The 143,733-nt window shown below is 31.6% G+C and overlaps 16 protein-coding genes, 3 long non-coding RNA genes and 1 other non-coding gene across 25 annotated transcripts; 7 read left to right on the top strand and 13 right to left on the bottom strand.

The window, feature by feature from the left end:
* Positions 1 to 11,264: 11,264 nt before the first annotated feature.
* Positions 11,265 to 12,440, bottom strand: LOC101267317 (uncharacterized). The gene has a single exon (XM_019214483.3). It carries the CDS (start codon positions 12,213 to 12,215, stop codon positions 11,565 to 11,567), a length of 651 nt encoding a protein of 216 aa, XP_019070028.1. The 5' UTR covers positions 12,216 to 12,440; the 3' UTR covers positions 11,265 to 11,564.
* A 2,118-nt stretch (positions 12,441 to 14,558) lies between these two features.
* Positions 14,559 to 15,418, top strand: LOC138349007 (uncharacterized). The gene is made up of 2 exons (XR_011221524.1): positions 14,559 to 14,921; positions 15,104 to 15,418. It is a non-coding gene; the product is annotated as an uncharacterized lncRNA (long non-coding RNA).
* Positions 15,419 to 15,809: 391 nt separating this feature from the next.
* On the bottom strand, positions 15,810 to 17,058 carry LOC101267613 (uncharacterized). The gene has a single exon (XM_004241243.5). It carries the CDS (start codon positions 16,709 to 16,711, stop codon positions 16,049 to 16,051), a length of 663 nt encoding a protein of 220 aa, XP_004241291.1. The 5' UTR covers positions 16,712 to 17,058; the 3' UTR covers positions 15,810 to 16,048.
* A 54-nt stretch (positions 17,059 to 17,112) lies between these two features.
* LOC101260737 (sister chromatid cohesion 1 protein 1) lies at positions 17,113 to 23,172 on the bottom strand. 3 transcript variants are annotated; one of them, XM_026031696.2, is made up of 19 exons: positions 22,673 to 23,158; positions 22,033 to 22,101; positions 21,886 to 21,944; positions 21,766 to 21,810; positions 21,622 to 21,641; positions 21,454 to 21,530; positions 20,957 to 21,077; positions 20,481 to 20,550; positions 20,260 to 20,332; positions 19,962 to 20,071; positions 19,534 to 19,607; positions 19,286 to 19,444; positions 18,926 to 19,091; positions 18,573 to 18,848; positions 18,403 to 18,481; positions 18,047 to 18,198; positions 17,867 to 17,951; positions 17,660 to 17,772; positions 17,113 to 17,549 (listed from the first exon to the last, which is right to left on the bottom strand). In XM_026031696.2, exons 1-19 carry the CDS (start codon positions 22,723 to 22,725, stop codon positions 17,467 to 17,469), a joined length of 1,884 nt encoding a protein of 627 aa, XP_025887481.1. In that variant the 5' UTR covers positions 22,726 to 23,158; the 3' UTR covers positions 17,113 to 17,466. The 3 variants fall into 3 exon arrangements, 2 of the variants coding, with proteins under 2 accessions (XP_025887481.1, XP_025887480.1); XM_026031695.2 differs by having other exon boundaries at positions 19,286 to 19,447; positions 22,673 to 23,157; XR_011221523.1 differs by lacking the exon at positions 17,113 to 17,549 and having other exon boundaries at positions 17,732 to 17,772; positions 18,036 to 18,198; positions 19,286 to 19,447; positions 22,673 to 23,172.
* Positions 23,173 to 25,560: 2,388 nt separating this feature from the next.
* Positions 25,561 to 28,980, bottom strand: LOC101267900 (serine carboxypeptidase-like). Its single transcript, XM_004241244.5, has 8 exons — positions 28,522 to 28,980; positions 27,835 to 28,003; positions 27,356 to 27,475; positions 27,082 to 27,225; positions 26,645 to 26,795; positions 26,442 to 26,533; positions 26,049 to 26,307; positions 25,561 to 25,960 (listed from the first exon to the last, which is right to left on the bottom strand). The coding sequence occupies exons 1-8, from the start codon at positions 28,821 to 28,823 to the stop codon at positions 25,713 to 25,715; spliced, it is 1,485 nt and encodes a 494-aa protein (XP_004241292.1). The 5' UTR covers positions 28,824 to 28,980; the 3' UTR covers positions 25,561 to 25,712.
* A 4,401-nt stretch (positions 28,981 to 33,381) lies between these two features.
* LOC101268191 (vacuolar protein sorting-associated protein 24 homolog 1) lies at positions 33,382 to 38,845 on the bottom strand. Its single transcript, XM_004241245.5, has 6 exons — positions 38,285 to 38,845; positions 38,033 to 38,109; positions 36,618 to 36,720; positions 34,377 to 34,498; positions 33,846 to 34,037; positions 33,382 to 33,763 (listed from the first exon to the last, which is right to left on the bottom strand). Exons 1-6 carry the CDS (start codon positions 38,394 to 38,396, stop codon positions 33,701 to 33,703), a joined length of 669 nt encoding a protein of 222 aa, XP_004241293.1. The 5' UTR covers positions 38,397 to 38,845; the 3' UTR covers positions 33,382 to 33,700.
* Positions 38,846 to 40,099: 1,254 nt separating this feature from the next.
* TRNAY-GUA (transfer RNA tyrosine (anticodon GUA)) lies at positions 40,100 to 40,194 on the bottom strand. Its single transcript has 2 exons — positions 40,158 to 40,194; positions 40,100 to 40,135 (listed from the first exon to the last, which is right to left on the bottom strand). It is a non-coding gene; the product is annotated as a tRNA-Tyr (tRNA).
* Positions 40,195 to 41,061: 867 nt separating this feature from the next.
* Positions 41,062 to 42,506, bottom strand: LOC104648014 (uncharacterized). The gene is made up of 2 exons (XR_742025.4): positions 41,926 to 42,506; positions 41,062 to 41,510 (listed from the first exon to the last, which is right to left on the bottom strand). It is a non-coding gene; the product is annotated as an uncharacterized lncRNA (long non-coding RNA).
* Positions 42,507 to 51,996: 9,490 nt separating this feature from the next.
* On the bottom strand, positions 51,997 to 54,245 carry LOC778315 (aquaporin-like). Its single transcript, NM_001247174.2, has 2 exons — positions 53,810 to 54,245; positions 51,997 to 52,545 (listed from the first exon to the last, which is right to left on the bottom strand). Exons 1-2 carry the CDS (start codon positions 54,188 to 54,190, stop codon positions 52,174 to 52,176), a joined length of 753 nt encoding a protein of 250 aa, NP_001234103.1. The 5' UTR covers positions 54,191 to 54,245; the 3' UTR covers positions 51,997 to 52,173.
* Positions 54,246 to 57,920: 3,675 nt separating this feature from the next.
* Positions 57,921 to 59,051, top strand: LOC138349006 (uncharacterized). Its single transcript, XR_011221522.1, has 2 exons — positions 57,921 to 58,060; positions 58,886 to 59,051. It is a non-coding gene; the product is annotated as an uncharacterized lncRNA (long non-coding RNA).
* On the bottom strand, positions 58,547 to 69,895 carry LOC101268477 (uncharacterized). The gene is made up of 7 exons (XM_010324111.4): positions 68,547 to 69,895; positions 64,768 to 67,635; positions 63,883 to 63,936; positions 61,988 to 62,331; positions 61,290 to 61,387; positions 61,126 to 61,191; positions 58,547 to 59,050 (listed from the first exon to the last, which is right to left on the bottom strand). Exons 1-4 carry the CDS (start codon positions 69,081 to 69,083, stop codon positions 62,077 to 62,079), a joined length of 3,714 nt encoding a protein of 1,237 aa, XP_010322413.1. The 5' UTR covers positions 69,084 to 69,895; the 3' UTR covers positions 58,547 to 59,050; positions 61,126 to 61,191; positions 61,290 to 61,387; positions 61,988 to 62,076.
* Positions 69,896 to 76,686: 6,791 nt separating this feature from the next.
* LOC104648015 (zinc finger protein ZAT5-like) lies at positions 76,687 to 78,419 on the top strand. Its single transcript, XM_010324112.4, has one exon. The coding sequence runs from the start codon at positions 77,225 to 77,227 to the stop codon at positions 78,203 to 78,205; it is 981 nt and encodes a 326-aa protein (XP_010322414.1). The 5' UTR covers positions 76,687 to 77,224; the 3' UTR covers positions 78,206 to 78,419.
* Positions 78,420 to 89,473: 11,054 nt separating this feature from the next.
* Positions 89,474 to 90,048, top strand: H2B-1 (histone H2B). The gene has a single exon (NM_001247060.1). It carries the CDS (start codon positions 89,487 to 89,489, stop codon positions 89,913 to 89,915), a length of 429 nt encoding a protein of 142 aa, NP_001233989.1. The 5' UTR covers positions 89,474 to 89,486; the 3' UTR covers positions 89,916 to 90,048.
* A 1,698-nt stretch (positions 90,049 to 91,746) lies between these two features.
* Positions 91,747 to 92,355, top strand: LOC104648016 (histone H2B.1-like). Its single transcript, NM_001365465.1, has one exon. It carries the CDS (start codon positions 91,807 to 91,809, stop codon positions 92,236 to 92,238), a length of 432 nt encoding a protein of 143 aa, NP_001352394.1. The 5' UTR covers positions 91,747 to 91,806; the 3' UTR covers positions 92,239 to 92,355.
* Positions 92,356 to 92,584: 229 nt separating this feature from the next.
* On the bottom strand, positions 92,585 to 94,172 carry LOC138349183 (probable ubiquitin conjugation factor E4). Its single transcript, XM_069299453.1, has one exon. It carries the CDS (start codon positions 94,170 to 94,172, stop codon positions 92,793 to 92,795), a length of 1,380 nt encoding a protein of 459 aa, XP_069155554.1. The 3' UTR covers positions 92,585 to 92,792.
* LOC101243794 (probable ubiquitin conjugation factor E4) lies at positions 92,585 to 95,828 on the bottom strand. The gene has a single exon (XM_069299452.1). The coding sequence runs from the start codon at positions 95,826 to 95,828 to the stop codon at positions 94,293 to 94,295; it is 1,536 nt and encodes a 511-aa protein (XP_069155553.1). The 3' UTR covers positions 92,585 to 94,292.
* Positions 95,829 to 106,688: 10,860 nt separating this feature from the next.
* LOC101261337 (uncharacterized) lies at positions 106,689 to 112,074 on the top strand. Of its 4 annotated transcripts, XM_069298828.1 has the most exons (9): positions 106,706 to 106,854; positions 107,823 to 108,599; positions 109,250 to 109,371; positions 109,646 to 110,016; positions 110,107 to 110,482; positions 110,569 to 110,818; positions 111,031 to 111,196; positions 111,316 to 111,427; positions 111,581 to 112,074. In XM_069298828.1, the coding sequence occupies exons 2-9, from the start codon at positions 107,904 to 107,906 to the stop codon at positions 111,696 to 111,698; spliced, it is 2,211 nt and encodes a 736-aa protein (XP_069154929.1). In that variant the 5' UTR covers positions 106,706 to 106,854; positions 107,823 to 107,903; the 3' UTR covers positions 111,699 to 112,074. The 4 variants fall into 4 exon arrangements, with proteins under 4 accessions (XP_010322416.1, XP_069154929.1, XP_010322417.1 ...); XM_010324114.4 differs by having other exon boundaries at positions 106,689 to 106,854; positions 109,646 to 110,482; XM_069298827.1 differs by lacking the exon at positions 106,706 to 106,854 and adding an exon at positions 107,129 to 107,729 and having other exon boundaries at positions 109,646 to 110,482.
* A 105-nt stretch (positions 112,075 to 112,179) lies between these two features.
* LOC101244086 (histone H2B.1-like) lies at positions 112,180 to 114,556 on the bottom strand. The gene has a single exon (XM_004241246.5). The coding sequence runs from the start codon at positions 113,202 to 113,204 to the stop codon at positions 112,353 to 112,355; it is 852 nt and encodes a 283-aa protein (XP_004241294.1). The 5' UTR covers positions 113,205 to 114,556; the 3' UTR covers positions 112,180 to 112,352.
* An 8,252-nt stretch (positions 114,557 to 122,808) lies between these two features.
* tVPS41 (VPS41) lies at positions 122,809 to 133,731 on the top strand. Its single transcript, NM_001247052.2, has 19 exons — positions 122,809 to 123,156; positions 124,819 to 125,088; positions 125,199 to 125,378; positions 125,888 to 126,148; positions 127,481 to 127,613; positions 127,719 to 127,809; positions 128,724 to 128,826; positions 129,704 to 129,807; positions 129,880 to 129,973; positions 130,073 to 130,228; positions 130,312 to 130,374; positions 130,492 to 130,557; positions 130,827 to 131,027; positions 131,915 to 131,992; positions 132,096 to 132,215; positions 132,296 to 132,376; positions 132,488 to 132,573; positions 132,779 to 132,860; positions 132,969 to 133,731. Exons 1-19 carry the CDS (start codon positions 122,905 to 122,907, stop codon positions 133,428 to 133,430), a joined length of 2,883 nt encoding a protein of 960 aa, NP_001233981.1. The 5' UTR covers positions 122,809 to 122,904; the 3' UTR covers positions 133,431 to 133,731.
* A 526-nt stretch (positions 133,732 to 134,257) lies between these two features.
* Positions 134,258 to 140,781, bottom strand: AGO5 (Argonaute 5). The gene is made up of 22 exons (NM_001278949.1): positions 140,137 to 140,781; positions 139,332 to 139,531; positions 139,026 to 139,175; positions 138,806 to 138,942; positions 138,556 to 138,668; positions 138,238 to 138,335; positions 137,727 to 137,865; positions 137,513 to 137,629; positions 137,299 to 137,406; positions 137,140 to 137,211; positions 136,703 to 136,816; positions 136,455 to 136,629; positions 136,215 to 136,336; positions 135,985 to 136,122; positions 135,735 to 135,877; positions 135,602 to 135,664; positions 135,454 to 135,517; positions 135,134 to 135,269; positions 134,947 to 135,020; positions 134,777 to 134,871; positions 134,655 to 134,686; positions 134,258 to 134,562 (listed from the first exon to the last, which is right to left on the bottom strand). Exons 1-22 carry the CDS (start codon positions 140,710 to 140,712, stop codon positions 134,393 to 134,395), a joined length of 3,036 nt encoding a protein of 1,011 aa, NP_001265878.1. The 5' UTR covers positions 140,713 to 140,781; the 3' UTR covers positions 134,258 to 134,392.
* Positions 140,782 to 143,733: the final 2,952 nt, after the last annotated feature.

Here is a 143,733-nt window from a genome sequence, read left to right as displayed (position 1 = left end):
TTTGACTTTTAATTTTCCTCTTGAACTGTTTATAGTTATATGATTCAGTATTTTTTACTATTTTTTTCGTTTTAAAAAAAAAGTCCTAGTTTGATTTGAAACGAAATTCAAGAAAAGAAAGAAGATTTTTTAATCTTGTGGTTCTAAATTAATATTATGTTAAATGTATCAAAATGTCCTTTAATCTTGTGGTCTTAAACATGTCATTTGGAAAATTAAAGTTAAAGTGTTGTCAAAAAGAAAAGGGATCATTCTTTTTTAAATAAATTAAAAAGGAATAGGGAGTATTAGATTTATCAACCTTTTTTGTTTGCATATGTATACTTTTCTTTTAATTTATTTTTTCTTTAAAATCTCTTATATTTTTTGTCACTTCTTTGATTTTAATTTTTTATTTGACATATTTATAGCTACACAATTCAATGTCAGTTATTAAATCTATTTATCTAGCTTTTTCGTTTTGATATATTTAGTGCACTTTTCCTTTGGTTCGTTAAAAAAAACTAAATCTCTTCAAAATTTGGTATCAAAATTAAAATTAGTCATATACACGAGGGTATCTAAAATCCTTTGTACTCTACTACTGTTTATAGTGGATCTCATATAGTGACTTATCAAAATAATTATGTCCTTCTCTCTCCTTTAGTCAGAGAGAGAGATGAGTAAATTAGTTCATTGGTTGTAAATGAATGTTCAGCTTCTTTCCAATTAATTGACTCGTCAATAAACCTGATCTAATGAATTGTCCCTTTTACGTACAATAGCTATCTAGCTACAGACAAATTTATATTTACTGCTATTTTTTAACTCTTCCAATAATCCTATTAATGAACGTCCATTAATTTTACTGTAATAAGTAAGATATTAAAACCAACTACAAAAAAGACTCATCGAAAAAAGTGAGCGACAAATTTATATTTACTGCTATTTTTTAACTCTTCTAAAAATACTACATTAAGTTTACTGCAATAAGTAAGATATTAAGACCAACTACAAAAAAGATTCATCGAGGGTTAAAAAGAAAATTGATAATTCACACTAAATTCAAAAAAGATGATAGTTATGTTTTAATTTATTTGTAAGAATGTTCTAAAATATTTTGATTTTGTAATCTTAATACATCTAATATGAAATGTTAAAGCTAAAGAAATCATAGAGAAACGTTTTTTTTTTCTCAAAAAAATAATAATTAAGATAAATAAATTAAAATGAATAAATAATATTTTAAAATTGACGGGTAAAATTTCATTAGAAAAACAGAAAAAGAAAAGAATAAAAAGATGAATTTTGATATCGGCATGACTGATCATGAGCAAATTGCAGGAGCAAAGTAGGTAAAAAATAATTCGCGTATGTCATAGAAATAAATTGGTGCACGTTCATATTCTTCGATTTAATTTGTTTATTTTTTTATTTTTTCAAAATAACTCTTTTTAGCTATTATTTAATTATATTTAAGAATCAAGACTACAAAATTTAAAAATCTACTAATATATATTTAATTTTAGTCCATTCATAATTTATTTAACTAATGAATCAAAATGACGGAATTTGTGATTTCCCAGTCTCATCTCAGGTGGAACAAATTAATGTAGGAATTATAATTTCAGGATTAATAATGTTCTCTGCGTGCAAAGTGATCCCATTGATCGTAGTATCGAACTAATCTCTAACTGATTTTATGAAATATTTATCATCTCGATTCCAATAATAGATACTACAAAACTTTGTCCACTAAAAAAAATAAAATCTAAATAATTACCGTATATTTTTATTAATGTCCTCTGAGCTACTATAAGACTGAAATATTCCATTCCTCTATTTGAATTAGTAAAGTTACAAAAATTAATTATGAAGTATAAATTCTTTAAAACTTAATAATCAATCATCTAATAACCACAAAATGTGAATTAATAAGTTTTTTTTTTCCGTGGGTGAGAGTGTCTAAAAGTACTTTGTCACTTTTAACATATTAAGAAAAGATAATATTTTTTATTTTACTCTTAATATTAATTACTTATTCCTTAAATCATTTTCTAAGACCTAATACGAACCATCAGTTAATAAGGATTCTTATGGTAAAATTGTCATGAATAATTTTTTAGTGGATATATCAAATTCAGATATATCAAATAAAAATGAATGAATAAATTAAAGCACAATTATTTTTTTGTGACAATTTATTTTCTAAAGCGACACTTAATTATTTTGGGACCGGTGGATAATAATTTGAGACGTACGTAGGTGAGTATTTAACATTTTGAGTCAACCTTCCCATGCACTTTGCACACCATTGGTTGTAATGAGTTTATTATAAACATTATATCCTTGAAAGATATATAATCTAACACGTATACCATAAGTCAATAAAATAGATAAACTAATCAATTTAGTCGTTGGCATGTCAATAATGTCTTCATCGAAGTATAGAAAAAAAAAAAAGAACTATTAATTGGATATATGCTTGTTGTTAATTTGATAGATATAAATGAGTAAAATATGTAATTAAACTTAATTATTATGACTAGAAAACATGGCCAAGTTGGAAAATTATTCATTAAGCTAGCATACTTGAGTTGCATTTTGTCTTATTAGAAAATAAAATAATGCGGTCCAAAAGACTAAATTAAAGTACGATTATTAGCCTTAAAAAAACAAATCTTGATTTGTTGATGTAGAAATTAGGTTTTAAGCCTAACTCACATCCTAAAAGCTAGTTTAAAGGGAGGAGGATTGCTTAAACCTTATAAGGAGTTCACTCATCTCATTAATCACCGATGTGAGATTTTTGTCATTCTTTAACACCCCACCTCACGCCCAGTGATTAACATCTAGTGCGTGGATAATTTTGACTTTTGGGCCCCCAATATCGAGTGAGACGAGTGTTGCCCCAAAAGCCAGCTCAAAGGAAAGAGGATTGTCCATGTCTTATAAGGAGCCCACCCATCTCATAAACCATCGAATGTGATATTTTGTCATTCTTTAACAATCCACCTCACGCCTAGTGATTAGCATCTAGTGCATGGACAATTTTGATTTTTGGGGGTCCCAACATTGAATGAGACAGGTCCTGCTTTAATACCACGTAGAAATTAAGTCGTAGGCCTTATTTACATTTCAAAAATTAATTCAAAGAGAGGAGGATTGACCAAGCCTTATTAGAAGTCCGCCCATCTCATTAATCAATGATCTGAAACTTTTGTTATTCTTTTTAACAATGTCTTCATATATAAACAATAATTAGGTTTGTACTTCTTCAATCCCTTGGTAATGATCATGTGACTGTTTTTCACTCCCTCTTATCATAAAAAAGTACCGGTCCTAATGACTAAAAAGTGCTATATTTACCCTCTTATTCTATAAATATAAAAATTATAATGTTGCAATCATTGATTTTCTTTAAGTGTCTCATTCATAGACAAAACCAACACACCTAGGACATGTGTCAAGTGTTGAAAGATTTGAAAATATATATAATACTAATTAATTATGAAAATAAAATCAATTAGGAGTAGTACTAATGATTTGACCGATTACTGATCATTAGCGTGTCTGCCCACTCTACTTATATTTTGCTGCCCGACCTCTGTGTGTGTTTGATTTATGGGTGACGCTCTTAATAATATTTTTTTATATATTTAATTTTGAAATTAATTAATTTTAATTAAAAATAAATTAATCTTATCATTATACTATAACTTAGATTGATATTCACTCTAGCTCGTGTGAACTGTGAAACAAAATGAATGACAAAAAGGTCCACGGATCATTAGTTAATTAAACGCTAAATAATGATCTACTTAATCATACCTTTTTGTATCAATAAGTAATATTTTATAACAATATTTGACGACTATAACAATCAAAATTTCCTTTAGAACTAACCATTTTCATATTATGTTTCTTTTAAATAAATTTTTTTGAAAAATATTTCAAATTTATAAAAATTTCATTTTGACTCCGCCCCTACCTGCCACCCCACCCAGGTCACCCCGTCAAAAAGAAAATTATTTTTTTTATGAAAATTATTCAAATTTTTAAAAGTTGATTTTTTAGGTTATCGATTAAAAATTATTTTCTACTCACCAATTAAACATGAGAAAAATAAGTTACAAATCCACTTATTTTTCAAGAAAATATTTTTTTGTTTATAAAAAAACACTCTAAGTGTTGTTCTTGAATGATTTATTTGCAATTGGATGTCCAGTTTTACTTTTAAATTTGCTAGGTACATTATTCATGTTATAGTAATAATTTAAAGATGACCATTTCTATGGAGCTCAATAGATAATTGTCAAAGTACAAGAAATAAATAAGAACATACATATCTGTCTTTTATCATGCAACATGGAATCTTTTAGTTGAAAAAGAAAAAACATACGTATAAATATAATATAAAGGGCGTTTTCTTATATAAAACTTTGTGACAGTACTGAAAACATATTCAATTGTTAATAATTGTGGATGATCATATGTTAAAAAATATATGGTGGAAACATATAGAAGTCTCCATTGACTCTTGAGACAGCCAAGATGTGGACTTGCAACTTATCAACGGTTGGCAAACTAAGGTGGAAAATTGTACTCAACATTTTATTTTAATTGACCGCGATATAAAAATAGATATTTTATTTTACTAAATCATATTGATAAATTTAAAGATTTATTTTTTATATTAGTCGTTTGGTGTGAAATATAAAGTATAATAATCGCATGATTATTATACCCTACTTCTGATTGAACTTTGGAGATATTAGGTAGTCATTGGATTTTTTATATAATAGTAATGAAAAAAGTTATCTCATATACATGATGAATAATTTATCCTGACATACTTAATTCTTAAATAACTCGTTTCCAATCAAATGACTCTCTAAGCTTTAAATATTAAATAACTACATAAAATAATAATAGTCAAATTATAAAATAATAAAATTCATCTCTAATAATAAATATGTCAAATCAATTGGACGAAATAATAGGAAAGTAGGGTGATTATAAATTTAACTAGATTTATTTTTAATAAAAAAATGTTGCTTGTTGTAATTGTATGAATTGCAGTGAGAATAAGACACTTCATTGAAGAAAGTCTTATACTCACCAACTTTTTTCAAGTAGATAAAAAAGAGTTAAAAGATAGTGACCTCACATGTCGACTATTAATTGGCTTTTGTGAAAGCTCCTCACTATGTTTTAATAGATTCCTTTTCAACACTTCGACTTCGTCATCAATGATTATAGACACTACATTTTGTATTTTAAGATTTAAATTAGTCTATTTTTTATTGAAATTCTTTAAATATATTTTAAATTATAAATTATTTATACTCATAATATATTTTACGTAATTTATAAATATATAAATTTTACTTTCAAAAAAATGAGCTTTCATGCACAAATTCTCAGTCAAACTTAAGAACTGTTTTACTTTCTAAAAATAAAATCAATCACATAGATTGGGACAGAGTGAGCATCTAGTTTCACTATATTAAAAATATTTTTAGTGGTTATTAATTAAAAATAACAACTTAAAAACATTTTTAGTGGTAATGTTCATAAAATCTATAATGTTACTGGATTCAATGAAAACTAACTGATGTCGATAAAAGTTTTAGTACTTTTAATTAATATGCATATTTATTGTCACTTAAAACTATTTTTGTTATAATATTTGCAAATTGTAGATACTTTTTAAAATTTTGGATTTATAATATTTTGAAGTGTGATATAATCAAATTATGAATTTGTATATTGCTCTATAAGAATGTAAAAATAAAAATGAACGGAGGAAAGTAATTAGTTTTGATAGACTATGCCAAGTCAATTCCATATAATATATTGTGCTAATAATCGCTATAACCTCTCTAGACAAACGCTTTGACTCAACCCACTCCAATGTAGTTTTTACGTAGATATTAAATTTTACAACGTTGAACTTGAAATAAAACAAAATTGACATTAATCGATAACAACTTGTAATTAATTACTTTGGCAAGAACTTGTTTCATTTCTGCAATAATGGTCAAAAGTAAGAAATATTGAACTTTTGCGTCTCTTTTGATATTTTTAAATCCCCACTAAGGAAACATATGACAAAAATAAAATAAAATAGCAAATATATAGTTTCCAATGAACTTGATATTAAAAGATAGATATATAGGCAATTCATCATCACATAGATAAATGGTAGTCATCCTTCTTGTAGACCATAACTAGGTTTAGAATTGTCCTATTCATATTGCATATTATATATAATATCAAATGAAAAATGAAACTTAGAAACTGATAAATATTGCAGTTAAATAATTAGTGATATATTATCAAAAATTCTGTTAGCTATCGACATTTTTTTTTACTCCGCCCTATGAATTTCCTTAAATTCTGATTAAAATTCATATCCTCAAAGTAAAGTAAAAGGTGAATGATATTTATCATTTGAACAATTTTTTTTTTATCAATCGACAAATTAGCAATGAAACTAGAATCTAATTTCATTTTCTTAGATCGAGATTGTCCCATCTATTCATAATAACTAGTAAATCCATCTCCTAATACATCAGCAAAGTTAAATACTAGGGCAATTTTAACACGAAGACTAACTTATTATGAATATACATTTTGGAATAATAACGCTTTCATTAAGTAAATAATCTCAAATTAAATGAAACAGAATAAAATATTTCAGAATTAAGTGTGTGATAAAATTTATAATATGATATAAATTTACTCTTGAACTAAAGACAATTATGAAATATTCTTAGTCCGAAACCAAAAGATCCCTTAAAGTATAGCTGGGTTTGTGTGCACAAATAGGTAAAAGGCGTTTTTAACTAAGATTTTGTGTCAGATGATGACATGAGTTGCGTGTATTTAAATTTTTCTATCTGGAAGGTAGGTGGGTCTACATCCAGATGTGGTGTTTTATAAGCCCTGAGCTTGATTATATAATGCCTGGAAAAATCGACATTGAGATTCGTGTCAAATATTTACACTACTCAAAATTAAACCTGCCTTTTTACTCCATTCACTGCTCTCGTATGTCATATGTGTGGACCCCTAAGGGCTATTTCATATAACCAAATAAACCTTTTTCTTTTACTTTTTAACTTTTGCTCTTCAGTCTTTTAGTACCTTTATCTCTCGGCTAGAAATAAAATCTACATACATTATTTTTGTTGAATTTTGATCTTCACTTATTTTATGAATAAAATTTATAAAGTAAAAAGTTAATACTAATTAAACATCAAATTTTGTTTATGGAGTAAGTGAAGTCAAAAGTTCAAGATCACTCGTAGATTACCTATTGTTGAAGTGTTTCGTTTCTAGCCCATATGATTCGATTTTGTCCTTACGAAGTAATGAAAAAAAGTTAGATCATTTAAGTCTAAAGGTAATTTTGACCTTTGAAACGTCACGGTTGAGAAGAGTCAACCATTTATGTACTATTAGAAATAATTTACATATATACCTTGTTATATCGATTCAAATATACCCCTCCAACTATACTTTGACAAAAATTTGTCCATAATTTCGATAGAGAAACATGTGTTAAGCACGACATCAAATAACTCACTCGCACTATTAAATTCTCGATTACTTTAGAAACTCACACCAAAATAAGGTAGAATAGTTTGAGTGTGAGCGCTTAAGAATAGCTGAAGAATAAACCCAACAAAAGCACTGTGACACAATGAAGTGTAGTGAATTAATGATATTAACTTGATGTTCACTATTCTGGGTTCAATGGAGATGTCATAATTCTCTTCCTATATATATTGTAATACATGATTATGTGGCTCACTAGACAATGTAAGTTTTTGAAAGGCGAAATACATATATAATCGCTTTGCTTTTAACTCTTATCAATTATCAAGTAGACGGTTTAACTGAACTAATAGCCAGAGATCTAAACACCTCTACTTGAGAGTTGGTTGCTAGTTTAAGGGCTATCTATATGTTTCGTTTTCTTGAAACACAGCTGAAGGAATACAAGAATGAGTCCAACTAGAAATAATTAGAACGGTATCTGGTTGACATGATCAAGATGAATTGCCCTTGTGCGGTAAACAAAGCTCATACTTATGCTAGGAATTGTCACAAGCTAATTGAGAAATGAAAGAAGTCTACTCAAAGCCTTGATACTTGTCTGATCAATCACTTACAGCTTTGCAGAACCATTTGGCCATCAGTTCGGAACAAAATGGTACAACTCCCATTTTACTGCCTGCTTTAGTCACACATTTTCAAACTACTCCAATGTATTCATAAAAAATTCTTGAGTAGCTTCATGTCCTCATTGTTGAGTACTTTATCTTTGCTATTAAGAAAACGAAGGATAAACATCATTATATATGCATGTGTAAAAAAATGCAGATCCTAAGCCAAGTACTAATGGGAAGGTCCGAATACTCACTTTGTAGAACATTGTTCAAGGCTAATTGCATAGGGACAAGTAGACAACTTCTCTCATTAGTAATGACATACCAGGATCTAGGGAAAGGCTTTTTTCACACCCCACGACCCTTTGCATCAAATTAAACCACAAGCTCCCCGAAACTGATAACATCTGAGATTATGCAGGAAGGAAAGCCAAAAAATCCAGGGAATTGACGAATAACATGATATTAAAAGAAGAAACAAGGATTAGACATTTGAAAGTATCTGAAAAGGAATGATGTTGTTTTAGTTTACTGGAATCCCCTTAGACTCAGGGAGAAACTAATATAACAAGTATGTATTACATCATTTACAAACTTCTAGCGAGGAAGAAGCAAAAAGAGAAACGATGCAACTCATGAAAAAAAAAAATACTCAACTGCTAGGAACTTATATTACTTCTGGTTAAATCCTGTGAAGGAAATTAAAATCTATGTAACATATTGACAAGTTTATTCCTCGTCTCGTCTTCCATTAAGAACTAGAGAATTTGATTCAAGGGTGTGGCATGAGGTAAGTTGAGAAACATGAAGTCTCTAGTTCAAATCCCAGCAGAACCAAAAACACTAGAGATTTATTTCCATCTGTCCTACCCTTGGTAAACAATGACATGGTAACTTGTTGTGGAAGGAGGCGACAGCTATCCCGGAGAATTAGTCGAGGTCTGTGCAAGCTGCCCTGAACACCACGATCATATAAAAACAAGATATATTGACTTCTATGAGTGTCGAAAATATTGTTGGTCACTCATATCCATGTTATGAATTGAATTGTCATCATATTCTTCTTGCAGTTAATACTCCAGAGATCTTCATGCACAAGTGGATAGTAATAGGACCTAGTTTGTGTTTGATACGAAGGAAATATTCCTTAGAGAATATTTTTTTTCAAAAAATAAGTAAATTTCTAACAAATTAGTGGTATGTAAATAAAAACATATTGTCCCAAAAACATTTATATATAATTTAGGAAACACTATGGGGGTGAAATGATGCAGGGAGTTGGAGTTAGGGGGTGGAAGGAGACAATGAGCTTGGAAGGCCACCTATTGGACTTGTTTTCTACTTCTATTGGGAAAACCATTTTCCTCATTTTTAAGGAACTTGTATTCCTACATTTGACTGATCAAATGTAGAATAATTGAAAAATATTTTCCTCTATACCAAAAGACGCTCATAATGGCACCACACTTTGAGAAATCCAACTCAAAGCTTCATATATAACCCAAAACACTGAGAGGACCAAATGAGTAACAATTTTAGATTAGCAAATCTGTAAGGCAGAAATGCATCAGATGCTTAACATTAAAGCAAATAGGGAGAACAAAGGTCCAAATTTCAAATGACTTATTCACTGTATATCCAAATATGCAAAACATACATGTTTACCTGTTGCATTCTGATCATGAATGCATCCATCTTCACTTGAGTTCTTTTGCCAACTTGTATATCCATGCGGGCAAGCTCCTCTTCTAGTTTCCTTAGTAACTCAGAAGTCCCTTGTTCTTCTTTCTTTGCAGCTCAGCAGCCACTTGCTAACGTTCTTCCTGCAATATTCTTTCCATTTCTGCTTGCATCTCTTGGCACATACTTCCCATTGTAGAAGCCATACTGGCCTCTAAGTCCACTTGTTGCACGCAAATCTTTTCTGGAGGCCTCTTTCCATACCCCTTTCCACGAACATAGTCCATTCACGGAGTTTAGTGGTTAAAATCTCATCTGCAACTGATTGAACATTTTCTTCATATTGCTGTTGAGCCACAATTTCCTGGAGCTGGCCCTTCAAACAGTTAATATTATAAAATAGGAAGCATATACTAATATAATAGAACAATTAATCAGAAAGTTATATGAATTTTGTGTTGCCTTTGTTCCATTATCAGGATCTCTTACAATAGATGAAAATATTTATATTATAAACTCATAATAATTATATAGCTGTTTAGGTAAATGTATTTGTATCAATGATTACTTCACTACTGCAAATGACTTTGAGCCACGAAAGTGCTTAGTTATTTGTTTTTCCCCGTTAGTTTGTTCCACTCATTCACAACCAGCAATTAGATAAATACATTAAGGACCAACATTTAGATAGTAGTTTATCATGCATATCTATTATCAAGTTACCTTGAATGCGGGACTTATACAAAGTCCTACAAGAAACACCCAGTCATCAGGTGTAACATCATACAGTCTATGGAAGGTCTCTCGTTATCAGTGGCATAATAGGACTATAGGAGTAGTTAGCATGCAATCGAGCGTTCCATGCTCTAAAAAGCCTTTGCATAGTGCCAAACTGTCGATCACAAGAGCTTGCAACACATGTTCTCGCATACCACTAGCTTCAAGTTTATCCTGATAAAATATGTAAACCTAGTTATAGTAAATAACACATGCAACAAGAAGTCAATTTGACATTGAAAGTAAATTGTTACCTTAACCTTCAACTACATAGCTTCTCCCTGTTTTTGTAATAATTACCTGCCAATTATCATCTCTGAACATATAGTGTGCCGCATAATCAAGCCACAATAGTTAACAATATCTCTAGACCAGGAATGACAATGGAAAATTTTACTACTATGTTTAGTTTTCATATCCTCATGTAAAAATTTGTATCTCCCCCACTGCCTTTCTTAGATTTGTTGCAAACTGTGAAGCAAAAGATCCACATTAACCCTTGTTAATTAACTGTTGTCACTACTATTATCACTAAACAGGACCACTTCAAGCATTTCACGTACCGTTCCTTTTTACCTTTTGAATCAACTATCTTGATGCCAAAAAAGCTGATGATAAGATATAATTCTAAATGACAGCAACAAAATGGAAGATTTGTAATCTTTGTTTCAGTTTTATTTCAAAACTCACTACTTTTCTGATGCTAGTTTCCAAGGAAGTAACTGCTCAGTTGGTGAACTGGGCAAAAAAATTCTCACATGATATTGCTCCAAGAAATGCCTACTGAAATCATAATTCAATTTCAACTTTAACCAGTAGTAAGCCAAACAGTAACAGATTTAGGATCCTTCAATCTATTAGCCTCAGGAATTACTAATTCTACTCTAACAAGTCATTCTAAGATATTAAACAGTGAGAAAAAGTTTCAGTACATCTTCTTCTGTGGGTTTATGTGGTGGCTTCAGTTTTTGACTTTTCAAGCCATAAGATGGCATTGAACCCGAATTCCATTCCCGGAGCAAAGGATGACATGAGTTCATCCGCAGTTTGTGTGATGCTAATTTTGTTATCCTTCACTGCCAAATTCTCCTTCTTCACATATTCAGCAAGAGTTGAGTTAATAATTTCTCGTATAACAGAATTGGTAACTCGTTCTTCGCCAAGTATCTGAGGTAGAAATTCCCTAGGAACCTGGGATGTTTTTCCTCCCTTTTCCCTGCGGAAGCCTGGAATCGGTTGCTCTGATTTTGCTAATTTTGTCAAAACACTATCGAATACCATTTTTGTGTACTCCCCGTTCACATCTACTCTGACTTGTATCTTCTCAGCTTCTTCGGATTCAACAACTATCTTTGCATTTTTAAGGCATTCATCAGCTGAATCTGCCTCTAGCCCGGAACTAGCAGCCGATACTGGCTTCACCAGAGATCTTAGGCGTCCTTGCAAGGATATACAGTGCTTCAATAACCCCTTCTTTGTAACCGCTGTTGCTGGGTAAATTGCCACATTCTTGGGGATAGTGCTGACGATACAATAGCAAGAGTCGATAAGCAGCCGGCGGGACGGCGACGCCATTGCAGTGGTCATCGTCATTGTCATAGTTCCCTCAGAAACTAAGAGGGCTTTTTTAACCTCTACACTAATTTGCGAGTGTGAGAATTGAGAAGAAGACTCGACGCGAGAAATTCAAAGATAAGATAATGAAGAGCATTTGATTTTGCACGGGACGGCAGTAGCGCGGGTCATTCACACGAATACCCCTAAATTAGGGTGATGTTAAATTTTGCCCCTTAATTTTTATTTTCTTTTGGATCGAAAAATTAAAAACTCGCAAATCACTAGGAGAGTGATAAATTATCAACTCATTAAGAATTATCACTTGCGAATTGTTACTACATAGGAGAGGTAATTTGGTGTGACAAGTTTGATTCAGAAGACAGCAAAATATTTTAAAATTGAGATCTCCAATATAAAAATCTCAAGCTAAACTTATGGAGTCACCTCGAAAAGTACTAAATGTATAATTATATAAAATACATATATTATATGTTATTATGAATGCTAAAGCTAAATCCCCCTTTTAAAATTATAGATTTGAGGTCTTTTTTTACCTTCACGTGATTCATGTTTAAGGTCCTTCATCGAGATCTAAATGCAAGCAATGTTCTCTTTGTTGGTATAAATTCAATAATTTCAGATTATTAGCAATGTTCATGGCTTCATGCAAGTATAGTGTAAGATGCTTTAATCGAAAAAAAGGTGCAATAGAGGTTAGTTGATATGCTGATCAATAACTTTTAGATAATTGTTAATTCATTAGCGAATTAATTGATATCTTATTAGTTTGCTAGTGGATTGGTATAATTAAAAGTTAGAGTATAAGATAAGTCAAATTATTAAGCGAAATAATTAGCTCGATAAGTAGCCCCTCCTCAAAATATGTTCTTCAATTTTTATCTTTCAACATTTTAGTACTCTCTTATTCCATTTATTTTTGTTTGACTTGATACATTCTTTACAAAATAATAAATAGAATGAACAAAGTTGTTATGTAAAAAAATAATAATTTAAAATATAATAATTTGAGATAATTATAACTGAAGTTGGCTTAATAGTTAATGGGTTCTTTTAAGATTAATAAACATTTGAAATATGTTTTAAATTTTAAAAGAATTAAGAGATTAGATTTTAGCCCCAAAATTAACTTCTTTTATTATAAAAATAAAGCTCAAAATAATATAATATAATATAAAGAGAAGAAGACTAGATATGGAGACGAATAATAAGACTTTTTTTTAAATATAATTGTGTCATGTTAGTGAAAAAACTTACAATATAATAAAATTGCAAGATTACAATTGAAAATAAAATGAAGAAAGTAATCTCTTCAGGCTGAGGCGCGGATATCTCGCTCTCTTTAAGGAGATTCAAGCCCACTGCAGCAAATGTTTTCACCGGTCCAGCAGTAGTCCTCTTTGACTTGTTCCCTCCAGGATACAACAGCCTTTACAAAGTATAACTCAACAACTCTGGACAAGAGTTGAGTCCAAAGTTCCACAAAAAAAAAACACCTCCCTTCAACTAATAAGAACTCTCTTTAGACTAACTTTTTCACTCTTTGTTTTCTCTTATGAATTGTATGTGTATCTAAAATCAAATGAAGACTACCATTATTAATACTACAAGAAGTCTTCCTAGCAATGAATAGGAAGATAATGGAGGTAGTAAATAGTGAAGATAATTGTCTTAGGAGTTACATAGGTTACAATAGGAGTTACATAGGTTACATAAGTTACAATGGGAGTTACATATGTTACAAAGGGAGTTACATAGGTTATAAAGGGAGTAATGGAGGAATTAAGAATGAAATACATTGATGGATAACCAATGCTAATGGATGACGTAGAAGTCATCCATTCTTATAACTCCAAAATAAAGCAATTTAATATGTTAAATATTAATATTAAAATGCTAATAACCTAACATGTCTTACAATGATAAATAACATCTCTATTTATAGATAAAAAAATCAATCTAAAAGTCACTATATTTATGTCAAATTAGTAAATACATTGTTTGTTATCACAAAAAGGTTCATATCATCTTGGAAATACACGTTCATTAGAGTAAGTTTATAATAAACTTAATGGAGATGAAATATTTTATTTTGTGCCTCGCTGTATATGTGGGGCCATGTTGTACTTCTTCATTTTCTCACATTTTCTCTTTTTGATCTTTTATTTTTGTAATTTGTTTTTTATTTTTTTGCTTGTAATTCTTGTTGTAATTTTATTTTGATAAAGAAGCTTTGAAACTCACCCTCAAGATATATATATATATATATATATATATAAATATAATATTTGAGGGGAAATTAAAGCAATATGTTGGAAAAATTTTAATTTAATTTTTTTTATGAATTCAAAGAAATTGAACATGGTGAAATTAAAAAAATAAATTGAACTTACATCAATAAAAAAAAAAAAATTCACTCAATTATTTTAATTATTTAAATTCCCTCAATTATTTCCTTCTAGCTTTTTTTTATGCACTGTTTGACTTTCAAGTTTCAATACAATATTTAGTTTATGGAATTGAATTTAACGTGAATCCCACAATTTCTCTTTCAATTCCCACTCAAACATTACATTCTCTTTCCTTTTGGTTTCATTCTTCAGCCTTAACTGACAGCTTGGACCCCCCACAATTCACGTATCGAAGTTTTGTTGATTGTACCTCGCTCAAAATAAATTTTTTAGTAAATTGTCTTCTCCTATCCCGCTGTTGAAAGCATTGTTCTAGAAGGTTCGTCGTCCTCTCTATTTACTGTTTTCTCGCTCTGTTTACATGCGTTTTGGCAAATATAGTGGATCCCGGGCCGTATTAACGAGAAGGATTGTAGTAGATGGATGACTAGGTTAAAGATGATTAAATTATGACTGAAATGATGAATAGATATAAGGAATAATTCAGCTGTGTTTGTGTAGGATTGAGCCCTAGGTTCGGCTTTCGTAATAAGAGAGGGATGGTTCAATGTAGCAGATTTGGTCATTTTTCGTTGCGAATTCTGTAATTTCTGGGATAATGAAGTATGGATGGTGATCATATACTTACCTAAGTGATGTGTTCATGTTTTTGTCAATACATTATACATTGATGCATGAAATATGTAATCTGCATACAGCTAATCAATGGTTGATTCGTATGCTCTGTAAATATTTTCAAGTATTGAATTTGTGAACAAACTAGAGTGCTGTTGTGCTTTCTACTGAAATTATATGACTTTTCTTCTTATGCTTAAAGCTAATGCTCTTTCATGTTCTTGACATTGAAAGTAAATAAAATGTGCAATACAGAAGTCAATTCGACATTGAAAGTAAATATTGCCTTCCAATTACAAATTTGTATCTGGAATGACTATGGGAATTTTACTTCTGGTCTTAGTGTTCATGTCTACATGTAAAAATTTGTATCTCCCTTTGCCTTACTTAAATTTGTGGCAAACTGTGAAGCAAAAGATCCATATGACCCTTGTTAATTAACTGTTGTCGCTACTATTATCACTAAATAGAATCACTTTTAAGCATTTGAAATATCCTTCCTTTGCACCACTTTAATCAACTATCTTGATGCCAAAAAAGCAATGATAAGATATATCTTCAATGTAAGCAAAAAAAAATAAAAATGAAAATATATGGCCACAAAAGTTTCTTTACCTGATATTGCTCCAAGAAACACCAACTGAATAATAATTCAATTTCAGTTGAGAACTGAAATCATAATTCAGTTTCAATTTTAACCAGTAGTAAGCCAAAGAGTAACAGATTTTAGGATCCTTCAACCTATTGGCCTCAGGAACTACTGATTCTATTCTAACAAGTCATTGTAAGAGATTCAACAGTGAGAGAGAAAAAAATTTCACATCTTCTTGTTTATGTGGAGGCTTCAGTTTTTGATTTTTCAAGCTCTAAGGTGGCATTGAATCTGAATTCTGTTCCCGGAACAAATGATGACTTGAGTTCATCGGCAGTTTGTGTGGTGCTAATCTTGTTATCCTTTACTGCCAAATTCTCCTTCTTCACATAATCAGCAAGAGTTGAGGTAACAATTTCTCGTATTACAAAATTGGTAACTCGGTCTTCACCAAGTATCTGCAGTAGAAAGTCCTTGGGAACCTTGGATGTTTTCCCTCCTTTTTCCCTGCGGAAACCTGGAACAGGGGGCGCTGATTTTGCTAAATTTGTCAATACTTTTTCGAAAACCGTTTTTGTGTCCTCTTCGCTCACATCTACTCTCACTTGTATCTTCTCATCGTCTTCGGACTCAACAGCTATCTTTGCATTTTTAACGCGTATCAGAGATTCATCGTCACCCAAATCTGCCTCAAAACCTGAACTAGCAGCCGATACTGGTTTTACCAGAGATCTTAGGCATCTTTGCGAGGATATACAGTGCTTCAATAACCCCTGATTTGTAACTGCTGCTGCTGGGTAAATTGCCACATTCTTGGGGATAGTGCAGATGGTGCTATGTCGAGAGTTGATAAGCAGCCGCCGCGACGGCGATGCCATTGCAGTGGTCATCGTCATTGCCATGTCGCCGTCGGAAACAATGAGAGCCTTTAACTTCTACGGCAGTAATTTTCTTGCGAATGCGAGAAGGAGACTAGACTCTAGATATTCAAAGATAAGATAATGTAGGGCATTTGATTTTGGACCGGGCGGAAGTGGCGTGGGTCATTGGCACGAATGCCTATTTTTGGGTGGTTTTTTAATTTTTGGTAAGAAAAATATCCTTAATATTAAAAAAGAAAAATGGAAATAGCAAGACAGAATTTTGTATTCTAATATTACACAAAAGACCTAACTTGTCCAATTTTTTTTAGAACTTGTATTGAATGAATTATATACTATGTGATTGATGTAAGAAAATTTAATTATTATAAAATTGATTCCAGGCAAGAAATAGAAGTTAAATTTATTTCACAAAATAGAGATCAATAAGAAATAGGTCAATTCGTACAGAAACTTTAAGTTACCTGACCCGTTTTTATAAAGATCAAACAAAGGAAGCCCATAGTTTTTAGCTGTCACCAAATGCTAGTACAATTAGCTAGTTTCAGAATGACCAATCATATACTTCTATCTATATTCTCTTGGAGATAACTATGCTTCTACGATTATACACTAGATAGGTTAACAATAAAAATACTTTCTCCTGAAAATTTGAGCTATAAATCTGTGCCTCAATTCTCCAATACCTTAACCGAAAAATAAATTTGTATCAGCTATAACAATAGATGAATCTATAAGACTTGTGAGGATTTAGCATCTACTAGATTTATCCGTTGTTACATCTTTGCACCTCTGGAAATGAGGATGTTTCCATATGGAAGCTCCTGTTCGACTTTAACAAAGTCTCGAGTGGCCAGAACTGCACGTAGAATGGAGCAAACATTAATTCTCTCTAATGAGAAGCTGGAAACTATGAAGTTTCTCTGAGCTGCAATGCAAGAGGAAAAGATATGAAAGAAGTTTGCATACCACAAGTCTGATAAAAAAGACATGCTGCTTGTTTCTTTGTCATTCCAAGAGTTAGTTCATTCAAACATTCTGCTTCTGCCGATCCGGGAGTGTCAAAATGACTCTTTAGCTGTCTGTAGACATCAGTTTATCAGGTGAAAAATCAATTAATCAGATGATATACAGTGAAGCTGGAGAAGTTTTAGGAACAAATGGAAAAGGATTTACATCCTGATAGAGTCAGTCATCATGTCAAGAGGTTGAGTAATGAATGGATGTTGGGTTTGTGTTGGTCCGGTTTCCATCAATATCTCTGCCAAAATAGTGAAGGGAGGTTCATAACAAACTAAACCACATTAAAGAAAATGACCAGAACTAAAATGGGAAGGTTACTGACTATTCACGAACCGTTGTCTTGTGTAAAACCATTTTCAGATAGTTCAGATAATCTAGTCAACTTGAAATTTAGAGTGGGGTCGTGCCATGGGTTCTCTTCTGCTACTGGTTGAAGACCATTGCCACTGTGCTTCAATGAAGAATGGGGTCTTTTCTTGTTGGACCTGAAGAGTTAACAATTTTGATCAATGTAACCAGATGCTGCTATATGGTGAGACCTTCATAATTTTAAAAAGAAGCAAAGTTTTAAAGTTCCCTATGGTGCTGAAATCCATGATATTCATTATTTCCTTCTGTCATTGTCTGTATGATTCAAGTGGTTCATCTTTAGACAAATCCCTCAACATATATCTACTAGTAGTACTAACCGACTTGAATCGGTTACAGAATTCTGTGATAGTAAACCATGACCAGATCCTGAGCTTGGAATGGATCTAGGCTCATCACCTATAGATTCACAAAAATGTTAGTTATACCACCATATCAGATTGCCGAACAAATCATGGAGATTGGGAAATTCATAAAAAAATCGATATACCAGAGCCAGGTGTGGCCATGTGATCAGTCTCTTTCACTCCATTAGTCTCTGTTGGATGCAGTCCCATATTTGTAAGATTGGTTCTGAGGTCCTCCATGAGAATTTCAGGTGGAATCTTGTTATTGTTGAGATTTGCCCTTTGTTTTTCTATAGAGATTCCTACTGCTGGGGAGCCTACACCGCCTTGGAAATATTCGAAAGGCGGTTCCAAATTACCCATCCTTTCACCTGGAGATGTATAGGATGGTTCAGGAGGAAAGGGTGGAGAGGTTTTTCCTGCAAGTCAAATGTAATTACCACCTGTTTATAGTTTTGGCAACTAAGAGTCTAATATCATGGATGAAAAACCAGACCGGAAGGTGAATCATGCGGAGGTTGGGTATTCCTCATCCATAATTTTAGGAGTGGTGCTGGATAGTGAACTTCCTTATTTCCATTTGTGAACAATCCTTCTAGTAGTGCAATAGGAGGCATTTCCATCATTCTGGCTATCTTCATAGAAGGTAAGACACTCAAAGTCTGCACAGAATAGAAACTTAAGGTTACTAATAAATGATGCTGCATGTTAGTTTAGTTAAGGTTACCTTCCAGAGAGAGATGCACATGCTATTCTTGGGATACACAAAGACTAGCCATTGATATCAAAGGTTATACGGTGCACACAATGGAAAAATTGAAATGGGGAAGATCTAGATTGGGAGGTATGGAAGTACCTTTCTCTTTTTCCTTTTTCTTGATGCAATATCTGAAGAACTCTGAAGCCAGGATTGATATATGTCACCAGAAATAATAGTTTGCTCATGATCAATTGCAAGACTTGTGGCCTTTCTTGTTCTTCGTCGAGCTGGCTTTGGCCTTTGTTGATCCTGCCGCTGCTACAATATCATGTCAAGACGTAACATTAGTGCTGACAGTTTTTCTTTACATTATTTTCTAGCTTGGTTGCTTGTGGAGTTTCTACCTCAAAAGCTTCTTTAACTTCATCAGATTGTTGCTTCACTTGGTCCTCTGGATGTCTGTCAGGGATCTCATCAGCTGCAATAATGTTTCGCTCCATTCAACCAATTTTCAGAAATAATTAATTACCTAAGGAAATCTAAAGACTTTTACAAGCTCAACTCAATCCAAAAGAGTTCTGTGCTTGAAGGAACTTCATATGTAAACCGGAAGTTTAATGGTAAGCAGCCAGGTAGCTACAAAGTATTTTAACTGATCTCATAGTAGGTAAGTACGACTTGCATTCATGTTCCTATTTGAGAGGAAGGGTTTATTGCCATTATGTCTCTATCAGAAAACCAAGTGAAATAATGAAATATCGTAACTCCATCTACTATTTACATCTCAAAAAACTTCATTTATCTAAAGTAGAAGATAGTAACACGTTCTTACGTTGATGGGCTTGTTCTCGAGGTGGAGATTGCACAGGAGTACTTGGGATTTGAGCATCCTCTGGCTGGGTATAATTCATTTGTGTTTCTTCATCCCCTTCAATATCAAACCTGCAGAACAATTCATGCTTAAAAATTAATAGGGGGATAATAGAAGGAAAGCTTTGCAGTTAATTAAAAATGGGGCTAATTAGCCTCCTGTGATTTAATGGTGGATAGTTTGGTTCACGTGAAGTTTTTATGCGAACTGATCGTACAAACTTAGAAATACAGAGCCTACAAACTGTTCATCGTGATACCTCTCAAAATGATTGAACATATCTGTATGATGGGATTCAAAGCGTTCAGCGAGGGTGATATTATCTGGATCAACTGCAACAAGGGTTTCAGGATTGTTTTAGAGATGGGCACAACAAGACAAAACTGGAAAACAAAGTAGCATTGACTAGGATATAGTTATATATTCTATTGTGATGGTGAAAGTAGCATAATCTATGCTGATTGTGGGATCTAGGTGTACCTTGATGCAAGTCCTTAGCAGGTTCCTCCTGTGCATTGGGTTTATCATAGAGATCAGCATTATCTAGTCTCTGCACATTGAACATCCGCAAGTTTAGCTGCACTCTCATGTAGTGATCTGATTTTCACTAAGATTTCCTGCTCTTATCCAAGTGGTATCAGATAAGATTGCCTACTCAACAAGGTCATGAACACTGAGAAAACCCAAGAGTGGAAATAACATAGAACAAGCTACAAAACATATAGAGTAACCAAAAGGCGAAGGGAAATCAAACAACTTTATCATTGTTAACTTTCTATTGTTGAGCTTGCAGACTTGCTGAATAATGAAATATGACTTATTTAACAATCTAAAGCAAGCTCAATAGTTTTAATTAGATCAGTTCGAACAAATTCCTAATTTTCCTAACAATTTTTGTTTCTGCTTTTGAAGTTATTTCGTGGATTGAGGAGGTGACAGAGCTTTCCATAATGTACCATCGTGAAATAGGAGGTTTGTTCGAAATCCATCATTGTGACTGTGTCTGGATTCCGTAATGTCTGTTCAATCTCTGGGAGTTCTTCCTCCCGATTCTCTGGCAGAGTAATAGCTGCATACCTACAGGAATTGAAATGAGGAATGAAAATTCATCAACATTAGGAAAAACAATCACAGGAATCAGAATTTAATGTTTACAACCAATTCATCGCTAAACTAGGTATTTTTAAGTACAAAGACCTTAGGTATAAAGGACTCACAGCATAAGCAGGCCTTAAATAACTCATTGATGAAACTGACCCAAACATTGAGTGAAAGAAATCATAATAAATTGAGTTAATCATTTCAACTAATTGGTGGCAGTCATACTTTAGTTGTTAATTTACTGAAGCACTATTGAGGTAACTGAAAGTATTAGAAGTTGTTAAAAGTCGGCCTTACAATCTCTGCTTCTCGGCAAAATACTGTGACGTCGAATTGGAGATGAGTTACTCACTTGGCTTGCGATTTACCCTTGGGAAGTAACGTAGGATCGGTAGCTGCTTTGACTTTCCAAGCTTCATTGATTTGCACCTGAAAGTACCCAATCATAAATGCGGAATTTAATGAAAACAGAGCAAAGAAAGAGATTAATTTGATTAGGATCGAAGACAAATGTTACTACCATGAGACGAGTCACATCCTCTGCATTAAAGAAAACATAAAGAAAAAAAAATGAAGAAATAAGGAAGGGTAAAGTAGGAGTAGAATTCAAAGAATTAACGTGAAATTCAAATTGAAATGATGAAGTCATCATGGCAATTCATACCGTATAGGAGTTTCACTTTGTGTTCGTAAACAATGACTACTCCACCTGAAACAGAACTGTCGATTAGATATCTAAATCAAAAGCAGCAATTGCGGACAGTCAGTGGTTTTCGAAGCATACCCATGAGAATTCCAGAAAGCCTCAGAGCCATCGGGACTGATGGATTTAAGATTTGTTCACTTGACAAAAGAAATTGCAGAAGACGAATACTCAAAATCAACAAGGAATTAAGGCATTTCAACGTAGTAGTAGAAGAAAACGCCTCACCAGATGTTAATAATATTGAGTTTACTAAGCTTTTTCCTATTGAGTTTTGAGTGCAGAGTGGCCGCCATCCTTCACAGCAAAGAGAAAGATCATAAACAATTTCAATTTAAGCATTCTTCGTAGCCAAATTGAAATATGAGAACTTAACATATACACAAAATCCTATGAAGTAACTTCAACGAATACAGAACATTAGACACAGAAAGCAAATGACGAAAAGAGGATCCACTACAGGGATTGCGATATATGAAAGTTAAAAAACGCAGAAACACAAAACATGCAACTTATCTATATGTATTAAACAAATTTAGAATAGAAAATCAAAACAAAAGCCGTAGTAAACTGGATCAATACCTTCATAAAACAATTTTGAATTCAAGCATTTTCTGAACAGAAACAGATCCAATTTTAACAGTGACAACTTAACATATAACTCATAACTTCAGATTACGAGAAATAGGTTGAAGAAGCTACTGAATATCATTAACCAGCGACCAAAGAAGAACGACAATCTAGCTCAGGATATACAACATATGCAAGTAAAAAATCAGAAACTCCAAAAATGTAGCGTATGCATATGAACATAACGAATTTCGAAAGGAAAAAATTGAAATGACAAGTAGTAATCGACAATTTTCACCATATTTGGCCGAGCGGAGCTTTGCGAGCAAGAAGCTGATGAGAGTAGAACATATTGCCGTCGTGAAGAAGGAAATTTCAGCACTGATTTTGCAGAGTACTTGAAGCTAGAAGGTTTTGTATATATAGTTGGAGAGAGAGAGGGAGATCATATGCAAAGTGAGAAAGGTGAAAGTGTGTGTGTTTTGTGCCTGTGCGTCTGTATATACTGTAGAGTATACCCGCCATAACAGAAGCGATTGCGATTGCATTTTGCAGAGTATATTGTGGGGACCGCACCCTATTGCAGAATGAATGTTTGATGAACTCAAGTCACAGCTCAAGTGAATGGAATTTTTGTGCTATCGTTCCTGAATGGCTTCCACGTGTCCCCTACTATTCTTGTTCAAGAGGCTTAATTTAATGGCCCAATCATCGATAGCCCTTAAAGTTGTCCGCATAATTCATTTAGACACCTCAACTGAGACTCTTATCAATTAGACATTTTAATATTAATAAATATTTACCTATCAAACATAAAATAATAATTATCTTTACAAATATTGTGCGTGTAATGCACACTCCTTATTTTGACAAAAATTACGAATAGAACTACGACACGTGGCATATGGGCCCATAATTTTAATTTTAAAAGATAAAGAATATTTTCCTTCCTTTAATAATATATAAAAAATTAAATTGATAAAAAAAAAAATCTTTCTCCCCACCCTAACCCCCACCCCATCTAACTTACTACCCTTTTTTCTTCATCTTCTTCTCTTCTTCTTCTCTGTTGTTCCACAATCACCATTTCTTTTCATAACAAAAAAAAATGCCTAACCCCATCTCATTCCGAATTCATCCACCAAATGTTGTCCTCTTTCATTTTCTTCGTTATATGCTATTTCTCAAATGGTCCATTTTTTCTTCTTCTTGAAAATTCAACAGGTACTTTATTTACATAAAATGAAAAAAAAAATGAATCATAACAAAAGACAGAGAAATTTGAAGTTTTTAAAATGGTGGGTTGATGCTTTCACCGATTTTGAACAATCTTCATTTTTCTTCAAATTATCGTCCTTGTGAAGAGAAATTCGAACTTCGAACTTCGGATACAGAAGTGACGGTGGCGGTGGGCAGCAGAAACAGAGGCTGCTAAGAGAAGTGATTTTTTCATGTTGTTTTTGGATGGAAAAATAAGGGATTTTGGGGGAATTGAATGGATGGTAGTTTAAATGGTGGGTTGAAGGAAGATGAGTGTGGGGTTTTTTTTTTTTAATGATTTAAAAGATTTATGTTTAATTAAATTATTTTTTTATATATATTTAGTCAATGCATGCCAAGCGTCAACAAAGTAGGTATTAATATTTTTAAAAAAAATTAAAAAAAAGTATTCACGCGCTCAGCAGCAGTGAAATACACTTATTTTGTCACATCAGCGTTTTGTGTTTAATAGGCACATTTCTTGATAATTTAGGTGTTCAATAGGTATAAGTCCTAGTTCAGGTGTCTAAGTGAATTATGTGGACAACTTTAAGGGGCTGCAGATGACTTAGGCCTAATTTAATTGTTACAAATAAAAAGTTAGAAGTGATTACACTGAACCAGAAAAGAACCCATTAAACATGACTATGAAAATGTTAGTAAAGTCTAAAGCACGAAAAAGCCATCCTTCATAAAAATAAAGGAAAATAATAATATTATTATTATTATTTATTTATTATATTATTATATTATTTTCAGTATAATTCTTTTTATAAATTAAATTGTTATAAAATATTTAAATATTTGATTGTATAAGCTTAATTAAAATATTAATAACTTTTAAACTTTTTAAGATTAATTCCTAATTAAATATAATTTATTAATATTTATCATCTATAATCTATATGTATATAATAATTATAATTATTTTTTAAATAAATAGTCTCTACTGAAATTGCTATATTTTTCCTTTTCTCATAGTTTTTTCCTTAACTCTTCTCATAAATAATATAATTTATATGGATAAAGTATTATCATTTATGATAAATAACGAAATTTAATAATTTAAAGGGTACAAATATATAAAATGGAGACACATATTGATATTGTCCTTTTGATTATCATTAATGAATGATTCTAGCTTCACAAATTTAAATTCATTGATGCTTAATTACATGATAAGAACTTTGGTTGTTCTTTCTCCATGGTTTGCTAACTTATAATTTCCTTTTTCACATTCTTCATTTATTTATTATGATTTTCTTTTATGCTCTTAAATCCATAACTCTCATCTTTTCATATTCAGAACCTTCAAATATTTAAACTAAAACTTTAAGTTTTCTTTTGATATTCTTCTATTCTATGTATCTAAAATCAACTTCTTTATCTCATGAACTCCCTACCAAGATTATTAGGCTATTATTTTTATTTAATAGCTAAACTAGATGAAGAAAACTTTTGAATTTTGATAGGATATGAAAGGGGTCAATAAGATCTCAGAGAGTTATGTATTAATTTTGTACTTGTTTTTTCATCTATATGTAAATCGGTCTTATAAGAATAATGTCTATAATGAATTTTTTCTTATATCTGTTTCTTTTGTCTTTTTTTCCTTCTCTATTAGACTTGTTATTTAGTTTTCTATGAATATTTTATTGCCGTAAGTCTTTATTCATATTTTGTAATTGTTACATTTTATTATTTATTTACAATTTACATATATATTTTCATGAAATTTTAGTCACTATAACATATCTAAAAAAAATTACATAGTTCTCAGAAACTAGTATGCAAATAAATATGTAAAGCTTATCTCTTTTTGAATCAATCTTTTTCAATCATGTTTCTAAATTGTGAATCATATACCCTCAATTTGCTGATACAGGAAAAAAAAAACATGTTGGAAGTAGGTTTTGCAGAACGTTATTTCCCTCGAAGAAAAATCATTTCATTGATAGATTTGTAAAGTAACATGAAACTGTGAATTTACATGATTACTATAATTAATTTTCTTGAGACATGAAACTACATTAGTATTTTTATTTTATTTTTTGTAATCAATCTATTTATAACTTGTTTCATATAGGAGCAAGATGATCTTCTTTAGTCAATTTATTCTGCATCCACCTCTGGAGCATTTCTAGTGCTGCGTTGGGCTGATCCATTGGTACCATATGGCCTGCATCATGGACCTTGAGGAAAGTTAAAGGCCCGTGGTTCTTTTCAACTCCTTTCTCTACACCATCTACTGTAAATGAAACTAATGGGGCTTTTCCAAAGGCATTTTGCCCTGACCATTTCATTGCATGCACCCATCTTGAATTCCCTGTCCATATAATAAACTAAAAGTTGAATGACCATACGTAAAACTAACTAAAATTATCGCGTAGGTGAGGGATGAAATGAATTTTTACCGAGCCAATTGCAGATAAGGTCGTATTCCCCTGCATATACAAGTAGCTTGATACCATCTTCAAGAAGTGAAGGAATGCCTACTTCAAGATTCTTCATCCAATCCAATTGCATTGCTTGGTATACTTGAGAACTACATGAAACAAATTCAATATCCCCAACACCAAGGGCCTGTCTAACTTTTTGATCATTCAAGAACGTTTCCATTTTCGAGAAGTCATAGCATAGATCACCCTCACATCTCTTCCGCAGATCATAGTACTGCACCTCCGAATTCCATAATATGAGTTCAACTTATATACACTAACAGTATAGAGATTATTAATAAGACAGATAACCTGCTACAACAAGTTAAAATATACTACTGGTATTAAAATGAGATTACTAGGTCTTACGTTTTTGTCACCAACAATATTCATTATCTTGTTGAAGATGCTTGTACAAACAAGATATGCTGCCATACAAGCAACACCGCTGCGATCTTTTCCTGATATTATTTGCACAAAAAATAGCCAATGTGAACACTAGCTATTGTGTTGTATGAAGAAAGAAGAACTTAGAGGATTTTTAAAAAAATATATAAAAAAGAAGGAATTACCACAAAGCTTGATTGCCTGTTGACATTGTGGATAGGTCTTCTCTATGGTATTGTAATCAGATTTGTTGATCAATTTCATATCCAGAGCAAAGTCAGTGTAGGCTTTGTACTGGATTTCTGGATCAGTAAGTCCATTACCAATGGCAAATCCCTAAACAAATGTATTTTGCTTAAGTTAGCATGATAATTAAGAAATTCAGACAAAAACTATCTGGCCATGAAGCAAAAGGGATGGTATATTGAGACAATTAGCAACTTCCTTCGTCTAGTTGTTATATTTCGTTTTTCAAAGTCAAACTACATGAACTTGACAAATGAAAACTTGCAACTTGTAGTATTTTTCATATAATTTTATATCTAATCCAGTTTAGCTTTGAAGAGTAATAAAAAATGACTCTCGAAAAGTGAAACATGACAACTAATTTGAGACAGAGTACCTTAAGATTTACGTAGATTCCTTCTTTGTTTTTGTTTCCTTGGTGAACCCGAGAAGCAAATGCAGGAATGTAATGTCCAGCATATGATTCTCCAGTAATATAGAAATCATTTTTTGCATATTGAGGATGTGCCTTGAAGAAGACCTATATTCATTATCATCAAAAGAATGAGCATTTATAATTTTGAAAATGATTGCATTATGATTTCAACATTAATATAAGTTTAATTATAAATTCAAATATTTAAACGAGCTAAAAAGGAACAGGAAGGAACCTGTAAGAAGTCATAGAGATCATTGCTTACGCCCCTTTCATCGTGACGAATGTCATCTTCACTGGAACTATAACTAAATCCAGTCCCAGTTGGTTGATCAACGTATATAAGATTTGAGACCTGTCAATTTGTAATTTAACTAGTGTCACTGAGTAAATAACTCTATCAATATATTTTAATTTATCGTAATAGATATCTTATTTTTCCCTCTTAATAAACCAAGAAAAGCTAGTAATTAATGTAAATATGGTGAACTACTTTTGAATTTCCAAAATTCTAAAAGTCACAACTCATGAAAAGCAAATGTTAAAAAATATTAAAAAAGAAATGCTAGTAGGTGAAAAGTTACTTTGCGTGATGGAGAAATGTTGAAAATCAAATAAAAACATAGAGAGAATTCTTTAATTAACATTTTGAAATTTAATTGGGTAAAATCCATAAAATTGTATTGTTTTTAAAAAAGGGAAAAAAAAAAAAACCTTGTCCCAGCCAAAATTATTCCAGACAAGAGACATGTTGTCTGCAATTTTGAAAGGTCCATTTTCATAAAACACTGCCAATTCACTGCTACATCCTGGTCCTCCTGTTAGCCATATAACAACTGGATCATTCTTCCTACTCCTCGATTCAAAGAAAAAGTAAAACATCCTGCAAAACATTTAAAAAAAAATTAATTTACTATTAATTAACTATACCCGTGATTCTTTTTTTAAAAACATAATAAACATCTAATCTAATACAAACGGAAAATTTTACCATTAATTAACAATACCCATTATTCTTTTTTCAATAAAAATAAGTGTATTATCACACGAGTAAAGACTTAAAAAAATAGAAAATGTATGGAATATATATAAATCTTACCGGTAGTAAAACAACTTATATACTCCCACATTTATTGTAATTCAAACACAGTAACTTTAGCACTAATTAACAATACCATGATTTTTTTTGATAAAAATAAATAATAATATGTGCAGTGTAATTCAATAATACAGCCTTTACAAAATGTGAGATATATGTCAAATCTTACAACTATCTATATTTATCGATAGAGAGATTATTTCTGATAAATACTCGACGGATTTATTCTAGTTCAAACAGATAATTCAGCATTAATAAACAACACCCATGATTCATTTTAAAGCATTAAATTCAATTCAAACCTTGCATCTTTGGTATGTGGAAGACGATAATAACCAGCATGATGGCCCAAATTCTGAACAGTGGCTCCAGAATCACCAATATAAGATAAATTCAATTTCTTCTCAAAGAGACCCTGTTGAGTAGCTGAATCATCTGTTGCTTTGTTGATTTCATGTTTAGGGAATAAATTAAGCTGTCTGATTAGCTTTTCCGCCATTGTGATTGGAAATTTCTGAGTAGATGATAAGAAATTATCAGCATCATTAGATTTTGCAGATACAAAAAACAGAGTGAGAAAAAGAAGAGAGAAATAGGAAGGCATTTTTTAGAGATTTGTTAAGTGAAAGAAATGGATTTGTATGCAGTTGAGATTTATAGTGTGAAATGGGCATAAAATAGGTGAGAGAGAAAAGTGGGAGAAGGGGAAACGGGCGGTTTGGACAAAGTGGTCAAGTGCCAATTCTTCGGAGGGAAAAGGGTCAAGAAGAAGGATTCTTTTTTTAAAAAAAAAGATTAATTAATTAATTTTTTTTTTCAAAAAAAGGAAAATAACACAAATATGTCATCAAACTTTCACAAAAGACTCATTTATGTCATTCGTTAAAAGTTTGACTCATATATGTCATTACCGTTCAAGAAAAGGCTCAATTATTATTTTTTAACAGTGATTTTGCAAAACCATTTCTAACACGTGACTAATTGTAATTCGGTCACGTCATTAATTTTTTAATTAAAAAAATTATACTTCTGAAGAAAAAAAATTAATTTTTTTAATTTAAAAAATTGATGACGTGACCGAATTATAATTGGCCGCGTCATCAATTTTTTAAATAAAAAATAAATTAATTTTTTTTAAAAAAATAATTAAAAAAGTTAATGATGTGGCCGAATTATAATAAGTTACGTGTCAAGGATGGTTTTGCAAAACCATTATTAAAAAGTAATGGCATGAATGAGTCTTTTCTTTAATAGTAATGATATAAATAAGCTAAACTTTTAATTAATGACTTAAATAAACCTTTTCTAAAATTTAATGACATATTTGAGTCTTTTCCCTGTTTTTAATGATATAAAAAATGACAACCGAAACATTGATAAACGAAAAGAGTGTAAAACAAATTTGATAAACATAAATATATGATGTTAATTACCTAAAAGCTCATTGTATAATATTTGCTTATAGTTTATACAAAAATCATTACAATGGGTCGCACTTAATGACATAACTAAACCCTGTAATAGTAAGTTTATTTGTTTATTGCATTTAAAGATTACATAAATATTTCGCTTCATATATTGTATACTAATTTAAAATATACTATCATCATTCAACCGGAAATAATTTATATATTATTAACATTTATGTTATAATTCATAAATTTTTATATTAAAATAATTATGATATTATTAATTTACGTATAACTTATTTCTAAGTCAAACGATAACTAAATTCTGTATTTTTACCATGCATATTCAATCTTAATCACACATTTGCTTTAATAATGAAATCAGACTTTTACGTTAACACATTCCCTACCCTGTTCCCTTTGCTAATGAAGAGTATTAATTAACCTAAAAATTAATCATATGAATTCATTAAAGGGACCTCTTTCATCAGTTAATCACGGTCCGTGAATTCATAGAATTCTTTCCTTTAGTGCAAAATAATCAGTACTTCGATAGTTCATTTTTATTTGTTCAGATTGAATTATTTTAAATTTAAAAATAATAAATAAATTGTGTATTTTATTATGTACCTATATTAATTGATTTGTTGCCTTAAACTTATATAATGGTTTGAGAAAAGAGTAGTTAGAAAAATAATGTATGTATTAGCCTCGTTTATTATTAGTATCTTATTTTGTACTCTCTCCGGTCTATCTATAATTAATATTTGTATTTAGTTATACACTCTATTGTGTATTAAAGTGTATATTGTTAATATCAAGGATTTTTTTAGGTATTAGCAATGTAATAGTTTTAATGCATGCATTAAAAGGATTAAAGACTCAATTGTCCCTCAAAATCGTTTTTACATCTTTTCTACCATAGTAGTGAAGGGTATCTTTGTAAATTAATTTTTCATGCAATGAATGCTATTCTTTTTATGCATCAGACCAAACAATGCATAAAAATAAGGCCTAAAAATAATTTATATATAACTAATATTACATGTATTGCTAATACAAGTGTTACTAATACACTTCAATTGACATTATTCTTATATACTCTTCCAAACGACCCCTTAAAGAATAACAAAGAATGAGCCCCCAAAAAAAAGGTTTTCTTCTTTAATATACTAAAGTGAAAATTACAATTGGCCTATACAAAATTTTCAACTCTTTCAAGCTGATGGATATTTTTCTTTTTCTTTTTATCAAAATATCATGTTAACTAATCATTTCGTTAATGAATTCGTCGAATGGTGCCAAATTTTGTGTGACAATGACAATTGACAAACAATGGGGTAGTCATTTCACCTGCGAAGAGATATTTAAATAACTTTATGAACACTTTAGTAACCAAAAATTAGAAATGTTTATATTAAAAAAATTAAGATATAATTATGATTAGTCATAAATATGGAGAGAAGTGCAAAAATGAAAAATAATAAATATTTCCTCCATTTCGAATTGATTGAATTGTTAAGATATTTCTCATTTTTTAAATTAACTTAATTGCTCAGTTTTCAAGACCACATTTAGGAATCGTTTGGTTGGGAATATGTTATTCCAAAATTAATTATCCTGCGTTAGCTAATCTAGGATAACTTATCGCATCATGTATATGGATAACATATCCGTCACTATGATATAAATTGTAGAATAAGTTAATCCAACATGGCAATCAAACAAGATACAAAAATTTTATTCCATCACTATTTATTTTTATGTCTCACACAGACGATCCTTTGAAGTGTTCTTCCAATTTAACCCTTCATTAGTTAATATTGAAGTCAGTGATTATTAATATTTAGTTATTTGAATCATAAATTTACAATGATATTAACAAGGGTAAAAGTGAAAAGTTATGCCTAATTTTATGTGTGACAATAATTCAGCCAAATTACCTATAGGTAATACTTTTCTTTTAAGGAGTATACCAAACAAAAGATGAAAAATAAAATTGACTAGATGAAGTACTTTATATAATCGTTTAATGACCACAAAATATTTGAAAGAAAATGCTCCCTCTATGCCTAATTCTTTGTCTACTTTGAATCGAAACACTTATTCAATTATTGATATAGTGAATTTATTATTTTATCTTTATTAATTATGAAGTGAATGAATTAAAAATTTATGTTTCAAAAAGTTAAATGTTTTTCAAAGTAATTAATTAAAAAGTAAAAAAAAAATTATCATTTTTTGATTTGTCAAAATAGATAAGTAATTAACTATAAAAGAAAAAATATTTAATTAAAGTAATTATGTGATGTTGTAATACTCCCTCCGTCCACAATTGTTTGGCAGGTATGCTAAAAATAGATATCCAAGATTAATTGTCAATTTAAATAATCAAGAAACAATTAGTCACTTTTTTTCAAATTTGCCCTTAATGATAATTTAGTTCAATTGAAAAGTTAGATAGACTTTTAATATTCTTGATAGAATTATATTAGTTAAATTACACATTGTATTAAATTTTTTTGAGGAACGTGCATAACCTTAACATGACGAACGATTACGTATAGAGGGAGTAGAAAACAAGTCCGAAAGTGATGGAAATTTAATGTATTTCCCATGTCTTTGGGCTGAAGGGAGTACACTATCATTTAGCACTGAAGTTTGTGTATTTAGCTGTAAGAAATAGGGATCTAGGCTTTGAAACATGTTACTTAAAAGGGAAATATTGGTGGCCCAATAGGAAACGTAAATGCAAGTGCTGTTTGTTGTGTCCCCATAAAGCCTAAAACAATTCATTTTTTTGTGGAATTAATTATCATAAAACAAATTCATGATATGAAGTAGAGATTGATCTTTAACAAGGAATTTGTATGTGATCAATGCGTCGAATGAATTGTGAAAATGGTTTAATGACTTTATCTATCGTTGAAAAAATTGAAACAAGAAAATTTACACAGTACTTATTAATTATAATAAGGACATCCTCTGTTTATTTTTACTTGTCTAAGATAGACATTGTACATTTTTTAAGAAATGACAAATAAAATGTATATTTTATCATAATACACAAATTAATTATTGCATATTTTGTGTAAACTTGAAAAAGATTTTGGAAGTTAATGTTAAAAAACACAAAAACCTTCCTAGATTCTTCAGATTGCCCAACAGCACTGTTGTGACTTACTGTCTTCATAATGTTGTGACTTACTATCATCATAATTGGACCACTCTAATCAAAGCACTTGTAATTAAAAAAAAATGTATAATTTGATATACATTTTAACATGTATATTCTAAATAAAAAGTGCAATTTATCGAATGATGTTATGCTGATTTGTATGTTAATGTTCATAATTGGACTTTTAATACTATAGCCAAAGCAAGTAGAAAGCCATAGGTATCTTTCAAATATAGCTTCAGTTGTTTCGATAACATTTTATATTAGAGAAATTATACTTAAGAATTACAAGTTGGTACGCCATCATCGATGCAATTAGTAGTAGTAAGAGTTAAGATTGGTGCATGATTATTTTACGTCACTGAGCTCTCTTGTTCACCCTGTTCTTCGTGTTAAACTAATTAAATATCCAACCAAACAATACCTAGCATGACAATATGTGTATATATATGAACATATTGGATATTGTTATAACTGTAAGGTCAGATAAGGAAGTTGCATTTCATTTGGGAAAATACAATGTAATCTAACCAAAGTCCAAAAGTATAGAATTTTTGAACTCGTGAGTAGATAGATTGAACTGCCAATTCTGCTAGACAGCAAGCGTAAGACTGTAAATCATTTAACATAGTGTTTCACTCCATACATTGAAAATGCATCACATTTCCGATAATACAATAGTGTGAGAGAGTAAAATCTTGGATTTGGACATGGTATCAAGAGCTTGATATGACATCGCGGATCAGTTGATACTAAGATACATAAAGTACTCTACTCTTTAATTAACCAGAAAGAAGATGCAGTCACAACATAATAGACAAGGAGTCAGCCACTTCACATACTGCATTTTTATAGTTGAACCCTCGGGAACTAAAAAGTCAGTTGAAGTATCACTTATGATCTTACTTTAGCAAGACGAGCCCTCAGTTCTTCTAGATCTTCATCGTCATCAGCATCCTGAAAGAATTACATAGCACCTTACTTCATCATTGAAAAGATCAAATACGCTTATATGCAATGGATTATAGATGTGACATACCTCTGCATCTCCTACTGCCTGAGCAGGTTGCTTTAGCTTCTCCTTTCGGACTGCTTCAGGAAGTTGCGCGGCAGTCTCACCAGCAAGTTCAGTTAAGACCCTGTCAACTTCTTCTTCAATCTCATCTTCTATGTCTTCTGAATCCAATGCACTGTCCACTGCATCATTCACAATTTCTTCAATGACGCCAGCCTGCAGCAAAGTAGAGAGAGTGAATTACATTACAGGAAGAAAGACACACTAAAAGAAAATGTGAAATAAATATTCATGTTTCTTTCCCTCCCATTTTCTCTTGTGGTAGAGGCTGTCTAGTTAATTCAAGAGTTAAAATGCAGAATTTGTCCTCGACTTCTCATATGAAGGAAGGCAGAAGATGCAAGAGTACAGAAGAACAAAATATGACCATGGCACGTCAACGAGCTTAACAACATATTTAAAAATCAGATGCATACAAATCCAAAGGTGATTCACCAACCAAGAGAGAACTCAGAAGCCTCTTCAGAGCTTAAACAACTAATGCCAAATAGATACCTTGGTCATCTCTTTATTGAATTCCTGCATTGTAATAGCCACTTCTGGAGCCTTCATAAGATTATTAACCAGCTTCATTACCTCAGAACTCTTGGACAAATGCCCCACTGTGCGAGCAATAGCTGCAAACATGAATTAGAAGTCTATGAGATACTTGAAGGCATTCAACGTACAAATGAATGTGGCTTAAAAGTTAGCTATGTCTGCTTTGACCATTTATCCAGCTTAAGCAATCAAAATATGGTTGTGTAGCAGCATTTTCAGACAAAATTACAGCGCTGCTAAATTATCTCAAGGAAGGATTAGCAACATGTTATGGAGCAGAAAAAATTCAATCAGAATTGTCATAAAGATAAGATCCAGCCTTTAAAATGTGTACATACACTCAGGTTTGCAAGATATATTAGAAAAATGTGAGCATCCAAAATCAGAACTAAGCAAGAGGAAACAATCTAGGAAAGTGTTAAACAAAGCTAGGTGTAAGATATGACGAATTCTTCTTTCATACCGGGACATAAGGTGATAATGAAAATACAGTTGACTTCTAGCATTAAATTCCAAATGTCTGCTATGAACCTCTACTTGCCAAATGTCCTACCGACACTAATAAATCTATCAGAAACCACCTTTCATAAAAAAGTTTCTTGTTAAGCAAAATAACGCCTAACTCATTATCTTCACCTGCATTAAAATTATTATACAACAAAATATCTCAATATATAAAGCACGCGACATGCTTCCACTAATTATAACAAACTTACCAAAAGTCCATTCTAGTAACTAAAAGGTAAAAGATTTTCTTTTTCTTTAGAACAAATCAAATGAATTGAGTTAGTTCTCTCTGGAATTTCAGAGAAAAGTATGAAGAAGACCGCTAACTTTAATATTTATTACGTTAAGAACTAATCAGATACTGGTGGTTAAAAGTTTAAAGCTACAATTTTGGAGCTACAGATTAGACAATTACTTCTGTCTCATGTTTAGATGCCCCAGAGTTGCCGAGTAGATTTACTCATCAGTGGTATGCACAAAGGATTACATATTAGTGATGCAACTAGAGTATAGTGATGTTGAAATACTATAAATCTCCTCCGACGTATGTGACGAAAGTAATGCATGAGTTCATGTTTTTCTGACATTTTTTGGATCATTAAGACTTGCCGACCCTTTTATGAGATCAACAACTAGGACTAAACAGAGGTTGCATAGGAAAGGGTGATGGTGAGACAGAGACTCATAGGAGTATTCCCTCCTCCCCTGTTACTCACATCCCAAACTCTGTCATCATTGACATAACCAATTATCATGGCAGCCAAAAGGTATCTGAGGACCAAACCTTGATAAAAGCGAACATATTATGATTGGATAGAGAGATAAGTTAGAAGATCACTTTCCAATATTTTTGAACAGTTCAGATAAAATATGGTGGGCGATGGAACCAGAAATAAGTAGCAAGTGCTAGAAACTCAAAGTGGGGCCAATGGATCAACCATTACTGTGTTCACAGCCATTGATGACCATTCCTTCTATTGGAAACTTGAGATAATATGAAATGGTGGAAGGATTCTTAGTGTCTCCTTTCAGTGGTGATGTGCACGAGCCAATCTATAAAAGATGATGACGATAGGAGGGAAGAAAGCAATGCAGTCAAACCTAAAAAGTATTCCTTTATATCAACTCAAATAAGTCATAGTTTTGTTTACCAAAATATTTCCAATCGTCTATCCCCCCGAAAAGAGTATTTCACCTCTTATCATATAACACCAGAAGTATAACAAATTTTGGGAGTCCTAATTCTAACTTCCCCACATCTGTAACTCAAAAAGTAATCTATTACCTCACAATTAATCTTCAAGTTAATAGGCTATTTATCTTGAAACTCTAACTCAATAAATTATACACGGTATATTTTTCCTAAGGAGGGTGCAAAAGTACAACAGGGCATTTAGTTTGAATCAAGGGTGCATGTGCAGTGACATAATTGAAAATATCCTTAAACAACACCTGCACCCAAGAAACTGAGAAGCCCGTAAGGCGTGAATTTGACTACACCCTAAAATGTTGAAGAGTCAGCTAAGAGAGAATGCATCACTTTATCCACATCAAGAGTAGTTAGTACTTCATTTTCAGAAGATACATACAGTGCTTCCAACAATTTGATCATCAAAGACATTAGAGGAGTGGTTACACACTTCATCAATAAATAACGACAAAAAACCAAATGGAGTAAGAGTATCTTACCAACACTTTCTCCAAGGTGCATGGATATCGAATTCAACTGCGCTTTGTTCTCGTACAATCGGTTCACAGTTCTTTTAGATCTCACGAGCTCTTTGGCTAGTGACTATGGCAAAATACAACACTAAAATGTGAATAAGCAATAGAACATAAAATTATGAAATCAGAAGGCATGATGACTGTTGATGATTATCCTGGAATGCTGGAAAGCACTAATATATTAAACATAGACAGAACTCTTTTAAGCCCAGAATTCAGAGAGTTTTCTCTATGACAAACGACCAAATAAAATCCCCAGATGTATGCTTGGATCTTGGATAAAGACCACGAAGAGAAAATCAAAGATGAATCATTTTTCAAACACTTGGAACTCCTAGACAAGACACAGATAGAAATGAACTTTTAATGCAATGTTCCAAAATGTTCTACTTATAATGTAATTCTGTACAATATCAACGTTCACAAATTCTAAGATTGCAAAGTTGTTTAACCATTAGTTTAAAATTTTCTAACCTCAACAAATCAAACTTTCAGCTACTATTTTGTACTTCCTTCAGTTGTCACTAACTTAATATCAATTCAAAATAACATCTTAAGTTTTATGCCAATCAAGCTCTATCCAAAGGAAGGGGAACTTCTCTTTCTCATTTCACCAATTATAACAAAAGTTTACAAGATTTAGCTTAACAACAACAAAGCACATGCTTCTCTTTATCATTTCACCAACTCTATTCGGAAGCTAGGGTCGGCTATATGAATTATCACTTAGCATGTCACTCCACTAAGATCATCTAATCCTAAAAAATTCCATAAGTTCTTCAGCAAATGCTAGACAGCTAGAGGATAACATTCATAATAAATATATGAATAAACAACTTTAATAAAATTAAAAAAACATTATATGAATGCCACAAAAACATGATATGCAGTCTAGCAATTTCCAACACATTCTAAATAGTAAATTAACTTTCTGATATTATTTGGACATTCCCCAAGAGGCAGCAGAGTGACATAGATCTAGCTAACAAACTACAGCTAAAAGACCCTTGAATATTGTTAACCAGAATTAAACCAAGGAGGAGGGGAAAACAATAGCAGTTCAAGATGCAATGCTTTTGCAAAACGGCAAACTTTAAAATACACCATGCTTCATGGGAATTCTCTCATAATGTAGGGTAAAAGCATCAAAAACTAAAACTCAAATTTCCATCTCACATCAACTGCCTTGTTAGAACAACAAAATTTTCTCAAAGACCATACTTAACAATAATAATTGTCAATTGATATTCCTTATGGATCAATATCAAATGATTACGAAACAAATAAAAGCAATCATCAGCATTCAGCAGAAGATTGAAAGTCAAATAAGCAAATATATTTCAAAGTGAAAAGCTAAATCCTGAACAGTTCTAAATTACCTTAGCAGAGCCCATGTCATTTCTCTTAGCAGCTTCTTTAATTGATTTCTGTACAACCTTCTCCTCTCTCTGTATATCTGATGAAACCCCCAAATTACATGAAACCAAACAAAATAAGTCAAGACACACCAACAATTATCATCAAACATTCAAATCACCCAAAAAAAAAAAAAACAATAAGAAGAAACCCTTTCTTCCTTAACTTGAAAAAATCAAACAGAAAGGGTAATTAGTGGACATAATTAGTTTTACCTCGGATTTGACGTTCGATATTTCGGCACTCTTGACGGAGGCGACGTTGCCAATCTCTCAAAAGCTGTTGAGGGTTTGGTTTCGGCTTCAATATATTCTTCACTTTCTCCATTTTTTCCTTTAATCAAAACACTCACAATTGAAGATCCAAGAGCAACAAACCCAATCTCTAATTAACAGAACAATTTGATGAAGAAAACCTCACGATTTATGTTCATTCAACAAACACGCTAAATTTTAAGAAAAAAAACAAAAACTTTCAGCTAATTTGACTTGGAGGAGAGAAGCAGCAACAGCGAGATATGAAGTTTCCGGTCGTTATACTAGTTGACGGAGTCTGACATGGCGGATTACCAAGTTTCCATTTGTTCTTTGCTTTATCATTTTAATATTTTACTATTTTTACATAAAATAATACTGTTTTTAATATTTAATAATTAAAAGAAATTAAAAAGTTTGTCAAAACAATAAAAACCAAATCATATTAATAGGCGCAATTAAAACATTACTAATATGAGATCATTCTCCACGTGTTGGAGAGAGTCTCATATTTATTTCTATATTATTAATTTTTTTTTTTAAGGTATTAGCCTATATATATCGTTAAACTCAAATTTTCCATTTTTCTATTAATTTTGTTTGTTTATATCAAATAATATTTTAATTTATTATATCAATTCTTGTTATGATTAAATTTTGATCAATATTAATCAATTATCAAAAAGGGTCCAATACAAGATTAAGTTTGTGATTCAAATGATAAATAATGTCTTTGAGGATCAATGGAGGGTTATGTGAATATTCTTGAAGTGTGTATCACTTCGTCTTTATTCTTCTATGTCTTCTCATTCTTTTTTTTTATCTATGCCTTGTCCGGAGAAAGATTTTACTGCTACCTTCTAGTAGATGGTTTATGTTGGTAACGAATGATATATATATTATATATATTTCTTCGCGACTTAGGTAATGATAAATGAAAAATTATTATGATGAACTGATATTAAACTTTTTTTTTTCAATAACAAAAAAATAAATATAACTTTATTCCTTCATTTTTGTCATCTATTATTTTGAAATTTATTCAAACTACTCCACTAAGCGTTTGATGTGACAAGAAACATATGTTAGAAAAGTAATTTTGATAAATAAGTCAACTTTTAGTTAGATTGTCATGAGATACTTATAATAAAGAAAAGTTTTTTACTAGAATAAGCATTACTATCAAAATATGCAATACTAAGAAAAAAACATAAAATTAAAATAGTATCTAGTTTGTTAATATTAGAATCGGTTTTCAGTAACTATTTTTTCGAGTTGCTAACTTGCTATGTATATGATTATATGTTAAAAGTTGTAGTAACTTCAACAAATTATGAATTTTGAACTCATAAATGAAAAAAAAATAATGGATGAAATTGAAAAAATCTAAAAGGTGAATGTCTTAATTTTTTCTGGGGAGATTTGATGGTCTTGCCAATCTCATTCTATATTACTCGAGAATTAAGTACAAGGTTTCAATTTCAACAAATATTCTTCAATTTTTCTATTTTCATCACTCTGTTAAGTTTTGGGGCACTCCACCTAATAGGCAAACTATACTTTCTTGCATTCCGAGGTCAGAAGCAAAAACCAAATTATATTTTAGACGACTAATATAAGTGATGGAGATATTTTTTTACGAAAAATATAATTTAAAATAGTTCATGTTGAGCCAAGGTCTATTGGCAAAATCACTCTACCTCATCATAAAGTACGTTTATTTTCTTTAAATTTATGATTTTTTTTTCTTTAAATTTTTTTTAAAAAATAAAAAAATCCGACCTGCCGGATTCGAACCAGCGACCTAAAGATTATCTGTCAGGCTTTTCACCAACTACAGTCTTCCGCTCTACCAACTGAGCTAAGGTCGGTTGTTGGTTTTGTTATCACACGTATTTTAATTATACTAATTATTGTTTTCTCTTTATTGAACAGCTAGCTTGTACTGTTTACCAAAGTAAATTCTAACATCTCGTCTGTTTTTTACTTTCTCCTTCACATCTCTTTTAAGAAACCATAAATAAATAGTGTATTTTTCCTAATTTGCTCCTTAAGAAATTTTTTTGAACTATACAAATTTTAATTGTATACTTCCAAAAAGAATTAATTGTAAGGTAAAATGAGAAAATTATAATTAATTCTCTCTTTGTTTCATAAATTGATGATTAATTTGATATAACTATTTTTAAAACGCTTACTATTGTTTTGTTTTTGCCTTTTTAAAGCTATAAGGTTTTATTTAGAGCAAATTAATGTTTAACATTTCTCTAATAGGATGAGTCAGTCGTAAATAGATATTGACAAAGAGTTGTGCTAGCCTACTAGTTTTAAAAGGAGTTCAATATCAACTTGTATTAGTTTATCAGTATGGCCTACTCAGTCTAGTCGTTTCATTTTTATTTTAAGATTTTCCTATGCTTGATATATTGATTTATTCTAAAAAAGTTAGATAAATAATGTTGATGAAATACCAATCCGATGTCGCGAGTTTCACAACTCTTCACGATCCAATTTCGTTCCTTAAAGGTATTCGTTTGTCATTCTTTAATAAGTCCTTTGTAATGAGCCGCATATGTCACATGTCTTTCTATCTATCTCTCTACATGGACAAGATGGTTTTCCTCCACACATTATTTACTTTCTTTCTAAATTTAATATATGACTTAATAATTGAAAAGTCAAGTTCAAATTGAACTCAGATTTCAAATCTAGAATTCGTTTGGATGAGAGATGAGAAATAACTAATCTCGACATTTCTTATAATAAGTAAGTAATGAGTAGAAAATTTAAAAATAAAAGTCATTTGACATTTACGGCAAAATACCTACTTTAAACTCTTTTCAAAAAGGCGTTAAACATTAAATTTTAACAATCTCAATGTAATTCTATAGATGAAGTTTGTTGAGGGGACTGAGTCGGAATGCAACGGATCAAGATTGGCCGTAAAAGACGGTACATGTTAATGCAATCACAGTGTCTGCTGTAGCAGAGGAACAACAACATCATCGATATCTATGGAAGACAACGGTAGTGTCTGTGGAATTACTGGATCTTGCTCATGTCTAGTGACTCTAAAACCTCTGTCATATTTGAAGATCACTGAATCCAACTTCTCGCGCAAAAAGCATAAAAAGATGCAAGCAGCAAATACGCCGTATATCAACACTGAAAAGATTCACTGCACCACCTAAGCACGCATTGACAATTAAGAAATTGAATATTCCAACATCAGTCCAAGGTTGAACCATTGCCAGATTCCCAAGCCAAGTCACCGCGAAGCACAAAAAAACAACTAATTGATGAGTTGAAGCAAATTTAAAATAGTACTGAAAAAGTATAGTCCCCACCATTCCAAGTGCAAATTTCATGATTTTCCAAATCCCATAAATCCACACGAAAGGAGTCCTGTTAAATCGTTCTTTAACACATAAATAAGTATTCACTGGGTCTGAACCCATGACTCTATACAATATACCTACATGGACGAAGAAGAAAAACCCCAAGAGACGATCTAAAAACAATAAAATATAATAATCATACACCAAGTAAAGGTATGCTTGTAATATATTATAAACAAAGGTGTAAACTCAGCTATATCAAACCTGTTGAAGTTACCATTCATTGTGATGATCTTGTTGAACAGAGAAAACACGAGATTCATTACCCGAGGACAGGCTTGTTCCAGCCTCGTAAGAGACTGGGACATTCCATCCCTCATAACATCTAACGGAACATGTTGCATATAAGGTGGCCCATTTTCTAACGATGGACGGATAAGAAAAGCATATGCTGATGAAATCAAAATAAAGAGAAACATCCAATATGCGACTGCAAATATGACCGCATTTGATAGATCAGAATTTGAGTCTGATGAGACTAAAACAACAAATCCAACCGCATAACAGATGGAGCTGATACAGTAAGAGACTGTGAGGGGAATTCCATATATCACACAAACTTAATTGGCAAATGGAATTGTTTTAAGGTATATAATATTGGAAATATAATTCTTTTTTGTGTAGTATAATAAAAAAAATTTCTAACATATATATAATTGTGAAGTTTTTTAATAATTCAAACATATTTTGAAAGTGAAAGGGTGAGGCGGTGAGCTTCCAAGTAGAAGGGAAGAATATTTTGATCAGCAATGTGACTTTACTAGATACTAAAATTTGGAGTGGATGCAAAATATGAATCACTTTTGCGCTGGTCAAATAGACTAATCTTTAGGGCAAATTAGATCACCAATCAATGGCCAGGAAAATATAATCTCTTTGCCGTGTCTTATGGAGAAAATGACATAAAAAAAGTATAACTACATGTTTTCACAAAATGAAATTCATGAAGACTTTTTGGCATAGTTAGTTGCATATTGCAGCCTTGGTATTTATGTACTCAAATAGTGGAATCAAGGTTTTAATTTACGGGTTTGAAAAATAAAAGTATAAAAATATAAATAAGTCTTTAGAAAGAAAAAACTTTAATTTTTTTTTGAGTTTAAAACCAAGCTTTTAGCGCGTTTACTAGGATTTAAATTGGTGAATACAATTTAATTTTAGAGGGACTTGTCAAAGCGCCATCAATTTTTCTTTGTTAATGAGGGAGGTAAAAATATATGTATCTATAGAAATACAGAAAATTTACTCTATATACACTAGTTAGACTCGAAGGGAGTCTTAGAAGGAGGTTCTTATATGAGTATATGTTTATAAATGTAAATGATATGCATATATTGATCTTACATGTTAATGACATTATGTGATATTGGTTTCACTTATGAACTGGTTGGTCTCTATTGCTAAACACTACAATAAAAATGACCATTAGTGACATTTAATTCTTAATTGTCATTAATTATGTATTTTTAGCGGCAATTATCACTCTTTGTATATGTCCCTAAAGCCTTTAGCGATATTGGTTCTAATGACACTTAACTAATGCCGGTAAAAACTTTAGCACTTTTTATTAGTGTCGATATTTAATGCCGCTAAAAATTATTTTTGTTGTAATGAAAGTACAATGATATTTACTCTTAATGATATAATATGTGATGTTGGGCATTTATTATGGTTCTTGTTGAGTTTACTTGGTGGAGTGAGATTACGGGGCCTTCCTTGAACATTGCATCCTGATTTTTTGCCTATAAAATCCATGTGGGTCCGCCCCTTGCAACAGTTAAGTTTTAATAAATCATTTTAGAATTACACTTATTTAAAACAAAAAAAACGAAATTAGTATAACCCTAATTTGATCTTATTTTAATTTTACACCATACCATTGTGGCGTTAAACCTAGTTATTTAATATTCCATTGGTTATGTAGGTAATTAACAATTTAATAAAATCAAATTATATATATAAAAATAAAAAATTAGAAGGTATTTGCTTGATTACAATGAACTTGCGACCCATAAAGATGGAAATATCGCTCCCTTTTCATTTTTTTTTTTTTGCATAATTGTCTCTTCCGAAATGGTTTTAATTTTTGATTTGCTATTCATTTAATTAAAAAAATTATGGGGCAATTTAAAGTGTTTATATCTGTGACTTAATTCACAAATATTTAAAGAATTTTTGTCTTGTTCGACATAAATATTGTTGTCTTGTCTGATATAAATTTTGCATAACACCTCTCTAAGTGGTTATTGGTAACATTTTTGACGTTTCAACTAATTTTTAATATTTTTTTTCTCCTTATAATCTTTCAAAATTTTCAAGTGTGTTACATTGAAAAGTCATAAAAGTTTTAGCACTCTAAAATATTTATATAATTAAATTAAATGTGTATAGTGAAATTTAAATATAATAGTATAATATGTTTTGGACCTATAAGTTTTTTCTTAAAATAAATTATTGTTCATATCAAAAATCTAATAGTCATCAAATTTATATTTAAGATGCATTTTTTAATTATCGTACACCCACCTTACAGATATCCTTAATACGCTTCTAAGCATATCAACATTACTTTGGAGTTCAACCCAAAAAGGCTAGAAAGATGGCTCGCTTATTGCATCGGCTTAATCATCCATATATTTTTTTATTGTAATGGAACTTGATATTTTCCAAAATATAGCGTTATGACCAAAACAAAATATATGAGGGGGTCAGTTAATATTTTCAATAATCAAATGCACGAATGCATGTTGTATCAATATACAGATTGTATCAGGTTGAGATACATGTATCTACAATTTGTCCTCTCTGTTTCAAAACTCTCTCTCTTCTTTCTCAATTTCGCTTGCTTCTCTCCACTCAAAAATTATAGCTATAAATTATAATTAGGTAAACTAAAAGTAATGTTTCATGATTATGCTCTATACTGTAGCTATTTATGAAAAAATTTCATAACTAAACAATGGAAGAAATGTTCTCTTGGGTTGGACAGAATAGCAGCAGAATCCTTTTAACGGCCCATTTGTTTTTGGGGAAAATTATATGAAATGACAAACATTCCTAAGTAATTATATAATAGAGGTATAGTTTAATTTATTTACTTTCTATAATTATAGTTTTTTTTTTGCTATAATTAATGAGGTTCACCACCTATTATATAACCAATAGTATAAAAACTTTTTTTTTTTAATTTTGTATATAATTTTACACAAAACAATATTATCTCTCCTATTCATATTCCACCTTTTTCTCCTACAATTAATACCTCTATTCGATTTGAATTTCAAATTGTCCAAAATTCAATTACTCCCTCCCGAAGTTGAATTCAATTTTCGTAGGTACTCCTAAATTTTAGTCGTTTTCCTTTTTTTTTTTTCTTATTCAACAATTGTATATGTATTGTGTTTCTTATGTTTTTTCATATTTTTTTTGATGAAATAATCGATTGTTTGTTCTTATTAGATCTCAAATTAGTCACAGAATGAATGAACCATCTTCATCTATGAGGATTACTAGAGGTATTCCATTGCATGTCAATTTTGTTTACAATTTACCATCGTTTTCAATGGGTTTAACTCAAGATTTTGGGATTGATGTAGGGTCTATGGTAAAATCAAAACAAGTTCAACATGAACAAACAATGGAAGAATTGAGATCAAAGAAAAAATATGACCCTACGGCAGTTCAAGAAGTTATTAACAATGCTAAAGCTAGAGGCATTAAAATTGTACAAGGAGGAAGAAAGAGGAAAGCAGTAAACATTGATTCAGATGAAAATGCATGTGAAGTTGACGGATCTGAAGAACATCATAATCATGAGGTAGTGGCTTAAAACACAAATTTAGATACAATTTTTTTTGTTACTTAGATGTCAATATACAAAAAATTATTGTTTAAGTAAATTTTGTATTCACGTAATTGTATATAGTATTGCATGTTTAGTACACACATGCTTTAGTTATATATTTGTATATGTGTCTGTAGATTTAATTACTTTATACATACTTTAAGTTATGAATAATATACTAAGTATTAATAGTGGTAGTAGCAGATTGTATATTAAAGGCTCATTATTATTTTTGTTTTCGTATATATATACAAAAAGTAATTGGACTTAGTTATACAGATGAAAAAATTTCATATATGATTATAATTTGTATATTTTATTAGTTATATACAAATTATTGAAGTTAGTATATATTAAGTTTATATACATATACAAAAATTGTAATGTGTAAATTTTAGTAGTTATATACAAAATATTGAAGTTAGTATATATTAAATTTATATATTATTGGAGTATATACAAAGTCATTTAGACAGTTGTATATATTATCATGTTTAACTACTATATTCATGTACATATATTAATATTCAAAAAAGGTAAGTTTGTAGACATATACAAAAAATTAATCTGTACATGACTTCTTTTAAAATTGATTGTTTTTGTATATATTATACAATCAAATTACTGAATTGATTTTACAGTGATATTCTTTTTAATAGACAAATGCTACATCAAAAAAAAGTATATAATTGTATCAAAAGCAAAATACTTACTTTATGGCTATATGCAATTATCACCAACGATTACCTGTATTCGCTTACACTGATCTTCTTTATAATATAAAAATACTACATTAACAAAAAGTATATAATCGTATAGTACGAAATTTCTGCTTAAAATAATCATATTTTGAAATTAGTTTTTCAAAAAAAATAAAATAAATTATGACACCACAATAACGAACGCACATAAATCAAAATTTGTAAATCCAATAGAACATTGTATAATTATTGCAATATTAAACATGAATTTCATCCAATGAACACTTACCTGAATTCGATTACAAAGAAAAAATAAAAAAAATTGATGAACTGTTGTTTCATAAACAGCAAAAACAAGTTTATATTTTGTTTCAATTGCTGTATAATTCTTATTTTTTTGAATTTGAACGTTTACCTTTAAAAAGGGACGTTTACCTTAAATTATGGCATTATCTATATTTATTGTTAGCATATTTAACGCTTCAGTTACAAATCACTTTTTAAAATAAAATTGTATAAATAAAAAACAAAAGAAACCTTATATACAAAATTAAAAATACCTAAAATAATTAAATATACCCATAGAATGTAATTAGGTAAACTATACCCATATAATGTTATTTAATCAAATAAATTTGTCACATGTAAAATTTTCCCGTTGTTTTTCTACACTTTCACAGCCCATTTACTCATTATTCAATGATCCAATTCAATTTCTATCCAAGTCCACTATTTAAGGCCCATATATGTGGTAGGATAGTCTCTACCAAACTACACATACTACATACAATTTGTTTTGGACACAAAATTTAAAACATATATATATATATATATATATAAATAAATGAGGATCATAGAGGAGCTGATGTGACACCTCTCTATAGCCTCTATTTCAATTTCTTTTTTTCGTCCTTTTTTTTATTTCTTTTCATTAAATAATTTGTTTATTAATTAAAAAATTCATTCATATTTATTATTCTAAATATACCTAATAAGTTACAACAAAACCTCCATCTATTTATATTCCCTACTTAAATAATATGTCTTTTCAACTTATTTTTAATTATTCTTATGATTTACACAAACTATAAATAACAACTATCTATGTTCAATGATCATTCTCATTTTCTCATTCTTTCTTTTTATTGGTATAGTTTTTTCCTCTTTTACATTTTTTTCTTCATCTTTTTCATCAATCATGTACTTAATAAGTTCACCATATGATCTTCATATTGATAAAGTTCATAGATATATTCTTCAAGATTCATCAAATTGATGTTTGCATTAGTTTGGTACAAGTTTATGAAAATGAAGAAGGAATCATAATTATTTCAAGATTTCATCAAGAAGATAGTCATATTAGTAAAAAAGTTTGAATGATTTCCAAATATTTTGAAGATTTATTCATTCATGTATTGTTTTGATTATATTTTTTAGTTAGATATATAATTCATGTTATTCAACAAAAATTAAATTATGAAACTCTACTAATTAACACAATAGAAAGCTCAATTAACATTATTTTCTTCATTTTACTTTGCTCTTTTTCTTATTCTTATTATTATTGTTATTATTATTGTTATTATTATGTGAATGAATGAAGATGAAAAGTTATATAGTTTTATTTTTATGTAATTTTTTCTTCAAGTTCTAATTAATATTTTAATTTTTGTCACAGTTGAAAAATATAATATTGCACATGATACAGTTCTTATAGCTATTGCATATTGATGTCTCTAAAAAATATATGATATAATGTAGTTTATCATATTAAAAAATAGTCATAGACTAAACAAAAAATAAATTAATCATTTTTTAGTACTTGTAAAAAATTTAATGAGTAAATAAATTATTTAATGAAAAAAATGAAGAAACAAATTTTCCTTAGTCACATTAATTATATTAAAACTAAAAAGTGTAATTTATTTAACTTCTCTTAATTATTGAAAATGAGAAACATAAAAAAAAGTGATGTGACATTTATCTTCTCTTTATTGACCTTTTTTCTTATTTAAATTAATTAATTTTTGTAAAAGTAATTTACTTAATTAATTAAAAATAATTTTTATTAATAGAGAAACATTTACAATAAAAACTTTTCACATACTACTTTATTAGGAGTAAATAATAATCATCCATAACTCACATCTAATTTCCAATCCTAATAGATTGATTGTCCACTTTCTTTTCCTTTTTTTTTTGACTTTCTTCTGATTATAATTTTAGAATAATAATTTTTAAAAAATATTTTAAGTTATTTTCTCTTTATTATTTACTTACAACCAATATATCTATTTACATATAAAGTTAGAATGTTAGAAATAAATAAGATGATGTGGTACATTTCTATCACCTTCGATCACATTTATCTTTTCTCTAAATTATTTAGCATGTTTTTTATTTTTCTTCACCCGTGTGATATTGTAAAATATATTTTCAAAATTTCCTCTCCAAATAATTACTTAATAGTATTATTTTGCATAATTAACATTTTTTATATATGTAACTTTTATTTTTAATTGTTAATTGTTAATTAATAATATTCATGACTTTAAAACCATTCATGTGGATAACCCCCTAAAGTAATTAATGTGCAATTTATATAGTTTTTCTTATCTTACTTAGTTGCTACAAGTAACAATTTTAACGAGATTTTCTATAGAGTGTTTGTATTTTATTAGTATTTTTTATATATTACAAATTTATAAGTGTTTATTAACAGTTTGGTATATTGCAACAATTGCTTTTTTTTTCGTTCTGTAATAATAATTATTGTGTTGCTATTTTTTTTTAAATATTGAATGTTTGCTTTTCATATTAGATTCATGTTAAATTAAAAAAATTAAGTAGAGTATATTGTTAGTTGAATAATGAAAATATGATGCTCCTATTGAATTGCTTATGTAGTGTGACATGATTTCTCAATATACCGAAGATGATTTTCACCAAAATAAAAGTCAACCTTTTATTATTTTACAAGCAATAGATTCTAAAAGATGTAATTATTTTAGATAAAATAATATGATAAACATGACTTGAAATTAGTTGTATATTTCCACTCTAGGAATTATATATGGTATGTTTTCTAATTTATTAAATTATCGATTATCAATTTATTTAGAGTAACTTTTTTTTTAATATTTTTTTTATGAACATTGTATAATTTAACTCCCTCCTAAAATATAATTTAGAATTTACTACAGCTGGATAAACAAAAAGAAAATTTTCATGAAACTATTTTTCTTTCTTTACATGTTTCTAAAGATAACATACAAAATAGATTATACGAAATCAACTATATTTAAAATACTAAAAATATAGACAGTGAACAACAAGTTGAAAAATATAATTTATTGGGTTTCATGATAATAATATTTGACTCGATATATTTAAACAAAAAAATTTATTCATAAATCTAATACTGTCAGCGAAGCGCAAATATATTAACTAGTTATACGTATCATTATCGGACAAACTAGTACAGCCAAAGCTAGATTTACAGCTTCTTATAACATCAAATTTCAAAATATTATTCTAAGCATTCCTAATGTAATAGTAGTAGTTTATTTGAATATCTTAGAACATTACATTGATATTGATGATAAATTGGAAAAGACTATGTTAATATGAGTGTGTTTACTATGGCCAAAAAATTTTTTTTTTGGTTTCACGATACTCAAGTTGGAGTCTGACTAAATTCAAATTTACACTAAAATATTTCACATCAAATAAAGTATTTTCTGATAAAGGAATTCGAATCGAGACTTTATGTTAGTGACGGACGAGAGAGGAAATTCAAATCGATATTTTGTACTATTCAAAAGGTTGTTTTTATCTTTGAAGTTAAAAATATAAAAGCTGGCCTACTCCATGTGAAGTAGTAAATGACAACATGATTTTCAAGCATGAACATTTGAGGGACTTAAGCCCACTTGACAATCATGTTCCACTACGTACTTCAAGTAGGCCCCCTTATAGATTTTACTTGATTTTATGGTCTATTTATTTTTTATTTTTTTTTGATATCCCATCGAAGGTTTGTGTCCGATAACAATTTTGGAATTTAATTAATTTGAATTTGTGTCAAAAAAAAAATTATTTCGAGATGAAAAAACTCCTATTAAAGATGGACATTCCTTTTCCATTTTGAATTTTCTTTATTTGGACAATAATATATGATCTAACGTGTACAAGTGTAATTTACTTTTTTTCTCTTTTCTATTTTCATTTATTCTTTTTTCACATTTAATTTTCGATATCCATGTTGAAGCCCGATTGAATCTGGATTTGTATCGAAAAATTCTGATAAAGTATTCCCTAGCTAGCAAAGACAACTCCATAATTAAAAAAACTTGAATCCAAAATATTTTATTAAAATTAATAAAGTATTTAGCATTCAACCCAAACTTTTATTGGTTAGTATTTTCATTTCAAGCTAGCTCGAAGGGGAAAAGAAAAACGAAAGTACAACAATAAAGACAAAATTATACCACTCTTAAAAGGGGAAAAAGTTGAGTGAGTAGAATTAAAGAAAAGGTGTAGAGAAATACAAGATCCAATTTAATTGATCTATTTATTTTGAGCATATATGGGATAAAAACAAAGCAGCTTTTTTAAATATCCAAAAATGAATCTGTGCCTATTTATTAGTGGTCCAGAAAAGTAATACCTGAAAAAATAAATAAAAAACATATCACATGTAGAGTGACAAAAAACCTAAAAAGACAAATTATTTGTATTACTGTTAACTCTTGCTAAACAACTTATTTAGGATTTTTATAATACCAAAATATATTTTTTAAAATTATGAATTCAAATTTAATATATTTTACGGTCCTAGTAAAAATTTTACATGTGTATGATTATTTCCGACATTGAGAATACTTAATTATGATGAATTCGAAATCCAGACACTATATTTACTTATGATATCATATATAATTATGCCTTATATTAAAAATATTGAGTCAGGATGAACTTGTTATAAGAGATGATAGCTTTTGCCTATAACCCTATTAAGAGAATAAATTATTTGATGTGAATTAAATAATTTTCATATACTAAAGTTAAAAATATATTTTACGTAATTAAGTTAGTTTAACTTTGTCCTATCACGTAAAAATAATTAATTAGATAGTGGCATCGGCAATTATTGTACTATAGAGAGAATCTTTGTTTTCTAGGCTCTCTTCGGACAATAATTCTTCAAAAAAAGTCACTGTTACTTTTTCTTACTAGTCGAATTGTCAAAGTGCGATCATCAAATTAGTAACTTAAAATATATTACTGATACGTATAAAATAGATATATAATGGATCATTTATAATTTATAATCCTGATAATAATGTAATATACATTTTAAAATTTTAGAGTCCAAATTAATTAATTAAACATAAAATTAATATCACATTCAAATTGTGAAATTAGAAATTTAGATAAACATATTATTTAAGGGGGTCCCTTATATATATGTTCTCTATAAATAAGGTACTATGCCATAAAGGCACTTTAATATAAAATAATCATTGACATTTTCTTGATGTCAAGATAATAGATACAATTTAATAGGACCCTATGTTTTCCTACCTAACGCATCACTTTAGAGTAATCATTGACATTTTCTCCAAACATATTGCTAAGAAACAACGTGCGGACATATTATTGATTATTAAGCTACATTTCGTGTAAAAATTTTAAAATCGAGATGATAAAAATAGGTATAATATTTTTAAAACAAATCAAAATATCTTATTTACCACGATCAAAATAAAGAAAATAAATAACAAAAGCCGTCCGAATAAACAAAGTACAATTCAACAGTGCCCATTAAACATAGACAAACAAACAAAGAAGTTTACAAAGAGAAAATGAAAATTAAACAACGAGTTGATAAAAATTCAGCACTACTTAAAAATCTCCACTTGGGATTTGCTCATGAGTGTGGCTAATGAAGATGAATTCATAGATGAATCCAGCAAGCCCACCACCAATAAGTGGTCCAGCCCAGTAAACCCATTGGTGAGTCCAGGTCCAGCTAACCAAAGATGGGCCAAATGACACAGCTGGGTTCATTGAAGCTCCAGTAAAGGCACCACCAGCAAGAATGTTGGCACCAACAATGAAACCAATTGCAATTGGTGCAATCACACCCAAATCTCCCTTCTTTGGGTCAACTGCGGTTGCGTAAACAGTGTAAACGAGACCGAAAGTCATCACAATCTCGAATACGAACGCGTTCCATACTGATACACCGGCTGACAATGCAAATGATCCCGTGCTCTGCGTAGATTTTTAACCATCACAATTATTAGACTCGTACAAATATTTGAGAAATTTGTAACATAGGACTATTTTTTTCACTATTCAAAGATACCTAACGGACATGATAATGTTAGGTGGAGTAATTAAATTGGCTTTCATAAATAGCATACTAAATTAATTGCTTTAAATAAAGTCACCATCATATTACTATCTTACATAATGAGAGGACAATAAGTCCCTTTCAAAATAGATATAAAAAGATTTTTAACCAATCAATTATGAGTTTCAAATTTATGCATTATAAAATAATCTAATGTGTGTAACAATTTGGCCCAAGCCAAACTGTTAACAGTCATTTTCTCTATTTAAGATAATACTTAAATTTTAATTGAATTAATAAAAGTATAGTTTGATGTATTCTACTTACTTCACTGGTATATATTTCAGTATTAGTATTCGTTTTATCGTAAAACGGAAAGTACTCCATATAATAATATGGATAATTTTTTTGAAAAGGTTATAATATTTCATTTTACCGTATAAAAGGTTTTTTTAGTTCTTTTCATTTTTCACCAATGTTAATATCCATATTAGAGCTTCACAAAATCAAAATTCACCGAAAAGTTCCGCATTAAAGAAGTAAAATATTCCCTAAATTAAAAAAAAAAAAAAAAAAAAAACTAAAAACCCAACTTTGTTATCACTCCATAACAACCTCATACTTCAAAGTTCTACCGTTCATTATCCGTTTGAAGATTAAAAAGCAAAAATAAAATATGTATGCTTTTTATATCTGACATAAGTCAGCATTAGAAAAGCAAATGACCATACTCTCCCTACTTACACTAAAAAATAGCCACGTGTATAATTTTTTCTTCACTACTTTTTCAGAAAGGTTTATGGATATACTTCCTAAAAGATCTGCAAAAGCTCGAAATTACCTCTCACATTGTTACACATGGTATGTTGTGGTTGTACTTCAAACTGTCACACATGTAGAGTAAATGACTATACAGTCCCTATTGACGCTAACTATGTAAAAGTCAAAATTAATTAAATGTCAAGCCTAAAGTCATAAAAATTAAATCCAATAATAATACAACTGAATAATTAGTGAGATGTGTACATTATTTGAACTCTAAAAAAGGTCAGTCACAAGTAACCTGTTTTTTTTTCAATATTACGACAAAAGTATAACAACTATAAAATTCAATAATAAATTTTATAATTCGTGTAAAATTAAAATACGACAAATAAATTGAGAGATCGAAAATAGGCTTACCATGCCACCGGTGGCGAATTCAAGGAGAGCGCAAGCAGCAGTGGATCCAAGCAACTGTGCAATGATGTACAAAATTCCACGGAACAAAGTGATGTTTCCACCAACAAAAGCACCGAAGGTAACAGCAGGGTTGACGTGGCCGCCGGAGATGTTAGCACCGACGGAGACGGCGACGAACAACCCGAAGGCGTGTGCTATGGAGGCGGAAATAAGGCCAGCGGGAGTAGCGACGCCATCGGTAAGCTTATTGAAAGCCATACCAGAACCCTGACCTGCGAATACGAAGATCAGGGTACTGATGAACTCCGCCAAGGCCGCTTTAAGCGCCCCGGGATGGCGGAGTTCCTCATGGCTTCCAATAGTAATTTGGTTGATCGGCATTTTTAACGAGAAAATTAACAATTGAAAATTTTCACTATTAAGGGGGGCACAAGTTGGGGAGTGATGAAATTAGGGAAAGTTTTGCATGGATTTATATTGTGAAATTTGTAAATTGCATGAGGGGTTAGGTAACGGGTATAGGAGGTAACCGGTTAATATTTGGACCATAATGTAATAAGATTTCAAACCAAAATTTGTGGGCGAGCGGTCCCGTAGAGGTCGAAAGGCCTGCATTGACAGCTAAGAATTCACCTCCAATTTCATGTGGTGATGACACGTGGAAATAACGACAATGAGCCACGTCATTTAGGTTTTGTTTGATGAAGACATGAAATAGTGGGAGTACTGTATACCCCATACCCCCCTTCTTCCCCCACCCCACCCACCCCTTGTTATTGCTTTCGGTCGGAGCAATCATGCACCATGGAATGATCTGGAACTAGGGCTCTTAATTATTTTTAATCTGTTTTTTAAATGGCAATTATTGATTAGGTTAATCACTAACTTTTGTAATGAAACTATTTTTTTTTTAAAAAAAAACGGAGATAAATGTACTTTTTTTTTATATTATTATTATATGTATTAGAGTCTTATTAATCAGTAGGATAGATCCCATTTGGGTAGATCACTATTTCCAATTAAAATTTTGAACATCTTTGATTAAACGAGAAGCAGTCTTATTCATTATATCATATTAGATTTGAAGTTACGTGTATAATTTTAAATGACTGCAATAAAAGAGCGTAAAATTTATATAAGGAAGAAAGTGGTAAAAGAAATAGTTAGTAAATAGCAATAATGCACCATGGAGTGATCTAGAACTAGCTAGGGTTCCCAATCTTTTCTTTTATCTTCCATTCTAGATTTTTCTCTTAAATATCATTTATTTTTCCGGCCAAATCACAACTTTCATATGTATAAATCTCCTGTACGAGTTGGTTTATATATATTTTAATTCATTTTACGAAGTATAATTATCAATTCTATCATAACTATATTTATCAAGGCCTAACTAAATAAAAAGCAACCCTTAATATTTTTGTCTTGATTGAGACTGGAATCTAATATTTATAATTTTTTTAAAGAAAATATCTATCGAGAAAAACCTTTAAAATTTGTGGTCTCAAGTGAATGATAGAAATTTAGATGGATATTTCATTATGAATAATATAGATATTTTAAAATTAAATTGTTATTTAATATAAAAGCTTATCATTTTTGAGATTGACAAAAAAAATCACATAAATTAAGATAATAAAAGTAACAACTTATACCGGGATTTTCGAACTTCTAATTGTTTTTGAAGTTTTTGTGGTGTACGTGAACAACTGTAAATGATTGCAATAAAGGCTACATTTCATATTTTTCCTTAAATGCAAAAAGTTGTAATTTTAAAAAATTGGGAATCGATTAGGTCGATGGAAAGAAATGACAAAAAAGGTATAGGGTCTAGAGATATGATATCTTTTGGTATAATAATGAAGATAATGACTCTAATCATGTTAATTTTTTTATTAGTAATTTCGACTTCAAACTTTAAGATATAAAAAAAATTATAAGAGAATTAATAAAAGATCAATAAATTTTATTCCAAATAAATTTTTATATTTATTAAAATTTTAATATAAATATCAAATAAAAAGAAAAAGGAATAATCACTCTAGAGTGGGGTTTAATAATTTAAATATCAGTTTGAAGAGGAATTTCTGATAAGGTTTTGCCGGCCTTTTCTATTTGGCCAATAATTTAATTATTGATCTGAAAAACGTGCATATTATATTTCCCTCCAGAAAGATGTACATTCATTATACTGTTCTTTTAATTGATAATACTCTATATACATCATAGCTTTGACAACTAAGCTGTAATTATTATTTTTATTTTTAAAATAAGTATATGTACTGTAGTTGATTTTGACCTTTTGTCACGATTTGATTGTAAAAGTGAATTTTGAAATTTGAATTTTAAAATATAATGATTTATATTATATACATTTCAATATTTTATTTGAGTTGTTAATTTTTTAAAGAAAATATTTATCTTTATAAAATAAGAATAATAAGAGGATAGGAATCCTTTATAGTTGTTATTGTTAACAATAGCATGTTAAAATAAACTATCCCGATTAAAGTGATATTAACAATAACAATAATAACATGTTAGAAGACTCTTCGAAAAGCAAATAATTTCAAAAAAAATTGACATACGTGCAGGCTCATTAAATTTGTTTCGATCCGAAAGATGCCGATAAATACGTATAGTTATAAATTTGGTCCTCTTTTATGAACTTTTATTATATAACAACATATGAAAGAATAAAAAATTAAAAGATGTAATTCAAGTGGTCCACATAGTTGTTACGTCCATCTCCTTCTTAGTTGATGGAGCAAAACAAATTTTATATATTTTATTATTAAGTAGACAAAAGTACATTTTTAATAATCGAAATTAATTAATTTTCTGATAGATAATCCAAATTGAAATAAAATTACATAAATAACCAAAGGAATCCACAAATATTGTTGATTGTAAACTTTGGTAGTAGGTACTAATTAATTAATCTCCCTTTAAGTCATGGATTCCTTCATAATACATAACCACCCTATTAATTTAATTATTATATACAATTTATATTATATGACAGAGACATAGAGGCCCTCCAAAAATAATGATTAGTTCTTGTTTTTCAGCTGGCAATGTTAAAAGGGAAAAAAAAATGTTTTCAAGGTGTATGTATACCTTAAAATTTTGGATAATTATACAGTACTACCTACACAATAATAAACCAAACAAAGTCTACAAATTAAAAAAATAATTACGACTAGACGAATAAAAAGAATTCCAGCTGCATGGCCAAAAATGTCAAGATTCCTAAACTTTTTTGTAGTCACTAATGAAGCAAATGCATACTTTATCTAATTTTTAAGAAAACAAGTTTTTTTTTTTTATAAAAAAAAAAAAAGTGGTTTAGTGAGAATATGATTTGTGTTTTGCTGTTTTCAATTTAAGAAGTAATTTTGAGCAACAACTAGTGTTCTGGCTACATTTTAAAAAAGTATATCTTGAGTGAATTTTTCACAAAAAAAAAACCTTTTAAGCAAAAATTGTTTTTGTTTTAGCTTCTTAAAACAATTTTTGCTACAAACATCTCGTTTTATTAAAAATAAATATTTTTTGGCCTGTAGAAAGTATTACTCAAAATCGCTCTTATATATTCAGTCAGACACAAACTATTTCTTATCGAGATTATTTTTTTGAAAAAAGTTAATTTTAAAAGATTGACCAAGCTCACTACAATGGTCAAACAAGCTATTCAATTCATCCAAAAGCCAAAACTTATTTAAATGAAAACTGAACAGTATGTACTCCAAATCACTCTATTCCAAATTTTATAATGAGTTATTCAAAAAAAAAAAAAGATGCAGAATTCATAAAAGTGCCAAAGAAGTGGACAAGTCATGCAAAATATAACATGCACCATTTCTGATTTATGGGGCCATTACCAAACTGTCATTGAAATGTAGGGTTGGAATTTTCATTATTGTCCTCCCAATCCCCTCTTCACAACATGACCCACCTAAAAAGATATTTTTTTTTATAAAAAGAGAAAAAATAATTTATTTTAAAAAAAAGTTATGGAAAATATTACCTTCATTTGAACAGAAGCATACCCTACATGATCCAGTATTAATGGAAAGGCAGGCTGGATGATTCCTATTGCCATGTGATAACCTCACAAAATGGGATTGGGAAAAGGGGCAGATATCTACAACTACTATTTCTAACATCACATGTTAGGCTCATTTTTCTTAAAATATTTATAGCGGCGATCTGCGAATCAATTTATGCATATCTTCATGAATTAATAAGGTACATGCTATCTTTCATCAGTTACATTAAGATCTGATTACATGCAAATTAACTAATTTCAAGATTTTTAACCAACTAATATTTCAACCTCAGTTAAGTTAAACTTGAAATGTCATAAATCTAATTTTACTTCATAAATTACTTAATCATCACCTTGGACGTACATGTTAGGTTGAGTTGAGCCACACTTCATTCTTCCCTTCTAGAAATGCAATTGCCAGACTTTTTATGAAATTGTTTCTCAATTTTCTACCAACATATTGTATGTTCGAAGCTATTTAACATGTGTACAAACATTAGACTCCACAGTTTGTGAAAACTTCGAATAAGTGTTTTATTTAAACTCTCATTTCATTTGTCAAAACAAGTTGACACCTCATGACACAAGACCATTAGTTTATACTAAAAATAACTCGTCAAAACAGGGTTTCAAATGTTAAAAGTTCAAAAATTTAGTCAATATCAATTTCACTTGCACCATTATCGTTGCATACGAAACAATATTATACTCTATTTTCATGAAGGTCACGTAGATTACATGTTATAGGCTATAGCTATTACCCAGCTATGAGTTTCCAACTCTCCCACAGGTTAACAAAAACCGCGTAAAAATTAAATACGTAGCCTTACCATCCATCTAGCTATTATATGGACGTCAAAACACTGTAATCAACATCGTTTAATTAACTTGTTATGGAATTTAATCACCCTGCAAAACTAGAGCTCTACGAGCAGGTCATAATCCTAATATTTTCACCTCACGCCACTGTGTTTTTTCTTTCTTAAAAGCGTTTGTAACCACAATACAGCTTCATGTATATATAGGTCTCGGATTGTTAAGAGATCCATTCTTGAAAGAATTCCCAAGAGCGGTTCTACATATGGTGAATTCTTCCCCTTTAGTTATTATAGTTGAACCCAAAGCAAAAGCCCGAGATGATCGGATGCCCAGTCTTGAATAGACATCGCACAGTGACCCCGGTATTTCAACTGCAAAAGAAATTAAAAGGAGAACATTACTTACTACAACGGGTTTTCCTTCTTATGACAGCGGATTTAACTCAAATGCATGCACGGTAACGAATGAAAGCTTTTACATTGTCAAAGGAAATTACAAGAGATGAGACAACTACAGTATATCACATTCCCCGTAAAACTGAAAAAGCAAGCCACAAGTGGCCCGATGATTAGCACCTTAGCTTAGTAGTTACAGTAGACAGTAATATCAGTTACTAAGTAGATGGATTAATGACTTCAAAGTGCTTGCTTCACATTTGTAAAAAGTTACAGAGCCGCCAAATTAAAATTGGCTGTTATGCTCACTGGGGCTCTTTGATGTGTTTGGTATTCAGCAATCTTGTACAGAATTTTACCATAGCTAATCATTCAATGAAAGGAATAGACTAACCTGAACTCTCACAAGGAAAGTAAATTCAACAAATATATATTAATTCTTTTAAAATAAAAAGAAAGAATGTCGACAAGATTAAAATTCCTACATGATGACATTAAGAAGGATAACTATATGTTTTAGTTTTAGGTAACCATCCTACAGGAGTAAGTGACTAAGGCTCTTTAATTATTACTTTATATTGTACATTTCGTGATAAGAAAAGTTTAATTCAGTCTCTGAATGAGCTAGGACTCAGTTATGTAACATGATATTTTCAATAATAGACCATAGAACATCTTACCCATTTGATATGGGCGCATATATGCAAGGCAAAGTGAAGAGTTCATTTAACGTGACATAAAGCAACCAAAAAATGAAGAATCAGTGGTTTCCTAACATAAGAATCCAAAAAACACAAGTTTCAACTTAACTACCAAAGCCACATTTTAAAAATTCATGCACACTCTAACCCAGCTCCCCCTACTCCCTCACCTCCCGCCTGCCACACCTAGGATTACTCTACCTTAAGGAAATATTCTCTTTTGAAGTACAAATATCTCTTGGCTGTTGTTTTCCTTTATTAATCACATCAAAAATTATTTTTTCATGTTTATGAAGAAAATGCTTATTTAATTCCCAGTTGCATGTAGTATACTATTTCTTTTTTGTCTGATAAGTAATTTACTGTACAACACTATTTACTTATTGAGCCTAACTATATCTAAAGGCAAACTGTTGATTTGTTGTATACACACCATTTTGGAATAAACGTTGCCAGACCACTTGGTACTGCCATGCAGGCGTCTTCTTATCACCAGACTTCAGTCTAAATTCCAATCCCTTTAATCCCATGATTTATGGACTGAATAAATTATAGGGTTGATAGCACTTTTGGTTCCTCAATAATTAATAATTCTAATTTTAGTGGTTAAGTGATATTTGCAAAGCACTTTTTTTTTTAATAACCTTGGTGTCCGGGCCAGTTTTCGCTTACCTTGACTAATTCCACGGGATATCTGCCACCTCCCACCAACATCAGATACCAGGTAATTTTGTCCACCACTAAGGATATGACAAATGAGAAGGATCACCTAGTGTTTTTGTCTCCTTGAACCTGAGACCTCATGTTCTCAACCACTTCAGTAATCACTACGCCACACCCTTGGGTGTATATTTGACAAAGCACATTGCATTTTTCAATCCTTTGGATTGTGATCACAATTTATGGAATTATTGATCATTCCACCATTAAATCGTCCATGAGTTGCATTAGGTTTGTAATGTCATTCCATATTTGACAAAGCACAGTAAACCTTCAATTAATGAGCATTTTTCGATCCTTTGGATTGTGATCACAATTTATGGAATTATTAATCATTCCACCATTAAATCATCCATGAGTTGCATTAGGTTTGTAATGTCATTCCATATTTGAAGGTAATATAGTTCTAAAAATAGTTTAACTATAACAAAGCTCCTAGATAAAAGAGACCAAAAGGACACTATTTTAATTAGTTGTTTATAAATGTGTTAACTGTAAAGTAATATATCACAAGGACCAAAATAAGAATTTATCAATAACCAAGGAATCAAAAATGTTATTATTATGATAACACTAAGCAGAACTGTAAAAAACCCTAAAACACTAAGCAGAGGATGAAAAATTGCTTACCAAAAAGTTCTAAAGCACCTCCTGCTAATGATGAACCAGCTTATCACCGAGTCTGCTTATCACCACCTGAGCACAAAAAAGACGAGATTTGGTGTCATATGAATTACCTTCCACAGGCATTCCTGCCATGAGAAAGATAAGAGTAATCAGCCGCAGTGCCTCACCTAAGTGGAGGAAACTTTCTTCTCTCTTCCCATGTATTTGGGCAATTGCCTTCCCAGCTTTACAACGAATAAAACTTAGATGGTTATCCTGCAAGCATCTAACAACAAAAGGAAACAATAAAATACTAAGTTAAGACCTTTAAAGTTCAGACAATTTCATGTAGGTGGTGTCTGCAGAAACAAATGACCAGGTATTTGCCGTTAGCGATTACTCCCTTGGAAAGCTCTTGAAGTTGCATAAATTTCAATCAATATTACTCAGTTAGGACTCAATATCAAACTAGTTACTATCGACAATATGAATCCTCTATGTCCCTTCCGCTCTATCCAAGTCCAATTCATCCGCTAGTAAATAATTTGTATATATTTTAACGATTTCTACTATGCATAATATCTTTTACAGCTCTATGTACCATGATATTCAATTTATTACGAATATCAAAATAAGATGAGTCCTTGATCCTTAACACCATATGAAGTGTACAATCCAAAATACAATAGAATACACCAACATGCATTTAACCCACTTACGCCAATTATTAAACACCATTATTTAAGAAAGGTGAATCATAGTTCTTCATTTTAAGTTTCTAAAGCTGCAGCAAAAGATGCTTTTTCCATCTCGCCCTCAAATGACCACAATCATAAAATCTCATCCTATAAAAGCAAAACTGAAACATGCATAATCAAATGCTTACCTGATGGCAGAGAACAGTCCAAGAGTTGCTGCTCAAGATGCTTAGTAAAATTCAGTCAGCACCATCTAGATTAGACCTCATCCATTGGACTATGTGAAAAGCTCCTCATGAATACGATCCTTGGATACAAGCTGCAAAGTTGTCCCTTTGGTTATCCAGGCAGTGAGTTCAGGCTGCTGTTCAAAAGGCATGAGAGGATGGAGGTTTCCATTTTCCAGCTGTACACCATAAATAAAAGGTAGTCGAAGTGAAAGAAAACTCTCAGGGGGTAAAATTACTCGACATCCAAGACAAAACTGCAACTTCTTTTTACGGTCTGGCACAGATGGAGGAAGACATGACTCCTACAAAGTCAAAATAGGAAAAATATCAGCAATTGAGAGAATAATTTGAAAGCTTGTTTCAAAAGATGCACCAACAAGAAAACAACACAAATAACATCTAAAAAAAGATGCTTGAAGATATGACAAAGTACAAGTAATCAAGCATTCCACTGAATGGGGATCTGATAGGAGACTCCCTCCAACAATGGCAACTACATTGAGAAAGGAGAAGGTAAAAACCTTTTCCGCCTTCTTGTAGTTTATATTGAGGTGAGTGCTGAAGATGTAAGAAAGCAATAAAAAATGCACTTTCTCTAACAGCTTAAGATGAGGTGTCACACAATTCAACATAGTTCAATGTCAGCACTCACTTGGGCTCAAGTTTCACTGCCACAAATAATCAGAAAAAGAAAATCCATATGTTTGGCCCATGAAAAAGAATCAAGTCAGCACACAAGGAGTGTTTTAAAGATATAATAATGTAATAAAGTGTGTTCTCTCTAATATAATAATGTAATAAAGTGTGTTCTCTCTAATAGTTTAGGTTAGACATGAGGTGGCTAACAAAAGTTCAACAATAAGACCCAGATCCTAACATTGTTGGTAAGCACCTCAACCATCTGTTTCATCCGTGAAATATTCAGGAAGGTCACTTCACTCTTTGGCAGCTAGATTCGTCAGTAAAAAAAGAACGCAACTACTCAAGGATGTTAGTGCTTACTACACTGGAATAGCAGTTATAGTAATAGCTTTGAGGGAATATGTTTTGAGATTGATAAAAGCAAAATGTGTTCTCAAGTTTGAACTCAACTCATCTTCAGGACACATGCTTGCCTCAGTAAACACATTCTCCTGGAGTTCAACTTTGAAAGAAAAAGATTTCTGACACTCAAGTTCCCAATAGACTCTCGGCACAACCAAACTAGGCTAGAAAGCAAAATAATGGTAGCAAAGCGGCAAGATAAACACAACCAATGAACAAGTAACAATAGAAACCGAAGTAAAAAAATACTACATAAGTATTATATATACATATCACGAAAAATTTTCTACGTATATACATTAAAACGCACCCAATGCCTTCAAACCCATTTGGAAAAAAGAAGACAAATTACTATCGTGAACTATGATACATTAATTGTGATACATAGATTGTGAGTTTGTAACACCAATCTTCCAAGTTTTCCTCTAAAGAATGTTGAAGTTACAAATCATTACAACTTCTTACTATATAATAATACTATAGTGATCTTTCTTTACTTACTAAAATGGCGCACTTTATTTTTACGGTCTTTTTGCCATTTTGGGTGCTCTTGCCCTGTTATCCAATATCTGATATTATTCCCTTTTATCCCACATAAACAATACATACATTAAAGAAATGATACCAAACAATTTATGAATATTGCACAGTTTTTTCTATGAAGAAGAACCAAAGGTTATATGAGTAGTGCAAAATCCCGAGATCTTAAACAATCCCAAAGCGGCTTCGTAGAACTAGGTGGACAAAGATAAGTTGATTCAATGCAGAAAATGGTAATGAAAACCAAAAGTTCCATAAGTCACTCATACCTCAAACTGTATGACTGGGTTTGCTGCTAAAATGATAGGGAAGTGAGGCGTAACCTGCATGACAAAGAGCATACTCATTACAACTGGCAAAGAAAGTATATTTTATTTTTCGGGATTCACAAAGATTATGGATTACCTATCAAAGAAAACGAAGATTATAGCTTAAATAAAGGTAAAAGTGGATGGTAATAGATGTAACTTGAATGTCACGTATACAAGTACCAACAGGACATGAAACATACAACAAATTTGCAGTTCAATTTTGAGAAGTGTAACCATCACAATAATTTCTTTAACAATTTGACTTTCAGAATTGTGGAAGGAAACTATACGAGTTGAGAAATATGCAGAAGAGGTGCCAATTTCTACGTTATGTTATTTGCAAGTAACCCACTTCTCTAGTTACCCACAATTTCAATGTGTTAGCTAACATGCCACATTTCACTGTATTTCACTAGAAATAGGTCCTTTAAACAGAAAATATTAAATAGTATCCAACTATAAGTTGAATAGAGAAGACCAACAGATCTCTAATATCTTATATTTCCTTTAAATTTCCTCATACGCAGCCTTGGCCATGAATAGACTGCTGATATGTCCACGAAGTCGGTGAAAATAAGCAAATGAATTTACAAAAACAGGGTAAGTGCAGATATCTTAAAACACATGTTTACATTATGAGTTGTCTCTTAATCCACTCATAATTGGTTTAGGCACTCAACACATAAAACCATATCATCTAAGCCTGTTCATTAGATTAATAGAAACAATGGATGAGATAAGCACTTAAAAATGACATCACATAAAAAAGATACTTCTTTATGAGGTCATAAAGATTCAGGGAAGTTGAGGAAAATAGCCAAAGATCAGAAGTAAGACTCCAACCAGAAAGATCCTCTGGAGCTGTGAAATGGTTCCTGCAAATCTCGCATCTGTTTGGTCATTCTTACTCTTCAACTCCATGCAATGGGGGCAGTTCATGTATATGGGCAAATTTCTATCTAACAAGGAGGTAGCATAGCCAGAGTCATTGAGATTTAAAGGTTGAAGACCAGTTTCAAGATCTTTTCCTGGTGCAGCATGTACTGGATGCCTGGAAAACTGAGCTGGCCCTTCTATGTTTGAAATTGCATCATCTGACCCCTCATTTGACTTTTCCAGATTCCTGAGTTTCCTAGAGGTAGTAGAAATCATCCCATTTGCCAGCCGGCGACCTTTGCCATGGCCACCATTCTTGCCCCCTCGGAAGGGACCTACCCCCTTATGATCTATATTTTCCAAAGATGAAGCGACAGCGGATTCTACAGGCAATGCATAAGGAGGACCTAGTCTGTTGAGATGGTCTGCAGTTAATATAAAACGGTGCCCATGGGGGCACTCATGCTCAAATCCAATGTAAACTGTTGCATGTTTAGAAGAGGTAACTGGTCTGGTCTTCTGAATTCTATTCATCTTCATTGAATCCAAATGTGTACCTATCTGGAATATTTGGTTACCCTTGGTGACATCATTAGAAACAATAGTGCAATCATTCTTAACTTCATGAATAGCAGGAGTTAGAGCAACTTTTTCCAAATCTTGTTCAACACTAATCCCATTAACCTTCTCTCTACCTCCTTCTCTCGCACTTTTTGTCTTAATACTCTTTTCTGAATTTGACATAATTTGTCTATTTGATTGTAGCGGGGGGAATCCTGAATTTGCAGCAGTTGAACCAGCTACCACCTCAGAAAAAGCTTTTCTCATATTAAAGTTGGAAACTCCTTTACCTAAATTATTTACTTTATCATCTGTTTTGACATTTCCTGCAGAAGACTTCTTTTGGATTTGATATCCATTTTGCATATTCAAATCGCCAGCCTTCTCTATGCCTGAATCTGTGTTAGGCTCATCCCTGGCATTGCTACCAAACCTATTTATATTTGCTTGCTCTGAATTGCTTGATAGTAGGCCATTCTCATATTTAGGCTTCTCGAGAAGGATAGTCCACCTTAGAAGAAACTTTTGGGTAGAACTGAAGCCACTCTGCATCAAACCTTTAGACGGCTGGTAGTATCTTGCATTCCCAACTCGGATTAAACTCCAAGCTAGGGAATGAATGGGCCCACTTGTATCACTTCCTTGGGGTAACTGAATTGTGGGAAGAAGCTTGTCACAGTCCATGGAACGGTTAAAAGTGACATTTGCGGTTTCAAAATCAAAAGGATCTGGCCGCAGGAGTCTTGAACGACCACATGCACATGCATGGAGGAAGTCATACCCACTGGAATGTATCTTAATATCATCACTTGAACATAAACCACCAGTTTCTACATCATGCCTTTGGTGCATGCATGGTTTTCCTGTGAGGCTAACAGCATCACATAGTTGCCTGCCAGAAGTCCAGATGAATGTGCATTCCTCTTCCAGTTTCTGCAAGTATAACTGCACAGCAGGTCCCTTGACCATTGAATTGAAAGCATGCAGAGCTCTCTCCAAATGGGCCTTATGCTGAGAAGTTGGGTAGCACGAAGGCAACTCATTCAAATATGTCTCCTTAGCTACTGGAAGGGCCTTTTGGCACCATAGAGTAGAAAACCTAGTATTTATCCCTCTACCACTTGCCAAATTAGACATTGCAATTTCAAGTGGATCTGAAACTTTTGAAGCATTTCCTTCAAGAGGTGGTGAAATAGAATTTCTTTGCCTCCTCTTACTAATTTCAGTCTCATCTGCAATGGCATCTTTTGCTGACAGGATTGCTTGCAGAATATGCTGACTAGAAGATAACCATTTCTCCAAATGTGGAAGTTCAGGAGAAGTAAATGTCTTTCCAGAAGCAGCAGAAGCAGCTGCTGCTGCAGCAGCAACAGCAACCATGCCAACACCAGAAGCTGGACCACTATTAGTATTCGAAACCACACCCCCTCTTCCTCTTAATATATCAGTCTGCCTGCAGATGAACTCCTTGATAGAAAGTAAGTCTTCTCTATTTGCGCTCTGGCTATGACTTTCAAATAGAAGAGAATCTGAGGTTGCTTTTCCATTCAGAACATCTTCCACAAGGCCAGTGGCAAATTCAAGGGATTCACCTCTCTTATTAGAGGTTATATCTAAAAGTGCAACAGCCTTTGATGCATCCAGGGAAAACAGCATTGCAGAATTTGACACACCCCCACTTCTTGAACCTGTATGACCAGTTTCAGAACCTGACAGTGTCCGGCATTTCTTAATGGAGAATCGGATCTGTGCCTCCAGAGAAGACTGCAATTTCTTCCTAAACCCACCTTCAGATTTACTCATAGGGCGTGCAAGCACAACCACAGAACCAGAAACTTTTGGAGCCAAGCTTGGTCGAGCCGAGGCACCAACACTTGATGATTGATTCGCTGAGGAAATATCACCTGGCTCCTCAACACTAGAACTAGGATAATCATCAGCAAAATCATCAAGAAAAACAAAAAGTGTTACCGGAGTACACTGCCCGGGTAATAAAGAGGTATATGAACCTAAACCTGACATCAGAGTAATTGCTGAATTATTTCGGTTGAAAATGCCACGGCTTTTGACAGGCGAAGGATTGTCAGATGATCTTCCTGATGTAGCTCTACGTGATGGAGATGCAAAAGGTGAGCCAGATACAGAGGGTGACAGAGATTGTGACTTAACAAATGGAGCCATTGCTTGTTTAGCTGCTTGCAAGACGCGAAGTTTCTTCAGTATCTGGGTGTCAAATCGTGGCCCTTCTTGGATAAATACTACAACATGGCAAACCTGCATAGCTAGGCATGGTTGAGTAGCATTCTACAATTAACAAGAGGAAGTATGATATATGAAATGGAAAGCCTCCAAAAGAAAACTCTATATAGTACACTCCACCTCCCAAACCCATACCCAGGAGCCCAATGGTGGCCCTCCCAATTTGCTCACTGACTAAAATCCTCAGCCTTATGGTTGGAGGTGAGGGTCTTTACCGGTAGGTATCCCTTCCTTGTCAAATAAGAATATGATTAGCACTAATAATAATAATATTTGGGAAAGACATTTGGGCACAGGTAAGAAGAAGAACTGGACAAGTTAGTAAATAAGATATCATCTCAAATTGATCACTAAGCAACAATTTTTACATGCTCATCTTGATGCATGAGAAAGAAAAGATTCATCGAAATGATACAAAAATTCTTCTACACACAGTTCTTCCATACAACTGAAAATCCAAAACCTTCTGCAGTTACAACAAGCAACCTTTGTGGAGTAAAATAAGTAAGAGTTAGATAATCATTTGGGTTAACACTACAGACAGCTGTGACTCAAACAACTACATCAATCCAACTCATCCACTTAGCTTTATTGATCAAGTCTCTGTAGAGAAAACAAATTGTGTTTTAGCCTTCATGCAATGACAAACAGCCTCAGTCTTGTGCTTCTTATCATTTTTTATGGCTCAAGTGAATGAAAACAAGTCCAAGTGAAGTGGAATAGATATTGATAATTCATTCAACCGACCTCAACTAAATTGAGGTAGGACAGACGACACCTTACTATCATGCCCAGCCCAATGCGTGTCCATGTTTCTAATCCTGTTTTGTACTTTCAAATACTTCAGAAGCCTCATTAAACTAATGTCCACACAAATTTGTCAAAAATGTGAAGATAAAGTAAAGAAGGAGAAGAAGAAAACTTACAGAGAACATAAAGAGCATAGCTTGGAGATCGCCATATTCATAGTCTTCCAACAGTGAATCAAATCCCATCTTAGACTCCAAGTTGCCTTCCATCAGAGGGCATCGAGTTGAAGATAATTGCAAAAACAAAATCCCCTTTTCCTCATCATGATGGTAGCTTATATTCCTAAACTCAAACCAGCTCTTCATATCGTCGGTTACAGCAAAATTCGTCTTCTCATCCGGTTTATTAACAAAAATTGGCTTATCTAAACCCCCGGAACCGAACACATTAGAATCAATAATCCGGTTCATCAGGTAAGCAACGTCATCGTGGCGTTTTCCAATAAAACCAACCACAACGACACCGCTTTGAGGGTTTAATGGAGAGGGAGAGGTGGCTGGTGCTTCCGATGAGGTTGATGGAAGTGGGTGGGGAGAAGGAGCCGGAGCTTGGGCGTGGCTAGGAAGTACTGAGGGAGTTTGAGAATGAGAAGGTGGTATTGGAGGTCGAATTAGGACTCGCATGGACTGAGGATTTGGTTTTGAGGAGTCCATGGAAACCGATAGCAGACAGAATCACCTGTGTACTTGGCCTATAAAATTAACAGTATCTCCATCAAACCTAAAATCGGCAACCAATGTCCTCTTGACTCTAAGCAGAAACGGCTCTATGCATCAGTCGACGGCGGTCGGAGTTGGCGGCCGGCGGTGAGAATATTTGTTGATGATTTCCGTCAATTCAATGGCGTTGAAACGTCGAAGACGAGAAAGTACGACGGGAAGCGAGTCGGAGCTAAAATTATGGACTGGGCTAAAGGCTACACAATTCAATAGTCCAAAAAAAGAAGCCCATATCTAAAAAGTCTTTGAAATAGGCCCGATACAAAGTTTGTGTTCGAAATAGGCCCAAAATTATTTTTTTTAACTAAAATGACTTCTTGTATCTGTATGTCACTAAAAGCCCAAAAAAGAAGAAAAAAAACATAAATGGACCATAAAATTCAAAATAGTTACATGTTCATATCTCAATCCAATGTAACTTAGAATCACCCATTCTCTCAAAAGAAAATTACAGCTCATAACCCTCATTCATTAAGGTTGATAATTTTTGCTAAACTGATACTAAATATATACTCTTATAGTATCATTGACTAATGAATAATTTCTGGACAAAAAACATTAATATCAGTATATGATATTGATAATATTAGTTAAGCGAAATTAGTTGGAATACATAGTGTAATTATTTAATGGTGTATGAATATAAAAAGGTATACATTTGCAGTTATTTTACTTTTATGGAGTATTTGCTTAGTTTCCCTGAGAAACTTTGGTAAACACTCTGCAGTTGCACTAAAGGCCCAAAAAAAAAACAAGACCCAAAAAGAGACTTTGGTAAACAGTCTGCAGTTGCACTAAAGGCCCAAAATAAAAACTAAAGACCCAAAAAGAGACTCAGGAAAGCAGTTGCACCCAAAGCCCAAAAAAGAAAAAAAAACAACAAACACCAAACCTGAAATCCTAGACTGAAACGTAGAGTTGTCAAAAAAGGTCAGCCCAACTCCACCTGGCCTAAGCTTTGCGAGTCAAAAAATTTGAAGGCTAGGGTGGGCGGGCTCTTTATTTGGAAGGACCTGAATCAACTCAATCCAATCCTAAAAAGGCCGTGGGCTAGCCCTTTTCTGTTATTTTTTTTCATCTCAAACTTGAATATCTATGACACCAAGAATGAAAGGATTTTCAAATTAAATACAGTATATAATATTGCTTTTTCAATAACACTAGCAAAAGTCTAGTGTGATTTGCACATATCTAATATACTAGATACGCGAGATAGGTGTATTTGATGTGATACATCTCACATACGCGAACGAGATAAGAAAGTGCGTGTGAGATGGGAAGGAGTTGAGGGCGCGAAATTTGTCAATGTATGCTAGATACATCTGAATCCACTTAGATAGAGTATATACAAGACAGATTACACATAATTTTTAGTCCATGTATCTCGAGATACATTTCTCTAGACACCAAAACATGATAAGATTCATACTATTACAACATAGAGTTCATTTAAGTAATTAGCTCATAGCTCATACAATACTGAAATATCTAGAAGTTGTCTTAAAATAAATAACTTCGATACATGTACCGACCTTAATCCATCCTAATCAAGCCTTAAGGGTCAAAGGCTTATACGAATCAGAATTATAAGCTCTAGTTTTAAAAGGCTTGAAAAATCATTAACTCGCTCCACTTTGCTTGCCATCCCTAACCGCCAAAGGATAATGACATGGTATACGTTGGTTGGCTGGTCAATTCTTATTATTTTTTCGATTGATTGATTGGTTTCGTTTCTCAATTTAATTTCACTGACTGGCTATTCCAAAAAAGGAGATCAGAATATTTATTAACTTTACACATTTGTGGAGAGGACTATTTCCTCGTGAGTTGGATATGAAGTATGAATATTGGGCTTATTTTGTAGGGTATATATTGTTTTTATTTAGTGATTGAAAAAAGATGCTCGATATCTCAAAAAATAATTACGTTTCTTTTAATTTTGTAGAGCTTCCATATTAAGCAAGTTAGGTGCCTCTATCTTTGAAAGCCTGATTTGTATCAAGTTGTGTTCGATACAAAATAAAAATATTTAAAAGTTATTTTATTATTAAATAACACCATACTAGAAGAAAAAATTCGTTAATGATGTCAAAAACAAGTGTATATATAAGTTTATAAATTAAACTCAGAGGACAAAATGTGGAATTGGTGAACGATATAATGTATATTTAGCTAGACCAAGCCACTTATATAATCTGTCATTATTCTAATTTGAGAATTAGTACTACTATGTTAAGTGTTAATAATATTGACAGTTGTAGTCAAAAGTTAGTAGATTTATTATATTTGGTTTAGGTGGACTTTGTTGTGATAATTATCATAACAAACATATTTTAGAACTCGGGAATTATTAACAGAAATAAAAAGAATAACAAAACAACTAATTGACCAACCTTTTTCTGCATTATTATATTTGGTTTTAGGTGAACTATGTGAAACGAGTTTAAGTTTTATGCAATGAATGAGTACAAACTTTTATATGTCATATTAAGCTAATCTATAATAACAAGTAACTCTTCATTGTAAAATCTGATATGATAAAATAATATATATATAAAAAAATGTATACTATTACAATATACAACTTAAATTCTCATGAAACAAGTCTCACATATGTACATGGAAAATAATATATCCTTTGTAAATAAATAGAGTATATATAAGAAAAGAGTGTGGAGGTTGTCATTTTATATTCTTGATTGCAACTTGTAACAGAAAACCAACATGTCGTTTTGAGTAGCTCGAAAGTTTTGCAACTTCAAAAGGGGAAAAACAAATAAAATAAAGAAAATGAAAATAAAAATACCAAGTCTTTATATACTAAAAATTAGAAGTACTCTTGAAGACTATGATTATTAGGCCTTTATTAACTTTTGAAGAAATGAAAGGTTGCTACCTTATAGGCCTCCAATAAATCAAAACATGCTTTGCTATCCCTATTTTTCCTATTAATCTAGCAAGTTGCCTTTACTAGTGTGCTTCAATTGAAGCTCAAACTTCACATTGATGCCAAATTAATGAACATTAACTCTCGTAAATTGTACTAAGACGAGAGTTCTGATTTTATAATAATTTTTTTATAAGAAATCTGAAATAGTTAATTTATTCTATTCAATTTGTAAGTGGTCATAAGAAATCATTTATTCTACTAAGACTGACAATTTTTTCAATAAATAATGCATCACATTCTCGATCGATCTATTATTAATAAATTCCAAATATATTTAAACAATAGCATTAGGGAGAGTTACCTCCTTCCCACTCCACTCATGCCTACATTTTTTTATTTTAAAAAATGTTATAGAAAATAATATTACGTGCTTGACATAACCAACCTAGCTAGCTAAGCTATTAGTACATTAATTTGTTACGCCAAGAATCCGCCGTCAGCAAATTTTGCTGACTTTCGGCTGCCCATTTTTAGAACTCTCCTTTACTTTTTTGTTCCTCTTTCTTTACTCTCTCTCTTCTTTCTTTTACAAGTCACTTGTTCTTTGGCCAATTATGGGAAGTCCATATAGTAAAAAAAAAAAATATTTATCTACGTAGCAAATATATGATATGTATTTATTTAAATGAGTAAAAAAAATTAAAAAATTACGATATATTGAGTTTTATTTGCTTTATTGTCTTGTATTGCTTTGAGGTGTATATGTTTGTTTCGAGGTATATCAATTTGATTTGTATATGTTATTCTTATAGTAAATGGACATATATAATTGATACAAAGTGAAATGATATAGTCATACAAAATGAATTGTTACATTTGTATTGTGAACTTTTCTCAAGTAAATTATATATTATTATATTTTAGAATTATCTAAATATTGTCATAATTGATAATTTAAACTGAAAAAACGCTAATTTCCCCAAAAAAGATTTCCACAATGGCAAATAAAACGATACCAAAATGAATTGAGTGGATCAAATATACAAAGAAAGATTAAGCTTTTTCCCCAAATTATGTCAACTAATTTATGGGCCCTAACTGATTAAAGTGAGAAACTCCGGAAAGTGATATTAACTTTATAATATTATGATGGTCATTTCAAGTATATAAATACGAAAAAACGGATAATTGTACTTTTGACTGTAAAGTTGTTGATAAATTTTATTTTCCTCCTCTTAATATTTAATTTTTGAAGTAAATAGGGGATAATTTTGGTTTTAATCTTCGAGATGTTCAATTGAGCACTTTAAACTTTCGTCATTTTATATAAATATGACTCTTAACTTGGTGTTAACGGAGAACTATGACCATTAACTTTGGGTGTGGACAAGTAAGCACTTAAACTTGTATAAAATTGAAAGAAAAAAACACATTTGTCCTACAAAAAAATTGTATACTGCATGCATCCTACTTGTATTATGTTATTTAGAATATGTACGTCTACTTGTTCAATTTCACACAAATTTAACTAACTACTTATGCACACTAAAAATCGCGCATAGTTATTCGTTCAAACCAAGTTGAAATCATATTACGTATTATGCCTAAACTTTCAATATTTGGAGTGATGCACTTTTCATCCTTATGCTTGTCGACTCTTACTAAATATATTAGGGTGATATAGTTTCAAAAACAATTTAATTCACATAATATATTTTCTACACATAAATGAATTAAAAATATATTTTTAATTTATTGAAGGACAAATGTGTCATATTAGTCAAATATGATGGCAAGAATTAAAATTAAAATTTATTGATATTTCAAGGACTAGAACTTCAATTTTCTCTTTAAAGAGAAAAAATGATCAAATAAGATTTACACCTTATAGAGCTGACTAATTTATGTAATTACGTTATTCAAAGTAATAAATATTAAAATAACAAGGGTAGAAATGGCATGGGAATAAATAAAATAGAAAACACAGCTATCACTGATAGAAAGAATCATATTTTTGGATATATAAAATATGTTTGAAGGATCTGCTAAGCACATTCTTTCATTTGTATTTTGACTTTTGACATTTTCTTAGGAATATTTCCTCTCACTTTTTCTATATAAAAAAAAAAACAACATAAAATCCTTAAAAAGATTTATTATAGCTGCATTCTAAAGTAATTAATTTTCAACATTACATAAAGAAAATTATATACATTTGATTCTCTCGAAGTATATATACAAATAATAATAATAATAATGAAATGTTGATTTCAATTGAAGCATAATAGATTAGGGACGATAGGGTAATCAGGAGTCATTTGATCATGAGAATTATTCACTTTTTTTTTCTAATCAGTATTTAGTTAAAAAAAACATTTAAATTTAATTAGCAGTATGGCCAACCGCTTACTTATAATAGTATAATTATTTTATCATATAAACTTTCACCATATTAATAAGAATTCGATTCATAATCTTAATCTGATTTCTTAATTATTTCTACATTTTCCCTTTCCTCTTCCTCATGTTTTTTTTTTTAAAAAAAAAACATTAAAAATTACTACTTTAGCTTGATTAAAACCACCTCAACAACATGAAAATTCATTCTAACCCACTACTTGCTTCTTTGTTCCGTCTCACCAGTTATATTTTCAACCTCTTTTAGATAAGTTGTCCCTACTTTGTGAAGTCGACTTCAAAGTAGTAATACTTCCATTCACTATAGTATATACAGTTATAATTATAGTTGTCTAGGTTTTTCTAAAACATAATTGTCACGGATTATACTACAAATTAAACTTCGAATAATATATTTCCAATGTATGTAAACATAATTTATATTATGATACAGCGATGATAATGTAATTATAAAATATATGGATAATTTAATCAATCGACCAACCAAACAAAGGGAACTTAATACTTAGTAGTTAAGTTACCGATCGATCTTATAATCCCCTCTCTATTTCACCTTGTCAGTTCTCGATTTATATATAAAGAATATTAGATCAAATAAAAAAAAAACTAAATTAGGCAATCTACCAAACAGATATAGATGATTAATTGTGAGCAAACTGTGAACATGCATGCCAGCCACTAGGAGTGAGTGAGTACTCATCAATCCATACTCACGAGCTTAAAATTTGTGTCCATATATATATATAAAAAAATGAATATGAAGGAAAGGTACCTGTATGGTCTACAGTTCTCGATCTCATATTCATACACTAGTAATTCTACTACTTCAATTAATCCCACTTGACATGGTCACCACTCCACTAGTGTCCCTACAACTCCTTATTCTTGCTTTACATATATCTCTATTTCTATATGTTAGACAACAGAAGTGATAGAGACATGGACATGTGGATCTCTAAAGGTTTTATTAGTCATCACTCCATCTTTCCCATTAATTTTCCTTCTACTTTTATTCAACTAATTAGCTACAAATAATTAAAATACTAATACACGTCACAAAGAGTCGAGGATCTGTCATAAACAACATTTCCACCTTAGGACCTAGGGTGTAAGATTGAGTACACAAGAACGACCACCCTCCTCAGAGGTCAAGTTTTGTAGAAAGTACACTGAATATGTTATTATTATTATTATTATTATCTGATCAAGTATCAAATATTGAATAAGAAATTTAATTTTAAAAAATAAATACTAATTGTTAAATTTAGTACAGCTTGAATTTGTCATGCTTGAGTGGTCTAATAGTGGAGGACCACAATTTAAGTTTTAAAGTGAAAGGGGGAGAGTGGGTAAAGCAAGCGCAAGCGAGAGAGCAGATGGCGGAAATTCAATATTCTTAATTAATTTAAGTTGTACTCTATTATATACTTATTCTAATGATATAAAGAATTTTTATACTACCAATATAACTCTATTTTTCAAATTAACTTATTAAGTTTGTCATAAATTGTTACTTGTTATTGTAAATACACACTATTAGTGCGTTCATAAAATTAAGGGGGGGGAAATGAAGTGTTTGCTTGAAAGGCAATGGAATTTAGGTAGTTTGGGTTACTAGTTTATTAGTTGCATCTCTTCATCTACTACTACTACTTTCCTTTGAGTCTAAGAAGACTTATATGGAATAAGTGAGATGGAGTGTGCTTTTGACGTGCAATCCTCATTTCCTTTGATACTCGAATCTACCTTCCTGACTTTCGCTGGCAAATTAGTTAGTTAGCCATAAATCATAATAAATTAATTAACCATACCATATAAGAAATACTTCTCCCATTTCGATATTTATATCTGACATGTTTGAGATCATAACATTAAAAAATAAATGTGAATTGTGACATATTTTACTTTTTGGAATTTTATATTAGATGAGAATAAGATAAATAAATTAAAACGAAGAGAACAGTATAATATATTAAAAAGGAGTGTAATGTGGAAACCAAACTTCAAGTTATCACCAACTTTCCTTCGTGATCTGTCTGTATTTTTACTTTTCTTTCTTCTTACTTCTCTTTATTTTGCTTTTTTCTTTTCTTTTCTTTTTTCAGTTATGAGTTATGACACTCCCTTTTTAATGCTTAATCAACTCATTCATTCACCTTATTAGTGCACTAAAGTATTACTACCACTTGAAATAATCTCCAAAGTATATACATTTCACCTCCATAAATATAATTTGGTAAACCTTTGTCTCCATGCATGGCATTAACTCGAGTAAATTACATTCAATTAATGCTGTTGTGATATTTATAACCATACTTGCACCTAACTTTGACACCATAGAAAATCAATTAAAACAAAACTTTTTTTTTTTTGTAAATTCAAAGGAAAATTAGGAAATACAACACTTAAGTTGCTTATCATCCAACCATCCATCTTCGATATCAAGTCCTGAATCATTTTATCTTTGTTATTCTAATTTAGCCGAATTTTATAAAAATATCAAACATCGAATGAGTATTTACTAGTTAAAAGACACATTAGGCAATATTGGTTGGCCAATAGACTTGAAAATTCATTCATTAATTTCATCCACTAGTTTAACACTTGGGTGGTATTTTGACTCTCCCAAACAATTTTCGTATCATTCACTACACAATATATATATATAACTAACTAAAGCACTTAGGCTATCTCACCACTCTTCTCTTTCTTTTTCATCCACTTCTCTCTTTGTCACTTGCTTCACTACTTCAACTCTTCCTCTCTAATGGAATTCTCCGAGGACTCAATCGATCGGACTTTGGTGTTCAAAGGTAAGCGCAGTAAGCGGCCACGGCAGTTCATGGCGGTGGCGATGGTTACTTCCACGTCATCAACCGCTGCCGCCGACGACAGCGCTGGTGGTGGTGGAAGTGGCGGTGATGGAGGTGAGGATGTTTATAATTACTCATCATCGATGCAGTATTCATCATCAACTACTTCAACTACTCAAATTTCGACGACGAGCAGTACAGAGGAAGATGAGGATATGGCGAATTGCTTAATTCTATTAGCACAAAGTGGCCGATGCCAGAAATTACAAGTGGAAAGTACTGAACGTAAGATGGTGAAAATCAGTAGCCGGAAATTTACAGAAATGGCTACAACAACACCCGGAAAAGCAGGGTTCTATGTCTACGAGTGTAAAACTTGTAACAGAACGTTTCCATCTTTTCAAGCACTTGGTGGGCATAGAACAAGTCACAAAAAAATCAAAACCGAAGAGAAAAAATCTACTGCTGATTCTGTTTCACCTTCAATCGATCATCATCATCAACAACAACAACAAGAGGAGAAAATCAATCGGATTGTAACCGCTCCTACTCAAATAGTCAACAAAGGTAATTCGAATTTACATAGCAATTTGATCAACAAGCAGCCAAAAATTCACGAGTGTTCAATTTGTGGGGCGGAATTCTCATCGGGTCAAGCTTTGGGTGGTCACATGAGAAGACATAGACCACCAACAATTACAGCAACAAACACTAAAATCACTGTTGATGAAACAAGTAACAACACTTCAGATAATTTATCACACGATGATGATCAGAATTCGAAAAAGCCAAAGCTCTTCTTATCGCTTGATCTGAACCTGCCGGCGTCACCGGAAGATGATCATCACCGAGATGATAATAATAATTTTGAATTTTCAGCTAACCAGCAAAGTCTCCTCTTCTCCGCTGCAGCTTTGGTGGATTGCCATTACTAATTAAACTGAAGTGATCAGTTTTACTTTTTTTTTTCTTCTTCTTAATTTTGTCATTACTATAATTTTTAGAATCATTGTTGTTGCTATTTATAATTGTCATTACTATATATTCTTCATAAATTTTATTGTAGATTGTGTATATACATATCCATTTTTGGAGAACAAGTTGGTTTCACCAATGTTGATCATATATTTTATTTTATTTTATTTTTTACTACTACGAGTACTTTTTAAGTGGTTAGTGTTCACGGTTGCTTTTCATTCACGAAAAGAGGATGGGGCATCTTTACATTTACAACGACAAAGAAAATATACTCATATAATTTTACGAGTAGAATTCGAAGAAAGTGTATAATATACTTATAAATTTTAGTTTTATCTTTATCGGACATATAAATTTTTTTTGAGGATATTGATAATTTGAAGGGCATCTTTAAATTTACAGGTACGAATATATAAACATAAAGAAGGATTTTCCATATCTTTAAATTTTTTCTTTTGTTATTTCTTGAGCGGAGAGCGATGTGTTACACATTGACACTCCACAAACAGAAAAAGGAAAAAAAACGAGGGGTATAGATCGAGTTGGGAGAGAGCTTCAATAACATTTATAATACAATCAAAATGAATTTTGAATATAAACGCGAACGTATATATTAGTTAAATTTAATAAATTTTTACTTGTTAATTAGTATTTTATATTGAAAATATTGAGTTCAGTTATATATACGAATATGGCTAACCAAAAGTTTGTGGATCAGGTTCTTTTCATGTTTTTTTTTGGGGGTGATTACCACTAGATGAAAACAGCTACTCCTTGTGTTGTTTCTATTTCAATAAAATTTATTTATTAAAATAAAAATGGATAGGATGGGTAACTGCCAATACCATGTGAATGCCACCTGTATCTATATTTTTTTGTCTTTGTTTTTTTTCATCTAGCTAAGAACCTACTTAAGTCACTTAATATATTTGTTTCTTCTTCAAATACTATGATATGATCTGTCCCTAATTTTTTTGTATTAAAATTTGGTGTCAAAATTAATGCTCACGGATTATTAATTTTTGTCGTAATGTTTAATATCTTTCCTTTTAATCTTTTTATTTTGAGATAATCATGATTTCGTCGGTGTCTAATCACAAATTATAAGAGACATAATGTCATTCAGTGTATTAGGGAAATAGATGTAGCAGCTCTCAGCCAACCCATCACACCTAATTTTTAATCTAATTGTCCCTTACTTTTCAAGCTTCTTAACAACTATAATTAAGTCATCATACACTCATATATTAGAAGTTCGAGTCATGAAAATAATCTCTAATATTTTATTTATATCACGCTTTTTAAAATGTTTTGTACATTTAACTATCCGTTTTGTAACTACTACAAATAATGTTACTAGTGCAATGAGATGAAACATTACAAATCACACGTCACGAGCAGTTGGGTATAAGGTCTATAATTTACACCACATCTAATAATTGTGATTTCTTAAGTTTGTGTTTTTATAGATCAAAATTCTTCAAAGTGTTGTTTAGGTAATTAGGGCACCAGTAATACATACGATGAGCAATAAAGAAAAATACCATATGATTTTTAATACATATCGAAACTTATTGGGTCTAACAAAAAGAGTTCCAATCTTTTCTACTTCAAGTATCATTGTTCATGACGTGTTGACACATGATATGTCTATTTTTACCATTCCGATATTCTTAATAATGTACAACATTATATAGACGAATAATTTTTATTATATTTGAGTAAAATATAAGTTCAAAACACAAAAAATACAAGAGTACTACAAATCTAGCAAGTGAATTCATATAAAGTCACCTAGATAACCTATAATTATACATTTTCAAAATTAGGGAAACTTTTTGGTAATTAAAGATGTTTGTTATGTGCACGTTTTGGTAATTATTGGTAATTAAGCTATGCATGTGGATACATTATATCGATACCTTGTTAAAGACATAATGTCCAAATACAATGTGTGTCTATGTGGGGAAGAGAAAATTAAAGCTTCCTGTAGATTTGCACATGTAGTGGGGGGACTATTTATTCAATATTATAACTTCTAATATTTTTTTGGTATTAATTACAATTATTATCAAACATTTTTAGTAATATATATATAGTGACAATTCAAAAGTGTTACATAAAAGTCAAATTATATCCCACTCTTTAGAATCGATGGTAATTTGTAAGAACTTAAGTTAGTTAAACCTATTACCATTGTGATACATTGTGTAAATTTTGTAGAAATTTTCTTTACTCTCAGAATATAAGAAGAATAAAATAATACAATTTAATATGGATCAAAATATAAATAAATAGAAAAATAAAATAACATAATTTAATACGTGAAATAGTAAAGAAATAACATAACAATGTATCTTCGATGAATATGTTGCGACAATTTAAAAAATTCTCCATAAAAAAATACATGAATCTAAATGAGTTCAAAAGACAATGCTATGGTTATCTGTTTGAAAAAAATTAATTTACAGATTGGGAAGTCCGTCAAGTTGTCAACGTGTCTTAATTACCTGTCCATAGTTAAAGGTTTGAGTGACGGCGTACGATGATGCACGTTGCAAATTTGAAAAAAAAATGCATTTTATGACTAATATTCGTATCAAAATATATTAATTTATTATAGTTATATGGTAAAATAAAGTTTAAAAAATGTACCAGTAGTATTCCTTTAGGCTTAATTTTTTTTCTCCGAAACAGAACGTCTTTTATTATTATATCAACAGAATATATAGTTTAAACATATTTTTTGCAATGATTTAATTTGGAAAAAACTTCTCCCAAAGAAATTCTTCAACAAAAAGATAAAATATCTAACTAACCTATCTGCTTAATTAATGTGATATCTTTTCTCTTCGAGATTTAAATAATTTAAATTTTAATCATATGAAAAATGTATCTTTATCAACAAGAATTTGTTATTTAAAATATATTTTTATAAGTTTGATTTTTGAATAAAATATAAAATTGATTTAAATATTGATCCAATTTTATTTTAAAATAATCAATTAAATTAATTTTTAAATATACATTAAATGATAGTAAATTTTATGTACAAATATATTGATATATGTTAACCTCATATAAATACTGACCGCAAATAAATTTATCATTTAGGCCTATATTTTAGTCCTCTGTTTTAAAATAGTAGTCTTGTTTTAGAGTTTTAAGAAGAAATTGCTCTTTAATTTTCACAAAATTATCTTCTTTCTTTATTTAATACAAAGTTTCATGTCATTAAATAAAAGAGTAACTTTCACATATAGCAAATATAAAAATAATGTTTGTATATTATAGTTTAGTTTGTACAATTGTGCTCCATAATATATTTTGTATTTGGAGCTTTTAATTTTGATAATTCGCTACAAACAACGAATTTTATACAAATTATTCAGTTTTGTATAGATTCATTTATACATCGTAATTCGTATAATAAGATTTGTACTTGTATAATTATAAGTGTATAGAAAAAAATGTATGTATTACATACAATTTTTTCTTTCGCTTTATAAAATCATAAATCCATTTTATATCGAAATATATAAAATAACTTATTGTATACCGAAAATAACTAATTATATACCAAATCAGATGGTAAAAAAAAACATATTTGCTACAATTGAAATAAGTTATGCCATGACTATAACATTTAATTTAAATTAATCATTTATTATTTTATACCATTTTTCCTTAAATAATCACTTCATTCTTCTAAGTCATTTAATCAGAGTAAATCAATAAAGACAAAATTAAAATTAAAAATAAATAATATTTTAAATAGTATAAAAATTAAAAACATCACTTATTTAGAAACGAAAGAAAGTCGGAGTTTGTGATGATCAAAGCATTAAGCAAGTGACAGTGAAGCAACATAGAATTTGTGGTTAAATTGAGTTCATACTTCATGTTGGCAGCTCACCAGAATATATACATCCTTCCAGGTGGCTTGCTTCTCAATTCGACACCTCTTTTTTAATTCTAAAAAACTCAAAGTCCAATTGTTTTTTTCTATTCACACTTCCCTTGTATTTTCTATACAATTAGGAAGGTAGTTCAATAACCTAAATATTTGGGTGCCAAACAAAGAGGTAGAAGTTTTGATACGAGTTATATAGGTATATTAATATTAATTCTAATGTTATATATATATATATGTTAATAATTAAATGTATTGTAGATTTAGTACACTTAAATAGTATACAACATTAAAAATAGTTGAATTAGATAAGAGAGGGGAGGAGATGCAGGTTGTTTTGATGTAATCCCAAATTATGCCATTTGCCTGCCATTATACCAGCAATACATTATCACAATGTCCTCTTTATGTATATTATTATAAGTTTTTGGTGAAAAATTCTATCTTTGATATTTATTTGAACTGAGAAATTGTAAATTATATGTAGATATATATATGGATTTTACCTTGTAATAATGACTTAGTAATTTTAATTGATATTTTTTACTTTATAATATAACTAATACTTACTTAATTATAAAAAAAGTGTTTCTTATAACATTCTTGTTAAAGCATGACAAAAAGTTTACATCGTCAATGAGATGGTGGACTCCTTATAAGGCTTGGACAATTTTCCTCCATTTGAGTTAGCTTTTGGGGTGTAAATTAGGCCTAATACCTAATTTTTACATGGTATCAGAGCAGGGCCCATCTCACCCGATGTTGGGACCCCCAAAATCAAAATTGCCCACGCACCCAGATGATAAGCACTGGGGGTGAGGTGGAGTGTTAAAGAATGACAAAAAGTCCACATCGGTGGTAAATAAGATAGGTGGACTCCTTATAAGACTTGAAAAATCATCCTCTCTTTGAGCTAGCTTTTGAAGTGTGAGTTAGCTCTAGGACCTAATTTCACAATTTTGAACATTATTTTCCACCTAATTAGACTCCTCAATATTTTCAAAGCTAGCTGATCAACTAAGAATCGAACTTCAAAAACTCCAGAGTAGTGCAAACAATTAATTAGTGGATCAATAATACCTGTAATTAATTAAGTACTAAAATTAGAAATAACTATTTGGTGAGTCATTAATTAAGTAGTATTTGTTAACTTTTTTTTTTTGTTTGTTTCATATAACCACCGGTTCATGTTCTATGGCTGTTGAGAATATAATGCCCACAATCCATCCACATACAAATAAAACAACTATACCTACTACTTTGAAGTTTGAACTAATCTCACTTATGGTGATATGAATAAACTAACACACGTTTATTTACAAGACAAAAATGCAAGTTCTCCAAGTCAAAATCATCATATCAAGGATTAAATTGTACTAATTTATTAGTAATTGATGTTTAACTGCTTTTTTCACCCAACCCAACATAAATAATAAGTACTATCATATTCAAAATAGTCGCATAAGGTAAAGTTTGAGGAGAGTACAATATATACGTATTATATTTTTACCTCGTGAAGATAGATAGACTCATTCTGAAAAACAAAAATCATACATGAGCAACAAATTATCAAAATAGTTAAAAGTAAAAAGGAACAAGACAATAAATAAGACGATTTTAAACCTATTTGGGACAGTGAGACTTGATCAAGTAATTGAATACCTCCACCATCATTCAATAGGTTTAATAATTCGTGTTATAACGAAAATAAGTGAAAATACTATTGATCCAATTTTATTTTTATTTTTTAAAGAATCCAATCATATCAGTAAAAGGACTAGGTGACCTTACTATAAATCTAACTTAAGTCAAATATGTCACTATTTTATTTAATTTTTCGATAATTCTTAGCTATGATCTTTAGTTCCTTTACATTTAATTAAATCAAACAGTAGAAACCAAGTTCAGTAAATAATACTAGTTACATGGAGTATAGTGTTAAAAGAAAAAGAATAGAGAAACTTAAAAAGAAATAAATAGGGTAATTAGAGGTAAAGACCTTAAAATAAAAGTTTTTGTTGATGTTTATCAAATATTTCAAAAATCATATAATTTAGTGTTTTAAAAGAAATGGAGAAAATAAATAAAAATTCTTCATGAAAAAAATGTCTATTTATAATTGAAAAACACACAAACAAACACTTAAAATTGTAATTACAACTGATATTAACTGGCCATATAACAAAGTAATCGTATTAGAGTCAAACCATCCAATTCTTAATTAAAGGTGAGTTCAAAGTTTGTATTTACCTTTTTTAAGAAGCATACTTATACAATATCCTTTTCACGTAATAATCAAGTTTTATTAAATTATAATACGTATTTTAAACATCACTAAAAAATAAAATAAAACAAAAAACTTATCTGATTTTTGGGTGGAGTCTCAATCTGATGTGTACATTTTTTTTAAAAAAAAAATTATGTCATCCTCCCAACATGACAAGAGGAAATTGAAAGGGTGAAGGAGAGGCTTTATGGATAAGAATTCCTTATCAAGTTTATTGAGGTTTGAGACCATGAATTTATCTAAAAAAAGACTTTGCACTTTATGGTATCGATTGGGACATTATATATGCTGACATGTTAAATAGTTGTATAGTTAAAAAAAAAAATGAGCACCTACTTATATGGAGACATATATATTGTAAAATAACATATAATGTATTTGAAATTAATATTTCTTTTTTATATAAGACAGTTCGATGCACAAAACATTTCGTGTTAAACAAGTTTTGAAAAAATATCACATACATCTTAAGGGGTAATTGATAAGAAACATATTTTAATGTAAATATTAATGCTTAAACTCGTGATCTATAGATTAGACAGAGACAACTAAATAATTGTCTCTTGATTATAATTCAACTAAATTGTCTCATACTAATCCTAATTCCATTGATACTGAAATCTGAACAGAACTAGAGAATAGTATAAATGGGCTTGACCCGACCCAACGATTTGAGAATTGTGATGGACAGTTTGGGCTAAACAATGTCATCCCCTTTTGAGTGTTGAGGCTATTCGGCCCATTTATCTAAGATGGATGGTTTATTTCATATTTTAAAAGGAAAATTGTATATAATAGCAAACTAATAACCTAAATTAAATGAAATAGCTAGGGTTTGATTTAATTGTGCTCCATAGCAAACATTAGCTAAAATTTACCAGCGTCTCTCTCCCAAAAATCTCGCTCGCCACTCTCCATTCTCGCTCGCCTCTCTCGCTTTATACACAGAAGTGTATAATTCTGTTTCTATTTTGTATAAAACGAGAGAAAATTGTATATACACATGCAAAAATGTATATCTTCGTGTTTTACACTTAATTATACAATTTACAAACATTATACTTCAAATATTGCAGAGAAAAAGGCCAACGAATTACACAATTGCGAATTATACAATTGCAGTGAAATACAATTTTCTCTAGCTTTATACAACAGAAGTGTATATATTGTGTTTCTGTTTTTGTATAAAGCGAGAAAAACATATATCTCCTTGCTATACACTTATAATTATGCAATATACATACATTTTAATTCAATTCAACAGTATGCAAAACAAACTATACAATTGCAGCGAAATAGGCCAGCGAATTATACAGTTTAGGCTAGCGAATTATACAATTGTATATGTATAGCAAATTATACAGTTTTATGTTTGCTATGGAGCGCAATTATGCAAAGTTTGCTATAACATACAAATATGAATTTTTTGTTTGCTATATGTGAAATTTGCCCTTTAAATCATAATGAGTACACGTTTTTATATAGGATCAAATGACTTTTATTCGATCGAGGGGTAGAGATAGATATGATTGTGATAAAAAATTGAGATCAAATGCGAATCTGAAAAGAAAAAATTTAAAATTACCTTAATTTTGAATATTTTTAAAAAACATAATAATTATCTTGATTTCTGATATAGATAATTAAGACTTATTATTTTTGAATCAAAAGACTAAAGAGAAATATATAAATAGATGACAATATTCTAATCGATCCATTCAATATGTCCATATTTATTTTAATTAATATTAATAATTGTTATTGTTGTGAGTTGGGACAATTTCCTCAATGGAAAAATAAATCAAAATTGAAAAAAAATGAAACTTATTTAAGGGCAACAACAACCAAAGAGAGATTGATTATATTATTAATTGAAATAGAACTACTAAAGAAAACCAAATTATTGGATAATTGTTCATAACGTTAAGAAAACCAAATTATTGGATAATTGTTCATAACGTTGCATGGACAGATCGAGTTATGAATTATTAATCACAAATAGATGCTGTAAATTAAAATATAATTTGACTACATTGGGGGTATTGGATCGAATTTGACAAAGGTTACATTAAAGGGAACATTATATATAATAGCAAACTAATAACCTAAATTAAATGGAATAGCTAGGGTTTGATTTAATTGTGCTCCATAGCAAACATTAGCTAAAATTTGTCAGCGTCTCTCTCCCAAAAATCTCGCTCGCCACTCTCCATTCTCGCTCGCCTCTCTCGCTTTATACACAGAAGTGTATAATTCTGTTTCTGTTTTGTATAAAGCGAGAGAAAATTGTATATACACATGCAAAAATGTATATCTTCGTGTTATATACTTAATTATACAATTTACAAACATTTTACTTCAAATATTGCAGAGAAAAAGGCCAACAAATTATACTATTGCGAATTATACAATTGCAGTGAAATACAATTTTCTCCAACTTTATACAACAGAAGAGTATATATTGTGTTTTTATTTTTGTATAAAGCGAGAAAAACATATATCTTCTTGCTATACACTTATAATTATGCAATATACATACATTTTAATTCGATTCAACTGTATGCAAAACAAATTATACAACTGCAGCGAAATAGGCCAGCGAATTATACAATTTAGGTCAGCGAATTATACAATTGTATATGTATAGCAAATTATACAGTTTTATGTTTGCTATGGAGCGCAATTATGCAAAGTTTGCTATAGCATACAAATATGAATTTTTTGTTTGTTATATGTGAAAGTTGCTTAAATGTTCCAAATATACAAAAAAATCCCATTCTAAGTGAGGAATCAATTGAAATAGCATTTGTTTAGACACATTATACATTGAACTTTATTTTTATGGGTTGGATTGACTATGAAAGGTATGATTTGATAAAAGTACATATTTTTAGGCTATTATCTTTTTAATGATATTCCAAATATTATTTGGAATGATTAGTGGTATATATCGCAATTAGATTTAAAAAATATAATTATCCTCATGAAACTATATGTGTCATTATAGATTTAGACAATATTAAGGGCGACAAAATTTTGTCATTAGCATAAATAAGATGATTTGTGTAACACTGCGATAAGACGGTATGAGCAAGTGGGATATATGCTACTCACCGCTAGATCAATTACCTAGTTGATCTTGGATTTTGTGTCGATAAGAATATAATATTTTTTGTTAAAATGTAAAAACATATGTTTAGCCCCTTTAAAGATTCAAAAGTGGTTTTGATGATTTAATTCAACTGAAATGGTATCAAATCATACAATTTAAATAATTATTATTGAAAGTTTACAAAGCCGAGTTGAAATTAATTTATACTTGATTCAAATATTGTTATTTTTTACTTGAAACTCATACATATTGTTTTGTAACAAATAATACCTACACTGATTTTCTAATGAAGTCTTATTCAAGTTATTAGTGAGAAGATGTCTATATACTCAAACCATATTTATCTTTCTATATTTACCGTATTGAGGGAATAAAGGATAAAATGTGACACACCTATGATAAGTGAATTGGTTTAGGATAATCCTTTGTCATAAAACGTAATTAATTAGAGGAAAATCAAAAGAAAGATTGAAGTAATAAATATCAAATTGATCGAGGAAAAAAAAGAAAAAAATATAGATAACACGGAAAAATAATAGTAATTCATTTAGAAACTGTTAGGTTATTAGCATTTTAATATTAATATTTAACATATTTAAATTGCTTTATTTTGGAGTTATAAGAATGGATGACTTCTACGTCGTCCATTAGCATTGGTTATCCATCAATGTATTTCATTCTTAATTCCTCCATTACTCCCTTTGTAACCTATGTAACATATGTAACTCCCATTGTAACCTATGTAACTCCTAAGGCCATTATCTTCCTATTCATTGCTAGAAAGACTTCTTGTAGGATAAATAGTGGTAGTCTTCATTTGGTTTTAGATACACATAATTCATAAGAGAAAACAAAGAGCGAAAGAGTTAGTCTAAAGAGAGTTCTTATTAGTTGAAAGGAGGTGTTCTTTTTTTGTGGAGTTTTGGACTCAACTCTTGTCCAGAGTTGTTGAGTTATACTTTATAAAGGCTGTTGTATCCTGGAGGGGACAAGTCAAAGAGGACTACTGTTGGACCGGTGAAAACATTTGCTGCAGTGGGCTTGAATCTCCTTAAAGAGAGCGAGATATCCGCGCCTCAGCTTGAAGAGATTACTTTCTTCATTTTATTTTCAATTGTAATCTTGCAATTTTATTATCTTGTAAGTTTTTTCACTAACAGAAACTTCATTGAGTAAGATGTTTGAGGACTAGAGATAACATTTTTTTACGTTAAAAATTCATAAATTGAATAATTTTTCAAACACAAAATAAGTAAAGTGATTTACTTGCCAAATGTCTGTCACACATTCAAGTGATTTCGAAAAATTTACTCTATAATCAATTAATCATGATTTACCTATACAAGTAAAATATTAATTAAATATTAATAAAAAATCATTTAAATTTGAAATATGAAATCGATACATGTTTCACATATTCTTTTTTTTTAATGTAATCTTAATTTCTTTTTTATATAACATATAAAAAACAAATATTGCTGCTATAAATTGAAAGTTTAGTAATGTATCGAAGCTAGTTTTTTTCTTTTTCCAGAAATCATCGAAATTAAATATACAGATTTTTTAACCAAAACAATTCAAATAAGCAGCAAATTCCTTTTCCCGCCTACATAAAAAAAACCAAAATTTAAAATTCCCACTAAAATTATTCACACGGATCGCAGAAACTAAACGATCCGCAAAAACCATAACTAGCGAATGACAGATAGCCACGTGGATCCTAGCAACACTCAACAGCTAATAATGAACGTCCGATCTCCCTTCATCTACGGCTTAGAACCTCGATCCACGTTACATGTAATTGACCAATCAAATAACAGAACCCCAAACCTATATAACTCATACACCTCTCAAACCCAAAACAACACTCACACATTTTCTTAACTAAACCTAAAGCAAATTCAATTCATCATCCAATTCTGAGCAATGGCACCAAAGGCAGGAAAGAAGCCAGCTGAGAAGAAACCAGTTGAGGAGAAGAAGGCTGAAGAAGTTCCTGCTGAGAAAAAGCCAAAGGCCGGAAAGAAGCTACCTAAGGATGCCGGCGCCGACAAGAAGAAGAAGAAGTCAAAGAAGAGCGTTGAAACCTACAAGATCTATATCTTCAAGGTTTTGAAGCAGGTGCATCCCGATATCGGTATCTCCAGCAAGTCTATGGGTATCATGAACAGCTTTATTAATGACATTTTTGAGAAGCTTGCTCAGGAATCATCAAGATTGGCTAGGATCAACAAGAAGCCAACTATTACTTCTAGGGAAATTCAGACTGCTGTCAGGCTTGTGCTGCCTGGTGAATTGGCAAAGCATGCCGTTTCTGAAGGAACTAAGGCAGTCACCAAGTTTACTAGCAATTAGGGTTTTGGGTTTGGGGATGTTTTGTGCTTTGGGTCATTGTAAAGGGTTTTAGTTTTTGATGTTTGATTTGTGATTGGCCTTAGTATGATACATCTTAGTGAATCAAAGCTTTTCCCAATTTAAATTCTCTATTCAATTAGTTTGATTTAGTTTTTTTTTATTGCTATCTTGATAAAATTATGGTATTGATTTCCCCTTTGGAATTTGTATAAACAAAACATGATTTGTTCAATTAATTTAGGTTTCAGAGTCACAACCCTAAAGAGCGCCTGAGCACTTTCATCCTTTGGAAGAAACCACTACATTTACAGGCTCTATTTGATGAACTAAGTATGTTGATTTATCATTTATATGTTTTAATTTTTAGCATTTTTCCCCGCACCTTTTCCAGCTGTATAGGCAAAATAGGTTGTTTGATTTCAAATTCAATGATATATTGATTTATGAATCGTCTATTACGCGACTCAACCCTTTTTTTCAACCTCTTTCAATTGTTGGATGTGCTAAAAACCTACTTCCCTCTTTGACTTGGTAAACCTGAGTTTTGTTATACTATAGGAGCTTTATGTCTCCAGATTGTTGATCTAGTTAATTAAGTCACTTTTGAGGAAAATAATTTTTATGAAATACAACTTCTATCATAGTATATACTCTCCTAATGTTTAATATATGATAAACTTTTTTGAACTTTTGGCTATCATCTGTATTTGTTCTCATTCTAATCAATAAAAACGTTTTGAAATGATATTAACATATATATATACTATGAGAAACAAAATTTAAATGGTAAAATGCAAGTTCTAAAAGAAAAATAATATATATATATATACACACACCATTATGATTTATGAGCATATTTGATTGATATTTTATAATAAAGTGAAATAAATACGTTTTAAAATCAATTATCATGAATCTAAAGAATGTCTTATTTTCTAATCCATGCACTGTTTAATTCTATGGAGAAAAAAAGATCTTTCGACTGTAATTACTCACTTTATTTTTACTCTTTCGGCTAACAATCTACTAAATATTAATATTGTTATTCTAATTTTATGCTAATTTAAATAAAGAGAGTTTTACATAATGAAATTACTAAAAAACTATCCCTTTTTTGGATATTGTAATAACTATAAATCAAAATATTATCTCTTATTTCTTTTGAATAATATTTCCTAAAGAAGAGTGCCTAAGTTAATATTTGGATGATTTTCATTTGTTAATACATATAGTCCAAAAAATATGTCCTGTGTTAGATGAGAAAATGAAATCCCAAATTATAAGAGACAACATGTACATGAGAAAACCTAACTAAATGGGACTCTACTTAAGCCTTTGTCAGAATGGGCCTTAAATCCTTTGTAAACTAATGAATGTAAATAAATAGGGTCCACTCGCTAAAATTGGTGGAAATACTTGTATATTTATTTAGGTGTCATAATAAAATTTATACGATTTTTAATAAAATGTTTTTATAAAAATATAGTTTAAATAACATATTTTTTTTTATTTTGAGCTTATTCATCTAAGTTTTTACTATATAATTTTATAATAATTAATAATAAAATAAATAAAATAATTATTTATCTTAATGAATGTGAAAGAGGACAACTAAAGGGGAAAATATATATTTTGTAAAACAAAGGTGAATTAGGGCGTACTATTTCTTTTTATCTTTTCACTTCGTAAAAAAATTAAAACAGAGAATATGGAACGTCCATTCTCCCCTTCATCAACGGCTCACATTTACGATCCGTGTAAACCGATATTAACCAATCAAACGACAGATCAAATCCCTATATAAATCTCACTTCCCTACATTCTCTACCTCATCACTCACGCATTCTCTTCATCAAAATTCCTTTTCTTCTTTCTGTTATACTTGTCAACAATGGCACCAAAGACAGGAGGTAAAAAGCCAGCTGAGAAGAAACCAGTGGAGGAGAAGACGGTCGAGGAAGTTCCAGCAGAGAAGAAGCCGAAAGCCGGAAAGAAGCTACCTAAGGATGCCGCCGTCGACAAGAAGAAGAAGAAGGCAAAGAAGAGCATTGAAACCTACAAGATCTACATCTTCAAGGTGCTTAAGCAGGTTCATCCCGATATTGGTATTTCCAGCAAGTCTATGGGTATAATGAACAGTTTCATTAATGATATATTTGAAAAGCTTGCTCAGGAAGCATCTAGATTGGCTAGGATTAATAAGAAGCCTACGATTACATCTAGGGAAATTCAGACTGCCGTAAGACTTGTTTTGCCTGGTGAATTGGCTAAGCATGCTGTATCTGAAGGAACTAAGGCTGTTACTAAGTTTACTAGCAATTAGGGCTTGAATTTGGGGATTTTTTTGTGATTTAGGTCAATGTAAAGTATGTTTTATTTTTATATGTAAGTGGCCTTAAAAATATGAATGCTAATGAATCTCTATTGAATTTCTGTGTTGATTTGATTTTTTTGGGATTAACTTGAATTTAACAACTCCAGTACTAACAAATATTACAGTCAATCAAAATGATAACTGGAACTGGAATTGCAACACAGTTCTTTTTAACCAATTGCTAATTTTGCCTAGATCCCTTATATAGTTCTCCAATATTTTACTTGGGCCAATAATTCCGATTAAATTAGTATGCGTCACCAATTCCAGCCATTCAAATTATTATGTTTAAGAATTATTTAGTTGTAGAACTTATGTGTTTCTTAATTTAAATATTTATGGAGTATTTATCTATTTACAAGTGAAGAGAACTATCCCATAAAGGGAAGATAGAAAAAAAAAACACAATATAATACAATGATCAGGGATAAATGTAGAAAAAAGAGAAATCCCTATTCAATCAAATTTGAAGTATCAGTTGTTTGTATGGTTGTATTTATGTGTTACAAATTGAAATCCTCCATAGTCTTCCGCAGTTCATGGGACTGGATGAACGCTTCGATTTTCGCCTTCAACTCAGTGTTGGGAGTCAACATGTCCGCAGTTAGATGAGACCGGCTAAATGGGTCTCTACTCTGACTAAGAAGGTGCCGCTGAATAACAGGCCGGTCCATTGTTTTCTTCGAAGAAGGAAGTATGACAGGATCCTTCATTAAAGTATATTGGATCGGGTCAATGAATTCATCAGGAATGTCTCCAAGAGCAGCCTCAGCATCCAGTGCTGCTGAAGCTGCAGTCTTGGCCTTTTCAGTAAGATCGATGAACTCTTGTATAATACTCATATCTTCACCAATTCTTCTAAGGACATCAACTGCAGCACTAAATATCTGATCACTGTATGATCGACCATCTCTTATAATTGCAGCTGGAAATATGTTCTCCTTATCTCCTCTCGCCAAATGCACATATATTTTCAGAATCTGTTTCAGCAACTCTTTTGGACGAAATTCATACTTTTCAGGGTTTATCAAGCTAAGAGATTTTCTTTGTGGTCCGACCAGCTGTAGTAAGAAGTAATTCAACATGGTAGCAACTCTGTCCACCATCTCAGGAAGAAGAAAAGGAACAGTGATTTGTTCTGAAGTAAATGCTAATAGGCCCACATCTTGATTTGCCATCTTCATATCAGTTTGAATCATGTTCTCTTGTGAATGGAAAAGATAGGTTCTCTCCTGCCTTTCTTGAGCTGGTTTTCGCTCCCATTCCTCTGTGTTAGACATTTCAGCTTCCAGCTCTTTTAGTTCAAGAATTTTACCAAGACTTTCGTCGAGAAGATAGATGCTATCATTAATCAAGAAGTTCAAGAAATTCAAATAAACACCCTTCTCCTCCTCCTTGGCAAACTGCCTCCATGCATTCTGGTGATTTGGAACTTTCCAAAGATATTCAAGTAGTTCAGCAATGTTGTGGCGGATATTAAATTTATCATAGAACTGCGTGTGAGAACCTGTAAATTCAATGTCAACATAAAGCTTCAAAAGATTTTTCACAAGGTACTGCAGAGAGAGTTGATGCCCCTCAAACAAAGTAGACATTGCAGTAGAGCTGTCATCGCGGGGCATCCAACAGTTTAGGACTTCAACCATCTTTGCCCGAAGGTAAGGGTTTCTGATATAGTCTGGACTTGCCATGAACAAGATAATGAAATTCATGAAGTCGTCCAGCAAGACACCATCAAAAGCTTCAGGAATCCGAGAAGCAAAAATTAGCAGCTCCATGGTATCTTCAACGAAGTGCTCAGGCATAGCTGCAAACTCCACAGGGCAAGGGGAAGGTAAAGGCATCTTAAAACCACCAACAAGCCCCACCAACCAAACAACCATCAACCTGTAGAAGGATAATGCACGCTGGATAAGTCCTACATCCCTCAGTATTTGGGCTTCATAGCATAATTCTTCCTGTGAATATGACTCAAGATCTTTTTCCAAGTGAGTTATTTCTTGCTACAACTGTGAAGAGGGTGCTTGTTCTAGCATAGTTTTCATTGTAGACAAATCATCTTCGTATCTTGAAATGTCCTGAACAAGATGCTTAAAGTCTGAAAATGCTTTTAGGAGTCCCAGGTTGAGCACCCGTGCAGTCATGAAGAAGCATTCACATATGAAGGGGTATTTAGCTTTCTCACTACTTAATATTGGATTGTTATATTGGAGAATTGAAGGTCCACAAGAGTCATTTCCAGAGCTTGTAACACTGCCATCTTTAGAGATATCAACTTTCCCAGGATTATTTTTATTTATCCATTCAGAGACTTCTTCTGATAATGCATGGAGAGCAGTCAACTCTCTCAGTTCCAGACGGTTGCTAGAGAAGACATATCGGGGGTCAATCTTCTCTCGTTTTGTCAAATTGGCATCTAAGAAAGGTTCACAGAGCTTAAGCATAACCGCACTGATATTTACAAACATGCCTGAACTAGCACAAGATAATGGATCAACCTGCAACTGCGCCCTCGACGAATTTTTGTTTATAACTGTTGCAAGATGTCCAAGGACATTTTCACGAGTGGTTGAATTTTTCAGAAGAGTCAACAGAACTTCTGTCAAGCCATCATACAGGTTATTCGTAATAGTTGTGATTGTTGTGAAAGAAGACGAGAGATCAGCAGGACGACATGTAGCCGATTTAGAGAAACACTGCTGACCAACATCCGGCTGACTCTCGAAGATTGTACGGTCAGGCAAAGCACTGACATGAAAGAACGCACCCAAAATGCTTGTCATCTCCATAACTCTTCCATTCATATACAAACTATCCGGAACCCACCAAGGATGATTCACCAAACACTTTGCACCTACTGGATACTTAACCAAAAACATTAAAGCTCTAAGAGGCTGCTGAAAATTACCCAAAACTGAAACATTTAGCACTGTCCCTCTCAAATCTTCATACAATTGCTTCAGTATTGGTTCCATATTATCACTATTCCCATCCTTAAATAACTCATCCAAAAACCCAGGTGGACTTGAAAATTCTCCACAACCATTGCTCCCACCATATTCATTCACAGAAGTTGAAAATTCGGAAAACAACAAAGGAAGCAACAGAGATACATTAGCTGGTGCCATATCCCAATTGGGAAACATATCAGGATTCCCTAAATGTATCCTACAGTATGATACAACAAGTTTCTTTACTTGCTTAACCACCAATTCCATCTCAGACCCAACGTTCTTATCCTTCATCGACGCAATCTTCCTCCCCTCTTCATGTGCCCGACGGTAACAATTGACCAAATACTGAAACGGTGGTTCCGCCGATACAATATAACCGGAAAGTCGGTCGATTAAAACCCTCTCAATCAAATCCCTAGACAACTTTAACTCTTTACCCTCACCCAATAACTCCGCCGCCGTCATCTCTAGATACACAATGCGTGTATCGTTTACCGATGAATCAACTAGAGATACAAGCAAGATTTTCCGAAGAATTATATCTTCGATCTCTGCCGGTGTCCTCTGTGGTTTACAAGTCATCATAATTTCAACAACTATAAATTAAACAAGATTTTTCTGGAAAATCAGCTGGATTAACAAACTAAAATTTAAAATAAATGCATAAACAAAAAATTAACAGATGAAAATTTGAGATAACATTGAAATTCGTTTCCTGCCTAAAATATTCAAGTTGTCTTCAATTGTTTTTCCTGGTTCAGCAACCTTCCTATTTATAATAATGATAATAAGAGACCAAATTCAACAAGGACTAGAAAATCTATCTTATTTATAATAATTAATTAATAATAAGAAACCAAATTCAATAATGATTAGAAGATTTATCCTATTTATAATAATAATAATAATAAGAAAGCAAATTCAATAAGGATTAGAAAATCTATTTGTTAGGACAAGTAACTTTTAACAAAAAATTAATTAAATATAAAATTCTGAACAAATAAGGATTTCTATTCCAACATGAATTTTTTATTGAATTTTTAAGTTCTTCAAGAGTATAACAAATGAGAGAACATATCTTGTTCTTACTTTTTAGGATCCACACCCATGAGTTTGAGAAGAAAATATGTGTATTCTTTCATGCCATTTATGTCTAATACCCAATCTGTATCATAATAATTTGTAATTGTCACTTGATAATATTGTAAGCTATGGTAAAACAGATTGAGAATTTCGATATACAGAACATGACAGAAGACATGCCTTTCCTTCTAAAAACGATTGTATAGACTAATCTTCTTTAATTTGTACTCCCTTTGTCTTAATTAATGCGATATTTTTATTTTTCTAGAGTTAAAACGTTTAAGTTTTGATTAGAAAATTTTTAAAATTAAAATTTATATATTTATAAACTAAGTAAAAAATATTATGAGTCAATAATTAACAATACAAAATATTTAAAATATAAATGAGAAAATTATAGTAAAAAATAAATCTAATTAAAGAGTTTGAATATTCAAATGAATATTATGATACATATGTTGATTCTGGGATAGCTTTTTTTATCCTTTTTAGAAAAAAGTGCTTTTGTTTTGATTTTTAATTTAGTGGTGTTCCTTAATTTGTTATGATGTTAATTAGAATGGCTAAAGTAAATTTAAATTAATGAATGGTTTTACTCTCATAAATCTCGTTTCCTTTTGTTATATAGTTTTGATATTCTTTCATATATTTATTAACTTTTCACTAGTTTTTCATTAGTGATTTATGAGATGTTTAGTAGGATTTTTTCATTAGTGATTTATGAGATGTTTAGTAGGATTTTACGTTCTTTAATCTAAAGAATATTTTCCGCATCACAGTTTGTCAAATGGTGTAATATACGTTAGTAAATGCTTTGCTTGAGGAAACTTTTCATTAGCTAACGTTGGTGATTGTTAACGATATTTGATTATGAGGTGGTGATTGATGATATTTATGATTTAAAATAGTGTCAATGAGTGGCGGGTAATGGTGGTTGCTGTAAGAATTGAGCGCCAAATGAATAAATTGAGTTAAAATTGTATTAAAAGTGAAACTGAATTGAAATTTAATTGGTTTAGCTTTTTTTTTTTTAAAAAAAATTGTATATAATAACAAACTAATAACCTAAAATAAATGGAGTAGTTAGAGTTTGATTTAATTGTATTTCATAACAAGTATTTGCAAAAAATTGCTAGACGCCTCTCTCCCAAATATCTCGCTCGCCACTCTCCTCCAATCTCTCGCTCGCTTTCTCACTTTTTATATAAACACAAGTGTATAAAAATTGTTTCTAATTGTATAAAGCAGAGAAAATTGTATAAATACATATATTTTTGTTCCCCTCTCTCCCCTCTTTCAGATCTCGCTCGCCACCCTCGCCTTTCTCACTTATACAAACAGAAGCGAAATGTATAAATTGCTTTTCTGTTTGTATAAAACGTGTAAAAAATTGTATATACACATGCAAGTACATATATTTTCGTCCTATACACTTATGATTATACAATAAAAATACTCCCCTGCCCAGTTTCTTTTGCCTTTCTCTCTTTCTCGTTTTATACAAATTTCAAATTGTATCTAATTTCCCTCTTTCTCGTTTTACAATTTGATTCAATTGTATATTCCTTGTCAAGTCTCTTTTGTCTTTCTCTCTTTCTCATTTTATACAATTCAAATTGTATATAATCATTCTATACACTTATAATAATACAATTCGTTTTTATATAGTTCTCTGCCCAAGTGTCTTTCTCTTTCTTGTTTTATACACTTCGTTTTATACAATTTGGTTCAACTGTATATGTATAGCGAATTATACAGTTTCTATGTTTCCTATGGAGCTCAATTATGCAAACTTTGTTATAGCATACAAATATGAATTTTTTATTTGTTATATGTGAAAGTTGCCCCTTTTTTTTTTTGGATTCTAATGGACTAAAAAATAAGTTGGGTCTTGATCCACTTAATCTTAATAATTTTAAAATATTGTTATTTAAGTTTTAAAATCAAATTCACTTTCGACTCAAGAAAATTTTTAGAAAAAAGAAGTTATAAATGGATGGATAAATAATAAAATATATATAATAGATAGTAGTTCATACCTTCAAAATAAGAATATACCTTACATCAATACAAATAAAGAGTCTTAAAACGAGTTGAAATTTGAGATTAAATTGAGTTTAATCTTATGGTACCATTGATTATTGAGTAATTTCAAAACAAGAAATCTTAATAATATCAATACAATATATATATAAATAAATCGTAATGATAGCAATACAATATATAATACATTTAGTATCAGTTAAGCGAAAATTATCAACCTTAATGGTTTGAGCTATAATTTTGTTTGACGGAATAAGTATTTCTGGAATTACTATGGATAGGGTAACATGTAATTATTTATAATTTTATGGTTAATTTATGTAGTTTTTCCTAAAATCTTTTAACGGATTCACAGATTTTCTATATTTGGGTTTTTTGATACCTGGGCCTACATTTTAGCCCAATTGGGATTGCTCATGGGCCTAATGACTTGCAACTAGTTCTTGTGGGCTCAAGAATAACGAGCAGAGAACGTACTTCAATATTTCTAGAGCTAGAAATCTGAATTATTAAAACGATTTAATTATATATCAATTGAACTTTCTATATAATTTTTTTTCGTAAGTTATAGTATTAATTTGTTCTGTTTCATTGATTTTGTTCACATTTTGATTAACTTAAACAATTTCACAAGTAAAACGTCATTGACAATTCTTTCTTAGCTTTACAAACCTTAGACTCCATTAATAAGTTCCCTTTCTACTAAATCCACCCTTTACATAGAGTAATTTACTATGTTTAAAATCAACCTTGCGTTATTTGTTTTCTTATTTATTTTTCTCAAAGAATGTGACTTGGGATACAGAGTATACAGAAAGTGAACTATCATGTTTCATATAGTCTGATTTTTTACTTGTTAAATATTTCTTAATTTATAACAATTTATACGTTCACTTTTAAATTTTGACAAATTAAAAAGGTACAATATTCCTACCCAACCCCCACCCATTATACCCTCAAATCTCAATTTATTTTCATATTGATGAGTTAATGTCTTTAATAAATATAGCAAATAAATATGTCATGGATCCCATAAATTAATAGAGATCAAATAGTATATTCACTATACTAATAAATATTTTTTAATAAATACATCAAGTTAAAAAATTTGACAAGTAAATTGAGACCATATATTTTCACTAAAAAAAAAAACCTTTTGAGTTTTTGGCATGCATGGCGATTGGCGACCCTAAAGATAAACATGAAAATGAAGTTTAATGCAATTAATTTACCAAAAAATCCCTCAATGTTTTGCCTTTTACGTTATGTGGGAGAACACCTTTGATTTGATGGAAACAACGTGGTCATTATTGAAATACAAGCCAAAAACCAGCACGATGTGGACATAACATATAAAAAAACACACGAGAAAAAGGGGAAAAGCCCCAACGAGAATTTAGTGCAACTAAATGAGAAAGATTCATGCACCAAACTCTCGATGGATAGTCTACGGAGAGGCGGACCTATACTTTGAAGATAAATAAACAGGAATATCATCAAAGGCAAATACAAATTGGTCGAAGGCTCAAAGCAAAGTCATGTAATATTATCTCTGGTCTAAAAATTTTATTAAGCTGGTGGTTCACGCATCACATTGCATACGTTAGGTTGTCTGTTCGAAACTTGTTCTCTATAAATATTGTGTGTGTTTTGTTTAATTCTCAGCTCAAAGCGAAAAATGATGTAGCCCAAACTCAAGCTCATGTCGCGCCCATGAGCTCAAGGGCCTAAGGGTCCCACGGTCCAAATACCTCATTTAACAAATATATTGTAGGGGTTCTTTCATTTAGATGTATATATATATCGATAGTTTTCAATGAATATTCACATCTATATATATACAAAATGTTCTTTAAAATTAACAAATACACGTACGACCTAATATTACACACTCTAACCCTATTAGGATATCCAGAGGCCCTAGTCATGACTTCAAACTAGTTTTCTCTACCTTTGTTTAGTTAGTTAGTTTTGCATTTGCAATTGCATTGATACTAACAAGTGGTATATCATATATATATTTGTCACATTGATCTGACATATATATATATATATATATACAAAATGTTTTTTAAAATTAACAAATACACGTACGACCTAATATTACACACTCTAACCCAATTAGGATATCCAGAGGCCCTAGTCATGACTTCAAACTAGTTTTCTCTACCTTTGTTTAGTTTAGTTAGCTTTGCATTTGCAATTGCATTGATACTAACAAGTGGTATATTATATATATATATATATATCACATTGATCTGGCAGTATTCTCATATGTCCATACCAATATAATGTACTTTTAATAAAAAAGTTTTTCACATGCTAGAGATTGAAGACCTACAATAAAGCAAAATTAAAGTTTAATGCCAGTGTCATCGAGTGGAATTAAAGAAAATGTAATTCAAATCTCTTCTGGCGTACCCTAGCACGGACCATTTTGGTCCTTTTTTGTACTTGAAAAATGTGTAGATAGATATTTTAAGTTAGATATTTAAGGGAGATATTACATTATTAGAAGAGGATAAAGACAAGAAAAATTTAAGATTTTTAAAAATATTTTTAAGTTAATATATTAATATATAATAATAACTGAGTACATGATTAAATATCCCGTCTGGAAACAATCTGATAGTCTATCCGATATCGAAAATTTACCTAAATATACTGTAATAAAAAAATATAATAATATTTTTTTACTTGATCACTTTTAATTTATTTATAATACAAGTTTAATACATATTACAAAGAACAATTTATTATATATATAGTATAAGTTTTAATGATGGATAATACATTTATCAAACTTTTTTAATACACTTATAATATAATATGATAATTTTGTACCAAACAAACATAATATATTTCAAAGACAATTATAATTAAACTATATTACATACATAATTCACTTTTAATACATATTATAGATTTATCACAATATTGCTATAAAGGATAATAAACAAAAACTATCGCTAAAATTAATAATTATTTTTTTAAAATGTATTAATTTATGTAATTTTTTATTTTTTTTTTATCCTTGCAAATGAAGTACTATATGACGCCTGATAGATAAGGATAGAAAGATATTTCACAAAAAATAATAATAAAATAATCTTAAATTAGTTGGAGGCTTGACATGCATGGCGATTGGCGACCCTAAAGATAAACATGAAAATGAAGTTTGATGCAAATAATTTACATAAAAAGTCATTAATGTTTTGCCTTTTACGTTATGTGAAAAGATCCTTTGATGGAAATCAAAACAACATGACCATTGTTGAAATACAAACCAAAAAAAAAAGAAGAAGAGAAGTTTATTTGAAATATAGTAATTATATAAAATTAGAAGATTCATGCACCACAATGTGCTGAAATTAAAGAAGCATAACACAATCCAACAAACACGCTTTAATTTTCTTATCCCTATGTTTTTCTGTCTGTTTTATAACAGACATCCTATAAAACTAGGTATATCCTTACAAGCCCTCCTCCTGCTTACTGTCCTACGTACCAACATCTGTTCAAGATTTTCATTAAGTAAAAATTTGAGTTTTGATTATCAAATAATCAAATTGAGTAAAAATACTGCATGTAAAATATAGAGGAAATACATAATTACCTTATTAAACTTATATATTTTCTTCAATTAAACACTTAAAATTTATGGGGGTCTTATCATTTCACGAAATAATTCAAATCCACAATAAATATATCATTTTGATTCATTTTTACAATAATTGTAATTTCACACTAAAAAAACGCGTGAAAAGGTAAACTTGCAGCCCCAAATCAATCAAAAACTTACATATGACATTGTTAAAACAAAGTGAAAAGAGACTCATGTTTCTTCATGGCCAAATCATCATTAACGGCTATTGAGAGCTTTTCTCAACAGCAAAAGTTGGTTCTTTACTACGGAAAATGAATTTCTTTACTATATTCCTTATCATTAAGTTCTAGTAATCCGTCTTAAGGCCTTTTATTAGAAAAATCTACTTAACAACGACATAATACTTGGTCAATTTAGCACTTAATTACCTTTCAACAAAGAAATTTGAACCCATTTATGTTCACATAGTTTTTCAAGAACAAAAGTATCATCTACTCGTACAAATTCAAAATATGAAATTCACTTATAGAACTCGAATCTAATCTTGATTTCAAAATACCCACAAAGCTAAAAAAGATTAAACTAATTTTTGAGAGAAAATTTGAAATCAAACACTAAACTAAAAAATAGCACACAAAGCTTACATAAATGTATATTTACAAGGAAATAAAAAAAAATCTTTTGAAGTAAAGTAAAGCCTTGGAAAAAGAAATTAGAAAGGATGAACATGATTATTTCTAAAAAAAAAATTATGGATCAAAATGTGAGTAGGTCGGGGTTTTACCCGACCCGCTATTAAACAAGTAAGACATATAAGAAAATATTATTTTATTTGGAGGTGAAACATACACACATATGAAAGCGCGAATATTATAAAAATAATATATTTAAAATTATTAAAAATAGTCGAATGTGATTATAAAACTTCCGCATATTTCTGGTTTCAATTTCAGAAAAAGTACAAATTTAATGAGATAATTATATATTTCCTCTAAAAATACATGATTAAATATGATGGATACAGATTGACAGATATTTCACAAAAAATAATAAAAATAAAGATAATTTTGGTCACTATTTATTTTATTAAAATAAAAGTTGAGAAGTAGAATAACAGAAGAGGACAAGACACATATAAAACAACGAAGAAAAAGGGAAAAAACAAGGACAACACATTGGAACTAAATAAGAAGATTCATGAACGGGAGGGAGTTAGAAGCCTAAATCGAAAATTAAAATATCTTGTTTACTTAAAATTTGAATCGAAGAAAATAATACTTCAAATTTCTTATGCGTAAAAATTAAAAAAGTTATACATGAACACAAAAATCTCATAAAACAAAATGACATATACATATAATATACATATATCTTGTAAAGATTAGAAAATCATTTTTCGCGATTCTCAACGGGTACATATGTATTGTTGATTAGTACAGTAAACACACTTTTCTACTTCACGTTCCGTATGATTTTACTGTCGTACGTTCCAACAACAGACATCCGAGAAACTGAAAATGTGTATATAATCGTGATCCGTATATTACATGTCTTATTTAAGTTTGTAAGATTCAAATGACATTTATCATTTCAATATACCTTATACATATTTTTAAAGATTGTCCGTATATATCGTGAAGTTTTTTTTTCATATAAACAATGAAGTTTAATTGTGCGATTTTTCTCAAATTTTCACATTACATTGTGAATCAAATGTTTCAATGGCTTAGTCTAAAGGTCTAGTTGCTGGTTCAAGAGACTACATATATTATAATAAAACAAATATTCAAAAGATAAAATTATATGGAGTACTAATTAGCTAGGTGTTATATAGATAATTCCTCCATTTTCTTTTAATTGCAAGAATAAATTGCGGTCATCTTCAACCTCCAAATATGCAAAGAAATAAGAAAGATAAGGTCTAGTAAATACAATTACAATTATTATATAAATAGAGTTTATGAAAAGATTGAGTGTACAATAATCATATCTACTTAGAGAACATATCAAAAACATGTTGACAAAGGAGCAATAATCGAAATTCAAGAAACAACGAATTGTCATTCATCTTTAAAACTCAATACGAGTAGCTAAAACAAATATAAAAAATGAACTGCATGAGTAATATTATGACTACGTATAAGCAAGACAACATTCTATTACCTACTAACCTCTCCCACCTTTATTCATGTCGACCTCCACAATTCTTTTATTTAAGGTCATGTTCTAGATAAACTGAAATAATGTCATATTTTGTCTAATATTCATCTCGTCCCAATAATTCTCTTGACTATCTTTACTTCTCCTGAAACTATTCACAGTCAATCTCTTATACGTATATATTAATAAATTGACTATTTTCACTCGTACAAACCATCTTGAATAATAAAAAAGTACTATTTTGTTGATTGATGGAGCATTGATTATTACACTACTCAGATAATCTAATTGTATTACTCCTAGTAGTATTTTAATTTTATATATCTAAACACATCACATAGGAGATCATCCTAATACGCTCACACCTTTTTAATAATATATATTGAGCGAGGAATGTCGAGGTAACAACTTTAAATCAACCATTTATTAATTACTACTACTAATAAAAAATTAACATAAAAAATTAGATGAAAGGCGTTAAGTTCTAGTACAAATTACAATGGAATATTATTGCTTGAATAGTAGTTATATTATTAAGTATTTTATTAGACTAGTAGTATTATATACTATGCCATTTCAACAAAGGCTACCTAAACGAACGTCAGTTTCTAATATTTTTATAATTATTTATTTTATCATGAAAATTTTTGTTTTCTCACCTTTTAAGCTTTTAGAATTTTGAGGATCTAATATTATATATTAATATAAGTAAGTTCAACTTATAAATTCATTTGAATTCAATAATTTTAATTTGTACTATAACTATGTATTAAAAAAGTTACTATATTAAATAATAATAATAAATAATAATTAATTTTATATATTTTACATTATAATAAAATTTCAATTTCAAATTCATAAAATTTAATTTCTTACGTTTGCATTATTATCTTAGCCTCCACATGTTGTATTGAAGAACGTAGATAATTGCATATCTCCAACGGCTTTGGGAGAAGTGATCTTCTCAAGATCCAAGAGATCTAATTTACTTTTGGGAAAAAAATCATAATTTAAATTTTGATGAATTTAATATTTATAATTTTAATTTTAAAAATATTTTATTATTAAATTATAAATTTAAATTTAATTTATATATACTATGTCGAAAATTATAGATTTATGTGAACCCAAAAGGCCACAACCGTTAGTTTCGTGCTTTGTTGTGCCTTTAGAGAACAGAAAAATAGAATTTTTTTCCAACATTATTATAAAATTCATTATACTGATTTGATGATTAATGGAAAATTCAACTATGTGTTGTACCAACTACCAACACAATTAGTGGGGTTTCTACGTAACGTGAAATCTTAAACACTTTAATATGATATGATATATGGTACAGTAATTAGTATAATTAATTTAACCTGCATGATTTGGTCCTCATCTACTTACATGAAGAGCACCGTTGGTAAAATTAAATTTAATAGGATTTAATCCGAATATCATAAACTATATATGGAATATAAATCCAAAACTCAAAGCACACATTTGAGCATAATTATTTAAAAAAGAACGAGTTATACCTTTTCAAGTGTAATTATAGTAAAAAGATTATCATAAAATCTTTCCAGAAAAGAACAATTAGTGGATCATTTCAAAATTGCAATTATTGGTCTCAAATTTCAATTTTGGGTTTGATATATGATCATCAGGCTCTTTCAGTTATAGTAAATTAAACTATAGCTCTACAATTCAAGGCTTGTCTAGTGCTTCAAGTTTATAAAATTTAACGTTTAAAACTTATTGATTGTCGATTTTATTATGAAATTTTTGTCAGCCTAATATAGTATTAATTAATCAAGTTTTGATCAACTTATTGGTTAATTGTATCATCGATACAGTTATTAAATATCCTATCATATTGGTAATTGGTACTTTTTCTGTGAGGGTGTGGAAGAGGGAGGACTTTCGTTATTTTTGAAATAATTGTCTAAATTTTTTTCTTCTTTGGGAGTATGGGTAGAGGGAGGACTTTCTTTATTTTTAAAATAGTTGTCTCAAATTATTTTTAATTTCATCTTATATCATTGATAATAATTGATCTTCAATACTATAAATATCTTAATCGAGAAATTACTTATGGATAGTTGGTTTAATTCTAACATTACTTTTATGTACCAATAAGAATTGTTATGTCTAACATTAATACCATTATTAGTAACCAAACAAAGTATAGAACGAATGAGACTTATATAAAATATCTAAGTGAAAGAGTCAATTTTAAATAATTATCAATAGGTTCAGCTTAAAAATTTATCTCATAATTATTTATACTTATCCATCATATAAAACAAAATATTTATACTTATTCATTATATTAAACATCCTCTTAAAAAATATGTTATTTCCCATAAGAATGTAAAAATAAAATAAATTAAAGCTTATTTTAATTAATTTTCATTTGAAAGATGGGTAAAGAAAAACACAAGACATAATTTGAGACCGAGTAAACCAAGTCTTTCTCATGGCCAAGCAGGGGCGCGCCAAAAAGTGAAAACGGCGTCGTGTGAAGTCGCTCCTACACAAGCAGTTTACCGTTAAATTCAAGTCCCGTTGAAGAATGTGAAACGTGGCATTCGTTCCTCTTACTGAAAAAAAAAATACTCTCTCTTACAATTAACTAAAAATATAGCAAATCCTTTTTCCTCTTTTGGAGTTTGTGAATTTTTGATTCTGAGTGAAATTGAAGAAGATTTTGACAGACCTCTTAATTTGAAGGCAAGTTTTTTTTTTTTTTTTTTACATTTAGTATCGTATTTTCTCTGTTATTTTGCGATTGTTTTTTGCTGCTTTCGTATTTGGGTAGTAACCATTGTTTAATTTTGTTGAATCAATATTGCTCTGTTGATATTCTGTTTTTTTCTAATTTACTGGCTTTGGTATGTTAGTACGTGGATCATGGATGAAAATAATTTGCCTTTTTTTTTACAAATTTGATGGGTGTCAGCTTGCGCGTACCTTTACATCTACTTGTTACCTCTCATTATCACATGTACTGTCGATAAGTAATTCTGTCTAGTAGACAGATGAGAAGTCTCTAGTGGTTTGTTTACGCTGGATCTAAAATCTCGTGATTTTCAACCACTTCATTAACTAACTAGGGCACATTTTGGGTGAAACTTTTTTTTTTTTCATTTAGCTGAATTGATTCAACTAAAGTATTTTAATTTTACTTTCGCCGTTTATTTCAACACCAAAAAAGAGTGTTTTTGGGTTTTTTTGTAGGGAGTTTTGGTCCATTGTTTTGTTTATATGGTGATTAAGTTAAACATTGTTTGATTCGATGCGTGTTAATATATTTACGTTGGATGGATCCTAATGCATACTGGATAATGCAATATCACAAGTGGCTGTTTTCTTTCAATCTCCTTATTGCGAGTTCTGTAGATTTTGTTGCATTAAAACTATATATGTGTCTGTTGACTATAGCTGCAATGCTATAGTATCAGTTCCTGAAAAGCTGTCTGGTTGGTCCATGAGATACCAAAATGTTTTAAGAATTTAAACCATCGAATGTGGTGAAAGATTGGCTATTGGCGTATATAGTATGGAATCTTCACACAAATAGCAGGACAGATTTCTTTTTCTAGCTGGTATACGTAGCTTATATACAATTATCCACATATTATACATCCGCTGGCTATTCTTAGTTTAATCAGTTTATGCATTTGGCTCTTTCTTTATAGATTGGCAGTCTCCGGTATCAAGGTGACAGAGTGAACAAGATAGGGTGAGTATCCTGTATCCGTTTATTCACTTCCCTGCAAATGTGGCGAAATCTTGAGGGTGAGCATGGGGTGAATAATTCCCGTGCTCGTTGTGGAGAAGGGAAAATGCAACAGAAGACTGACATTGAAAACTCAAACAGTACAGGTCCCATTTTATTGTATGATCAACAAATTGTTATGGGAATATCTAGCTTTGAAGGTGCCAATGAGGGTTGTAATGGACGTGTGGCATCTCAAAGCCTGAATGTGTTGGTAAACGAATCGGAGGATAACCGTAGTATTCTCTCAGATCAATCTAGCGATCTTGGGGAAATAGAACGCGAGAGAGTAAGGCAGGTTTTTCAAGAGTGGATGAGCACCAGTGAAAAGGATCATTCACAATCATTGAGTGTCTCGCATAAGAACAACTGCTCGGGGGCACCATGGTTAGGGGAAAATGAACGAGAAAGGGTGAGAATCATAAGAGAGTGGGTGAAAATCAACATTCAGCAAAATGACGCGGGTTATCCAAGAGATGAAGGCACTGCTGATATCGATTCTCAGTTCGAACAAGTGCGTGATGGATCTTTGGTCAATCATTCTGAAAATGGAGAGAGAAAACCGGTGCGTATGTATTGCAGCAGAAAATCTCTTCTGGAATTGTTGATGAAGTTTCAAATGGAAAGGCAAAGAGAAATTCAGGGCTTATTGGAGTGTAAGCCTGTATCAAACTTCACATACCACAACCGAATTCAGGTAAGACTTGAGTAGAGAATGCTTTTCGTGGAATGTGCATTTTTAATCTTTTAGTCTGTTTTTGTATTATATCATTATGACTGTAGATTTTCTATTAGATTCATAAGATAAAAATTGAGAGGAAAAAGGAAAGACAGATTGAAAACTAGACGACTTGGCGAGATCAATAAACTGTAATTAATATTCTGAAAAAATAAAAAAATAGTTTGTAGTTTTAAAAATTAACTCAAACTTATTGGCATCAAAATGGATTTTAAGTCATATGTGAGAATTTCATTATAAAGATGTTCATTAAATAACTTCTATGCAAAATGTGAACAAGAAGAGGAAGAGCAAGAGCAAGAGAAAGTTATAACCAGGCATTAGAAACATCAATTTAGTAGCTGGCGAGTCTGGTTCGTGAAAATTTAATTAACCAAGGGTCATAAATTATAAACATACACGATATCAGTTAATTGAGTGGAGTGAATATGAATAACAAGATCATTTGATTGGATTTGATATGATTTGACGTTTGATAGTCTGCTTTCTGTAGAGTGTAAGATTGATCCACTTTTTATTGAAATTTGGATTACATAATCTCCGTTACCAGTTAGTGTGTTGTGTACAACATTTGGCTTTTCCTGATAGTGTTTCAAACCTTCTCCTAGTCATTGCTCAAGGGTAGATTTCTGCGGAACGAGAGATTGATGACCAGTGATGAAAGAACTACATCAGATGCCGCAAGTGAATTGAGCTTACTGAGACAAAGTCAAACTGTATCTTACTTGAGGTAGAGCAAAGTATTTTTCTTTAAAATGTTCACCTTTTTGATAAACCTGTGCATGGATTACCTGGTTCAAATGCAGTAACTCACTTGATTTCACTCTTTTGCTTTACCGAAGATAATGGCTCTCGCCTTAGTCTACCAATCCTTGTTAGAAACTGCTTGGTTGTGCTTTTCTTTTGTTACTTTTTTTAGTAATTTAAGTGGACAAAGCAATCTAGAAGATAATTTCTTCTGTCCTAAAGTCATATGTTATATCGTAAAATTATGTGTGAAACAGGAAAGAGATTTTATCCAGATTGGTCGATAATGCTCGTAGTTCTACAAAAAATGTGCAGCTGAATGCCTCTTCTACAGATGACCTGAATCATCATCATCGAAGTGAACAGTCTCAATCAAATAATGTACAAGAGATAATTGATGAATCCTATGATCAATCTGAACTCGATAGTGAAGAGAGGGAAACTTATGGATCTCATGTATTTGGGAACTCAGAAAGCATTACATCTGAGGAAGTAAACCAGCAAAATTCGATTGATCAAATAGCTGAACATTCAAATCAAATAGCAGCTGTTGAAAGTGGTTCTCGAGGGCATGTACGAGAAGACCATGAACCCTTTCATGATAATGATGCACCAAGAAGTGAGGCAAGTGATACTCATGAAGTATATGATCATTTTCATGGCTTGAGAAGTAGTACTTTTGAAGACTATGTGTGGCAAGTTTTATCATCTCAGGCAGAGGATCCACAGGATGTTGTCACGGATCATGAGGAAAGCAACTTGCGACAATCAGAAGTGCCATATGAACTAGTTATCGAACATGGAGAAAGTGAGCAAATGTCTTCTTCTGAACACAATGAAACAACAAATGACACAACAGAAGAAATGGGCGGAAGTTGGCAGGAAGGTGCTGCAAACCATTGGTACCCATACAGCTCGGAAAATGACACTGAAGAACAAATCTATGAGCAAGAACAACAGGAGGACTGGCAGAGTAATGATTGGCTGGACATGCCTTCTAATCAGAATGCTGGATCCATGAGAAGGGTTGATTCATTTTATATGCCTGATGATGATAATGTTTACAATATTGAACTTCGAGAACTTCTAAGCAGGTAAATGACTCTCGTTACTGTAGGATTATTCATTTTCTACGAAAAATTGATGCTTAAGCGATGTAACTGGGTCCTTAATGTTGTAGGAGGCGTGTATCTAATCTGCTTCAAAGTGGCTTTCGTGAGAGTCTAGACCAGCTAATACAATCTTACGTTGAAAGGCAAGGACACGCTTCTGAATGGTATATGGATGGAATATCATCATCCCCTGATGATATGGAATACGAGCTGCTTCAAGAATACGATAATCAAGATGGACCTCAGATAAATAGTGAATCTAATTCCTTTGCCGTGGCTTCACTACATGTGGAACCTTCTCTGCAGTTGATAGGAACAGTAAGCTCACCTTTATATTCCTTGACTACTCTACTTAAATTTAATTAGAGAAGTTGATTCATGTAGTTTTCTCCGTCCCAATTTAAGTGTCTTACTTTTTTTTTTTTAGTTGTTTCAAAAAAGAATGCCTCTTTCCATATTTGATAAGTTTTCCAATTCCAACGTAAGACCACAGAATAAAAAGATCTCCATACTTGCTTGACCTACTGCAGGATTGGGAAATCATACATGAGTTGAGGAATGACATGGTTCGGCTTCAGCAGAGGATGGACAATATGCAGAAGATGTTTGAAAAGTGTATGGAAATGCAAGTTGAGCTCCAACGCACGGTTCATCAAAATGTTTCTGCAGCGTTAAATCGATATGCTTGTTCAACAGGTTAGATCTCACATCTAAAAATAGATTTTTTGTATCCATATTGTAGTTATACTTTTCCGTTTCAACCTGAAAGGAAGATGAATTCAGAACAGTTCATTTCGTTTCGTTCTATTGATCAGATATTGATGCATGTGAGGACAGTGTGCTAAATGATGAATCCAAATGGGATAATGTAAGAAAAGGGATTTGTTGCTTGTGTCCTAATAGCAGCATAGATGCGTTACTGTATAGGTAAACTATATATATAAACATCCTTGTCCATTCATATCTCGAGCATCGATACTTCTCTTTTGAGCAGCCTTAGAGACTCCTCTTTCTTCCCTTTTTCTGTTGGATGTTTGAATTCGTCAGCTCAAGGGAATTATTGATTTGAAATTGATGCAGGTGTGGACACATGTGCACATGTTTAAAATGTGCAGAAAAGTTGGTTCAGTGGAACGGAAAATGTCCAATGTGCCAGGTGCCAGTAAATGAGGCTATCCGAGCTTTTTCTATACAGTAATGTTGCTGCAGGGGGCATAACTTGGGTAAGCGCACATGCTCAAATTCCAGTAAAATTGGTCCGGTGACGAGAAATACATCCAAAATTGCCCACGCAGCGTCAACTAACTAGTGATCTGAGCTTTTTCTGTATATAATTGGTAGAAAACTAAACAATACCTGTGAAACAAAACAGAGTGGATCCGTCATCCGTTGCTGCTTTAGTTTGTCTAGGTAAGTCGTTTTACTCTCTGAAGATCCTCGTGTTTTTCATCATTAATATGTAAATCATGATGTAAGTAATAGATTCATCTGTTTAGATGGATTTACTCAAATTTCAACTTTGTACAATATGAAATGTGTTGCAACTTGTAAGGTATTCTATTTTTCTTCCTCTACTGATCTTTTCAAGTTATTCGTCGGTAAGTATAGGAAACATTGTTTGTTAATTATCTGATCCAATGCGTTCTACTTATCTCCAGTAGATATAAGCTCAGCTTAAATAAAATAAAAAACAATAGGCTCATAGAACTACTGAAACTATTACAAAAAAGAGCCCGATATTTGCTTGCAGTGATTTTCCAAAATCAAACACCTGGCTAGAAAAGGATAGTAAACCAAAATGCAATAAACATAAACCTCTAAATATTCACAAAGCTACCAAACTAACTGACAGTTAGGGCTTCGACTTCGACTTTTCAACATTAGTCACATAGTTGGCTACAGCGTTTGTCCCTTCAGCAATTGCATGCTTTCCAAGCTCCCCTGGTAGCACCAATTTCACCGCATCTTGAATATCCACTGACGCCAACGTGGTGCGTCCCACGTACTTCGTGAGGATCGCCGCTTCGTTGGCGATCCTCTCGAACATATCACCCATCAAATTATTCAATACCGTCATAGCCTTTGATGAAATTCCCATATCTGGATGAACTTGCTTCATCACTCTAAACACATACCTTCTATACCCTTCACTGGGTCCCACTCCCCCACCCACTTTCGCCCTCTTCTTTTTCCTCTCTCCACCTCCTTTTGCTTTCTGGGCCGGGTCGGGTTTCCTCTTTTGGGCCTTCCTTTGATCCGCTTCCATTTTCGGAGGCGTAGGCATCTCCTCTGGTTCCTCAGATGGTTGAGTTTCATCTTCATCACCTCGTTGGGCAGGCTCGGGTTTCCTCTTCTGGGTCTTTTTTTGACCCGATTCCTTTTTCGGAGGTGATGGCATCTCTTCTGGCTCATCAGCTGGTTGCGTTTCATCTTCATCTACTTGTTGGGCCGGGTCGGGTTTTCGTCGTGGGGCCTTTTTTCCTTCGGATATGTCTTGAACATTAATGGTTCTTTTAGGCGTAGGTTCTTCAGAAGGAGCTGGAGTTAGTATTTCGAATGATTGATTTTCTTCAGCCAAAGTTTGACTTTCGGTCTCCGTTTCACCGGCAACCGGAGTTACGACGACGGAGACGGTTTCTTCCACCACTTTTCGGGCGGTGACCACCGTAGCACGGACCCTTCCTCCACGCTTCTTTGGTGCCATTTTCGAATTTTATATTTTTCTATTGTTTTTTCCCTCTCTTTTTTCTTAAAGTGTGTTTTGAAAAATGTACGGTGGAGTAGTATATGAAGAGGGAAATTCTCAGCTTTTTCACTGTTGAGAAGTTTGTAAGAGATTGACACGTGGAATACAGGTGTTGAAATAATGGAAGTTACATGATACGTGGGTAAAAACGAAGAGTAAAGAAGATGCCACCTTTCATATCAATTTTCACTGTTCAGTTTTAAGAACAACTAATTTATATTTATAATTTATAATGAGAAAAAAAAAATGAAGAGTAAAGAGGATTTTTGACTGGATTAATTCTTGGTGGAGTAGTATAATACTTTGTTGCTATGCTTTTTAAAATTAATGTAGTAATTACTAGTTATATACGATCTATAGATTTGTTATCATGTTATATATAACTAATATTAATTATTGTATAATTCACAGCGTAAGAGGTTTTAGTGACCACGTCAGCATAATTAAAGAATAATTATCTTTCAAAATCTGTTCCGCATCATTTTCATTGTATTTATGAAGAATATTTTTTGTTATAAATAAACACTTTTTAAAAAATATTATGCAATATATGTTATATTTAATATAATTAATAAAGCATTTCATAAGAATTAATACCAACATAATTAATGTAAAAATAGTTAATAATAATAGGGAAAAAGAATAAATATATCCACGTACTATTGTAAATGGTATGCATATACTCTTCGTTATATTTTTAGTACATCAATATTCTTATCGTCCAACAATCAGAATATATTTACTGTTAGAGGAATAGTTAGTGACACGTGTCGCAGTCCTACGACTCTGATTTGACCAATTAATTAACCTAAAATGAAAATACCCGCCCAATGACCCATTTAACCCATCCAATACCCCCATTGCCCATACAAATACTAACCTATTTTCTGCAATCGACTCCTCCAGAGAAGTATATTTTTCTCCGACTTCAATATACAATGGAGAAAGGAATAAACTCGGCAACACAACTTTCTCAAATTTCATTGCACCAACCAATCATTTTCTCAATTTAATTTGTTCTAATTACTATTTTAGAGATAACATATAAAGTGTCAAATTTCTATTGCACCAATCAATTATGTGCTTAATTTCTTTTCCAGTTAGACTATGTTTAATTTAAAAGTGATTTTTTTTTAAAAGTGATTTTTTTTAAGTAAACAAAGCACAAATTGCATTACCTAGATTCAAAAATGATTGTAAACTAACGATTCCATATACTTCAACTGAATTGAAATTAGATTTATAGAACTAACTGTAGCATTCGAGCAACATATCTAAAGAAAAAACAGTTAAACATTAACAACTATCTTCTTCCCAATTTCTCTTAAAGCCACAAATCCTAGTCGAAAATGGTGAGACTTTTTCACTCCTTCAATCGTCGGAGCAATTTTTCTTGTTGCCGTAGTAGCCAGTTGCTTCCTTACCACCAGTGGATTTGTGAGTTGTGTTTGCTTAGTACGCGCCATTTTTAGTCTATATTAGGAAAAAATGGAGATGTATAACAATGGTGATGAAGAAAGATTTTAGTTTGTGAGATGAACCACAGATATGAGAGGAGGCATTTTTCCTTTTTTAAAAAATTTTTTTTTAGATAGGTTAATATTTGTGTGGGTAATGGATCATTGGACGGGTATTTTAATTTTGGGTTAATTAATTGGGCAAATTGGGCACATGTCACTAGTTATTCTTCCGTTAGAGGGAGAGATAAATGTGTTCTGATTTTTGGACGATAAAAATATTGATGTACTAAAAGTATAACGAAGGGTATATGCATATCATTTATGATAGTTTGGAAATATATTTATCTTTTTTCCTATAATAATATTACTAATATTCGTATTAGTGACAATGATGGAGCCAGAAACCTTTCCTCGGATGACGTAAAAAGACAACAAAATTATTAGTTTTACTGTATTTTTACCCCAGATTAAAGAAATGTGGATTTTATTAGAAAAGTTATTGGGTATCTAATTCACTGTCAACTTATTGTTATAGAGTTAATCTTATCTAATTAGGCTCTCGTATAGTAATGTACAGTTGCACACGATCAAGATTTTCAATGATGGATGAGCACAAAAGTGTTAGAGTCTTAAATCAACGGATAGTTAGCTCTTGAAGTTAAACTAGTTTTTGCATTATTTTAACTCGATTGATTCGATAAATCTATCTATGGTTACCTGGTTTAGGATAATGAACACTATAAGACCATGCTAGCACTAGAATATGTGCATAGAGCACACACACAAATGTATTGGACCATAACGGTGACAGTTGACGCCACTGTTATAAGTATACAGAATGAACATTATTCATCCCATACAATACAACAGAGTCAACAACTCTTGTCTATTCATTTTCCTTTAGTTGGTTTCTTATAATTCAATTCACTGCAATATATTCATATATATCTAGTAACTTATCTATGTAACTGCTTTCTCTCGGGAAGAGAATGACCTCATTTTCTTTTTAGTCTATTTAAGAAAATGATTCTTTTTTGTAACAATTTAATTTGCCTTTTTCAAGTGACATATTTAATGTCACAAGACTAAATGTCAATTTTACATATTTGACATAATTTTAATTTAGGACGACAAGATTTAAAAATGTTCTTTTTTTTCTTAAACTTTACGTCAAGTCAAACTAGATCATTCTTTTTAAAACGAAAGAAGTATATAATGAGTGTTGAGTTGTTCTAGATTTTTATACATGTATTTATTTTTTATATCTCTTTAATAAAAATTTTAACTCGAAAAACATACATATTTATTCATTTAAGTATAACTTAGAGGTGTTGAGGGTGACTTTCATTTGTAACCATATTAATTAACAATAATAATGTGCAACATTCTAAGGCATACGATAAAATTGTACTAAGGAGTCATAACTCACATGGTCGATTCTACCTGATTGTCTACACTTTAAATACTCACGTTGATTATTATATATTTGTCACATCCTTAATTTGGTCCACATATAACTTAATTTTTAGGGGTTGAGACATGGACATGTCCTTTGTTAATTTTATAAAGAAAGATTTCCTAAATTAAATAATTTTAAATACTCTCTTCTATGCTTTCAAAAAATGTTATAAAAAACAAAAGTATTAATTTTTTAGAGTACTATTGTAGGTCAACCAAAATGAATGGGTCTACATAGAAAATACTTTGCCTCGTTGAGTCTATTTTGGCTACCAGGTTGATAATTAATGAACCTATAACGGAGTATATGGACAAAACCCAAACAACACTTATTGGGCAAAATAGTACTATGGTCAATAACTCTAGTCATTTACGTTTTTTTTTTATATTAATATTATCTCAGAGCGCAAACAAATTAAATTTAATTTAATTTATCGTAATTAGTTAGGTCAATCATGTTCTCTAAGACAAAAAAAAAGATATTGTTAAGAATTTCAATGAAAGGTTTTTTAGCTATGAACCATACTTGAAGAATACAGATCCCCTAGTTATTTCAAAATAATTTATCAACACAAATCGTTTGAAAGTTATTGAAATCCATCATTCGATGATTTGATATGTCAAAAACGGAGTAACTTAGGGTGTGTTTTATAGAAATGAAAAGGTTTTCTTCAATAAATATGTATTTTTTAATGGAGGATGGGAAGAAAACACATGATATAGAATCACGCTTCAATTTATCTTCATTACTTTTAAAGCAAAAAAATATTTTATTTATTTTAAAAAAACTTTTATTTCTAGATCAAAAAAATTAAATAATTAAACATGAAAAGATTTACACAAATATTATTGGATATTTTTTCCCTCCATACCAAAAAAACGTAGCATTCAAAATATTTCGTCGACATCAATTGCCATTGAATTCTCTAATTATAATTTTTAAGATATTATTATTTTAAAGAAAGCCACCTTATCTGAGTGGGTGGTGTTGGGTTTTATTTGCCCTAAATTTCTTACCATAAATAGGTTTTTCTTGTAGGAAAAAGTTTTGAATTGACTAATCCTTTTCTTGTAGGAAAAGGTTTAGGACTCTATAAATAGAGGCATGTTCCTTCTAACATAATTAGAATTCACAATGTAGTTTTAAGGGCTTTGAGAGTTTTGGTTAGAGGGAGAATTTGTGAACCTCTCATGAGTGAATTGGTTGAGGTTGTTTCCCTCTGTATTTTGTAAACTCATGTTTATAGTGGATTGCTCATCTCCTTTGTGGACGTAGGTCGATTGACCGAACCACGTTAAATCTTTGTGTCTTTTGGTATATTTCTCCTTGTCTTCTTACTCGTGGTCTTTCGAGGTTTGCTTTGCTAGCTTCCGCATTTACACCTGCTTATTTCCGGTCCTAACAAGTGGTATCAGAGCCAGATTCAATGATGGAATCAGGTGTAGTGGTTCGATAATCGATGATTGAACCAAGTTAGAAAGAGGTGTTCATCTTGACGGGTGTAGTTCTAGCCACAACCTTTTTGACAGTAATGAAGATTTTGTTGGAGAAATTGTTTCAGAGAGGTTCTCTGTGTTGAGACATAAATTTTGTAAAGGAGATTATGGAGAGGAGAAGTAAGTTGTTGAAGATTAAGAAAGAAGGTGGACAAATTTATTTTGTCAGAAATTCAGGCCAAGGGGGAGATTTGTTGGGTTTTATTTGCCTAAATTTCTTGCCATAAATAGGTTTTCCTTGTAGGAAAAAGTTTTGAATTGACTAATCCTTTTCTTGTAGGAAAAGGTTTAGGACTCTATAAATAGAGGCATGTTGCATTCACAATGTAGTTTTAAGGGCTTTGAGAGTTTTGGTTAGAGGGAGAATTTGTGAACCTCTCATGTATTCCGAGTGAATTGGTTGAGGTTGTTTCCCTCTGTATTTTGTACTCTCATGTTTATAGTGGATTGCTCATCTCCTTTGTGGACGTAGGTCGATTGACAGAACCACGTTAAATCTTTGTGTCTTTTGGTATATTTCTCCTTGTCTTCTTACTCGTGGTCTTTCGAGGTTTGCTTTGCTAGCTTCCGCGTTTACACCTGCTTATTTCCGGTCCTAACAGGTGGCTGGGTGCTAACCAATTGTTAAACTACCTCTTAAAGGATTTAACTCCTATTTAAAAATTTTAATACTCATTCCTAAGTATTTATTTACTTGTCATAATTACTATAAATATTTAATTGAAAATAATATTTGTCATTATATTTTGGAAAATTAGTACTCTTTTTTAACATATACAGATATCATAAATGTGGTGAAGAAAAAATAAGGAATAATGAGAGCAACAAATATTTCTAAAAATGATTACTATTTTCTTAAAGGAAATTATTAAAATAAAATGATAGTACAACATTCCTCTTTTTACCGTCAAATGACTGAATACCCGTAAAAATATGCTTATTATTAAAACTTCAATCTACCTTACCTTAACAAAGAGTTAAATCTCATGAGATTCATATATAATCTATGAGTATTTCCAATCAATTAAAACTACCAATTATCAATTAATCAATGGTGAAAACTAAAAAAAAAAATCAATTTTCTCAATAAATTCTTAACTTGCCCAATAGTTAATTCAGAATAAAAAAGAACAAATACATTTTTCGCAAAAACTTATTCATATAGTAAAAGGAAACATATAATGTAAAACTTTTTATTCTCATCAACTATGGTAGTACTATACCATAATTTCCACACATCATTTTATTTCATCACCTAGCTATATATAATAATATAGAATCTCTTCTATATAAAAAAAAAACAGAGTATAAATATAACGTAAATAAGGAACTTATTAACCCTAAAAAAAATCAGGGGCTATATAATATGTCTTATAATTCACATGAAATTAATTAACTAATACTTTGAATATGATAAAACTATATTAATTCATGATAAGTCTTTTCTTAACGGCCATACCTCGAGAAATTTCATTACACGATACGAAGAATTTCTCCAACTCTTCATTTCCACCAACTTCAAAAAATTCGAACTGTGGAAACTTTCTCTTACTAAGTAATGATTCCCTCGGTTTCTTCGGAGCCGGGGGAGGACAACTTCCGGCTATCGGAATCTTGTTTTTCCGACAAGTTGGTGTTCGACACAAATCTTCACCAATATTATTATGCCTAGAAGTAGTACTATTATTATTATTTTTGTTTAGTACTAATATTTCATCTTCATGATGGTTTAAAATTTGAGGATCTGACATGAAGTTTAATAAGGGATTTTTTTTTTTTTTTTGGTAATGCAATATTGGTAGATGAAATGAAATTTGATAAAAGTAGCTAGATTGAAAATAGATGTAGATGGAAAGGTTTTTGTTTTTTTTTTTTTTTGTGGGGGGGGGGGGTTAGGGAGGGTTGGTTCAATTTTTTGTCCTGTTATTTTATTTCTTATCTTCTTAAAGGAAATTACGTCTTCTCCTTTGTAAATTAATAAATAAATAATATTCGTTACGTTCTTGTTATGTAGTCTGTTTCATTAATAATGTCCATTTTCTGTTATATTCACAGCGCTTTCACCTTAAATATGACAGCCAGTATTATTATTTTCACGGGAAAAAGTTTAATTGTTTTTAAATAATTTGAAATTAAATAAAATGTCCTTAATTAATAATTTCCAAAAATATTTCTATGTCAATATTTTTATTCAAAAATGTTCTTGTTAGATCAAACTATTAACGAATCAAAATATCGCTATCTCTGTCCATATTTATTTCTCATATATTGCGTGTCAATTTGATTAATTTTCAAAAATTAGATTACATCCTTAAAATCAATAAAAATCTTATCGTAGTGATAAATTTATATTCATAACTTACGTCTGCCTTAATTTGTATCCGAATAGAATAACTCTTTTTAAAAAAATTACTATCCAAAATTTGGTATATTTATTAATATAAGATAATCTTTTGAATAATTGATCAACAACTAGTTTCCATAAGTACTTTTTTTCTATTTATAAAAAATATTTTATAAAAAATTGAAAAATTGACCTATAAATCTACATCGCAATAATTTGTTTTCCAAAGTTAAGCCGTATACTTACAATTTTCTAAAAATTTGAGAGAGACAGGCAGTAGTTTTAGCAGAAAAATAAATAGGTGTCTCCCTTATCTTACGGGCACCGTGGCTTTCTTATCTCTTCCTTCACCATGTCTCTTTCTTGCAACTTGTTTTTATTACAAGAATATAATATTTAAATACATATTACAATCTGCATGGCATTGGATACCATTTGGGAATTTGGAATTCTACGTCAAATCACACTGCATATTGATGTTGATACAATTCACATGAAATTTTGCACTTCTTTTTTATCCTTAGAACATACCTCCATATTTAGTAATACCTCGCTACTCATCTTCTTAAATTTTACCAGTCTAATTTATTCCATATCGAATAGTAAAGTCCGTACAAGTTAACTTGAACGCAAAGAAATTCATGTATGATGTATAAATAAATAAAAAAATCTATCCTTCATTCCTTATAGGGAAAAAATTTGAAATATATTCGAATTTTATTAAATTTATTATTACAATACCAAGTTACGGAAAAGATCTTTTATCCCTGCACTATATATGTCTACGTGAACATAAAAATGTTGCATAACTATAAATAGTATATATCCACGTAGACACATATATACTTTCAAGATATACTTTAATAATTTAGGATAAAAGATCTTCCATAAAATTTGATATCGTAAAGTTCAATTTCATTCATCGACTAACCTAAAAGTCATATGAGTTAAACCTCATTTACACCAAAAATCCAACACAATCTCCCTATAACATTCTTCTTATTTTTTTTCTGCGGTTGAAGGAATGTCTGTTGAGACCGACGAGAGCTAAAAAATTGGCAATTCGTACGCCAATTTTATATGTGTTGTTCTATTATCCAACAATCACTATCCAAATAATTGCACAAATTCTATATTATTATTTATTAATTCAATCCCATATGTCCATTATAAAAATACGATAATCCTCGTAATATATCCCTAAACCAAGCTAATTAATAATTGTGTGGTACTCATAATTCTATATTTTTATAATTATAATTACCCTAATTGTACTAACTCCAAATAAATAAATTACTTTATTGCATTAGTTCCAAGGAAGATAATGAAAGATTATAGTACTAGCTAAAGAATAATATATAGTTGACAAAAGGGGGAATATTTTGTGTAATATTTATGTAGGAAAAATACAATACTCAAAGCATTGGAAACCCCTAGTTGTGGGCCAAGTGTAGAGGCACATATCACAACCCAACATGTATTAGAATCCAATGGTTTCCGTTTATGAATAGTAAGAGCCCAAACATATTTTTCAACTATTTCATCAGCATAGTTCTTTCATCTAATAATTAATCCAAGCTTTTTGAATAGAAGATAAATTTTTTATTATTATTCTTGAATTGTAGTTCATGGCTTGATATTTTTTTATGGTTTCTTGACGCCGATTAGTCATTCATGACATCGATCAAAAATCTTATAAGAAAGTATCAGAGTTTAAATTTAAAATTTTATATGTTATTATAAATATAAAACAAAATTAATATTTTTATCGTAGGATTCATAAATATATGAGTAAATATTATACTCGACTTTAATGTTGTACGAAATGCTAGATGATTATACTAGTATAAACTTGGGTGATATATAAAAATGACCTTGAAAGTGGGTGATCACAAACTTTTGACATCGCTGCCTCATGGGCAATACTTCATATTTAACAAGTTTTGACTTTCGATCTTTAAAGTTTTTGGCATAATATATAGGCATGCACTTTAACTTGGGTTTCAACAAGAATAAATATCTTATAATTCTGAATGTGCACAAGCAGTCATTTGAATTTGTATAAAGTTGAATATGTAATTAACCCACACATCCTACGTGTGAGATACACTCTAAATAACTTGTATTATGATTATATACGTGTATTTATTTGTTCAACTTTATATGTATTTGTATATTATTTTATGAACTTTTTCTATTGAAGACCACTGATTTCTTAAGATGTAATGTCCTGAAAGGCTTTTGACCAAACAGAATTGGACCTTGATGTGATGGCAATCTAGTCCAGACCATTTTTAAGCTATATATCACTTAGACAATCTTGACCAAAAAGGCTTGCGCTGCATATTTGATGGCAGTCTAGTCCAGCCCATTTTAGCAATCTTGACATCAAAAACTTAAATTTTTTTAGTAGCGAAAATAAAAGTGATGTCTACTGAGTAGAGTATTCACAAGTATTGTGTGATTATGAAATTTCTTTTACCTTCCAAAACTGAGAAGATGACTCAATTAAAATTTAATTTTATTATCTCAAAGTTCCTTAAACCTCATATTAACTCATTCTGCATTAGCAAAAGTTGATTATCTTAAGACCACTCTAATTGACAAAAAGAAAAAGACATTTGCCAACAAACAAGAAACTTCCTAAATCCCATTATCTAAAATTGATTAGAAGGATTAAGCACAAACAAGCGGACAGGTGGTAATCATACTTCGTCAGCTTCCCTTTTGTCTTTTTGCAAATAAATTATTAATCGTTTAAATAATTAATCAACTGTTTAACTGGCACCAAAAAAAAGTTTCTTCTTCTTTTTCAAAGAAGCTCAATTTCCATTTTCCACACAGATCTTAAATAATCTCTCTCTCAATCATTCTTCTACGGCGGTAAATAGTGTTCGGCATGTCTCCAAAGCCATCGGAAAATGGAATCGACGGCGACGATGAGAGGGACGAAGAAGAAGAAGATTCTGAAGAAGAGGAGGCGGAGGAAGAAGAAGAGGATGAACCGAGGTTGAAGTATCAGAGAATGGGTGCAAGTGTGCCGTCGCTTTTGTCTGCTGATGCTGCTACTTGTATTGCCGTCGCTGAACGAATGATCGCCCTAGGAACACACGGTGGAGCTGTTCACATTCTCGATTTTCTCGGTAATCAGGTGATTAGTTCTTCTCCTGAATTCAATTTGAGTTCTACGCAGACTTTAATTTGTTCTAGAGACACAGCTGAAACTGCTGAATTTATTTCAATTGTTTATGTCATATACAAAATCACTTTTCCCCTCATTCTAGTCTCTGTAATATTTAAGTTCTAGTGAGCTTTTGTTTTGTTTTATTTTCATTCAGTCTATTTGTGATTTGATAGTTGTAGCATGTTTCTACTAGACAATTTTGAGGTATGAAGGCACTGTTTAAATTCACCTCGATTTATATTTTATGCTATGAAGCTCAGGGTAGGGATTCCATTGCGAAGTATTTTTGAAGGATACACTAGGAGGCCTAGAGAATGATAGGAACTTCTTTAATGGTTGACTTTCCCAAAGCACATTTTAGAGTGTGTACTGCATATGAGTTAACTGCTAAAATATTTAATCATCCAGAATATAAGATATTGAACGAGCCAGAAGTCAAAAAAATTTAAGCAAATTTTATGATGTTTCCAGTGAAAAAGTACTGCCGTATCCTATGTTACCCTGGCGACTTTGTTGCCATTAGAAGGTTTCAGCTGGCTGCCTCATTGTGTTTATTGTCAGTTGAAAATTATCATTTCTATTGTTTGCTTCAAGAGAAGTAACAAATTCTGCTTTCTTCTAAAATGTTGTTCCGTTCAAAGTAATTCTGTTCTTCCCTGATCATGTATTATACAGGATCATTCACCTCTACATATGGTTAGACACTATCAAATAGAACAAATCCTCGCTATCAAAACGTTCTTGTCTAGTTAAGTTACATTTTAGTAGCAGATTTACTTGGAGAGATGAGGACTTTCACAGGAAGGCCTTAAGGAACCTGTTATCAGGTGTGGTAGTTGTCGTTGTTTTACGGATAAATTTTGTTCTTGATTCCCTGTTTGCAAATGCTTAAATCATTTCAGTGATCGTCGAAAGAAAAAAGCAGTGCTGGCAGTGTCATTAGAAAGAAGTGAGAATAGTTGATTATGGAAAGAATAACTGTGGTGATTGGCGTAAGGTTGTCACCTGTACAGAAACTATCTACAACTCTACCAATATTGTACAGGCTTCTAGACCATATGTTAAGATAGAACAACGAACAAAAACTTATTTTGCAACTCTTGGTTAACATCATACAGTATGGGTTTCATATATAGAAGGTTTTGAGCTGCTTGAAAAAGAAACTCGATTGGTGAAATAGTATCTCTCCCCCTTCCGGCACTGGGCAGGCGTCAGCCCCTTCTCCATGGGTATCTGGTAACCACGTGTGTAGGGGGATAATGAGCGATTTGACAGCAAAAACATCCTATTTCTTATACAATGTCATCAACAATAACATGTATCACTAAGATTATTCTGTTAAATATGTTAATGATTTACGTTACCTTTCTCAAAAAAATAAAATATGTTAATGATTTTCCTGACTTTCAAAGAAAGTTTTTTGCTCAGCCTAGCGTGATATTAAATCATAAAACAAATAGGTAATACAGCTTCTAAAAGCATCATCTTGTAGGTTTATTCAGAAAACATCTAAGAATGTTCTTTATTTATCTATATATAAAATGAGCATCCTTTTCTTTGATTTAAAATTTCCGAAATCAAGAATTCACTTGTTTTTGTTTGTATGTTTTGCAACTTTAATTACTACAGGTTAAGGAGTTTGCTGCTCACACTGCTGCTGTCAATGACCTTTGCTTTGACACAGACGGAGAATACGTTGGTAGCTGCTCTGATGATGGCTCTGTTGTAATAAATAGTCTTTTTACTGATGAGAGGATGAAATTTGAGTATCACCGACCAATGAAGGCCATTGCTCTAGACCCAGACTATGCAAGAACATCTTCCAGAAGATTTGTTACTGGTGGTTTGGCAGGTCAATTGTATTTAAATGTTAAGAAGTGGCTGGGCTATCGTGACCAGGTTTGTTGTATACTTTTTTGTGGTAATAATTTACCTGCACTTTCTATATTGAAAAAATGACAATACCTGGGGAGTCTTCTGATCATTCCTAGTGTACTTCTATTTGACAGGTTTTGCACTCTGGTGAAGGTCCAATTCATGCTGTGAAGTGGAGAACTAGCCTCGTTGCCTGGGCGAATGATACAGGAGTGAAAGTGTATGATGCTTCCAATGATCAGCGTATAACATTCATTGAAAGACCTCGTGGGATTCCACGCCCTGAGCTGCTGCTCCCCCATATTGTTTGGCAGGTTGGCGTTATAGCTCTCATGCAGCTTATGATCACCAACCATATTTATGGATTTTACTCATATTTGAGTTATACTCCCTCCGTTTCAAAAAGAATGTCCCTATCTCCTTTTTAGTCCGTTTCAAAAAGAATGACCCCTTTCCTTTTTTGGCAACATTATAACTTTAACTTTCCACGTGGCATGTTTAAGACCACAAGATTAAAGGGCATTTTGGTACATTTGACATAACTTTAATTTAGAACCACAAGATTAAAAAGTCTTCTTTCTTTTCTTAAACTCTGTTCCAAGTCAAACTAGTCTATCCTTTTTGAAACGGAGGGAGTACACATATCTTACTTAGAAGAGGTCAAGACCTTGGATAATGCAATATATTAATAAGATTATAGTGGTACTCTTAAGCTTTCTTTTTTGAATAATAAAGAACGTAGCTGTACTCTTTTGGATCTCAGTTATCATGTGTCTTACTTTTGATTATTCTGGCGATTCTCTTGTTTTACAATGACATCCAGGATGACAGTCTTTTGGTCATTGGTTGGGGAACATCCGTGAAAATTGCATTGATAAGAACGACTCAAAGCAAAGGCGCGAATGGGACGTACAAGCATATGTCTATGTCTAGTCTGAATCAGGTGGATATAGTGGCATCTTTTCAAACCAGCTATTTCATTTCAGGAATTGCTCCCTTTGGTGATTCTTTGGTTATTCTAGCTTATATTCCGGGTGAAGAAGATGGAGAGAAAGACTTCAGCAGCACTATTCCCTCCAGGCAGGTAATTGTTTCATATTCTGCTTTTTGACCCTGAACTTGACTCCCAGATCAAATTGCATTGTACTTGGCCCTTTCCTGTATGAACAATCTTATTGCTTGCTCTACTTAATGTTTGGTGAAATGCACTCATATGCTCAACATGTAATGTAATTGAAATAGTGATGAAAGTGTTGTGACAACCCCCTCGGGATCCACATACTCAGGTATTGTCTCTGCCATGGGCGGCCATTCGCTCTTTTAATCCCCTCTTATTGGCTCGCAGCCTCAAGGGAGAATCGAACCCGTGACCTATGGCTCCTTTACATCCCTCCCAAGGAGATCGCCTCTTACCAATTGAGCTGCAGATCAATTGGTAAGAGGCGATCTCCTTGGGAGGGATGTAAAGGAGCCATCACGGGTTCGATTCTCCCTTGAGGCTGCGAGCCAATAAGAGGGGATTAAAAGAGCGAATGGCCGCCCATGGCAAAGACAATACCTGAGTATGTGGATCCCGAGGGGGTTGTCACAAGTGTGTACCTGTACTTACCTTCATTGAGTTTTTCAACTGCAAGTACTGTTGTTGACTAGGCTAAAGGCTTGAGGAACAGAATGTGATAAGCAATTCATATTTTTCTTTGGCATCTTTTTTTATGGTTAAATTCAGCATTCACAAATTGAGCATTTTGGAATTCATTTCTCAATTCGAAAATTTTAGTTCCAACCTTATTTTCATAAGACGACATTTTTAGCATTTAACTCTTTAACTTTCAAAATCAAAAATTAAAAGTGAAAAGCGACTGGATTAAGTGGATAGGGGTCAAAGTGGGTGAAGTTTTCTGGTGGAAGGGTTGGACTGGGAGCATCTGCATTGAAGAGGAGTCTCCTTAGTGAGAAGGATAATCTAGTCCACATGCAGCTCAGTTTGGTAACAATTCTTGCTTCTCAAAACGAAAATGGGTTATGTGTACACTTTTTGCTTATTTGGATGAAAAACTTTCTGGGTTTCACTTTAATATATAGATTGTTAGGACTTACGAGTATATTAGAAGTTGAGAAGGGCTAATGTGTCAAAATGTAAATAATAAAAAAATAGAGGAAAGTGCAGTCAACTACCCTAACCTTGTAAACCTTAGCCATCTTAATAATCATGTCTGCAGTGTTCTAACACGTGAAACCATATGTGAATGAGTGGACTATATGACATTCTGTTCCTTCACTTGTATATATGTTTTTCTTGAAGAGTTGAGGGAGTTCTTCTGAACTTCAAGTCTTGCACACTAGATGCTACGAACATCCCTATTTCGTGATCAAGTTTCTAAAGTAATAGTTGCTGGACTTTTTGAATATCTGACAGGGAAATGCCCAAAGGCCAGAAGTGCGTGTTGTGACATGGAATAATGATGAGCTCGCGACGGACGCTCTTCCTGTACATGGCTTTGAGCACTACAAGGCCAAAGACTATTCGTTGGCTCATGCTCCATTCTCTGGTACTGTTTGCTTAACTGTAACTATTCCTCAATTTTGTCTTCTTTTCACATGGGCTTGCAATGAGAGTTTTTATGGGATAAGGTAACATGTTCAAATGATTATAGGTAGTAGCTATGCAGGAGGGCAGTGGGCTGCTGGTGATGAACCCTTATACTATATTGTGTCCCCCAAGGATGTGGTTATTGCAAAACCACGGTGCGTTAGCTCTTTTTGTTTTTTTCATATGGTTTTAAAGTTTTTGTCACATATATGATGTTTTGTTTTATTTTCATCAAGATAAAGTGGTATTTTCTTTGGGGAATTTTACCCGTTGCATATCCTTCATTTTCTTGAATAAAATCGATTATTTATTAGTAATAAAGTAAATGTATAAAGTATGGAAAATGGGGGACAACATTTCCTCAGTCAACTAACATGCAATGATTTGTAAAAGGAACTTCTGACCATCTGTACACACCTATAGTATTAAATGTCCAATAAATAAAGACATTCCTTAGCTAAGTCAGATATATCCTTAAGAGCGCTGTTTCGCCTTAACAGAAAATAAATTTTGACTATCCGGACTGCCTAACTTGCATTACTTTCAGTTCTTGTATCCAATTATTCTTTTAAAGGCCTTAATTTAGTCACTTATAAGTTGAGTTGCAGTCTTCACAAAAGATAGTCATTTTGTTATAGACAATCCAATTTCTCTTTTCCCAGACTTCCACTTTGGCATGAATAATTAACTCTCTGCTCGATTATGTAGTTCCTCCAAAAATATGATACCCTTCCCAAAGAAAGTCACCAATAGAACAACCCTACAGGAAAATAGATTCTTTTCTAAGATCAATGGCAGATGTAAGATTCTAGTTTGATTAATTTGCATCCAAGCTCCACATCCTTGCTAAGGCAAATTTGTTCAGGGCTTCTAATTCGAACAAGAGCTGAGAATGAAATCATGTTCATTACTTACTTTGAATGTGCTTCTAGAAATTTTTTATTTTTTACCTGTTTCTGTAGATGGATGTCAAAAAAATGGAAACCCCCTCCCCCTTCCAAATATAGGTATGCAGGCTGGCAAATGTTGTCATTTTTATATGTGCTTATATTCTGAGATTGGTTGTTAGGGATGCAGAGGATCACATTAATTGGCTTCTCCAGCATGGATGGCATGAGAAAGCTTTAGAAGCGGTTGAAGCCAATCAGGGTCAGAGTGAACTACTTGATGAGGTATTCAATGTGAATTTGGTTTCTAATCCTCAATGGTCTAATGTAAATATAAGTTCAACTGAATGTAAGGTTAATTTCCTGGTATAATGCTCTATATAGCTCCTAGCTGCTTATTCGCTTGTATGTATGTGTAGAAGAATTGGGATGCTTCAAGGGAAGGAACCTTTTTTTTTTTTGCTTGCATGCTTTTTTTTAATTTGATTCGGAAAATAGCAGTCTACTTATGTGCACTTAATCAAGTCGAGTACTGATCGGAATGGGTTGGGATTCCCAGCTCTCCAATATCTTCTCCTATTAATTCAGTATTTGAAAGATTAAGAAAAACACTTTTGGTGATCATAATTTGATATCAAAGGGAAGAATTGTACAGCGGTTATACCCAATATACACATTAGAAATTATGAACTACCCATAACTCTTAACAGAGTGGTTGATTGGGCAGTCATTGGGTTTGCTCTGAATTTCACCACTGGGTATTTAATGGAGATTAATCATGCTTAAGGAGAATTCATTTAGGAAGTTGCTCAATTTTGGCACAAAAAGAAAGGAAGTGGTTCATTTCAAAAAATAGAAAGCTTTTTTTCTTACAAGGTACAATTAGAAATTTCTCTTTATTTGATTTGTTACAAAATCGACCATAGATCAATTCCGTTTTGTTTGGGGGTATTGACTACACTATGAGCTTCATGTTACACTTTCCAAGTGACATATCAGGTCCAGGTCATCCCAATTGGATTGAATGGTCGTCATGTTCAATATCTATATATCATTGCTATGTCAAGAAAAAAATTTATCTTCCCATTTTCATTTTGTATGTGATCAAAATTTTGCATAATGAAATAAAGATCTCATTGTGGTTTGTTTCTCTCTCAATCAGGTTGGTTCAAGATACCTTGATCATTTGATTGTTGAAAGAAAATATGCTGAAGCGGCATCTTTGTGCCCAAAGTTGTTGCGAGGATCAGCTTCCGCGTGGGAAAGGTATAGAATGTAGTTAAAATCACAATCTTTAGGAAGTATAGTTTTGGTAATTTTATTTGGATATTGTTCTAGATGGGTTTTCCACTTTGCACATCTCCGGCAGCTTCCAGTTTTGGTTCCATATATCCCAACTGAAAACCCAAGATTACGTGATACGGCTTATGAGGTCTGTATATTACTGTGGTGGTTGTTCTTTCACTTCTTGGTATGACTTCTCTTTTGCAGCTAAAGAAACTCAACTGGTAAAGTATCTGTTGTGGTTTAGGTAGCTCTTGTTGCTTTGGCGACAAATCCATCTTTCCACAAGGATCTGTTATCGACGGTCAAATCTTGGCCACCTCGCATTTATTCAACAACGCCTGTTTTCTCCGCTATTGAACCTCAGATTAATACCTCATCTATGACTGATCCACTCAAAGAGGTAAGTGTGTAGTGGTTCCTGTCTATGATTTATATGCAAAATGTTTTTTAATATCCACTCAATATGCTAGTTATACCATGTAGGCGCTAGCTGAGTTATATGTAATTGATGGACAACACGATAAAGCTTTTGCTCTTTATGCTGATGTAAGTTCCACTTCCACTTATAACAATCATCATGATGTACTAAAGTGCATCACTCTAAAGTGGGGTGTGGTTCTGTGTTTTGACTTTGATTTTGTTTTTATTTCATGATGTTTTCAGCTTATGAAACCGGATCTATTTGACTTCATCGAAAAGCATAATTTGCATGATGCTGTTCGTGAAAAGGTAAGGTTTTATGCTGGACTGGCTGAAGTTATTAACACATTTCATGCTTTGAGAGTGATGGAATTCAGCTCAACTCGAATTTATTTGGAGTGTAAAGTCTAATTCTTTTTCCGTTATTAACTATCTTCTTCAGAAGTAGGACAGTTACCATTTCACTATTTTGTAGAAAAAATAAGCCCCCTTTTTTTTGGTATATTTGGTCTCATTTGGTAAATTTAGCTCTAATTCCTCAATTTATCAGTCTTAATTCCCTTGACATGGATTTATAGGTACTCCAATTAATGATGATCGACTGCAAGCGTGCGGTACTGTTATTAATCCAGCAGCGCGACTTAATACCGCCATCTGAAGTGGTATCACAGCTTATTGCTGCAAGGGATAAGTGTGATTACCGATACTTTTTGCATCTCTATCTTCATTCACTATTTGAAGTGAATCTCCATGCTGGAAAGGATTACCATGACATGCAGGTTTGTATAAATTGACTTTAGAAGTATTGACTCGAAACCTGAACAGGTCTCGAGGTAAAGTTGTCTGATTCGATGAGATGTCTTCCACAAGCGAGAATATGTATATTCTTGATCTATTTGGTACTGTTTTCTGCTTTAATGTTACCTGACGTTAGAGATGGTGTCTTTGTAATAGATTTTAGGTGGGCATATACGATAAATACTACTTGACATATTTGTTCTCTTAAATTTTAATACTGTAGCTTAGAATAACTTAACAAAACATTATCCAGGAACCTCACCATTGCAAACTTAAATTGTTTAATCATCCCAGATATGGTGATATAGCTATTTGGATTGATTCAATCAATAAAAAGTAACTGCTAGTTTAGATATCATTCTTCCAGGTGGCTTCTTTATCAATATTAGTACAAGCCTTAAGTAGCTCAAACAGAAGTGGTGTTATGTTTACCTACTGACATTAATAGTTTAATAATGAAAACAATTATCTACCTGTTTTCCATATTTTATGTCTGGTTTTGCAACCTCATCCCGTACCACAAAAGATAAGATCCAACCACATTTTACGTCAATGTTCCAACAATTTGATTTTCTGATCATTTGGTTGACTAAAGTATCTGTAAGACTACAACCAATGAGGCTAAAACAAATCAGCTGCCCTATATGAGCTTATAAGAGAGAACATTTAACTGTAAATTTTAAAAAAATATGATGCTGGGAAAGACAACACGTGTTCTTTACTGCGTCTTCCCTTGCTTTTTTGTTCATGTATTCTCTAATTTATATGCATCTAATCTTGGTGTGGACTCCATTTTTTTTACGTTGAAATTCCTTTTGGTCTTTCTTATATTGTCTATTATTTGATAGTTTTTGTATGACTCCCACAGGTTGAGCTGTATGCTGACTATGATCCTAAGATGCTGCTTACCTTTCTTAGAAGCAGCCAGCACTATACATTGGAAAAGGTTTGTGAAGATGAATGGCTGACAATCTCAACCTGTGTTTGGTTGATCTTTCTTATTTTATTTATACACACATTCACACCTTGATACAGAAAAAAATTGTCAGGCTTATGAAATCTGTGTGAAGAAAGATCTACTGAAAGAGCAAGTTTTCATCCTTGGAAGAATGGGGAATGCGAAGCAAGCGCTTGCTGTTATCATTAATAGGTTAGGAGATATAGAAGAGGTACTTGAACCTAATTTTATGAGTTTCATCTTGCTTTCAAATTTGGTGATGAGACTTGCCCCATAACTAAATATATGCAGGCGATAGAATTTGTAAGCATGCAACAAGATGATGAACTCTGGGAGGAACTGATACAGCAAAGTTTTCATAAGCCTGAAATGGTAAATCATCAGTTACCTATTCTCCCATTAACTTGCAAAGCGAGATAAAACAGATACTTCTCTTTTATATTTTTGATTGGGTTTCCTTTTCCATGCTTCACCTTTTTTCAGGTTGGTGTATTGTTAGAGCACACTGTAGGGAATCTTGATCCCCTTTACATTGTCAATATGTTACCCAATGACCTGGAGATACCTCGGTAAGTTAGTCCAGAAATCTTGCTCTTCTGTTCTAATCTGCAAATTTGCAGTTGCTTACTATAGAATTGTATGCAATATATTTTTGTACTTGTATGACAAAAATGAGTTGCACAGGGCTAGGATATTCTGTAATTACGCATGCTATTTGTTGAACTAGACTTTATAACTACCTAAATGTAATTGCAACATTGCTCGCATGTGCAGTCTGAGGGATCGTCTGGTCAAGATTGTGACAGACTACAGGACAGAGACCTCTCTTAGACATGGGTGCAATGATATTCTTAAGGTACATTATCTTGTTTCCACCTATATTCGGTGGTTTCTTATGGAACATTTTCATTATATACGGAGTTGTACAGTAGGAGTTCTTTGACTATTTGAGTTTTATTTACAGGCTGATTGCGTGAATTTGTTGGTTAAATATTACAAAGAAGCCAAGCGCGGTGTTTGCTTGAGTGATGAAGTAGATGATGTATCTTCCCGACGAGGTGAGAAGAGTGTTTCACATCTGGGAGAGAGAACAATGAGCTTGAAATCTGTGGAGGTCAAATCTAAAACCAGGGGAGGTGGAAGATGTTGCATATGCTTTGATCCATTTTCTATACTGAATGTATCAATCATTGCATTCTTTTGTTGTCATGCGTATCATACAACATGTCTTATGGAGTCCTCCATATCCGTCGGTGGCAAAAAAGAGGCAGGAGTTGCTGCCCAGAGGACTACCTCATATGATGAATATCCTAATGGTGTTAACGATGACTATGAGGATGAGGATGAGGAAGAGGAAGAGGAAGAGGATGCCACTTCAGGTGCTCTGCCTATGCGTTGTATTTTGTGTACCACAGCTGCAGGTTAATATCTGCTAATTTTGTTTCTGTAACATAAATGTGCGTGGTGTGTGCATATATGATGAGCTTGTGCGATTTAGACACTTGCAGCTTCTTGTTCTATGAGTTGTAGGCATAGTCATTTGTAACATATGCATTGATGAGTTTTTTTCCCTGCTTAATTTTTCAAAAATAGTAGGGTGTGGGAATAAATTTGGTTTTCCCGAATTTCCTCTACTAGTGTTTATTGTGTGTGTGGAAAATGACTGGTGCACGACGTATTATTGCTTGGCCAATAAATGTTCCTTTCTCTTTTTGTGGATTTTTTGACATTTATTGTGCTATTAAGTTAGTGAAGGAAGATTTGCCGCATTTGAAATTGTCATCACTAAGATGATTGACAGTAAGAAGTCGAGTCAATAGAGATTTACAAAATCTGATGTGTTAATAATTGAACAAGGAACGAAATTAAGTATACTCTTTCCTACGGAGGCTAATTAGGTAGGTCATCTTTGGACGAGTAAGAAATGATTTATATCATAACTTCGAATTTGCTTAGGAAAGGAAGTTTTATAGTGAAAAGTTGCATCACACAAAAAGATGCTGACAAGTTTTAGGGACATAATAGAAAACAAGCCAAAAGTGTCATTGGACGAATAAGTAATAAGTAAACAAAATAGTAAATGTATTTGTACACTAGGAAAGGAAACTTATAAATGGTCAATTGCATAAAAGTACTGTCGCAATTCTGTATCAAAGAGTTCAGCAAATAATAGTGAAGTGGATGGACGTTTGAGTAAAATATCATAAAATACTGAATGTACGAAAAAGGAACAGAGTAAAATATAATTGAACATTTACTGTCAGCTGTGATCATAACTTCGTCACACAACGTGCAGTTGCAAAAAGCATAACCATGATCTGTAAAGCCCACAGACCAACTTAAAAAAAAATAGTTTAACATAAAAGAAGATTTCTACTGAATACTTCTTCAGCAGTAAAACATGACCTCCGACACATTTTCATGAATCTTAGGAAGTTGCCTGAATTGTGCTGCTGCTCCTCCCTCACCACCTTCATTAGCAGCTCTTACATCCACGTCATTCTCCATGTAATAGCGTGCACGAAAGGCAGCTAGATGTGCATAGTAGGCAGGTGGTACTGTGTAAATAACGCCATAATAAGTTGTGCAAATAATTCAGTAACTGTAAAACAGACAAATTTTTAAAACCACCAAGTAGGCGAAAACTAACCTAAGGAAACTGATCGTGTACACCTAACGTACCTGTGAGATGAAAAAAAGATGATGATTATATGATTTGAGATAATAAAAAGATATACTAATTCCAAGTAAATAAAGTTCAAAAGACTTTACGTGTAGCACAGGTAGTTCGTTACATTCTGAATGCCATCTGCGGTGAAATTGTTCTCATCATACAGTACATGGTAATGCGCAGGACGACTGGTACCCTAATGAACAACAAACAAGAAAGATCATAAAGGATCGTACAACCATTAATAAATGAAGTAATTTAACAAAATTACCTTGATCCCAGCGTGGCTACATAAGTAAAAATCAAACTCAGTTGGGTGGCATATGTTGGTGTCTACCACAGTACCTATTTTGCAAAAGTAATAGCAGCCATTATTTACTGTTCATCAATGTTGTCATGCATAGAAAATATGCTTTTGAATGCTTCTATCAGAATTTACAAAAGAGAAAAACTGAAACCTGGCAAAATATTTCCACTCCTGTCTGTCAAAGTACGATCATCATGATTGGAAGGGAATAGACGTGTATGATGTCGCTTCTGCACTACCACAAAGGTAACTCGTGGCATATAATCACTTTGCAGGGCAACACATGCCTAAAGAAAGGTTTGTTAGGGCTTGTAATAAAGACCAAATTGGAACCCACCTCACATTTGTATTCCATTAACAGTACAACATCAGGTCACAAAAAAGTAAGAAGATAAAAGAAACATCATCCTGCAAAATAATATCACAGAAAGCACTAAGGCCTTGTACTGAACAACAGTCGGGATTGTATACCTTGCGGATCGCATCCATTTCTTCCAATAAAACCTGATTGAATTGTCCTTCGCTGACTCCATCTCTGTCATTTTACAGTGGGTTAATTGGCTAATATGGAAAAAATGTGCACAAAATTACTGCATGACTAACTAAAACAAAAACTGACCTATAGAAGATTATTCTGTCAGGCTTAATTTTTGTCGCGGCATAAAACGCTTTCAGCAGGTCCCTGAAAAAAGAATGAATTTGTATAACGAGAAAAACTAGGATATTTAAGGCACAAAGTTAAGGACTTCTACATTATCATTCCACCGCGAACAACGCCCCTTTTAGAATCTTCCTTCTCCGTGTACAAGTCCATAATGATCTCTTGCCTATGGGGCTGTGCAGAAACAATACCCCTATATTTAGTAACTTCAGGCCAATCCATTGATGCAACCACCTGCAAAGGAGAATATACCAGTTCATTTTAGTTGAGCATGGAAGAGCCTTTTAGCTCTCAATAGGAAATTTCAAAGTAAGAGGAGAGAAGTATCATATTCAGTATACAGCTGCTATAGAGGGACTAGAATCTTCTCCCGGTTGCGGATGTGTCACATCAGCACCGAAGACAATTGTGGTCTTATCGGTGAGGAAAGGCATGTTCTTACTAACTGCCAGCTCCAAAACAGAGTTTCTTCCACCCACCTGAAGTAAAAGAGCAGACCAAAAAAAAAAAAGTATGACAGAAACTCTTTATGGAACTTTTTTAACAGCTTTGCAATACTAAAATGACAAACCTTGACATTTATCTTTAGAGAGAGGTTTTCAAGAAATGCAATAGATGGGGGTCGTAAATTCTTTGGGTGGCAACATTGGGAAACAATTCCCAAATCTATTTCACACAGACGCTTGATCCTTCCTGAAAAAAAGAAGACATCATCCAAATTAAATCAGCAGCATTCAACTACCTACGTCATTTTTGTGGTTTTATGTTCTTCCTTTAGGCAGTTAGCAAATCAACAGTCTCTATCACTCACCATATTGTCCAGTACCGTCAGGAAGAATAACAAGTAACAGCTGGAGATGTTTTATTTTCAGATCCTCCCCCAACCTATCTATCGCTTGCATAGATTCTCTATGGATATCACGAAGAGTCGTCTCAATATGATCAGGACGAGCTTGGCGGAACGGCACCAATGGTGCATCGAAGGTCTAAAACCAAACATATCAAGACAGAGCATGCACGTGCAACTGCACAATTAAGCAAAGTAAAAGATATGCTTACCATCCCTTTACTAATGCACATTCGGTGCAGGCCATCGACGAGCCTATCTGGTGGGATCTGTTGGGAGAAGCTAACACACGTCCAATAGTATACATGCGCCGGATTAATCATTTTCTAATAATAAAAGAAAGTTTGATTAAACCACCTAAACTGGCAATGAATAATGTCACTGATTAAAAAGTTCAGGATCGTTTGACCATTCAATCTGACAGCTTTTGACAAAAAGGGAGAGAGATGCATCTGACAATTTAAGTTCTCAATGACACTGGAAAATAGACACCTTCGAAATCCATTAAGTGAATTTAGGAAATAACAAAAACAATTTCATTGACTTGAAAATAATAAGAATAGTATCAGGAATAAGTAATCATTTTTAGGTACCAACGTCTCACATGAATCCAGGATTACTAAAACTGTACAAGTGAATATTGAAATACCTTATCAATCATATTCCATTGACCAACCCTGGGATCCACTCGTGATTCTTTCCCAGACGCATGAAACCTTAGCTGCGAGATCAATAATTACACAGATAGCTCACATAAAACTGAAGATCCTAATGAATGCATCAAACAAAGCATAGTCAAAGGAGTTACCGTTGGAGGATTAAGAACCCGTGCTTCAATGGTGGTGAGGCGTGCATCAACTCCAATACCAAATTCATGCACCAAATCGTCATCAGCATACTTGTTGACCCTCACAATCTACATTACAAAAGAATCATCCAATCAAAAACAAGATGTAAAAAGCATTTGCAACTAATTTCGACAAGAACCATTTTCATGATTTATTGATCTGACGGTTACTTACATTCTGAATGCCATTTAGCCTTTCTTTTGGTCTCTGACAGGTTGCCCTCAGCATCTCTGTGACCTGCCTGCCATTTAGCATTTTTGTGTATCTTTGTCCAGGAACAATTTTGCAAATCTGAAATATACCAAAAGAGAAAACTAGTACATGCAGAAAGATAACAGCAATAGAAAAGGTGGAAAATAGAAATAGAAGGGAATTAAGAGTAAGTCACCTCCATAGGCAGATATACAGGCTTTGCACTGTTGCCACACTGAATCGCAGGCAACCTAGGATACGCTAGTACAATCTCGTACTTCGTGTTGAAGTATTGTTCCACCGATATCATTCCGTCAGTACCATCAACAGGAAACCTTAATCATGATTAGATTGTCAAAAATAATTAGACATTCCTTGGAGAACGTAAAGTTAGACAAGAATATAATTGTAACAAAAATCTCAAGAAAAATGAAACTAATTAATAAGGCAACAACCATATAAAAAAATTTATTTCAATCTAATCCTATAAAAATAAAATTAAAAGAATGCATTACAAAAACACACACAGATGAGTTTATGATAATACGTTAAGTTGATGATAATGTTTCTGTGCTTTAAGCTTTGTAATGTTAAAAGTGTCAACTAACTGCATACCCATAAAATAACCAGTACAACATCAAAAACAAAATTATGAAGCCATAGTCTAATGGTCTCATATAAGTCAAAGCTCCAAACTAGTAACATACATCATTTGCGACGATGATTTAGGAGTCAACCCTGTGATCCTGTAGTGTCTACCTTGATGAGTCGCTTCTACCTTAACACCTTTTAAAACCTTTCTAACCTGAAAAAAAAAAGTGAAAAGAATGAACATTTAAAACATTTTCCAGATAAGTAGAATAAACATCCAAAAAGGCATTTGCATATTGAGCAAAGGACATTTACAAACACTATCATCCAACAAATCTTCAATTCTTTTACCAACATATTTCAGGGACTTTATATTGTGGCAAACCATAATCAGAGCATAGCCAACAGACTACGAATAAGCACTTTTCAAGTACCTTTGAATGGTCCTGATCAGACAGCGACACCTGAGGATGATCCCTGAGATTCAAGTGCCGCAAAACGTAATCAGAAACAAAAACGGACTCATAGAATGCTCTGGCTGACATATCTGCAGGCACAGTAGCAGGAAAAGAAACATGTAAGAGAACGTAATCCAATTAGTCTCAAAGAAGTTAAAAAAATAAATAAGAAGACACCAAACACAAATGTAAAATTCCCATCCAGGACTTCCTTGCATGTTCATACCAATATTGAGAGCAAGGCCCATCTGAGTTGGTCGAAGACTCTGATAATACCCTCTCCAGTATTCCAACCCACCAGTAAGCAAGCCAGCGTCACCTGCAAACGTATGGTGGAAAAGCGACCTTCCCACTACTTCATATCTGCAGTTGTAAGAGTATGAGGTGTCTAAATTATCATTCTGATGGGGAAAAAAAAAAAGAAGATTGAACAGAGAGGAACATACTTTGCTGATGGGTTTGTCCGCAGCACCACATCTAAAGCTTGAATTGTTTCTTGCGGTACATCTGACTGCCTACTTTGCAAGAACTGTTTCAAATGGTGAATATCAGCTTTGGCGGCAAACTTAATGGAGACCTTAAACTCCTTTTCCCTCCTGAAAAAATTAAACAATGCAACAAAGTTCATACAAAAATAAATAAAAACATAAATCAAGTCCACTCAAGCTTTTGAATTCTAACGAGCTTGAAACTGAAATTATCCGCAAATTACAAAAATACGAATTGTTGTGCTTGTAAATATGCAAACTTACCTTGGTCCACCATTATCATCAGCAAAAATGATAACAAATTCCTTGGAGGTGAATGGGAGCGCACCAGCAGTGTAAGCACTCTTTCGACCATCATATGCTAAACCCCTTCCACCCAAGTGTGAAAGTCTATAGTTATTAACCAGCTGTTGGATTATCAGTCGGCACACTTTCTTTGACAGAACCTCAGGACTGATTGTAACCTGAAAATTAAAAATTAATAAACCACAACTTAACCATTGCTGTAACAACTATAGCTATGGTCCATACATCACAAATAAAATATTGATATTATTTTTTTAAAAGAAAAACAGCATTGTTATAACCAAACTAAAATTTTAAAATTTGACTTCCAGATAGGATAGAAAATTTTTTTTTAAAAAATGGAGGGTAATGTGTTATATTACATTTCTTAAAACTATCCATTAAAGAGAAGGGTAATATTTATACAAAATATTCGTACATTTCTAGATTGTAAAACTGTGCCAAAAATTCATTTATTTTGAGTAGTAGTACTAAATAAACATTACACCTATTCGTATATAAGTATGTGTTACATATAAACAGATAATTCCGGTATATTATGTGTGTACATGTAAAAGAAAAAGACATGTACATATACAAATATATGTATATACAGATAATTCAGGTGTACTGTATATACATATACATACACATGTATAAGCACTTACAGAGAGAGTAAGAATGACAGAGGCGCCTATACAACACGCCAAATGCGTATATGATAGAGGGAGAACACACACAAAAAAAAAAAAAATCAAGTAATACATCAATGGTCTTTACTTACATCATAGTGATGTACATCTCGATCAGCAACCTGAACGAGAAAGTGATTTGCCCTCACTACGCACTTACGCCCCAACTTCCCGTTATCCGGTCTAGGAGGAGGCCGAATGCTTTTAGATGATACCGGTGGCGGCCTTGGCGGCTGCGTCGAAGTCGACGGTCCCGCTAGATGTGCAGGGATGGTAGCAACAGGAGGCTGTACAGGCGGTGACGACTGTTGCGCGGGCTGAGGCCTAGCAGGAGGATTTGCAGATGTGGAAGGTTGAAGCGAAAGCTTCTGTTCAACCTCCCGAGTCATCGATGAAACCTCCATTGACTGTTGTTGATGATGATACATCGGAGGAGCATTGTAACTCGGTGATCCGCCACTGGAGTAAGTTCCTCGACCACGACCACCGGGAGACTGATATCCTCTGCCACGACCATCGGAAGGAGATGTTCGACCACCGCCTCTGCCGCCACCATATGGAGGTGTTCGACCATCGCCTCTGCCGCCACCATAAGGAGGTGTTCGTCCACCGCCTCTGCCACCACCATAAGGAGAACCACCGCGACGTCCTCGTCCACGTTCCGACATTGTTAACGAGAGAGAGAAAAAGAGTAATGAGAAGAAGAGAAGTTGAATTTCAGTATAATGAAAGAGTGATAGCGGAAGAAGTGGGGAAGACACTCTCTTATATAGGGGAAATGAGGGGAATATTTACCCTCAGGTCCTCAATTAAAACGTTAATTATTTTCAACTACACGCAGTAAATTCCTTTTTTGTTTCATTTATCACAAGTTGTTAGGAATAGAGTAGAGATAATAAATAATAATAATAATTTTGTGGAAAATGTAATAAATGTCCTTTTTGGTTATTTTTATTACTTATGAAAAAAAATTTTAAAAAAAAGAAGTTATAAATGACAAGTTGTGTTTGTCAATGAATTATAAATTGGAGTTTTTTTTATAGTGAAATATTTGGTATGAAAACATATTTTTATTATTTTTTAAAATATTAAAATTTTAAAATTTAATTCGAAGTTGACTTTCAATTTTTGATGGTCATACATATTTAAAGAAATTAAAATCTCAAAAAAAGTGAAATGACCATCTTGGTAGAAGATTTTCTTCCATATTTGATTAAGTCCCAAAATTACTTATTTTATTATTTGTATCGTAGTGATGAGATAAACTATTTTATAATTGTACTGATGAGATAAATTATTTCATATAAATGGTGAAATAACTCTATATCTCATTCATTGTACCAAATGATCCCTTAGAAATTTATGTTGGTTGAACTAATTTGAAAACACCTAAAGTTGACAATATTTTTCACTAAACGCATTCACTAGGATTTTTACCATTTAAACTCCTATAACAAAATAAATTGTGTGATGTTACCACTTTTGACCAACTCGACCAAATTATAATGAAAAAATAGTTGTAAGATTGAAACGTCTATTAGGATCTGATTATGTCATGATTTTAACGTTTTCCGTTGACGTGAATAAACGTGCAAAGAGTGTGTAGCACAGTTGGCAGTGACACGTCAAAATGACAAATTAAATAATGACGTGTTACAAAAGAAGAAAAAATCAAAAAAAATAATTAAAAGTATCATAAACCCTATCTCAAAATATAAAAATTATTTCAGATATATTATCGGCTAAAAAAACGGTTCAAGATAATCTACGATAATAAACATCAAAAATACAACAAATAAGAATGAAAAAATAGTTATAATGTTAAAACATGTATAAGGATATGGTTATGTCATTTTAAAGTCTTTTGTTGACGCGAATAGATGTGCAAAAAGTGTGTAGTACACTTGGCAGTGACCGTCAAAATGATAAATTAAATGAAGAAGCATTATAAAAGCAAAAAATCAATAAAATAAATTAAATTTTTAAAAGTATTATGAACCCTACCTCAAGAATATCGAAAATAATTTTGATATATTCTTGGGTAAGAAAAATACAGTTCAAAATAATCTACAACAATGAACATTAAAATTACAAAAACACAACAAATAAAAATGAAAAAATAGTTATCAGATTGAAACTATGACAAAATAATATAACAATTTTAATATAAGGAATCAACGAGAGAAGGTGAACAAACGGAAGAAGAAGAATGACAAAGCTGAATAAGTATACCAATCGAAGTTGTTGAGTGATTTAGGCTTGAGACTTACATATTGTAGATCTCAACTTCGAAGTCTCTTGCCCATTTAAAGCAGGAGATTTTACTTTTGAATCAAGCTCATCTGCACCGGACTTTCCTAGTGAGGTTTCTTTCTCCTAGCGGCAGATTCCCCTTCTCATAAAAATAAATAAATGAAATAGCTGATCCTATGTCTGCTTAAATAGTATAAATTTTAATTGAGGTGTCTAAGGGTGTGTTTGGTATGATGGAAATGTTTTTTAATTTTTCATGTTTGGTGGTCAAATGTTTTTCAAATCAACTCATTTTTCTCAAATTTAAGAAAAATGACTTTCCTCTGGAACTTAAGGAAACATTTGTAAAACTCTCTTCTAGTCTCCCACCTACCCACCCTACCCTACCAGCCCCCACTTACCCAACCCTATTACCCCCACCACCACCACCAATTCAAACCACCCCCACCCCCAAAAATTTATTGTTTTTTTTTTTTAAATAAATAAACTTCAAATTTTATTTTTTTAACTCATACCCTTGAACCCCCCACCCCTCCTTCTCACGAAAAATATTTTAAGTTTGTCTTTTTTACAAAAATTCAACTTCAAAAATTATTTTCTACTCTAGTAAAAAATAAAAGATATTAATCAAAAATATTTTTCATTCAAAAATCGAACACAAAAAAAAATTTCAAAAATATTTTCTACTCACCAACCAAACATGAGAAAATAAGTTAAATATCTACTTGTTTTCTGGAAAACATTTTCATGAAAAACATTTTCATACATACCAAACACACCCTAAGAATGAATTGGTTTAAAAATAGCTTTTAAGTAAAAAAAAAAAAAAGTCAAATTTAAATTATTTTTAAATCAAAAATATAATGCGGAGATAGACTTACTTTTACTTTTTTAAAACTTTTATTTAAAGTTATATTAAACTTATTTTAAGTTATTTTTACTTTGTTAAACACTTTCAAAAAACAAAAAACAACTTAAAAAAAAATTCATCAACAATTAAATCAATCCAACCGACTCTAAATAAAAGATAGTATCAAGTTCAGTTAGCTTCCAAAATATTCAGTCTTTTAGTTTTTAACTTTCTATGATGACAAAAATCAAGAAGTTTAATTTGTTGCTTACATAGGAGTATTATTTTTTTGAGATCAACATATGTTGCATCTATTACAAAAGTATGAATTGGCGATGAAATAACATATATTACGTGATTTTTTAAAAAGCAATTACTAACTATATAGATAAAAATGTTGTCCAAGTATGAATTACATATATCTTTTCAACCCTAGCCGTTTAATTGTATTTAATTTTTTTCTTATTCATTTACATGTCAAAGAAGATTGAACTTTAAAATTTTATTTTAATTATAAATATGGGATAAAGTGAAAAAAAAAGTTAAATATTGTGAAATATACGTTCTAAACAATACATAAAATTTT

The sequence above is a fragment of the Solanum lycopersicum genome, chromosome 6 (assembly GCF_036512215.1).
Source record: "Solanum lycopersicum chromosome 6, SLM_r2.1".
Lineage (NCBI taxonomy): Eukaryota > Viridiplantae > Streptophyta > Magnoliopsida > Solanales > Solanaceae > Solanum > Solanum lycopersicum.
Note: the sequence above shows the minus strand (reverse complement) of the source record. Positions and strands in the feature narration are given on the sequence as shown.

Coding starts and splice junctions, on each gene's coding strand:
- LOC101267317 (XM_019214483.3), bottom strand. CDS start 12,215: ATGACAATGACGATGACCACTGCAATGGCGTCGCCGTCCCGCCGGCTG.
- LOC101267613 (XM_004241243.5), bottom strand. CDS start 16,711: ATGGCAATGACGATGACCACTGCAATGGCATCGCCGTCGCGGCGGCTG.
- LOC101260737 (XM_026031695.2), bottom strand. CDS start 22,725: ATGTTCTACTCTCATCAGCTTCTTGCTCGCAAAGCTCCGCTCGGCCAA. Junction 22,102..22,672: donor GCTCCGCTCGGCCAAATATG/GTGAAAATTGTC, acceptor TTTGCTGTGAAG/GATGGCGGCCACTCTGCACT. Junction 18,849..18,925: donor TCCGCATGATTCACCTTCCG/GTCTGGTTTTTC, acceptor TTTGACTTGCAG/GAAAAACCTCTCCACCCTTT.
- LOC101267900 (XM_004241244.5), bottom strand. CDS start 28,823: ATGCCTTCCTATTTCTCTCTTCTTTTTCTCACTCTGTTTTTTGTATCT. Junction 27,476..27,834: donor ATAATTTTGGCTGGGACAAG/GTTTTTTTTTTT, acceptor ACAAATTGACAG/GTCTCAAATCTTATATACGT. Junction 25,961..26,048: donor CCTTATCTGCAATTGGCTCG/GTAAAAATTCAT, acceptor TTATATGGACAG/GGAATTCAAGATGGGTGCAT.
- LOC101268191 (XM_004241245.5), bottom strand. CDS start 38,396: ATGGAGAAAGTGAAGAATATATTGAAGCCGAAACCAAACCCTCAACAG. Junction 36,721..38,032: donor ATGACATGGGCTCTGCTAAG/GTAATTTAGAAC, acceptor ATTTTGCCATAG/TCACTAGCCAAAGAGCTCGT. Junction 33,764..33,845: donor AGGCAGTAGGAGATGCAGAG/GTATGTCACATC, acceptor TAATTCTTTCAG/GATGCTGATGACGATGAAGA.
- LOC778315 (NM_001247174.2), bottom strand. CDS start 54,190: ATGCCGATCAACCAAATTACTATTGGAAGCCATGAGGAACTCCGCCAT. Junction 52,546..53,809: donor AATTCGCCACCGGTGGCATG/GTAAGCCTATTT, acceptor AAATCTACGCAG/AGCACGGGATCATTTGCATT.
- LOC101268477 (XM_010324111.4), bottom strand. CDS start 69,083: ATGGACTCCTCAAAACCAAATCCTCAGTCCATGCGAGTCCTAATTCGA. Junction 63,937..64,767: donor AGCTCCAGAGGATCTTTCTG/GTTGGAGTCTTA, acceptor TTTGTCATGCAG/GTTACGCCTCACTTCCCTAT. Junction 62,332..63,882: donor ACCCAGTCATACAGTTTGAG/GTATGAGTGACT, acceptor TTGACTTTGTAG/GAGTCATGTCTTCCTCCATC.
- LOC104648015 (XM_010324112.4), top strand. CDS start 77,225: ATGGAATTCTCCGAGGACTCAATCGATCGGACTTTGGTGTTCAAAGGT.
- H2B-1 (NM_001247060.1), top strand. CDS start 89,487: ATGGCACCAAAGGCAGGAAAGAAGCCAGCTGAGAAGAAACCAGTTGAG.
- LOC104648016 (NM_001365465.1), top strand. CDS start 91,807: ATGGCACCAAAGACAGGAGGTAAAAAGCCAGCTGAGAAGAAACCAGTG.
- LOC138349183 (XM_069299453.1), bottom strand. CDS start 94,172: ATGGTTGTTTGGTTGGTGGGGCTTGTTGGTGGTTTTAAGATGCCTTTA.
- LOC101243794 (XM_069299452.1), bottom strand. CDS start 95,828: ATGATGACTTGTAAACCACAGAGGACACCGGCAGAGATCGAAGATATA.
- LOC101261337 (XM_010324114.4), top strand. CDS start 107,904: ATGTGGCGAAATCTTGAGGGTGAGCATGGGGTGAATAATTCCCGTGCT. Junction 108,600..109,249: donor CATACCACAACCGAATTCAG/GTAAGACTTGAG, acceptor ACCTTCTCCTAG/TCATTGCTCAAGGGTAGATT. Junction 109,372..109,645: donor CAAACTGTATCTTACTTGAG/GTAGAGCAAAGT, acceptor TGTGTGAAACAG/GAAAGAGATTTTATCCAGAT.
- LOC101244086 (XM_004241246.5), bottom strand. CDS start 113,204: ATGGCACCAAAGAAGCGTGGAGGAAGGGTCCGTGCTACGGTGGTCACC.
- tVPS41 (NM_001247052.2), top strand. CDS start 122,905: ATGTCTCCAAAGCCATCGGAAAATGGAATCGACGGCGACGATGAGAGG. Junction 123,157..124,818: donor TCGATTTTCTCGGTAATCAG/GTGATTAGTTCT, acceptor TAATTACTACAG/GTTAAGGAGTTTGCTGCTCA. Junction 132,216..132,295: donor GGTTAGGAGATATAGAAGAG/GTACTTGAACCT, acceptor AAATATATGCAG/GCGATAGAATTTGTAAGCAT.
- AGO5 (NM_001278949.1), bottom strand. CDS start 140,712: ATGTCGGAACGTGGACGAGGACGTCGCGGTGGTTCTCCTTATGGTGGT. Junction 137,630..137,726: donor CTGTATATCTGCCTATGGAG/GTGACTTACTCT, acceptor GGTATATTTCAG/ATTTGCAAAATTGTTCCTGG. Junction 136,817..137,139: donor AATGGAATATGATTGATAAG/GTATTTCAATAT, acceptor TTTTATTATTAG/AAAATGATTAATCCGGCGCA.